General features: G+C 46.3%; 2 protein-coding genes across 4 annotated transcripts in view; one reads left to right on the forward strand and one right to left on the reverse strand.

Annotated features, from left to right (window-relative positions):
- Positions 1-4367: 4367 nt before the first annotated feature.
- DENND3 (DENN domain containing 3) lies at positions 4368-73289 on the reverse strand. The gene is made up of 23 exons (XM_066578743.1): positions 71357-73289; positions 48695-48974; positions 46989-47104; positions 46652-46794; positions 43605-43716; positions 43380-43499; positions 41115-41333; positions 37845-37972; positions 36600-36755; positions 35626-35722; positions 28911-29014; positions 28411-28589; positions 25811-26332; positions 24717-24976; positions 18769-18939; positions 17851-17980; positions 16990-17094; positions 15382-15515; positions 14068-14228; positions 13566-13699; positions 12062-12180; positions 11839-11976; positions 4368-8368 (listed from the first exon to the last, which is right to left on the reverse strand). The coding sequence occupies exons 1-23, from the start codon at positions 71441-71443 to the stop codon at positions 8168-8170; spliced, it is 3816 nt and encodes a 1271-aa protein (XP_066434840.1). The 5' UTR covers positions 71444-73289; the 3' UTR covers positions 4368-8167.
- A 61841-nt stretch (positions 73290-135130) lies between these two features.
- PTK2 (protein tyrosine kinase 2) overlaps positions 135131-144179 on the forward strand; it is a 223555-nt gene continuing 214506 nt past the window's right edge. For 2 of the 3 annotated variants that reach the window (XM_066578748.1, XM_066578752.1), the window contains exon 1: positions 135131-135262. The gene's annotated coding sequence lies outside the window, so the exon portion shown is untranslated. Of the gene's footprint in view, positions 135267-144179 lie in introns of all 3 variants that reach the window. The other variant, XM_066578749.1, reaches the window with a different exon arrangement.

The raw sequence follows: 144179 nt of genomic DNA on the forward strand, positions 1-144179 counted from the left end.
GTGTGGTGCACATGCTACAGTGGATATTGGACGCGTATGCAAGCATTTCCGATGAGGTGCTGCTCTCAGTGCATCGTGCATGGGAGAAGAGGACAGCCCGCGAAACAGGGAGCACATCTTGTAGTGGGTCGTCCTCGTGTTCCATGTCCTTTGGCAAGAAGGAAGGGACGTGACATTTAAGCACAGAGTTTTATTCCTCATCAGATTCTCAGACACGCGTGTCACATGCGCCCCTCCCATTAGAAAATATCAACTTGGATCCAAGGTGGCAGCTTTCAAAATGTCCTCCGCATTGGACACCACCCCTCACAGATTTGCCAACTTCCCTCTAAGCAACATGCCACACACAAGATGGCGTTCCCAACCACCGCTTTCCATTTCTTCAGGTGTCTCTGTACCTTTGGAACTTTTAAAAAAAACAAAAAAAAAAACTTTGTAATTTATTAATTTTCCCCATTGTAAAGTATAGATGAAAATTAAGGAATAATTGGGATTAAAAACCATCTGCCGGTTGTCAGTCCTGTGACCGTCCGTGGGCTCCAATTTTTTGAAAGTCTCCAGGAGACCCCGTTAACTGCACTCTCAAATGCCAGATTGCTTTATTCTGCCTCTATTTTACATACAGGCTTTGCAAGTGTCCTCCAGTCTGCTGGAGTGGGTCTCCGGACCTGAACTCCAAGCATCAAACACTCTTATAAGGCCCGGCCACACTTCCGGAGTTCGTATGTGAAACAGAGGCAAAATAAAGCAGCGTGGTTAGTCCCTGTCTGATTGTAGTGCAGCACTTCCTGGCCAGACTCTACAGCTACAGTATGTTCATCCTGTCCTTCCCTGTTCATGAACAGAATTCTAGGACAGTGAAGACTGACACCGAGCAGTTGGAGACATGAAGCCGTGATGGAATGCAACTGGCAGTTTTCATCCAGCATCAGTATAGGAGGCCAAGATGGGAACTATGCACATCCGTAGTGTCAGTTATGTGGACTGTAGTGCAGCCACAGGCTGTGGAGGGACTGGGTAATGCGAGCACTAGATACGACTCAGTGCACCTTGTACTCCGAGTCCTCGCAGAGGGAGGACTGACAGAAGAGTGCAGACAAGACATCAATCAAATCACGGCCAGAAAACATCCCTGAAATGGTACATTTTACTGTATCCTACACAACGGGTCCCTGGGGGCCACAGGACGAGGGCGCTTCATAGCTGCTGCCGCGAGCACCTCCTGCCACGATAAAGGACTGCGGCTCCGTACAACGTATTACAGAAGGCGATGCCTCTAAAACTCGTGAAACGCAACAGGCGCAACGTCATCTAAAGGAAGAGGAAGATGGAGGCAGGTCTGCGCCCGGCCCATTAATACTCTACAGCTCCGGGGTGTTCGGACCTTATAACCCATCTACTAGGCGGCATTCACACACGGCAGATTATGGTGGGAAGATACAGATCCGAGGTGAAATCCACGCCAATTCTGCTACGTGTGACGCGTCTGAACTGTAAGATCAGGTCACAGATACACTTACAATAGCACTTCGGTTAGTGGAGCCCCTTCTGTAGGGTCTGTTCACATGCAGCGGATTTGGGCAGATTCTCTACAGCGGACCCCCCACATAGGAAGCCCTCTGTTCTGTTCATATACACTACACGGCCCCTCCATCAGCCCCCATCTAGTAGCGTCGGACTCCTTCGTCCTTCAGACTTGCAGCAATTCATAATGAAGTAGATTCCACTAGATGATGAACTGGTTCTGCAGGAATATCGGCCCCTGTGGACAGGAAGCTTCTTGTAGTTGCTGCAGATTAGATGGCGGTGCTGACATGTTCTGACCAGCTGACAGGAAGGGGTCAGCGATTCATGCTGCTTGCGCCAAATTCTGCTCTCCAATCAGCACGGAGCAACAGAAATCTGGATCCATCTGACCAGGAGATGGTTTTCTGCTGCTCAGTGATACAAGTTTTCCGCTCTTTTGCCCGCTGGAGTCTCATATTTCTCTTAGACACAATGGCGCTGGAACTGGTCGTCTGCTCTTATATTCCGTCCGGGCGAAGGAATGGCGAGTTGTGCGTTCGGACACGTTAGTTGGAGCTCCAGCGTTGTATTCAGCTGACTGTGCAGCCTGTTCCTCAGTATGACTCCTGACATCCTCCTCCGACCCCTTTCAGTGACGAGTTGATCCAATCCACAGGATCCCCTTTCGGTGGATGTTTTCCTCGATCGCGCCATTCCCTGTATACTCTCCACATCGTTACATGAGAAAACCCTTCCGCGGTTGGCAGTGAGACCCCGGCTAGTCTAGCCCCGATGACCGGGCCTCGTTGGAAGTCACTCCGATCGCTGGATTTTCCCATCTAATGTGGATTTACACTGAAACTGATCTGCGGAAAACTTGTCATGTGACTTTATGCTCCGGGGTCACGGGGAGAATTACCATACAGGGAAGCGCCAATCGTGAGAGGGCCGGGGGTCTAATAAAGGGAAGTTGTGCTGTAATGGGGGCAGAACTAGAACCTCCAGACCCCCATAGACCCCGCAGACATTACCGCTGCGGTGGAGCCACTCGGTACAGACAGTCGTGTGGCTGGAATCCAACTTTATAATTAACCGAGTAAATTAGAAAGTAATCAACAGGCGCTGAAACTTCTGTTCTCTATAATTGTTCCAGCGCCGCACCTTTATGTCAGGCCCTAATAACCAGCGAGACTCGGATGACACCTCGTTAGGCGAGTCGCTCGTTAGGGTTGTGTTGTGACAACTCAGCCGCTGATGGGACGTCCACAGTGGTGAATTACGTGCTCCCCTGTATGTGCGTGTAACACGCGTGCAGCGGGCCCGTGTGCTGGGGCCGTCCTCCACAGCACTGACTAGGGGTTATTACTGTGCGGCGCGGCTGTAAAACCGGTTCTCCGTCAATCATACAGCATCAAGCGGCAGAATAGCCAGAAGCGACATGTGGGATCAGCAGCATCATAACAGCGGAGTCAGCCGACTCCGGTAACATCCTGTCTAGGTGCGACCAAAAACTACAAGTCTGCAAACATACAGATGTGGGATGGACGCCAAGATGCATTAAAGCCGCTTCAAAACAAGAGGTTTTACATTATTTAAGGTTTTTATAAATTTTCAAAACAAGATTTTAACTTTTTTTGCAGGTTAAAACGTCACATAATATTGAGTGAATTCCTCTATCGTGTCTTATGCTCTAGTTACATCCAAAGCTGCATTTACAGTTCTGAGACTAGAGCAGCGCCGGAGGTCCTAGACTGAGACATCGTTACAAAATTAGAGCCAATGCGTTACTGCAGAATGCAAGGAGAAAAATGCAGTCCGCTTCTAAGGATAATCAGCAGAATTGGGCTGCAGCTCTTGGTGCGACTAGAGAACATGTAACAATGTGAGATCGATAAGACAATCGTCAACCTGCGGCTCCCCAGCTGGTATAAAACTACAAATCCCAGCATGCCCGGACAACCTGCAGTTAGACATCCATGCGGCTGGATGGGAAAAGAGAGAAGTTTATGGCAGTCCCTCAGTCTGATCGGCAACTACAGTCATGTGCAAAAGTTTTAGGCAGGTGGGGGAAAATGCAGCAAAGTAAGAACTTTCAGAAATGGAAGGTGTCTGATTGACTCCCAATATATTCCGCAGCAGGACAACAACCCCCAACATCCAGCAGTGTCAGTAATATCTACACCATAAAGCAGAACAGGGAGTCCTGGAAGTGATGATTTGGCCCCACAGAGCCCGGATCTTACATCATCCTTCAGTCTGTCTGGGATTATATGAAGAGACGGAGAACTGAGCACAGATTTTCTGTGGATGTCACCTCGCTCCAATCCTCCTAAGATGTCTGGAATAACCTACCTGTCAAGTTCCTTCAAAAACTGTGTGCAAGTGTAACCTAGAAGAACTGATGCTGTTGTGAAGGCTAAAGGCGTCACCCCAAATACTGATGGGATTACATTTCTCTTTTGTTCACTTACTTCCCATAGAAGTGAATGGGGGTGGAAGGAGTGCAGCAGAGTAATGCCGGGCTCACACGGCCGTAAGTAGCCAGGCGCCGCGCAGGAGAAGCAAGCATGCAGCAAGTACTATCTGGGCGTGTATGCACACATACCCAAATGTGCATGACCCAACAGAAATCAATGGGCTATTGGCGACGCGCAATGACAATACGCTCGTGTGGGAGGGGCCTAAGCTGCGCGGTTTCCGAGACTCTCACCCACTTCTATGAAGGTTAGGGAAAGAGTAGAACAGCTGCCCTCGCTGTTTTCGCGCTCCCAGCCACCTGATGCGGAGGTATTCCTGTCGCGGCCACATTTAACGCACTTGCAATTAGCAAAAAAAAAGAATAAAAAACCCAAACAGCATCCGATGGTCCAGTACACATTTATTCTGTACAGCATCTTATGACACGTGTGTATAAATATAACATAACTCTCCCGTCAGGACATAAAAATATCCTGGAATTACACAATTCAGACAAATTGGAGAATAAAAAAAAACATTTAAAGGAACAGTACGTTATCTAGAAAAATAGTAGCAGCATTTCCATAGAAAGCATCTGACCAAATGCTCAGACTGTTCTCCTGCGCCACCTAATGGGGAGACCTGGAAATGCAGGATGATCAGTCAAAAGGCACAAAAAAGGGTAAAAGTAAAACACGGTTCATCTTCTCTGCTCCCAGAAGACTGCAGGGCTGTGACTGCACCTATGAAGGGTCCGCTGCTCTTTGGTCCCTTTTTGGACACTTAAATGCGTTGAGAGCATCGATTGCAATCTTCTGGCATTAGAGAAAATTATTTGGTCTGGATCCCCTTTTAAAGTGCTGTAATCTTTGGATTAACCCAAGGCAAGAGGGACAACGGCCAGAAATACAGCATAACATTTATAGTCAGGGGAAATGGGGAAGGAGAGGAAATGGGGAAGGAGGGGAAATGGGGAAGGAGGGGAAATGGGGAAGGAGGGGAAATGATAGGTGGGGGGGCACGAAAAGTTCTGCAACTTTATCACTTTCTAGATACATTTTAGGATCTCTGCTTGTCATCAGCCAATGGGAACATTAAACAGGATTGTACCACACTTGTACCACAGCATAGGGAAAAACTTGCTGAACCCCTGCCGATCTCGAGAACAGGAGTCCCGTGTCTCACTCTTCTGTCAATGGGGAAGGGTAGTGGGTGTCGCTTCTTCCGCCGAAGTGACATCACTGCGAATGGCGCTGTAGCTGAGCATGCGCATTAGTGCTCTATTCATTTCAATGGGACTGATGGACATAACCCTATGGCACCCGCTCGGCGCTTGCACAACTCGCACTCCCATTTAGTCTCTGCCTCATTGCAGGGGGTGCAGTAACTCCATAGTAAGGGGGACACAGGACCCCCACTGATCAGCAAGTTATCCCCTATCCTGTGGACATCCTGTGGATAAACGATAACTTGCAATTGTGGTGCAGCCCTTCTACCCCCCACATCTCTATTTTGGTCAAAGGATGCAATGATTTTCTGGGGATTTTTATCTCCACTTTTTAAAAACCATAATTTTTAATCATTTTCCATTCGCGCGGCCGTATGGGGGCTTGTTTTTTGCTTGGCGAACTGTAGTTTTTGTTGGTACCATTTTTGGGGTACATAGAATGTATTTTAAATGTATTTTTCATTTCTGCCAATGTTTTTCGTTTGTTTTTACACAGTTAATCATGCAGCATAAATGACATGAGAGTTTTTTCTGTGGGTCGGTACGATTATGAAAATACCAAAATTATATATTTTTTTTAGGTTTTTCAACTTTTGCACAATAAAACCCCTGTTTTTGGAAATTATTTTTTTACATCGCTGCATTCAAAGTCCCCAAACTATTTAACTTCTCCATGTCCGGAGCTCTCTGACGGCTTGTTTTTCACATGATGTGCTGTAGTTTATATTGGGACCATTTTGTGGTATTTCTGGACTTTAGGATTACTTTTATTGCAGTTTTTTGGGAGATAAAATGAACAAAAAAAGCAAGCATTTTGGCTCATTTTTTTGTATCATTTTAATACAGTTTGCCATTCTGCATAAGAAGTGCTGAATTTATTGTACGGGTGCAACGATACCAAACGGGGGACTTTATTGTTTTATTTTAAGAAAGAAGGAAAAGTGAACAAGAGAAGGTTTTTTTTTTCTACTTTATGTATTATGTTTTTTTTTACCATCGGCCCGCTGCGATTCCATTGCAGCAAGCCAATAATGTCACAGAGGAAGCGCCCTCCCTCTGTGAACCCTCTACCTGCTGTGATCAACATTGATCATGGAATGTAAGTGATTAACAGCAGGGATCATTGTTCTCCCAGATCCCCGCTGTTGCTAGTTCTGAGCCCACACCATCCATAGGACGCAAGTTTACATACATTTGCACGAACCCCGTTCCCAGTCAGGAGGTAAAAACTTACATCCTGTGACAGGAAGGGGTTAATGGTTCACATCCAGAAGCTGCAAACCTGTTGTGAACTACAGTAATACTCTTCACAGCTGAGGAATTGTTAGAAATGTAAACTTAGCAGCCTTTCCTGATGGTTTGCTACAATGTATCATAGCTGATAACATGTATCATTCTGGATTCCAGGCTTATAGAGGATTGGCTGGACTGTAACAGAAGGTTTTCAGCTTGTAGATGTGAAAAAGAATCACTGGCAGCAAGCGGAGATCTTGAAAATGGTGATGGAGTGAAAGCGTATATGAGAAGGTTATAGAACGCTTTACTGTATAATGATAAAGATTTACAGAAAAGGTCTATAAAGTGAAGAGTTGGCAGACATCACCTCCCTGTCCTTTATGATTGTGCAGCGCGCGGTGTGTTTAAGGGGTCCCCAGCTCTCTAGTGATGGTTGCGGGGTCCCTGCTTATCAATAGTAACGTCTGACGAACCACTTTATGTTGTCGTTATTAGTCATAAGCAGGGAAATGTATACTAAGACTGTTATTAAAAATGCTGGTCTTAGCAATAGTGTGATCATATGTAGTGCGATTTCGACTTTTTTCGAGCTTCCCGCGCTCGTGTCCAGGATATACGACCGCTTGGGGACATACTTGTGGTTGAGTCGCTGTTCCCCTTCCAAGAAACGTCTCCGATTGGCCCCTTCAGCTCTGCAGCCCGAGTAACAGAGTTGTCGACAGATGCCGAAGACCTGAGATTGCTACAGCAGATGCTACAAATCCAAGTGTCCAAGATGTAGCAGAGTTAGGATTGCCGATCGCCCAAAGCCGAGTCGGTCAGGGGCGGCGGAGCCGAATTAGTGCAACGCATAAAGGCTTAGTAGTTTGTTAGATATAGCAGAGCGGAGATGCAGAAAACCTTCAGTAGTTGATCACCTTTGGGTTTATACCAGACTGCAGGAATTTCAGGTTTATGAATACCTGATAGTCCAGAAAATCCAATAGTGCGTAAATTAATAACGGAAAGCTGAATTATAAAGTGATGATGACCTAAAGATAACCAAATATGAAGTTGCATCGTAGAAACGTCCCGGGTGACCTGGCAGCCACGGATTGATCTCACCAGTATGAAGGGCCAGTAAGACCCCTCCGCACTCATCCAGATTTCAGGGAGGGTTTACATCATGGGGGATCGCAAGTATTTGGGATCACCAGAGTCATCTATTAGCAATCCCCCTTCCAATACCAGGTACTAAAATGTATATGGCAACTACAAGGGCAACCACAAGACCAGTCCTGGTTATAAACAGAATCTTAGTGTAATCATCTCATCCTCCCTTTAGGGGGCAGTAATAGATTTAGTCCAGGTAGTTTCCCCTTCCAGATGGTTCTAAGTAATGCGCTACAGCATTAGCAGCTGCTGTAACAGAGGAAGTCCAACATCTCCTCCATGTTATCTTGAGCTTTGTTGCTGGGTTTCGGCTCTCTCTTCGCCACATTTATAGTAGTACAGAGCGAGTCAAAAGTCAGGAACCGACCAAATCTCATCATCTGTGATGCACCCTGCCTACATGAATGAGAAATCAAGGCATATTCCTGACTTTTGCCCCGCTCTGGTTTGGTTCCACCAACTTGGCCCCCAGGAATATCAAAAGACGTAAATACTTCCTTCTTCTTGACTTTTGTTTTAGAAGAAATACAGGCGAGGATATGTCCACCATCCTTGTGGCGGATTCTCCAAACCTGCTCCTCCTTGGCTTCACTCCACCTTCCAGATGGCCACCTTCCCATCTTGATCTCCGGAGCCGCTTAGGACGTACCGGTCCTCTGCAGAACACAAGGACTTTACTATGTCCATGTGTGCGACCAGCTCCTTCTCCACCGTCTTCTTCTCGGCATCGATGACGTAGATCTTCCCTTTCGATTTACCTTGTGAGATCCCCTTACTGCCGACCCAGATCTAGGAAAAGATGGAGAAGGTCTTATTAAAGGGGAACTCCATGTAATTCTCCCTACGCAGCAGTTAGCAAGCAGACCACATAGATTACCAGATACGTCGTCGGATTGTTACCATAACTCACGAATCCGGGTCACATCAGTGGACAACCATGAGTAAAAAAACACTGCGTGCATCAGCTCTCCACACCAGCTGATAAAGGGGTGGTCCGAGGGGTGTAATGGGCACAGAGGATGCAGTCATACTTGGCCCTGGAGCCTTAAGGGCCCCATAAGGTCTCTCTTCCCCATACAAGGAGAGTAGTAATATAAATAAGGCAATATGATGTCAGGGCCCTGTTATCGATTTTGCATTGTGGCCCAGAAGCATAAAAACACGTCTCTGGGCGGTCCCCAATAGACAGGCCCCCTTCTTTATCGTGCGTACACCCACCAACAAACATTTCGCTAATATTTGCATCCCCATTCTCGACAGACTCCTACCCCACCCCTTGCCCACCCTGCAATATCCAGGTAACACTTACCATATGTATAGTTACATAAACCCGGCCAATAGCGACGTTTTATGTAGAAGAATACCATGAAAAATGGACCGGTTGGGAGGTGTGCCCCAACATAGTGTGAGGACTACCCTTCCAAGGAAACGTCATTCACAACAGAAAGAAGTGATGGCATTCTTCTTTAAAGCGGCGCTCCGATTCTGGATTCAGAACAAAATCTTGTACCAAGACCGGAGGGGAAATATTACCTGCAGTTGTTCTTCTATGCCAGTGGTGGTGAACCGATGGCATGCAGAGCCCTCCCTGCTGGCAAGCGCCGCCATCGGCCAGTCACTACGATAGTGATTACAGGCTGGGGAGCCACAGCTCCCCACCAGTAATCATGCAGCGGCGCAGCTGGCAGCGCTGATCCCGGCGCACACTCTGATGTTAGTGTGCAGCCGGGATCCTCTTCCACTGAGTCCTCTCCTCCTTAGTTCCACATAAGAGGACAAGAGAGGAAACGTTCCGGGCACACACACTGACATCAATGTGCACCCGGGGTCACCGCTGAGAAGAGGAGGAGCGGCGCTGACTGCAAGGAGAAGGTAATTATGGGTTGAGAGGGACTATTACTACTGGGGCTGCTGAGGGGGCTACTTTTATTACTGGGCCTACAGAGAGGGGTTAATATTACTACTGCGGCTACTGTGGGAGTTAATATTACTATTGTTGTGTTAATATTGCTACTGAGGGGGTTATTACTGGGGGCCACTGTGGGGGTCACTATTACTACTGGGGGCCACTGTGGGGGTCACTATTACTACTGGGGGCACTGTGGGGGGGGGTCACTATTACTACTGGGGTCACTATTACTACTACTGGGGCCACTGTGGGGGGCACTATTACTGCTACTGGGGCCACTGTGGGGGGCACTATTACTACTGTGGTCACTATTCCTACTACTGAGGCCACTGTGGGGGGCACTACTACTACTGAGGCCACTGTGGGATGCACTACTACTACTGAGGCCACTGTGGGGGGCACTACTACTACTACTACTGAGGCCACTGTGGGGGGCATTACTACTACTACTGAGGCCACTGTGGGGGGCATTACTACTACTACTGAGGCCACTGTGGGGGGGCACTACTACTACTGAGGCCACTGTGGGGGGCACTACTACTACTACTGAGGCCACTGTGGAGGGGCACTACTACTACTGAGGCCACTGTGGAGGGGCACTACTACTACTGAGGCCACTGTGGAGGGGCACTACTACTACTGAGGCCACTGTGGAGGGGCACTACTACTACTGAGGCCACTGTGGAGGGGCACTACTACTACTGAGGCCACTGTGGGGGGCACTACTACTACTGAGGCCACTGTGGGGGGCACTACTACTACTGAGGCCACTGTGGGGGGCACTACTACTACAGAGACCACTGTGGAGGGGCACTACTACTACTGAAGCCACTGTGGGGGGCACTACTACTACTGAAGCCCTCTGCACATGGCAGCGTACCTCAAGCTGACTTAGGGTATGTTTACATATGGTGGAAACTCTGCAGAATGTTAGCGGCAAAACTTTCTGTGGCAATTTCTGCATCAAAAGCAGTGTCATAATCTGCACTATTGTTATGGATTTTGACAAGAAATCAGCCGATGTCATACCATGCGGCGCTCCCCCTCACCTCCTCCATAAGCTTTCTGCTGTCAGCGCTCCCCGGCTTCTGGTTTCCAGCGGCCTTGTCAGGTGCGGCACTGCTGGTCAGGTGATGCCACTACGGGCCGCTAAGAACCAGAAGCCGGCGAGCACTGACATCAGGAAGCCTACGGAGGAGGTAAGGGGAGCGCCGTATGACATCAGCTGCGGGTACGTAACTGATTTCCAGTCAAAATCCGCACCAATGGTATTCCAGCAAGGTAATAAAACACAGCGCCGCCCCCCGACATATTAGCACTTTGCCATAAATAAGTGCATTTTGGGTGGCAGTTTGGGCACTCGGTCACTAAAAGGTTCGCCATCACTGTTCTATGCCATCTCTCTGATCGGCCACTTTTAGGTCCTGTTATCAGTTGTCCAAGATGGCCGACACAATCTTCAGATTACCTAACCCCCATAGTGCATTGGCAGCGCTTGGGCTGTTTTACATGGAATGCTTGCATTCACATAATTGTTGAATTGTGCAAGAATTAACGATAATTGCCGAGTGTAAATCTGGACGACGATTGAAGGGTTAATGATAATTCATTTGCTTATCGTTCATTTTGTGCAAGAATAAAGGTCATCGTTTGCCAGTAAAAGGCGATCATTTAGTCGTTCGCAGACTTTTTCCAGACCCCGACAGGCCAACGATGGACTGAATGAGCTGTAACAGAAAATGACAAAAACGTTCATTCATTCCAAAAATTAACTGCTCCGTGTAAAAGGACCCTTAGACTACCAATGCACTACACCTGCTCTGTGATTGGCCAGTGCTACTCATGTGATCAACACTGGCCAATCACAGCAGTGCACAGTATGCACTAGCTAATTAGAAAAAAAGACAGTGAACATCCTGGATGCCCAAAAATGGGACCCGGAACCAGCAGATTGTAGGAATGGCCGAGAAGAACGACTGCAGGTAATATTATCCACCTGGTACCAAGACAAGGTCATGGTAACCATACAGTGGGACCCCCAGGTTGAAACTAACGAAGCCATCGCACCTATACAGTGACACCTTTAAGGGGTTGTCCAGGATTAGAAAAACATGGCTGCAAAAACTGCACCTGACTTGTCTATAGGTTGTGTCGGGTATTGCAGCTCAGTCTTACTGAAGTGAATGGGGTTTAACTGCAGTACTATACACAACCTGTGGACAGGGGTGGCGCTGTTATTGGAAGAAAACAGCCATAAGACTAACAGGCCAAGTACCAAAAAGGGGCACATTGACAAATTCTGCAGCAAAAGCACTTGGAGTGAGACCATGTTGGGAACGGCCCTCGGTACCTGCTGCTTCACCTTCAGCATACAGGTGATGAGTGTGCAGTCCTGGAGAAGGATCTTGTAAGGCGGCCTGGAGAAATCCCTCATGTCGAACACGCAGATCTCATTGCCGCCTTTACACGACACCCAGAGCTGCGACTTCTAAGTGAGAAAGTAAAAAGAAGAGGTCAGCGACCACCAAACTACAGAGTCCGGGCCTAAGCACCCGCCATGTACAGCGCCGCACCTCGGGGAAGAGCTGCGTGGAGTAGAAGGCGCCGCTGATCTTCCGCAGGTTCTCTGTAATCTCAAGCTTTATACAGAAGTCCCTTCTTTTGTTGGTTACAAAGACGGAATCTTTAGTACCTGTGAAGGGTTAAAAGGCAAAAAAGGTAAATGACAGAAGAAGCAGCTTCAGAGTCTTTATAGCAGTCAGAACTTTGTTTTCCTGACACACAGCACCAAATCCCCTGCATAGACATAAAGCTGACATGAAAAATGCTACAACCAGGCAGAGCTGGCTGGAGAAGGGTTAATTAAAGTGGTTATCCAGCCTTTTAAAATGGATTGCCCATTCTCAAGATAGGCATCAATATCTGATCAGTAGAAGTCCAGCACTTGGGATCCCCACCAATCAGCATATTGAAAGGGCTGCTTAGTGAGGTTGGATGGGGGCCGTCTGTGGACAGCCATTGTCAGGTCACTCTAGAGATGTCCCATTGGGTTCAGGGCTCTGGCTGGACCACTCAAGGACATACACAGAGTTGTCCTTAAGCCCTTCCTATGTCGTCACTGTAGGGATGGTATTCGGCCGGGGATGAGCGGCGCCTGGTTTCTTCCAGAAATAACGCTTAGAATTAAGGCCAAAAAGTTCCATCTTGGCTTCATCAGACCAAACATCTTGTTTCTCACAGTCTGAGAGCCTTTAGATGCTTTTTGGTAACTATGGGGGGCTTCCATGTGTCTTACTGAAAAGGCTTCTATCTGCCGCTCCGCCATAAAGCCCAGATTGGTGGAGGCTGCAGTGATCGTTGACCTTCTGGAAGTTTCTCCCATCTGCCCACAGGATCTTTGGAGTTTAGTCAGAGTGACCATTGGGTTGTTGTTCACCTCTCTTACCAAGGCTCTTCTCCCCTGATGACTTAGTTTGGCTTTAGGATAAGTCCTGGTTGTTCCAAACTTCTTCCATGTAAGAATTCTGGGGGCCGCTGGGCTCTCAGGTACTTTAAGGGCAGCAGAAATGTTTTTGTAGCTTCTCCAGATCTCTGTCTCCACACAATATTGTCTCTGAGCTCTACATGCAGTTCTTTCCTCCTCATGGCTTGGTTTCGGCTCTGATAGGCATTGTGAGCAGTGAGACCTTATATAGACAGGAGTGTCTTTTATGTCCAATCAACTGAATTTCCCACAGGTGACCCCAATCAAGGTGTAGAAACATCTCATAGATGATCAAGAGAAATGGGAGACCCCCAGAGCTACATTTCAGGTGTCATCCCAAAGGGTGTGAATACTTATGTCAATGCAAAATGTTAGTTTTTCATTTTTAAAACATCTATACATGTCTAGCATTCTGTAGTGACTTTGTCATTATGGGGTACAAGTGCAGAATGAGGGGGAGACACAAGGCCACAACATAACACGATGTAAAATAAGTGAAAGTGTCTGAAGACTTCCTGGACCCCCCACTGTATATATTAGGGACTTGCTATGAGCAGCCGCTCGGAGGGGCCCGGGACCCCACAGCTACTCACAGTACAGCAGTAGATCTTTGTACATCTTCATAGAAATGATGTCCTGATGCTGCAGCTGGAACTTGTGCTGAATCTTCAAGGTGCTGACGTCCCAGACGATGACTCTCCCGTCTGCGCTGCAGGAGTACGCAAATCTACAAAAACACGCAATGGGGACAGTAAGACATAAAGATGGAGACCGGGCTCAGAAAAACGTGCCAGAAGCCAACTTATCTTTATATAAATGTTCAGTAACGCACAAATTTATATAACCTAGAAAGCACCGACCACAAGGGGGCGACTTCCAAGCCCTCCTCTAGTTGAGCGGTTGAAGGCTCTTGCATATAACCTGTAAGCTTCCACCACTGAAGGACTGTGTGAAGCACGATCAAATCTGCGACGGTGACTCGAAAAGGAGCCTCTGACGCAGATGTGCACAGAGCCTAAAATAATCCCACGAGTCGGGGTGTAGCTCCACATATCACAGGCAGGGGGAGCTGCTCTATGAAGAATGGCTCATTACCTCTTCTGCTTATCGCTACTGTCCATGACGATGTCCACCAGCTCCCCGTGGTGGTCGTTCAGCTGCTTGTTGCAGGACATGCTATGCGTATTGATGATGTAGATCATGGAGTCGCTGGATCCGATCCACACCTGACTCTGCTCGACTCCCACCATGCACCTCTAGGGGGAGACACGAGTGACATAACAGAGTGTTACATGCAAGACCTGAATAATGCATTATAGTTTTTGGGTTGATGGTCAGAACTGAATGTATTTAGGAAATAACTCAAGTGATGCATCATCTTCCACTCCAGTCACATCCAGAGCTGCATTTACACATCATTAATCCATCAGAAATAAATCAGCACAGAGCGGCCATGTAAGCCCCTAAACAGAGGCGAGTTGCTGATGGAAGACCACGCAGCTGCTATAGGGCTTGGGACTACGTCCCCCTGGCCCACAACTGGCCTACAGGGCCCCCTCTTTCCCCAAAGGTTCAGCCAGGAGTAGAATCATTTCTAGCCTCACAGTCATACTGGACCCTGCATGGCTCTGTGCAGTGCAGACCCCAACCCCTCTATCAGTCTCGTACTGTCAAACAAGATAGAGATAGAGGGAGGAGTCGGGTTCTGTACTGCACGTTGCTGTCCAGGGTCCGAAGGACTGTGGTTAGGAAAAGATTCTACTGCTGGCTGCACTTTTTTTAGGTGGGGAGTGGGGGGTAGTGGGTGTAATATACTTTTGGAAAAGACCACTATATATTTGAGGAGCACAGAGGGGGCACTATTACTATGGGCATTGAGAGGGGCATTGGGGGCAGTGACAGCATGGGAGAGCTCTGCAGAGCTGAATTGTTGCTGGAAGAAGTCTTCATGGTGGTCTGGGCCCAGATGGAGAAGTAATAGAAAAGTGGACAACTCACATCACCTTACTGGAGGTAACTGCACTGTAATCACTATCACTGTGTAGAGCTGGTATCTATGGGTGACTGCATTATCTACTAGAGCTGAGCTACAGTGAGTTCATTTAATGCATTACATGAATGAACATCTCAAGGTCTGTGCAGAGCATTGGAGAAGATGCAGTGACTACACCAGGAGCTATAGAACAAATCCACATCCCACACGCTCTGGTACAATATGTTATCTCAGGTGGAAGACTGCACAATTATTGGTGCAGCTCTAGATGTGACTGGAGTAGATATGACATCAGCACAAGATAAGTGAGGCTAATAAGTTGAAAAGTGCCTCCATATCCACAGGAGCTGTAACTTCTAGTAAGCGACACAATCTGTTGTGTTCCGACACAGAAGCGTCTGCTCCGCGCCGCTCACCAGCTTAGCATTTCCCACTTTCAGGCAGTGTTGCTGGATGGACCAGGTGGAGGCGTTAAATACGACCACTTTCCCCTCGCCTATGGCGCACCACAGTTTGGGGCAGTCATCTCTCAGTGAGGCATCGAGTTGTCCTAGAAGGAAAGCGTAAAGAGATATCACAAGGTGCCCGACCGACTATACTGCATTTTTTTTTAAAGGGGACGTCCACCTTAAAGTATTCGCAGAAGAGGACTATAAACGCGGACTCCACTGACGATGCATCGGATTCTCATTTGGAACACCTTGAAGTCGACTTTGCAGTTCCACTGTCAGCTCACACTATGTTTTAGGGTGGATTTCCCCTTTAAGAGCGGCCATTCTACCATCAAAGCATCAAATATTGTGCTTAAAGGGCATGTCTGGACTTTTAGTATTAATGACCTATCCTCAGTTGATCGGTGGGGGTCTGCCGCTAGGAATTCCCACCGATCAGCTGATTTCCCGCACCGCTGTCAGTGCGCACACAGCGCTGGAAGCAGATAGCGCTGTCCATGTGGCAACAACACGGTTTGGTACGGCAGGCAAAGCTCCCATAGGACAACGCTGTTTGCTGCCATCAGTGTCCGCACTGACAGCAGTGTGGCCAATCAGGTGATCAGCAGGGATCCTAAGTGATGGACCCCCGCTGATCAATAACTGATACCCATCATCAATAGCAGAAGTCTGGCCAACCCCTTTAATGTAGAATTGTGTAATGTTAGAGCTGGGTGCTGGTACCGTATCCTGGTGTTACCTGCAACCGAAACCACACCCATACACCAACAAGATCATGTGACCACTACCTACCGTGGGTGGGAGAGGTTTTGGACACATGCGGTTACCACATCCTGGGGTAACACCTTAAAAGGGCAGAATTATGCCAATTTCGTTTTAAATGGGGCGTTCCTGATAAAACAGGGCGGGGCTTAAAGGTCTTGAGATGTTCTTTATTTGCATATTACCCAGAGGAGCATGGATGGCCTTATAAGTCTCCTCACTCACCTTCTTGGTGCTCTCCTTAAGGAGTGATGTTACCCCTCCCCACCCACATCACAGGCCTCTCACCAGCTAAGCCAGATCATACTACCCACTGATGAAGGGCAAAATCCCCAGAAACAGCTGTCTGTGTATGGATTCTGGCTTGGTTTTCGATTCCCAATCATTGCTCTACAGAGCTGTAATAAAGGGCCAAGCACTGATTTGCAGGAATCCTGCCAACCAATAGGTGGCGCTGCAGAGGTATTGTTCCATCTCCCTTATTTCCAAATGTTTACGTTTAGAAAAAGGTGAGAACTGAGTGCCGCTAAACCTCCATGTCCGTTCACCACCCTCAACTCAATGCCAAATGTGCCTCTAGGATGAAGACCTGAGTAATCGATGACAGATTAGTTGCTACAGATGAGCTGCCTGACAACTCTATGTAAAAAGCTGTGGTTGTTAGGCAGTGTATCCCTAGCGACCAGACTGTCAATACAGGACCCAGTTTTGCCGTTCGGTCAGCAGTGAAGGCGTCAGGTGGAGGACCCCTTTAAGAATTATTTTACAGCGGAGAGCGAGTCACAGAGGGGATATGGAGGAGAGACTCACCGGGGGTGTAGAGCAGGACGTCGACTGACTGAGGAACGATCTCCCCCGCACAAGGGTTAATCCTGTGCTTCAGCGTCTCGGCAGTCGTCATTGGAATGGTAGAAACTGTAGATCAATGCAAGAAACAGGTTGTAACAAGGTGACGGCCAATCACAGGCCCCCTCCACACGAGCGTATGCACATTTGCGCATTGTCTGCCTACAGGACATGTTCATTTGCATACAGCGAACAGAAGACACACTACCTCCATGTGAATCTAGCCTTCAGGTAGAACGCCTTTCACTTAAAGGGATTTTTTGGGACATAAAAAAAATTATGAAGGGTTAAAATGAGGAGAAATGTAATACTCTCCTATTCCAGCAGTCCCTGGACAGCGCTGCAGCCCCAGTGCGTGCCACATAAAACCCGGAAGAAGCGGCGTGCGTCATGGGACGTTCCTTGCTTATGTGACGACTCAGCCACTCATAGACTTCAGCGGCCATGGAAGAGTCCTCACTGAAGTGGCCGAGCGGTAACGTGCACAATGAATGGCCCATGGCTGCCCACCACTTCTTCCAGGTTCCGTGCGGCGGGCACCAGGTTTGCAGCGCTGATGAAGATCTGCTGGGACAGGCAAGTATTCAGTTTCTCTTCATTTTAACTCTTTTAAATTTTTTTTTATGTCCTGAAATATTCCTTTAAGCCCCGTTTGATTCTCACTCCTGCTGATCAGTGGCACCGGTGTTTTCTGGCAGCTACTTATCTCCCCAATCACGGATATAATATGCATGTAGATGGCTACCTGATATGTACGACCGGCCTAATACTAGAGTATCAGCCTCCCCGGGTACAGATCCGCCCCACAGAAACCAACGTCCTCACCTTCATTCCTCATCTTGTCGAAGTAAGACAGTTTAGACGCAGCGTAGATGGATTTTGTGGTCTGCAGAGCTCCAACCACAGCATTCATGAGCAGGACGTTCGTCAGGGCCTCCTGTATGTACTGAGGGTCCTGTATGATGGAATATAGCATGGATCAGATTATCACAAGTCACCCCAGCGCCTACAGACACCGGCCTATATTCTCTCCTTCTGGTTGGTGGTAACTGGGTGAATGTAGGCCTATGTATAGCTCAATGTCAATATGCTGCTTATAAAGCAGTTAATAAATAGATCATCTTCCTGCGTAAGTCTAAAAATAGAACTTATTTCGTATTGCCTTCACTTAAAGGGATTGTCCGTTTAGGCCATCAATAGTAGATCAGCGGGGGTCTGTCGCCCAGGTTCCTCACTGATCAACTGATCTCTAGGCCGGGACGATCATGAACTAAGCCGATAGCTCTGTGCCCACCGCAGTGGCCAGGCACCCAGCACCTGTGCCCTGGTAGCCCCCTTCCCCAGTTATGCTCCTATTAGATTTATAAAAGTGCTCTTAAGGCCTTTTGGCAAGCAGATATTTGACTGCCATCTCACTGCTATGGCTTTAGCTAAGAAGCAGCGCTGGTTTTAGCAAGTTGCAAACTTGACAGTTGCTCAAAGTCCCCATTTCCTAGGAGACCACCAAGAACAGCCTCAGAGTGGAGCTGTTAACCCTTCACTGCCCCGGTCTACCAGGGGTTTTACGCCTAACCCCTTTGCTATTTAGACACTGTATAACGGTATTATATGGGCAAAGTATGGTAGTATTACATAGTATTATATGGCAGTGTTCAGGCACAATCATTGGATACAAATGGATACATATCGGTGTTTAAATTATTTCATCTATATATAATAACTGTCTAATAACGGTCAGCAGACCTTGTGGCTGTCGGCCATGTTCCTCCCAGCCCACATCTCTTTGATCATCATTTGCCACAGTTCACATTCACTTTTCAGGTTTGCTTCAAACACGTCCTTCCTGGTGGAGGCTTTAATCCGGAGCGTCTGAATCCTTAGGAGTAAGAAGGCCGAAGTGGAAATTTTCACATCCTACAGAAAAGAGTCAGAGTGTTTTATTATATTATATTTTTATATAAATTTATACACACACACATAATATACATACATAGACACACATATACACACCAATCAGAAAAGGAAAGAATGCAATAATTTGGAAGTCTCATAGACCGATATATTTTATACTCAGTAGAACACATCAGAAGGAGGGGAACAGTTTTCCATTTCATTTAAAAAAGCAACTCATTTAGAAATTGATGTCAGCAACACATCTCACAAAAGTTGGTACGGGGAAACAAAAAAAAACTGGAAAAGTAAGTGGTCCTAATGAAAAACAGCTTGAGGTTTAATTTTCTACTAAGTCAGGTGACTGTGTAAAAAGGAGCATGTAAGAGAGGCCGAGTCTCTCAGAAACAAAGATGGTCAGAAGATTCATCTGTGAAAAACTGTCTAAAAATTGTGGAACAGTTTCAGTAAAATTGTGAAGACTTTGAATATCCCCCCATCTACAGTACAGAATATCAGAAGATTAATAGAATCTGGAGAAAGTCATGTGCAGAAGGGACAAGACTGATGGTCAGTACTGGATGCTGGAGATCTACGGGCCCTCAGGCGGAGCTGCATTAAAAAGCGACATGATTCGGTAATACAAGTCACTGCATGGGATCAGGAATACTTCCCGACATCGCTGTCTGTGAACACAGTTTGCCATACAATCCACAAATGCAAGTTAAAGTTGTATCAAAGAAGAAGAAGCCAAATATCTACACAATTCCAAAACGTCAGCGTCTTCTCTGGGCCAAAGCTCATTTAAAATGGACCGAGGCAAAATAGAAAACTGCTCTGTCATCAAAAGAGTCAAAATCAGAAAAACATGCTGGAAACCACGGACGCCGTATACTGCAGACTAAAGAGGAGAGGAACCATCCAGCTTGTATCAGCGCACAGTCCTGCATCTCTGATAGTATGGGGTGGCATTAGTGCCTATGGCAGGGGCAGCGCACACATCCTGACAGGCACTGTCCATGCTGAGCAGTATATAGAGGTTACAGAACAACATCTGCTCCATCCAGACGTCTCTTTCAGGGTAGGCCTTGTATATATCAGCAAGACAATGCTAAACCACATACTGCATCATCACAACAGCACGGCTTCACAGTCCGGGGGTGAACCGGCCGCCCGCAGTCCAGTCTGTTCACCAATAGGAAACATTTGGGACATTATGAAACAGAAAATCCGGCAAAGACGACCGAGAACTGATGAGTAGCTAGAATCCTCCATCAGGCAAGAATGGGAAAACGCTATTGGTCTCTTCATTTTGCAGAAGAGATGATGCTACACAATTGTAGATTGTAGCCCCGCCCAATTATTGTGAGATGTGTTGCTGCCATCAATCTCTAAATGAGCTAATTTTAAATGAAATGTATAAATGTCTCCCTTCCCCCATCTGATATGTTCTAGTGTGAACACAATATTGTTAGATGAGATTTCCAAATCATTCTATTCTTTCTTTCTTTACATATATTTACATTTTACACAGCGGACCAACTGTTTTGGATAATTATATATATATATATATATATATATATATATATATATATACACATACACACATACATACACATACAAACACACATACACACACTATATATATATATGGACTGTATGGAGAGAGTGATTCGCTCTGAGGTGCATTCGCATCTGCAGTGACGTGGAGTGCAAAGATTTTGTGGCGTACTCTGGCGCACACAGTCGCATTAAGCCACGAGGGTGACATGCCGCGGACCTTCCATAATACGGAGTAAAGTTATGGTTATGGAGCAATAGCAGTATGGTGGCTGGTAATTATATGGTAGCAAAGTGCCCTGTCGCCACAAGTAAGAAAAGATGTACCCATAACCTACGGTGCATTTAACCCACAAGCTGCGAAATGCTGAGACGGCGATATATGTAACGAGTGGGAATTACAGTTAATTATGTAACATTAAACATACTTGCGCCCTCCTATGAACGAAAGCCTTTATTATTAGATCGTTGAGTAAAAGCAGGTTTCTTTTTTCATAAAAGAAAATAAATACTTTTCTCCACCTCTGTCACCACTGTGCCCTACACAACAGCACCCCGTTACATGTAGGCAGCAGTGAAGCATGGTGGACAGCGGTACAGTAATCAGGATCTGCAGGCAGCAGTGAAGCATGGTGGACAGCGGTACAATAATGAGGGTCTGCAGGCTGCAGTGAAGCATGGTGGAGAGCGGTACAATAATAAGTGTCTGCAGACAGCAGTGAAGCATGGTGGAGAGCGGTACAATAATGAGTGTCTGCAGGCAGCAGTGAAGCATGGTGGACAGCGGTACAATAATGAGTGTCTGCAGGCAGCAGTGAAGCATGATGAAGAGCAGTACAATAATGAGTGCTGCAGGCAGCAGTGAAGCATCGTGGAGAGTCGTACAATAATGAGTTTCTGCAGGCAGCAGTGAAGCATGGTGGAGAGCGGTACAATAATGAGTGTATGCAGGCAGCAGTGAAGCATGGTGGAGAGCGGTACAATAATGAGTGTCTACAGGCAGCAGTGAAGCATGGTGGAGAGTGGTACAATAATGAGAGTCTGCAGGCAGCAGTGAAGCATGGTGGAGAGCGGAACAATAATGAGAGTCTGCAGGCAGCAGTGAAGCATGGTGGAGAGCGGAACAATAATGAGAGTCTGCAGGCAGCAGTGAAGCATGGTGGAGAGCGGAACAATAATGAGAGTCTGCAGGCAGCAGTGAAGCATGGTGGAGAGCGGAACAATAATGAGAGTCTGCAGGCAGCAGTGAAGCATGGTGGAGAGCGGTACAATAATGAGTGTCTACAGGCAGCAGTGAAGCATGGTGGAGAGTGGTACAATAATGAGTGTCTACAGGCAGCAGTGAAGCATGGTGGAGAGTGGTACAATAATGAGTGTCTACAGGCAGCAGTGAAGCATGGTGGAGAGTGGTACAATAATGAGAGTCTGCAGGCAGCAGTGAAGCATGGTGGAGAGCGGTACAATAATGAGTGTCTGCAGGCAGCAATGAATCATAGTGGAGAGCGGTACAATAATGAATGTCTGCAGGCAGCAGTGAAGCATGATGAAGAGCAGTACAATAATGAGTGCTGCAGGCAGCAGTGAAGCATGACGAAGAGCAGTACAATAATGAGTGCTGCAGGCAGCAGTGAAGCATCGTGGAGAGCGGTACAATAATGAGTGTATGCAGGCAGCAGTGAAGCATCGTGGAGAGCGGTACAATAATGAGTGTATGCAGGCAGCAGTGAAGCATGGTGGAGAGTGGTACAATAATGAGTGTCTGCAGGCAGCAGTGAAGCATGGTGGAGAGCGGTACAATAATGAGAGTCTGCAGGCAGCAGTGAAGCATGATGAAGAGCAGTACAATAATGAGTGCTGCAGGCAGCAGTGAAGCATCGTGGAGAGCGGTACAATAATGAGTGTATGCAGGCAGCAGTGAAGCATGGTGAACAGTGGTACAATAATGAGTGTCTGCAGACAGCAGTGAAGCATGGTGGACAGCAGTACAGTAATGAGAGTCTACAGGAAGCAATGAATCATAGTGGAGAGCAGTACAATAATGAATGTCTGGAGGCAGCAGTGAAGCATGGTGAACAGCGGTACAATAATGAGAGTCTATAGGCAGCAGTGAAGCATAGTTGAGAGCGGTACAATAATGAGTGTCTGCAGGCAGCAATGAATCATAGTGGAGAGCGGTACAATAATGAATGTCTGCAGATAGTAGTAAAGCATTGTGGAGAGCAGTACAATAATGAGTGTCTGCAGATAGTAGTAAAGCATGATAGAGAGCAGTACAATAATGAGAGTCTGCAGGCAGCAGTGAAGCATCGTGGAGAGTCGTATAATAATGAGTGTCTGCAGACAGCAGTGAAGCATGGTGGAGAGTGGTACAATAATGAGTGTCTACAGGCAGCAGTGAAGCATGGTGGAGAGTGGTACAATAATGAGTGTCTACAGGCAGCAGTGAAGCATGGTGGAGAGCGGTACAATAATGAGAGTCTGCAGGCAGCAGTGAAGCATGGTGGAGAGCGGTACAATAATGAGTGTCTGCAGGCAGCAATGAATCATAGTGGAGAGCGGTACAATAATGAATGTCTGCAGGCAGCAGTGAAGCATGATGAAGAGCAGTACAATAATGAGTGCTGCAGGCAGCAGTGAAGCATGATGAAGAGCAGTAGAATAATGAGTGCTGCAGGCAGCAGTGAAGCATCGTGGAGAGCGGTACAATAATGAGTTTCTGCAGGCAGCAGTGAAGCATGGTGGAGAGCGGTACAATAATGAGAGTCTGCAGGCAGCAGTGAAGCATGATGAAGAGCAGTACAATAATGAGTGCTGCAGGCAGCAGTGAAGCATGGTGGAGAGCAGTACAATAATGAGTGCTGCAGGCAGCACTGAAGCATGGTGGAGAGTGGTACAATAATGAGTGCTGCAGGCAGCAGCGAAGCATGGTGGAGAGTGGTACAATAATGAGTGCTGCAGGCAGCAGCGAAGCATGGTGGAGAGCAGTACAATAATGAGTGCTGCTGGCAGCAGTGAAGCATGGTGGAGAGTGGTATAATAATGAGAGTCTGCAGGCAGCAGTGAAGCATGGTGGATAGCGGTACAATAATGAGAGTCTGCAGGCAGCAGTGAAGCATGGTGGAGAGTGGTACAATAATGAGAGTCTGCAGGCAGCAGTGAAGCATGGTAGAGAGTGGTACAATAATGAGTGCTGCAGGCAGCAGTGAAGCATGATGAAGAGCAGTACAATAATGAGTGTCTGCAGGCAGCACTGAAGCATGGTGGAGAGTGGTACAATAATGAGTGCTGTAGGCAGCAGTGAAGCATGGAGGAGAGCGGTACAATAATGAGTGTCTACAGGCAGCAGTGAAGCATGGTGGAGAGTGGTATAATAATGAGAGTCTGCAGGCAGCAGTGAAGCATGGTGGATAGCGGTACAATAATGAGAGTCTGCAGGCAGCAGTGAAGCATGGTGGAGAGCGGTACAATAAAGAGTGCTGCAGGCAGCAGTGAAGCATGGTGGAGAGCGGTACAATAATGAGTGTCTGCAGGCAGCAGTGAAGCATGGTGGAGAGTGTCTACAGGCAGCAGTGAAGCATGGTGGAGAGCGGTATAATAATGAGAGTCTGCAGGCAGCAGTGAAGCATGGTGGATAGCGGTACAATAATGAGAGTCTGCAGACAGCAGTGAAGCATGGTGGAGAGCGGTACATTAATGAGTGTCTGCAGGCAGCAGTAAAGCATGGTGGAGAGCGGTACAATAATGATTGTCCACAGGCAGCAGTGAAGCATGGTGGAGAGCAGTACAATAATGAGAGTCTGCAGGCAGCAGTGAAGCATGGTGGAGAGCAGTACAATAATGAGAGTCTGCAGGCATTATGTGTGTATGTGTGTGATTAAACATACGCCCAGCTATGCAAACAGCTGCAGACACATTCGTTTGTTCTCCTTGTGGCTATTGTAAACATGCCACAGGGAGAACATTGTGCAGTCTTTTGAAAGATGAGCGAAATACATTCAAACAGAATATATTTGCTCAGTCTTTCAGTGGCTGAATGATGGATTGTATGTGGAGCTGAAATCCATCGTTTAAATGAAAAGTACACGATGCCCGCACTTACATGTAACGATTATCTATCATTTTCAGAAGTTTGGACACATTTTGAGCGATAATTGTTGCGTGTAAAAGGGCCTTAAGACAGCTGCAGTTGGATAGATAGGATAGATCCTCCACAGGCTACCTCACACAATATTACTACTCGCCTCTATGTTTCTGAAGATGGCAATTTCCTCGTAACTCTGTCTTCCTTCTAATAGAAGAAACAGGCGTTTCTGTGTCATGGCGATCTTCCCCACGCCGAGGTTGGTTTTGACCGAGCTGGAAAGTTTATACACAAACTCATTTTGATCCAAGTTTTCTGTGACCCCAGAGGGAAGGTTGACCTCTTCTGCTTCTGCCTCCGTTTCCTTCCAGCAGTTGTAGAAATCCCTGAAGTTATCCGGGTCGATTTGCTTCTGATAACCTTGAGGCGAGAATCAGAGGGAGATCAGTTAGAAATAACCGTATTACACTAATATACAGTGAGAGTACAAAAATCACCACTGTAGGAGTCACTGTATACATACAATAATGTATGTATACAGTGACTTTACCAGCAGAATAGTGAGTGCAGCTCTGGAGTATAATACAGGATGTAACTCAGGAGCAGTACAGGATAAGTAATGTGTATATACACAGTGACTCCACCAGCAGAATAGTGAGTGCAGCTCTGGAGTATAATACAGGATGTAACTCAGGATCAGTACAGGATAAGTAATATATGTATACAGTGACCCCACCAGCAGAATAGTGAGTGCAGCTCTGGAGTATAATACAGGATGTAACCCAGGATCAGTACAGGATAAGTAATGTATGTACACAGTGACTCCACCAGCAGAATAGTGAGTGCAGCTCTGGAGTATAATACAGGATGTAACTCAGGATCAGTACAGGATAAGTAATGTATGTACACAGTGACTCCACCAGCAGAATAGTGAGTGCAGCTCTGGAGTATAATACAGGATGTAACTCAGGATCAGTACAGGATAAGTAATGTATGTACACAGTGACTCCACCAGCAGAATAGTGAGTGCAGCTCTGGAGTATAATACAGGATGTAACTCAGGATCAGTACAGGATAAGTAATGTACGTACACAGTGACTCCACCAGCAGAATGGTGAGTGCAGCTCCGGAGTGTAACATAATGTATTTAGTAAATTACTTAATTACATATGTGAAGCTGCAGATCTGCTTTTCATGGCTCGGCCCTTCTGGACAATGCCTTTCACTGGTACAAGCAATGACCCTCCCACTTACCAACAGTTAATGCATCAAACAAGCGATGTATAGTGTCCGTGTCTCTCACTATTCCGGATTCCTGAATCCTTCGCACAAAGTCCTCCAGGTGAAGGTGCGTCTTCGGTAACTCAAACTTCTTAACGCGGTCGTCAGCCCTGGGGAGTTCCCTCTCTTTGTCCAACACTTGCCCGATGAGCCTCTTAAGTTCCGGCCTGCAGTCGGCCTTCTGGCGCTCTGCTGCTGGGAGGGACAGGATGACCTTCCTCACCAGATCCATGGGGAAGATGCGTAGATCAGTTTTATAGAGCTTCTGGAAGTCGGAGAGCGCGCTGTGGGGTTTGCCGTGCATCAGGCCTACGAGTCCTCGGAGGTAGTAGTATCGTGCGAGCAGAGAGGAGTTCTCGGGCGGCAGCGCACTTATCTCTTTGCTGAGACAGTTGGTGAATTCTGTGTAATATGTCTGAACGCAGCGAGCAGAAAGAGGAAAGGCCACTTCAGGGAGTCTGAATGTGTAAACCACCTTCCCCGTTACATTGTATCCTGGAGGAGGACAAGGAACATTGTATCAAGTAGGTTGTTACAGTTACATGCTGGGTGCAAACCTCGATCTCATTAATAGTCCCATCCGCTTGGTATATTTATACCTCTGACTGGGCATACACTAATAGGAGAGAAGGACTCGAGTATACAGGTTAGCGGTAAGTAGCAGCACTCAATGCCAAGCAGCTGCCACAAAAGCAAATACAAATTTAGGTTTAACAAGAGAGATAAAATATAAGGGTATGTTCACACAGCGGATTTTGGTGCAGATTCTGTGTCAGTATCTGTGCCCCATTCATTTGAATGGGAATCCATGTAACTATCTTCACAACGCGGATTTTCTTTCTTTCTTTTTTTTTTTTTTTTTACTTGAAACATAGCAAAACAGATTTTCAACTAAACGAAATGGAAACCACAGTTTTAGAGATGAGCGAGCACGCTCGGATAAGCCAGTCACTCGAGCGAGCCTCGCTCTTCTCGAGTAACTGCATTCTTGTCCGAGCGTGCTCGAGGGCCGGGGGGGTGAGCGGGGGGGGGGGGGGGAGAGAGAGAGATCTCTCTCACTCTCTCCCCCGCCACCCCACTATCCCCCCAGCACGCTCGGACAAGAATGCAGTTACTCGAGAAGAGCGAGGCTCGCTCGAGTGACTGGCTTATCCGAGTGTGCTCGCTCATCTCTACACAGTTTCCATTTTTTAACAGATGCAATAGGCAAAAAAACTGTCAAAAAGTCAATTTCTGTAAATTTGTTTCCATTTCTTTCTGTTTCCATACATTTTGTATTCCCTGCTCCTTCTTACCTCCGGTGCCGGCTCATTAAAAAATGTAACAATTACATGGACATCAAAAAAGGGGAAGAAGGAAGGAAAAAGGGAAGAAAGGGGAATGGCAGGAAAGAGGTAAAGGAAAGAAAGATGGGAGGAAGAGAAGGAAGGAAAAGGAAAGATAGGAAGGCGGGGGAATGAAAGGAAAGAAGGGAGGAGGGAAGGAAAAGACAGAAAAGGGAAAGTAGTAAACTGGAAAAATGTAAGTAAAAGAGAAGAAAAAAAAAGGGAAGGAATGAGTTTTTAGTGTTGCAATTTTATAACCAAACTGAAACTTTTCTGTTCAGTTCCGTCATCCACTGACTATAGTGTAAAAAAACAACACAGAAGTCTCGTTTTCGTTTTTCTCGCAGGAACATTAGACCCTGCACTATTATTTCTGTTTTAAAAACGGAGACAAACTGAGCTGAACGGAAGCACTTCAGTCCTTTGAAAATAATGGGAACCTAAAAGGGTTGTCCCACATCTAGCCATTTTTCTGCAGGAAGCAGACAGCTCCGTACACTGCACAGTGGCCCTGGTTGGTACTGCAGGCTGAGTTATATGGAAGTAAATGGGACTTGGCCTGCAGTAGTAACTTAGGCTACTATGCAATGTACGGAGCTGTCCACTTCCTGCAGAAAAATGGCTAGAAGTGCAACAACCCTTTTAAAATGGAACCATTGTTTTAATTTGGCAGCTACTAAGACGGAACCGCTAAAAGGGGGGAACAAAAGTGCAGACATAAATTATAGTAAGTAAGACGGGCTGCCGGCCCCTGACGCAGCATTCCCCCCCCCCCCCCCCTCCACGCACCTTAAAATAATAAAAAGTGTCAGGGGCCAGCTCACAATTGCAAAAAGTCACACAAGATATCGTGCACCAAAAATGTATGACTTGTTTTGGTTTTTTTTACACCAGTTTTCTGGCATAAAGTTGTAAGTAAATTGGCCCCATGGTCTCCTCATACTTGATGAAAAGTAGCAGACATTTTGCTCGGCTCTGATGCCCTTAAGAGTTTTTTCTAATGTTATTTACAGCTCAAATACTCTTGAATTGATCTTGAGTGACATCATCTCTAATACTCCAACCACATCCAGAGCTGCCTTCTCAATTCAGCTAGTTTCCTGCAATCTCCCCAGCTCCCGGCGGCGGCTCCCCTGCTGGTTCTCATCCAATACAGATAATGCTGTGATGTATTAGAAGGGTCAGCTAGAATAATGGTGGATGCAGCTCTGGATGTGATTGGAGGATAAAACACAATTCCTTCCTCACCATTCTCCTGCTGGGGTCTCCTCAGGGACATCGGGCCTGCTGGAACGTCAGTCATCTTAATGGTCTGCAGGTTTGGCAAACTGATAACCAGCTTCTTGCTGAACATGTGCTCCGGACGGAAACGCTTCAGCTTCTCCGTGGCTCGCCGTCTGGGGTTTTCAAAAGGCATAGTTGATCTCCTGCAAGAAGAAGTACAAGAGTGTAATATAAATATTCTATTATTGCTGGGATTTCCTCTAACATCCATTTACCGTATATCCATTTATGTAGATGTAGCAGAGCCAAGTGTGTCATCCATCTCTTTCAGGCTGCACAGTACACAGAAGTAACTTGCTTTGGCCGCATCACGATGCCGGGTGGTCGTACTCTTATGTAACATTACTTGTACAGCACATGTTTAACCCGCTGTCATCATGAGTTCCTCTAAACGACAGACTCAGCTCTGCTACATCTGTACATGTGGATGTATGCAAAGTACTGAAACCTGGTGAGCGGTTTACCTATCGATGTCCGAGGATGTGCTCAGCTCCATACGGGTGTAGTCATCCATTTTCTTATTGAGACGAGCTTTAAGAAACGAGTTGAACATGTAGGTGTCCAGGACCTGCGGAACAGTCATGCGGTTACAACAGAACGTCCCCCAACAACTCGTTGTAGCGAGCGGATGCGTGATGTGCAGCGCTGATCCAAATCAGTGATGTGTGATGACCCCCTTACGGCAGGTCCGCACAAGGCAGATTTGCTATAGATTTTCCCTGTGGACTTTCTGCAAGGAAAATCTGCGCCATTTATAGTAGCAAGAAATCCCAACCACACGAAAAGAATCAGCTGCGGAAAGTAATGCGCGGGGCGGAGTTTTATTGGCTACCTGTCAATTATAGCAACAGATTCTCAGTCGGATTCCACCTCTTCCAATGAGACGGTGACATTTGTATCAAAGTCCGCACCAAATGGCAAATTTTTTGATGTGGATTTTGCCCTGCGTAATGTCCACTATGGATGTATCCGAAAGGCATGCTCACACATGGAGGAAAGGTTGCGGACTTTCCACAATGGAAAATTGCGCTACAATATCCCCGGCATTTCTGCATCACCTGACCAGTGGTGCGCCACGCAAAAGCAGCCCCCGGCTAAAGGGGTGCATGGACAGTGCAAAGAGATGAGGGAGAGTGCGGCAGCTGCGGAAGTCAGATGTGAATATGCAGTGGATTTCGTGTCAAAATCCACACCGATGGTGGGGATATTGACTCTGCTTGTTTTGCGGAATATGCGCAGCATTTCCGCTATGTGTGAAGTACAATGGGGTATGTCCACACAGCGTGAAGCGGATTTTCCTTGTCCGGACCCTCCACACAGAAGATCTGGGGTGTTTACAGAAGCAGCAGAGTGGATGAGTTTATAACAATCTTATCCAAATGTTGCGGATTCTGACCGGCGAAGCGGACTTCGGATCTGCAATGCGTCAATTATAGCACTGGATTGGCGGTGCAGATTCCACCACTTCAAATGAGGAGGCGAATTCCACACCACGCATCGCACGGTCTGCATTTTGATGTGAAATTTGCGGTGCAGACTGTCCGCAGCACACCCCACCACACGGGGACACACCTGTAGGACTCTGTGTGTCCGGGTCAGACGGGGCTTTATTTTTGTTGAGTTTACTACAAATAGAGGTCTCACAATTTATATGATGTTTACTGCACCTCAAAGTGCTGAACAGTCGTGGCAATTCCTATAGATAACGCGCCATTTCCTGTGTCTGAGGTCAGGATTCGGGATTTGTGTGCGCTTGGCTGCGATTTTTGCTCAAATGATCCCAATGTGTAGATTGTGCATTCATTTCTGGGGGTACAGTGTGTATTATAATTTATTCCAGGGCCCCTTGCATATTGTAATTCAATTTCTGGGGGCAAGGTGTATAATAATTAAATTTCTTGGGGCACGGTGTATACTAATGTATTTCTGGGGGCACGGTGTATTATAATGTATTTCTGGGGGCACGGTGTATTATAATGTATTTCTGGGGGCACGGTGTATTATAATGTATTTCTGGGGGCACGGTGTATACTAATGTATTTCTGGGGGCACGGTGTATTATAATGTATTTCTGGGGGCGCGGTGTGTTATAATGTATTTCTGGGGGCACGGTGTATTATAATGTATTTCTGGGGGCACGGTGTATTATAATGTATTTCTGGGGGCGCGGTGTATTATAATGTATTTCTGAGGGCACGGTGTGTTATAATGTATTTCTGGGGGCATGGTGTATTATAATGTATTTCTGGGGGCACGGTGTATTATAATGTATTTCTGGGGGCACGGTGTATTATAATGTATTTCTGGGGGCGCGGTGTATCATACTGTATTTCTGGGGGCACGGTGTATACTAATGTATTTCTGGGGGCACGGTGTATTATAATGTATTTCTGGGGGCGCGGTGTATTATAATGTATTTCTGGGGGCGCGGTGTATTATAATGTATTTCTGGGGGCGCGGTGTATAATATTTCTGGGGGCACGGTGTATTATAATGTATTTCTGGGGGCGCGGTGTATTATAGTGTATTTCTGAGGGCACAGTGTATTATAATGTATTTCTGGGGGCATGGTGTATTATAAAGTATTTCTGGGGGCATGGTGTATTATAATGTATTTCTGAGGGCACAGTGTATTATAATGTATTTCTGGGGGCACGGTGTATTATAATGTATTTCTGGGGGCGCGGTGTATTATAATGTATTTCTGGGGGCACGGTGTATTATAATGTATTTCTGGGGGCACGGTGTATCATACTGTATTTCTAGGGGCACGGTGTATTATAATGTATTTCTGGGGGCACGGTGTATTATAATGTATTTCTCGGGGCACGGTGTATTATAATGTATTTCTGAGGGCACGGTGTGTTATAATGTATTTCTGGGGGCATGGTGTATTATAATGTATTTCTGGGGGCACGGTGTATTATAATGTATTTCTGGGGGCATGGTGTATTATAATGTATTTCTGGGGGCACGGTGTATTATAATGTATTTCTGGGGGCACGGTGTATTATAATGTATTTCTGGGGGCACGGTGTATTATAATGTATTTCTAGGGGCGCGGTGTATTATAATGTATTTCTGGGGGCGCGGTGTATAATATTTCTGGGGGCACGGTGTATTATAATGTATTTCTGGGGGCACGGTGTATTATAAAGTATTTCTGAGGGCGCGGTGTATTATAATGTATTTCTGGGGGCACGGTGTATTATAAAGTATTTCTGAGGGCGCGGTGTATTATAATGTATTTCTGGGGGCACGGTGTATTATAATGTATTTCTGGGGGCACGGTGTATCATACTGTATTTCTAGGGGCACGGTGTATTATAATGTATTTCTCGGGGCACGGTGTATTATAATGTATTTCTCGGGGCACGGTGTATTATAATGTATTTCTAGGGGCACGGTGTATTATAATGTATTTCTGGGGGCACGGTGTATTATAATGTATTTCTGCAGGCACGGTGTATTATAATGTATTTCTGGGGGCACGGTGTATTATAATGTATTTCTGCAGGCACGGTGTATTATAATGTATTTCTGGGGGCATGGTGTATTATAATGTATTTCTGGGGGCACGGTGTATTATAATGTATTTCTAGGGGCACGGTGTATAATAATGTATTTCTGGGGGCACGCTGTATTATAGTGTATTTCTGGGGGCACGCTGTATTATAATGTATTTCTAGGGGCACCCGTGTATAATAATGTATTTCTCGGGGCACGGTGTATTATAATGTATTTCTGGGGGCACGGTGTATTATAATGTATTTCTAGGGGCACGGTGTATTATAATGTATTTCTAGGGGCATGGTGTATTATAATGTATTTCTCGGGGCACGGTGTATCATACTGTATTTCAGGGGGCACGGTGTATTATAATGTATTTCTGGGGGCACGGTGTATCATACTGTATTTCTGGGGGCACGGTGTATTATAATGTATTTCTCGGGGCACGGTGTATTATAATGTATTTCTGGGGGCGCGGTGTATTATAGTGTATTTCTGGAGGCACGGTGTATTATAGTGTATTTCTGGGGGCGCGGTGTATTATAGTGTATTTCTGGGGGCACAGTGTATTATAATGTATTTCTGGGGGCGCGGTGTATTATAGTGTATTTCTGGAGGCACGGTGTATTATAGTGCATTTCTGGGGGCACGGTGTATTATAATGTATTTCTGGGGGCACGGTGTATTATTAATATTTAGGGTTACAGTGTGTATTTATTTCTGAGGGGCGTAGGGTAGATTTTTATTCTGAGGGGGCACAGTGAGTAGTAGTATTTTTAAGTTACTCTGTGGGGCTATTATTTTCAGAGGAGCCACAAACTCCGCAGAGATAAGAATTAGCTGGGGGAAGTCATGAAGGTCTGGACCAAATGGAGAAGAAAAGGAAGGAGTCGAGGGAACATGACTTGTGAGTCACTCAGCAGCATTATGTATTCCATCTCTGACTGCATCACATCAGTACTGTGTTCACAGCGTTCTATTTTGTGAGACTACGATCCCAACCATATCCTTACCATGCAGCCATACTTGGAGCTGTAGGTTCACGACTTCTGCAGAATGTGATCTGTTGCCAATAATACTTTGGTGTGCTAAGTATACTAAAGCACGACTTCAGTGATGCCCATATATATATATATGTTACCACAGTAATGCAACGACCCATACAACACACTTCACAAGAGATCTTAACGGCGCAGGACTATAAATGACGAAACAGTAACACTGGAATACACTGTTTTACTGCTGCTTGTCATGGCATACCCCAAAGGGGCCCGCTGAGACTCTATCAACCGAGGGCCCACATAAACCTGGAGCCGGGCCTGGCCCCAGCAGCAATTAGACATTTACCCTCTAAGCTGTGGATAGGGAATAAATGACTTTAATGGGGAAACCCCAATAATATCTTATTGTATATTGATAGGGTTCACAGCTCCAGCTTTCTGATACTGAGCTCTAAATTCTTGATCCATCTACGCCCCCTTGTGGTGCTGCAAGCAGCCACGGCTTTGTCAGGTTACTGTATGGCTGTATTAAAGGCCACGGAGAATGTGGAGCTTTGGGACTCCGCCTCCTATAAAGATATAATATGGCATTAATCAGTGCAGCCGTTTGGACATAATTTCGGCTCTACAGATCATATCCTGAGGAGCGGTAATTTTACAGATGTAGCAAAGTGCAACCCAACGCTGCAAAATGCTATCTTAACACAGCAAAACTTAAGGAAGAAAAAGTTCTGTGCCGCAGTGTATGTTACATGTTGAGTGTCAAGTTAAACATTGCTACATCTGTAATGTCTTGTAACGAGTGGCTGAGGAATGTAACATGTAACGATACATTTTATCACCTTCCAGGGAAATGTCTCTGCATCATTTATTGTCTGAGCATTTCTGGAAGGATCTGGAAGATGTCTTGGCCTCTCAGTAAGGATATTATGAGGGTCATCTACAGCAGTGGTCCCCAACCTTTTTGGCACCAGGGACCGGCTTCAAGCAAGACCATTTTTACAAGGCCCGGCAGGGTTGGGCGGGACATGGGCGGAGCTTTGGTTATAGTGGGTGGGGTTATGAAGGGGGCGGGGTTATGAAGGGGGTTGGAGTTTAGTGCATTCTTATTTAGTTATGACATTAGAATGTCCTGGCAGTACACACATAGGGTAGTGTATAATCCCCCCCCCCCAGAACACACATAGGGCAGCATATAATTTATCTCCCCCCCCCCCAGTAATAGACAGCCCCCATCCCTCAGTAATAGACAGCCCCCACCTCTCAGTAATTAGCAGCCCCTCCCCCTGTAATAAGCAGGTCCCCCCCCCAGTAATAAGCAGGTCCCCCCCCCAGTAATAGGCAGCGCCCCACCCCCAGTAATAGGCAGCGCCCCCCCCCCCAAGTAATAGGCAGCGCCCCCCCCCAAGTAATAGGCAGCCTCCTTAGTAATAGGCAGCCCCTTCCCCTGTAATAAGTAGTCCCCACCCCAGTAATAAGCAGCCCCCCCCAGTAAGCAATCCCCCCCAGTAATACGCAGGTCCCCCCCCCCAGTAATAACCAGCCCCCACAGTAATAAGCAACCCCATTCCCCTGTAATAAGAACACCCCCCCCCCCAGTAATAAGCAGGTTCCCCCCAGTAATAAGCAGGCCCCCCCCCCCAGTAATAGGCAGCCCCTTCCCCTGTAATAAGTAGCCCCCCCCCCAGTAATAAGCAGCCCCCCCAGTAATAAGCAGGTCCCCCCCCCCCAGTAATAGGCAGCCCCCCCGTAATAGGCAGCCCCTTCCCCTGTAATAAGTAGCCCCCCCCAGTAATAAGCAGCCCCTTCCCCTGTAATAAGTAGCCCTCCCCCCAGTAATAAGCACACCCCCTCCCCCCTCCCCAGTAAGCAACCCCCCAGTAATAAGCAGGTCCCCCAGTAGTAAGTAGCCCCCCCAGTAATAGGCAGCCCCTTCCCCAGTAATAACCAGCCCCCCCAGTAATAGGCAGCCCCTTCCCCTGTAATAAGTAGCCCCCAGTAATAACCAGCCCCCCCCCCCCCCCCCAGTAATAGGCAGCCCCTTCCCCTGTAATAAGTAGCCCCCAGTAATTGGCAGCCCCTTCCCCTGTAATAAGTAGCCCCCAGTAATAACCAGCCCCCCCCCAGTAATAGGCAGCCCCTTCCCCTGTAATAAGTAGCCCCCAGTAATAACCAGCCCTCCCAGTAATTGGCAGCCCCTTCCCCTGTAATAAGTAGCCCCCCAACCCATATACTTACCTCCTCCCTGCTGTCGCTCTCTGTCTGCTTGCCCTGACGTCAGCCCGGAACGCTTCCTCCCCGAGTCCTCTCCTGCGGAACTAATGAGCAGGGGACTCGGGGAAGAGTATCCTGGCTGCACAGACGTCAGTGTGCGCCGGCATCAGCGCGATTACCAGCGGGGAGCTGCGGCGCCCTCGCTGGTAATCGCATCGGTGGTCAGCGGCGTCGGCACGCCGCGGGCCACATAGCACAAGGCGGGCCTTGTGTTTAGAGTAAAAGTTCCCGGCGGTGCCGCGGACCGGCGCTAAGCATCCAACGGCCCGGCCCCGGGCCGCGGCCCGGCGGTTGGGGACCCCTGATCTACAGAATCTGCCCCACTGCCCATGTGTTTACAGCTCCACGTCTGACCATGAACTTGTACACTACGCCTTTAAGTTCCCAGATTCACCTTTCTGTAGAAGGCCTGGTCTCCTGGACTTCTGGTCTTCAGGAACTCCCCGCTGTTAAATACCCGGTGGTCATAATTCAGGTGCACCTTCACATCTCTGCCAAAAGAGGGGAGCAAAGAAGTCATCAGTCATGTAGGATGTGCGGATATTCAACGGAAAGCATATACTGCTAATTGTAACTCCACCAGCAGAATAGTGAGTGCAGCTCTGGAGTATAATACAGGATGTAACTCAGCATCAGTACAAGATAAGTAATGTATGTACACAGTGACTCCACCAGCAGAATAGTGAGTGCAGCTCTGGAGTATAATACAGGATGTAACTCAGGATCAGTACAGGATAAGTAATATATGTACACAGTGACTTCCCCAGCAGAATAGTGAGTGCAGCTCTGGAGTATAATACAGGATGTAACTCAGGATCAGTACAGGATAAGTAATGTATGTACACAGTGACTCCACCAGCAGAATAGTGAGTGCAGCTCTGGAGTATAATACAGGATGTAACTTAGGATCAGTACAGGATCAGTAATGTATGTACACAGTGACTTCACCAGCAGAATAATGAGTGCAGCTCTGCAGTATAATACAGGATGTAACTCAGGATCAGTACAGGATAAGTAATGTATGTACACAGTGACTCCACCAGCAGAATAGTGAGTGCAGCTCTGGGGTATAATACAGGATGCAACTCAGGATCAGTACAGGATAAGTAATGTATGTACACAGTGACTCCACCAGCAGAATAGTGAGTGCAGCTCTGGAGTATAATACAGGATGTAACTCAGGATCAGTACAGGATAAGTAATGTATTTGGGAAGCAATTCAAGTTTTTACACATATTATATATACACTGTAATATTGTGAACAGATGTATACATTTGTAGTTAACTTGGGTCATTTGATTGTGGTTAACTCTTTCCGTTGCCTGCATACATAATTAAGTCCTTTTCAGACAGTGGATCACATTGTACCTGAAGATGTCCACTATCAGTTGTAGAGCAATCTCCTGAATCTCATTGTTGAGGTTCTGCTGCCACATCCGTCTCCGCAGTCTCTGCTCACCAATGTCCAGGGCTGTGGAGCGATGAGACTGCTCCAGGTCGTAGTGTAGCTGAAGGTTCTCCGTACTGTGCGGCAATACAAGAAAGAGGGATGAGATGGAGAAACAGATAAATAGATGATAGATAGATAGATAGATAGATAGATAGATAGATAGATAGATAGATAGATAGATAGATAGAGAGAGATAGATAAGAGAGAGATAGATAAGAGAGAGATAGATAAGAGAGAGATAGATAAGAGAGAGATAGATAGATATAAGATAAATAGATAAGAGATAAATAGATAAGAGATAGATAAATAGATAAGAGATAGATAGATGAGATAGATAGATAAGAGATAGATAGATAAGAGATAGATAGATAAGAGAGAGAGATAAGAGATAGACAAATAAGAGATAGACAAGAGATAGATAGACAAGAGATAGATAGACAGATATGAGATGGATAGACAGACAAGAGATAGACAGACAAGAGATAGATAGATAGATAGATAGATAGATAGATAGATAGCTAGGAGATAGATAGGAGATAGATAGATAGATGACATATAGACAGATATGAGATGGATAGATAGATAAGAGATAGATAGACAAGAGATAGACAAGAGATAGACAGACAAGAGATAGACAAGAGATAGACAGACAAGAGATAGACAAGAGATAGACAGACAAGAGATAGACAAGAGATAGACAGACAAGAGATAGACAAGAGATAGACAAGAGATAGACAGACAAGAGATAGACAAGAGATAGACAAGAGATAGATAGACAAGAGATAGATAGATAGATAGATATGAGATAGATAGATATGAGATAGATAGATATGAGATAGATAGATATGAGATAGATAGATATGAGATAGATAGATATGAGATAGATAGAGAGATAGATAGATAGATAGATAGATAGATAGATAGATAGATAGATATGAGATAGATAGAGAGATAGATAGATATGAGATAGATAGAGAGATAGATAGATAGATAGATATGAGATAGATAGATAGATAGATAGATAGATAGATATGAGATAGATAGATATGAGATAGATAGAGAGATAGAGAGATAGATAGATAGATATGAGATAGATAGATAGAGAGATAGATAGAGAGATAGATAGATAGATATGAGATGGATAGATAGATAGAATCATATACCTGCATATAAAGGCCTCTGCAGCCAATACCGGGATATCCGGGACATCGCAGTCCTCGTAGTCAATCCCATTCCCGGAGAAGGAGATGTTGCCGTTATCAATGTCAATTAACATTAAGTCCTCACCTACCTTTAATTAAAAAAGGTCAGAAAAATAAATTAATACATAATATAAAAGGTTGGAAAAAAAGCTGACTCGGGTGCAACTTACTATTGTACCGTGGTGACTCAGAGGAAGGCAAAAACCCCATAAATGCAGAGACTTTGTAAAGTTCCATCTTTAGTAATCTAATACATCCAACCAGTCGAGTCGTTACTCCCCCGCCCCAGCGATCATCGTGGATCAGGTCACTACTTCACTGCAGTTCCCCTTTAAATTCCTCTAGTTTACAGCCGGTCTGCGTTTTATGACATGTATGTGTTAATATATTTACATGACCGTGAGTATTCCCGGATGTAATTACTGTATTACTGTATACTAGGGAGGGTGAATCAGCGGAGGTCACTAAACAGTCATAAACTTAAGTCAAGAAACCATTAATCATCATAAAACAGTAATAACATGAGTCATGGTGAATGAGAAGAGCGCAGCTCTGGAGGCTGAGTCACCACCAGGTAGTAAATAAGGGGGACATTTACTAAGATCAGCATTTTAGATGCCATTGTTACTAATATGTGTAGCAGCGCACGATGCGCCTCATATATGCAGAGGTGGGCGGCTCTCGGCATTTCCATGCGCCTGCTGAGAAACGTACAGCAGATCCAATCTGGTGTTCATTTCTGGTATAATTTACACCACTAAGTGTGCTGCTGTAAATTATACCACATCCCTCACAAGCCACACCCCCTTGAAAAAATTGTGAACAGCAGCACAGACAGAAAAAAATTGCAAATCCCCACTTAAACAAAAAAATTGAGACTTTTTTTTTTACACCAGAAACTGGCATAAAATCTTTAAGAAATGCCCCCCCTAAATCAGAGTTACACAACTTTTTCAGCAGTGGGGCACCCCTTGGAAATTTTTGTCTTACCGCAGGGCACCACTAACTAAAAGAGGGTGTGGTCAGGGGAGTGGCTAGATGTGTAACTTATCCCAACTGATGATTTTACCTCCATGATTCCAGTGACCTGTATAGTAATAGTATCTCCTCTCAGTGGCCCAGTAGTAATAATGCCCCCTTGTATGCCCTAATCATGAATAATGCTGCCCTTTGGGCAACAAGTGGGATCATTACTACTGATGGAGAACAGTCATTAAAAATGCTGCCATTTTTCCTCGTCGGTAATAATGATCTCCCTTATTGCCCCATCAGTAATAATGCTTACTCGTGACTGCAGTGTACAACTGGCCACAGACCACATGACTGCGCAACCGGACGTTAGGCAGGATCAGACGGGGAAAAAAAGTGAAGGTGGCGAGTCTACTAAAGTCTTAGGGGGATGCCTGTAGCAGATTGTGACCGGCCAACCAGGATTTTTCCTGGTGGACTGAACGGCCAATCCGCCGCCAGTGTTGCGGCACCCCGGTTGGGAATGACTGCTCTAAGTGTTCAAGCTCTAGGAGACGGACAGGTTACCTGTGAAGGTCCCCACTGGGGAGCTTTCCCTTCCTTTCAATCAAAATATTATGCCAATTAATTTCTTAATACCTCTTCATACTAATCCCCTGTACAGACACAGGGGTTAAAGAGGTTTTACCACCAAAGCCATGTATTTCCCCATCCACACGGCAGGAGATAAATGTCTGACCACTGGGGGTCCCGAATGCTGGGACCCTACTGATTCTAAGATCTGTGCATCCAGATTGCCCTATATGAATGGAGTGGGGTGGTGCTCATGCGTGATCATCATGTGATTCACTTCTATGGGGCTGCTGGAGATTGCCAAGTGCATCAGATTCTGTCTGTCCCCTAAAAGTGAATGGAGTGCTGGTCATGCATGTGCACTGTCGCCCAATTCACCAGGACCATGCAGGTTCATTTTATTCCCCTGCATCTCGTGTGGCATTTCCTTTTCGTTTGTGAATACGCTTGAAAAGAAACTATTTAATAGATTTGCCTTCCCTCCATCGTCTTCAATGATTTCTCCTGCATTATTCGTTAAAGGGCCAGTGCTCTCGGTGCAAATCCTTTTGCTGTTAATATAGTTGAAGAATAGTTTCGGGTTGTTTTTGCTCTCTTTGGCGATCAGTCTTTCTGCCTCCTCCTTAGCACTTTTGATCTTATCTTTGCATATTTTGTTTTTTTCCCTGTACGATTTTGTTATTTTTTTTCTCCCTGTATTTTTGCCCATAGAGATTCCACCTATTCATCTCCTGCCCTTATATCCTCCTGTAGCCTCGGCATTAAGTATGAGTTAACATACAGACATACCCCTCCCCCGTTCTGGTTTCATTCTCTTCTGAAGAGATTATAACCAATGATTTAAGGCTGTACAGCTCTGATGTTGGAAGACGTCCATCGGGGTTCTCTTACTGTATATTGCCAGCCTCTCTGCCGTTGGAGTCTATCCAACGTGTCACCTTATGCAGTACTGGCTTTAGCCAGCATATAGTGCCATTGTGTAAAGGCAGAAAAAGAGTAAGCCCCCTAGAAAAACCAGGATACAAATTGGATTGGAAAGGGTTAATCTGTGATTGTTGGGACATGCTGGGATTTGTAGTTTTGCAACAGCTAGAAAGCCACAGCTTGGAGAGTATTGATTGAAAGTGTCCAATATGCTAACCAGTGGCATAACTTTAGGTTTTGCAGCTGCATTTGGATTCCATAGTTCCCACACTGAGACCCCCACCAATCATGAGAGCAGGGGGCCCATTTCCCTTGAGCCCCTTACTGTGGGCTTACTACACCCTCCGCAGGAGGAGACTAAATTGAGCACTGGTCACACAAGCATGCTTTCGCTCCACTCACTATCATGGGACTGCTGGAGATGGCACCCGCCCAGGTATTTCCGTCAGTCCCATTGAAATGAATAGAGTGCTGACTGTGCATGCTCAGCCAGCCCTCCATTCAGTGTGTGTCACTATGGGGAAGTAGCATCCCTGCTGTGACGAGAACAGGGGTACATGGGAGTCCGGTTCTCAGGATTGGTGGGGGTCTCAGGAGAGAGAGCCCCACCGATCAGCAAGTGATCCCTCATCCTGTGGATATGGGGTAACTTGTAATTATGGTACAATCCCTTTAACGAATATACTTGTGAGGTCTAAACAACTTATCCGCCGAATCAAGAATAAGGCCCGCCAGACCAGAAAAGGTAAAAAACTGATAGCCGACCTTGCAGACTTCCTTGTAGTGATCCAGGTGGCAGCCCATGAGAAAAGATGTCGGCGCCATGATGAAGTCCAGCATGTGCTGCGAGAGGATGGGCACAAACGTGTGCTGCCACTTGATGGGGTGGAGAAAGACCATGAAGCACTCAGCGATGAGGGTCAACAAGGCGAAGTCAGAAGAGAAGAAGACGATTCTCTGCTCGGTCAGGATGTAGGCGATGATCTAAGAAGAGATTGTACAAGATGTCAGGTAAGTGCACTTTACAACCACGTCTTGTAGATATGATGGGGATGAATCTGAGGGGGATGGAGGCTTCTATCGAGGCGCAGAGACGTCTAGAAAGAACATCACAATGCAAGTCTCACTGGTCGAACTTCAAAAAGAGGAACCCATCTAAAGAACAAACATACTTTCAAATGGAATCAGCCTTTAAATCAATTGAAAAGCCTCGTAGTCACTGAAGCGGAAAGGCCCAGATATATTCAGAGAACAGAGCTACATGTATAACAGCCGTGTGCTAAGAGTATACACAACTTTACCCGAATATCAGTACCTTATCTATGTGGCACCCGGCATATTACCATCGCAGTGTCATAGATAGAGGACTATCACTGATGGGTATTAGTCCGGTCACGCTCTATAGTGACTTACATTGACACACGTTTATCACTCTCATACTAATCCAATACACAGGACCGCTCTGCCCCCGGCGGCTCCATTGTGTATTTCTGGACATTTCTTCAATACTGGCTTGTAGCCTAAATTGGAGAAGTATATTTGTCTGTGGTCTTTTCATGTTGGTCCCAAATATAGGACATTTTAATCATTAAATAAGTTATGTTTTAGGGGTCCCACCCAGTGATTAATTGAAAAGCCTCTAGTTCGCTCAACGTGTCGGCTCTCATGGCCACCGCTGTGGAGCTGTTGGATGTGAGGGAGAAGATATGGAAAACGATTGACCGCCAATATCTTTCCTTTCGGGATCGCAAACATTTTTATGAACACTCTGACAAGTGAGGGAAGTCTTTGGCTAGAACCCTTCCCCCCCGCGTCCCTTGCTGCACATGTTCCCCATATAAACTCCCCTGGGGGGTCCACAGTCCATAGTCCAGCTGATATAGCGAAAACTTTCAGGTCCTACTTCCAGGAGTTGATACGCACCTTCTGGGATCGGGTTCTAGGAATTTATCATAAGGTTAGCAGGACCCAGATACCAAATAGACCCTCCTTGGCTCGGTGATCTCCCTCTTCAGACTCCTTTGCACGGATGAAACATTCTCTTTTGTGATTTTTCCGGTTTGCGGCTCGTGTTGTTGTGCCGCAATACTGGAGATCCTCACATCCATGAGAAAATGGGTGCAAGGGCTAAGGAATATTATGCGGACGGAGGAGCTTCTGGCTGACGATTCAGATGCCCACTTGCATTTTCTCGGGATCTGGACACCTTGGATTATGTTAAGACCTCTGACATTTCCCTATCAATCTTTTGACTCCCTTTGGGATCCGCGGATGCTGGGGGGCCAGATGGGAGCTGGTGATGATCTCTATATCGGATCACGTCTTGTATCGCTATCCTGGCATCCCTCTTCCTGGGTCTTCGCTGCTTCTTTCTCTTCTACCCCCAACCCTTTTCTTTCTCTAGTCTGTTTTTGTAGTTGTTTTTGTCATTTTGCCCAATATCTATGTCTCTAACATTATCTATGATGCTACCATAACAACTCTGATATCTCTTTTTCAGCATGGACATTATCCTGGGCTTGTTTAAAGTTATCATGTCATTCTGCAGAAGTATGTGCGCTGTAAAAACAGGTCACCCCCCACCCGAAGGATGGTAGCATCAATAGTTGATCGCCTGGGGTCCGTCATTCTGGACCCCGACCGATCAGCTGATTGTGCGCCCGCAGACAGTGCCGCATCAACACAGCCTCTGCTCCGACCTCTGGGTAGTGGCGGGCACTTGCAACTGCAGGCACGGCTCTCATTGAAAACCAACAGGAGCTGTGCCTGCAGTTACAAGCGCCGGACACATTACAGAGGTCGGAGTAGATGCTTCTGCTTCGACCCGTTTAATTGCGGCGCTGTCAGCGGGCGCACAATCAGCTGATCAGTCGGGATCTTGAGTGACAGACCCAAGCCGAAAAGTATTCTCCCTGGAAAACCCCTTTAAGAGGTTAACAGCAGGAAATCAAGTAATGTCTACTAGATTCTAAGAAGTGAATGGTCTCGTCTACAATTACTGGGATCACCTACCCCACTGGTAACACTTACCTGTAACACCTGTTTCGGGCTGAAGCAGAGAAATGGCAAGTGAAGATCTAGATCAATTATTGGGCTTTCGAGGTCTTCTCTGGATGGGAACACAATCTGCAGAGGTTTCATGCTGAAGACCTGCAGAGAAACAGTAGATGTAACTAGAGTATAAAAGGCAAGATAAATCAAGGGTTACATAATAAATAAGCCTCTTCCCTAATCAGTAGAAGAGGTAGCCGTTACCAGATGGAGCGGGCCAGGCGGAGGACACGGGATCAAAGATAATTTTGCAGCATATTCTTTAATGCGTTCGTCAAGACTGATATTCCTGCTGGACTTTAATTGTACAAGGAGGCTGAAAATGGTGACAAACACAAGAAAAAGGATAACAATGAATTAAAGGGTTTGTCCCATCAACACGTCACTCTTCAAAAAAGGAGGCCCTGTTAGGAATCAGATACCACCTTTGGCGATCGAACTGCCAGCAGCTACACATTTCCTACAGTGGCCACTACAGGAGATATTCGGTACCGCACGCTACTCATTCAAATAAATGAAATAGTCCTGGAGATGGTCCTCCAAATTAGGAAGGGACCTTTATAACAACCTCCTGTTGTGGCTAAGGATGGCCACAAATTAGCATATTACATCCGCATTTCAGCGTTCGTAACAAGGATGTATGCATCGGTCTGACCGCGGGGTTTACGGATCTGAACTACCAGCGTCTTAAGGGGCCATTTTGCTGGTAGCTTGGGTCAGTAAGAGGCGCTATTGCAGGGGACTGACACCCCCATTTAACTTCCATATGCCATAATGGGGAAAATTAAAAGCCCCTTGCATGAGATTACGCAGCTCAATAAACACCTTTACACATTTCACCTACATAATCTATGTCACATGTGTCAAACACAAGGCCCGCGGGCCGAATCCGGCCCGCTGCCTTGTGTTATGTGGCCCGCGGCGTGCCGACGGCCGCTCACCACTGTAGTGATTACCAGCTGGGGTGCCGCAGCTCCCCGCTGGTAATCACACTGACAGCGCTGATCCCTTCTCCCCTGAGTCCCCTGCTCTTCAGTTCCGCAGGAGAGGACTCAGGGAGGAAGCGTGCCGTGCTGCTCACTGATGTCAGTGCACACCCGGACGCATATGAACTTTTTCCACAAGACTTCTGCACTTGTCAGCAATTCCAGCAATCTGATTGGGGAATCAGCCAACCCAGAGAACCAAACAACCAATCAGGTTGCTGGAATTGCTCAATAGTGCAGAAGTCTTGTGGGAAAAGTTCATATGCCACCCGGGCTCAGCACCGTTCCTCCTCGGATCGTGGAGGTAAGCACATGGCTGGGGAAGGGGGAAGTTAATATTGCTGCTGGGGGGTGAGGGTTAATATTGTTGTTGCTGGGAGAAGGTTAATAATGCTGATTGCTGCCGGGGCTGAGGGAGTTAATATTGCTGGTGGGGGTGGGGGTTAAATTGTTGCTGGCAGGGGGTTAATATTGCTGCGGGGGTCGGGTGGGGTGGTAATATTGCTGGTGGGGGTGAATATTGCTGCTGGCAGGGGGTTAATATTGCTGCGGGGGTCGGGTGGGGTGGTAATATTGCTGGTGGGGGTTAATATTGCTGCTGGGAGGGGGTTAATATTGTTGCTGGCAGGGGGTTAATATTGCTGCCGGGTTGGGAAGGGGAGGAGGGGGGGGGGGTGTTAATATTGCTGCTGGGTGGGTGGGGGTTAATACTGTTGCTGGGAGGGGGTTAATATTGGTGCAGGGGGGAGGGGTTAATATTGCTGGTGGGGGTTAATGTTGCTGTGTGGGGGGGTTAATATTGTTGCTGGGAGTGGGTAATATTGCTGCTGGGAGGGGGTAATATTACTGTAGGGGTCGCTATTACTACTGGGGCCACTGTGGGGATCGCTATTACTAACTGGTCTACTGTGGGGGTCAATATTTTTACTGGGGCCACTATCAGAGTCACTATTACTACTGCGACCACTATAGGGGTCACTATTTTTACTGAGGCCACTATCAGAGTCACTATTACTACTGCGACCACTATGGGGGTCACTATTAGGGCTCGTTCACACGGGTGTAATTGCATTTCGGTCGCACAAATACGCTACGTATTTGCGCAATCGAAAATCGCTTATGCCTGCGTATTTGGGCACGCAGAAAAGAACGCAGATGGGCCCCTGAGATGGTGCGCAAATATGCATTGAATACATAGGTTTCCTGCGCATTCACCACATATTTGCGCAGCCCATTCACTTCAATGGCCTATCGGGGTGCGTAGTTTGAAACAAAATAGGTCATGCTGTGTGAGAATATACATCATGTGAATGAGCTCATTGACATCAATGGCTTCTGTTCTCTGCATATTATGTACGCAAATACGCTGGTGTGAACGAGCCCTTACTGTACTGTCTTATAATCGGCCCTTTGAAGTTCACCAAAAACCTGATGTGGCCCCTGGTGAAAATGAGTTTGACACCCCTGATCTACGTTCTACAATTTAAGCAGAAATGGTCTTAAACTCACCCAAATCAACCCATCTTCTAGAGTCTCCAGCGTGTGAGGTAATTGCATTGATCAGCGAGCCTGGACCTCCATTAATTTTCCCATGTAGCCCCATTACACATTGCATTGTGCTAAATTAGCAAGCAGCTAGGGAACGATGGCATTGCGTTGGACCCCATGGCAGTTCCCTTTTCATAACACAGGAAAACAACAACATTTAATGACCTTTCATTTAAAGGCTACCAAAGAATTTAATATATTGTCATCCCATTGGTTTAGACCAGTGTTCCCCCAGTGGCTTGAGAGGACCATTTGGTTTTCCAGCATCATACATGTGGCTTCCCAGTTGTTGGCAGCTACAGATATTTTTGTGCACCAACAGCACCAGAAATGGCATATCATCACTGAAACTTGGCACCAAGGTCAAAACCATTTTACTGGCAGTTATCATTAAGGTAAAAATCATATTATTTGGTCATATATATAATACACTCTTCCCATTTCAATACTCAATGTGGCTTAACACCACCCTATAATGTTTGAAAGTGGCCCCTTTGCTAGAAAAGGTTGAGGACCACTGACATAAACCAATAGGATGCCACTATCTTAGTTTCTTTGGTAGCCGTTCATTGCTAGAGTTCTAAATGTTGTTATTATGCTGTGCTGTGAAATGGGAACTGCAATGGGGTCCAACACAACGTCATTGTTGTTCTGCAGCACTGTAGGAAGTTCCATCAGACTATCATATATATATATGCACCAGACATCCTCTCTTACCATGACAGAGAGTCCTTTAGAGAGTTGTAGTAAGGATATCTGGATATAACGCAAATGGCGAAAGGCACATAAGCCTCATACGTCTTGTTGCTACTCATGGAGGAGTCCCAGTAAGCCTGCCCATTAGACATTCCCAATGCATCCTGGGGAGACAGAGAGATCTATGTGCACAAGACAAACAAGCATCAAACACCATAAAAGCTGCATCTGTCATACAGTCTAAACAGGGATAGAAGCCGTAATTACCTGCTCTAATGAATGGATCCTGCAGCTATAAAAGGGCCAGTAAATTACAGATTATGCAGTACAGAGACTTTCTTTACTAGAAAGGTCATACCTGAATAGTCCGGAAGAAATGAGCAACAACACCGTATGTCCTGTTCCCCAGGACGTCTGTAAATATGAGGAAATGGAAATGCTCCTCTTTAGGCTCTAAGGTCACTTGCAGCCCCCCTGGATAGACACAGAAAAGTGAATGATACATTAAAAACTGAAATTCACTAAATAACATGTTACATTCCGCCTTATTCTCCACTCGCATCCAAAGCTGCATCCAGAGTTGTAGTTCTCTACTGCTATTCCCTGTTTTTTCCTAGACAAGAAAAGTTACAGAAATTACAATTTTTAAAGGTTCTATAAAATAAAAAAGTGTGATGTGCTTTGGGGTAAAAGGAGACAAATGATGGGATTATGGAAGTCTACGTAATGATGAATTCGACCAATCTCCGCAAACATAATCCTATAACGACAATAAAATATACACTGATGGGCCCCTTCATTACAGCCCCTAACCCTTTACTAGAGCCTCCGGCCCGCTCATGATTGGTGCTTCCCTGTATGGTAATTCTCCCCGTGACCCCGGAGCATAAAATCATGTGACAAGTTTTCCGTGGATCAGTTTCAGTGTGAATCCACATTAGATGGAAAATCCAGCGATCAGAGCGACTTCCAACAAGGCCGGTCATAGGTGCTGAACTAGCCGGGGCCTCACTGCCAACCGCGGGGGGTTTACTCATGTAATGGTGTAGAGACTGTACCGAGAATGGCGCGATCGAGGAAAACATCCAGAGAAAGGTGATCATGTGGGTGGAAACAACTCATCACTGAAAGGGGTCATAGGAGGATGTCAGGAATCGTTCTGACCAACAGGTGCTGCATTGTCAAAAAAAACTGTAGCTAAACACAACGCTTGGGCTCCAACTAACGTGTCCAAACGCACAACTCGTCGTTTCTTAGCACGGATGGCTATAACAGCAGACGACCGGTTCCAGCATCATTGTGTCTAAAAGAAACAGAAAGGTGAGACTCCAGCGGGCAAAAGAGTGCAAAACTTGTATCACTGAGCAGAGGAAAAACATCTCCCGGTCAGATGGATGCAGATTTCTGTTGCTGATGGGAGGGCAGAATTTGGCGCAAGCAGCATGAATCGCTGACCCTTTCCTGCCAGCTGGTCAGAACATGTCAGCCCCTCATCTAATCTGCGGCAACTACAAGAAGCTTCCTGTCCGCAGGGGCCGATATTCCTGCAGGACGCTTTCATCACCAAGTAGAAACTACACCACGGCGAACTGCTGCAGATCTGAAGGTCAAAGGAGACCAACGCTACTAGATGGGGGCTGATGAAGGGGCGATCAGTGTGTACTATTTAACCCTTTCCAATCCACTGTGACGTCTGAAGACATTATGATTGCGGTCTGCACAGCTCCGATGTCGGAAGACGTCCAGCAGGGTATTCTTACTGTAGATTACTGGCCACTCTGTTATCAGGGGGCCTCTCCAGCATGTCCCATACCGCAGTACTGTCTCTAGCCAGCAGGTGGCACCATTGTATAATGGCAGAAAGAGGAAGCCCCCTAGGAAACCCTGAATCCAAAATTGGATTGCAAAGGGTTAAGACAGAAGATATTTTGATACTAGAAATCGAGAAATATAGTAAAGAAAATATTTTCAGGTGACAAAAGGCTGTAGATATAAAAACAAGTGTACAATAAATATGTGACCCCCATCCAAATGAAGATTTAGGAGAGTGCATGTATACTATACCTGGAAAGCAGAGTTGGGGCAATCCAATCAGGTCAATATCTTTGGGGACACTGATCTCCTCCGTGGTGGTCTCTCTATGGTCCAGGTTGTTATCACTCCCAGACTCCACCTTCGGCCTCTCCTTCTTCTTCCGGAAGGACCGCCTCCTTGCCACTCTCTGGTACGAGCTTTGACCTGCAGACGAGCTCTGAGCTTCCTCTTTTGATACAAAAGGAGGGACAAATACAGAAGCGATTTCTGGTTCCAGAACTTGGAAACTTCTTAAACCTTTCTGGGCAACCTGACAGCAGAGAGGGAAAAAAAGACAAGTTAAGCCAATCTTTTGTAGACTTTTATAGATCTATGAAAAATATTTACCCCCCTTCCTCGTCTTTTATTGAATAATCACTGAACCCCCATGAACTGAAAAGTCTCTACTAAGTGATCTCCCAGCCGCATTGGGAGCCATGGTCATGCTAGTAGATCAGTGTTCTATTGAGCTGCAGTTCTCCTGTAGGCTGCAGCAGGTTTTCCTCCTTCGCTTAGTTTTACTCTCTAACTTCATAAAGCCTTTCCGGACCTGCTGCCGAGAAGGCTCCCCGATCAGCCATGCTGCCACCACCCCGCTCTATGGTAGCAGTGGTATTCGTACACCAGACAAAATTTGTACACCAGATATATTCTATATTTTAATGGCCAAAACGTTTGAAGGGGTCGTCCCAGCAAAAACATGTGTTTGGCGGTCTTCATGGGCAGTGTATGGAGTAGTGGTAATGGGGGACTCGGGTGTGCGGTACTCATGGTCCCCAGGGGTCCGAGCAGTCAGCCCCCCAGCGATCACACAATTGTTACCTACACTGTCGATAGGTGAGAAATGTTTTTGGTGGGAGAAGTCCTTTAACCCCTTAAGGATGCAACTTTTTTTTCCCATTTTCGTTTTTTTCCTCCCCCCTTTTAAAAAAATCGTGACTCCATTATTTATCTATTGACGTCGCTGTCTGAGGGCTTGTTGCTTTTTGCGGGACGAGTTGTAGTTTTCAATGGTGCTGTTTAATGTACTGAAAAACATAAAAGCAAAATGAAACAAAATCGAATTTCCGCCATCTTTTGGTGCGTCTTGTTTCTACGGCGCACAAACCGCAACACAAATGACCTGATAACGTTATTCTATAAGTCGGTACGGCTACCATACCGAACTTAGATAGTTCTTTTTTTGTTTCTGCGCTCCTTTTATTTTTTTTTTCAAAGACATTAATTGTTGTTAAATTACTTTCTGCCGCCATCTTCTGCGCTCAATAACTTTTTGCGAGGGCCATTTTTTTTGCGGGATGTTCTGTAGTTTGCGTTGAAAACATTTTAGAATATATACGACTTTTTGATCGCTTTTTATTGCATTTTTTCTTGGAGACTGGGTGACCAAAAAGCACATTTCTGGCATTATTTTTTGAGGGACGACAGTCATCGTGTGAGATACATAATGCATTACTTTGATAGATCAGACTTTTTGGGACGCAGCGATACCAAATATGTATTTTTATTTTACAATTTAGTTGTTTTATTGTAAATATGGCAAAATGCTTTTTTTAAAAAAACTTTTATTACTTTTTTTTTCAACAATTAGTAAAACTTTATTGTTCTCATTTTTACTCTTTTTTTTAGTCCCCCGGGTCACCTCCCTGCAAGCTGGCCAATTCTTCTTCTTCCGAAGCGTCCATTCTCTGCAGTCTCCTTCCCGCAGGTCAGTGTACTCGGTCACTAGTCGCGTAGTGGTCGCTGCCTAGCAGAGAGTGCCGAGTTACTGCAGAGACTGCGCATGCGTTGTCTCTCTACAATAGTATATGGACTCCTGCAGCGATACAGCATGCATGCGCAGTCTCGGCAATAGATCAGCATTCCTTCCTAGGCAGAGAATGCTACATCACTAGTGACCTGCAGGAAGAAGAATGCCAGCAATGGACGCTCCATTACAAGAAGAAGGGGATCCATCTGGCTTGCAGTGAGGTGACCCGGGGGACTGGAGAAGATCAGTGATGAGAAGATGCGGTAAGAAGACTGGGGAGGAATGGGTAAGGATTTTTTTTTTTTAAATGACAAACCCCCTTTAACTGCAGCCATGTGGGTTTTGTCGGCCAATTCTCTTTTAACAACAGGGACCTTATTTCTGTGATTCTGCATTTTGTTATTTTGGGGGTCCTGCTGCCTTCAGCGACTTATTCCTCTGTGAACACCTTTCATTTTATGGTCTCTGCACACTACGGTCAGTCACTTCTGTTCACATTGATTGTCTTTTGGAGCTTGAATCTATTTCCTGTCTCATCAGTGGATCAAGTTCTGTTCCTGCTTTACACTGCAGCGTTGCTCCATTACGGCACAGCTGTGATTAGCGATTCCATCTTCATGAAACCCACTTTCCACGCGGCTAAGTGCGATTCTGGTCAGTGAAGAACTGATGGATTCCTCTGCGAGCGTCCGTGCGCTTTACATCAGTTTTTGTGGCGTTTTTAATGTCCGAGTGTAATCAGTTTCTCATAAGTGTCAAAAAACGGACGGCGGCGCCGGCTGATTTAACCCCTTAGTGACCGACCTATTTTGTGTCTTAAGGACCAAGCGGTTTTCATTGCAAGAGCCATAACTGGCTGTTAGCCGTACGAGGCCTTGTTTTTTGTGGGACGGGTTGTACATGTTACCGGCCGCACTCCGGGGTCCGGATCGTGGGTTCTGGAACTCGTAGTGCATTTTTTTGCAGTAGATGTAAAAAATAATCAGAAATTCTGCCATGTTTTTGGGTTTTGTTTTCCCAGCGTTCGCAATTCAGTAGAAACAACCTGAGAACTATCTGATCGGTTTGGCGTGATTACTGTGACGCCAAGTTTACGGAGATTTTTTTTTTTTTTTTTTTACTACTTTTGTACAATAAAAACACTTTTTTAAAGAAAAACAGCTGAATCTGCGCCGCTGCATTCGAAGACCCAAAACATTTTTCAAGCGGCAGAGCTCTGTGAGAAGCGTTGCAGTTTTTATTGGCCCCCGTTTGGGGTACATGTGACATGTGACTTCTGGATTGCTTTTTATTATGTTTTTTTGGGAGGCGAACAAAAGAAAAATAGCAATTCTGGTCTTAGTTTCTGAAATTATTCTCACAGCATTGACCCTGCGCAATAAATAACAAAATATTTTCATTGTCCGTCTTTCGCTATGAATATACAGTAATACCCATTAAGGGCAGCTTTTTTTTTTTTTTTTTAAATAGTATCTTATCAGTTTAAAATGGTGTTTTTGTGAAGAAAAATACATATTTTTAAGCTGATTTTTTTCCCCTTTTAATTAAACTTTATTGAACTTTTTTTTACACTGGTTCTTAGTCCGTCAAGGGGGTTTGAGGACGTGATTGTTTGATCTCTAGGATAGTACACTGCAATACTTATGCAGTGTATTCTACTAAGCCTATGACCGTAGCCTATTAGACCCTGCCGGAGGCGGGATTTATTAGGCCGAGTTACGAGGTAAATATAGAGGCCTGAGCAGGAGCAGGAGTCTGGCTCTCAGGGATCAGCCAAAACAAGCTCCTTAAAATAAATAGAGGATGTGAAGGACTGCATTTACTTTAATGGGTCCGAGTTCTGTCCGTTGCAAATTCGGATGGAACTTGGACATTAACCTTGCCCATGCGAATAAGGGGTTTATCTCACGACAGGCGTTACCCCAAAAGCAGCCTGGCCCCGTCCTGAAGTGTATGACGGCGGAGGATGTGCACTTCTGCTCTCATTCATCTCAATAGGACCACTGCAGATAGCGAACTCCGTTATCTCCAACAGTCCCATCGAGTAGGAGCGGAGGTGTCTATGACCCCCCCCTCCGCTGTCACATACTTCAGGATCTCCAGGACACGGTCAGGCTGCTTTTTTTTGGTAAGGGCTGTCATGAGATACCCTGTTTAAGTCCATCATTGCATTCGGTTGCCCTCCCTCATGCTTTACACTACAGCACAGCTTCTTCATATTCACTGCTTTGTATAAGGACTTCGCTCAGCAGTAGGTTAGAACAGAGAGAGCGGAATTCTACTAGATAGATAGATTGATCATAAACTACAAGGAACAGAACGCAGCCCACCCGCGAGCGCCATCGGGGGGCTACAGATCTTTAAAGCGACGGATCTGTTAACCAAATGTATTTTTAGTTTAGAATACAAGCAGGAGTCAAGAAGCCACCGCTAATATGTAGACAGCGGTATCATGATATACACAGGAAGACGCGGCTGGGTCGCCACGAATACTGCATGTGTAAGATAAGGAGATGCGTCCTCGCTCGCGGCCAGAAGCGCAATATTCACTAATCTTTCTGTAAACACAAGTGAGACGAACTAATATCTAAGGAGGATTTCTACCCGAAATTGAAATGTCTCCAGCGCCACGGGGGAGGGGCTTCCAGTCTCACAAATACATTATATATACTGATGGCCCCTTATCTAGTAGCGCCTTGGACTCCTTTGGCCTTCAGACCCGCAGCAGTGGGATCTACCATTTCCCACTAAGTGATGGAATGGTTCTGCAGGAATATCGGCCCCTGCGGACAGGAAGCTTCTTGTAGTTGAGTCATGGTGCAATTTTAATCAGCCGTGTAAATATAGCTTTAGACACAATGGCGCTGGTCACCTGCTGTTATAGCCCATCCGTGCTGAGGAACGGCGAGTTTTGTGTTCGACCACATTAGTTAAAGCATCCGCGCTGTATAAACCTGCTCTTCCTTTGCACTGACTGTTGGTCAGAACGATTCCTGACATCCTCCTCTGACCCCTATCAGAGATTAATGGTTTCCATCCACAAGATCTCCTTTTGCTGGATGCCTTTCCTTGATCACGCCGTTCTCTGTATACTCTCCACTTGTTACATGAGAAAAGATGTCCAGAGACGTACTTAGGCCTCATGTCCACGGACAGGTCAGGTTCCGTGAGCAGGAGCCCCGCCACGGGATCCCACCCTACCCGTGGCATGAGGACATTACTTACCAGTCCGGATCCGCTGCAAGCCATGCGGGTCGTCCATCGTCTCCTCCGTGCATTTTTTAAAAAATCTCCTGCTTTCCTGCGGGATCCGCAGCACACCAGGAGTAGCAGTTCTGGGTGTGCGGCAGATCCAGCGGCCTCCATTGACCTCAATGGAAGCCGTCCCTGCGGGATCCGCGGCAAAATGGAGCATGCTGCGATTTGTTTTGTGGACCCGAAGGTCCGCAAAACAAATCCAGATGCTTTAGTTAAGCTGCGGGCATCCATGATTTTTTATGGGCGGCTTAAACTCCGGATTGCCCCATGTGGATTCCAGAATTCAAACCCGCCCGTGGACATGAGCCCTTAAACTTTCCATTACGCAGGGCAAAGAATCAGTAGAACGGTTAAATTGATAAACTGGCAATCCCCTCCTCAAACTTGGCTGCACCTGGGGCACATGCCCCACCCTCAGCTACATCTCTGGGTTGGCAGTGATATCCTGGCCCTGGCTAGTCTAGCACCGATGACCGGGCCTTGTTGCAAGTCACTTAGATCGCTGGATTTTCCCATCTAATGTGGATTCGCACTAAAACTGATCCACGCAAAACTTGAGATGTGATTTTATGCTCCGGGGTCACGGGGAGAATTACCATATAGGGAAGGGCCAATCGTGAGAGGGCCGGGGTCTAATAAAGGGGCCATTCAGTGTATAAAGTAATCACATTTCCCTTGTTCCCTTAATGCTTACACAAGTCTATATGTCAGTCTTTACTATAGTTCTGTCATTGTATTCATGAACGAGGAGGCTCAGGATATGCAACATTACAGATCATATAGTGCATTAAAGCACAGAAAAGAAGAAATGCAAACAATATATGAAAAACGAGTCAGTGACTTGCTGTTGTGCTCTACGGGAGCTTCTGGAAGAACTCAGAAGTAGAACACAAGCAAATAAGAGGTGAAGCAGGTGACTTCTTAGGAAAAAGTAGCAGCAGCCGGTGTGGTTATGTAAGACGCCTTGTCTGTGTCACACCGCCACGACTGCTAATCCCTCAGAAAACAAGGAAAACACTGTAACCCGTTCCGATCGACCGCTGCTCACAATCCATGCAGAAAAGTCATCCAACTCCCAGATGTAGCAGAGCTGGGGGATTCATTAAGGGAGATCAACAATGGGTACCTTGCAGTCGCATCATGGGGAGCCCCCTCCCCTGTCATTTGATTACATGCGGCAGTTGCTTTGATTGTGGTATGTAAGGAGTTAAAGTGCCAGGATCTGAGATTTCTCTGCTCCTGGCAGTTAGAGCAGGATCCTGGCTGTCAGTAGTCAGTAACTGCCTTAAAGAGATGTATGTGCAGGTTCAAAGCCCCTTATTGAGGTCAGTAAAAGGCGTATTGCAGTCACTAAGGGGTTAAGGAGATGGAGGACAACTTCTACTGCTTATTATCCTCCAACTCTGACCGGGTGTCCAAGTAACCAGCAAGTCTCTCTTCCGTGTCAATAAGTGGTAAATGAACCAATGGGCAGGAGGGGCTGATGCCCGTTCACAAATGATGGAGAATATCCTCTGACTGGGGCATGGGCCTTGGCATGGTTCATCAGATGGTTGGTTTTTAAGTCAAAGTTATTTAGTGGTGGTAAATCTAGTGGGTGCAAAAGGGGCAAGGCCTACATCCAAGTGGTCCCCCACTGATATGTGCTATTGCTGCCCACTGCCAACCAGGTGCCAAGACGGGTGTTCTTTTAGAGGGTAGGGGGAAGAACTTGAAATGATTACCTTCTTGGCGATATCGGTCATCGGACTGACGATGATGCAGGCATATAAGGGACAAGGTGGCAGTCAGAAGGTCCTGCAGGGGGATCCCGACATGATGGCACCAATTCACTCCATGATGAGGTGTGAGGTTACATTATACTTACAGAGGTCGGGGGGCGCAATAACCTCATAATCCTCATGCAAGCAAAGTGTCAGGGTTAGTAACGAGACTTGTTTGACTTTGGGCGAAATCCTGAGGAGACACCGCAGTTACCCCGGCCTTCATCCTTTAACCCCACCAATCAAGATCTGGACTTTGCTGCAGGGTCCTTAGGCCGCCATACTGGAAGCGGTCCAAGTACTGTGGCAGCTAATGGTACTTAAAGGGGTTGTCTGAATTAAGGGAAACTCCTGTCATCGGGCCCCCCATGGAATAAAATAACTAATCAGCAGTTACTCGCTTCTCCCGCCTCCCCCTTCCTCGGCTGCCGGCTCTGGTCTCTGCTGATCACATGATGAGTGCCGTCATTGGCTGCTGCAGCTTGTCTGTAGCGGGGCTAAGCATGCAGAGTGATGTCACCGGGAGATCGTGGCCGGCGGCGGATGATGAAAACAGTAGCGGGAAGAGGAAAGTAATAGAGATGAGCGAACCTACTCGTTTCGAGTAATTACTCGATCGAGCACCGCGATCTTCGAGTACTTCAGTACTCAGGAGAAAAGATTCGGGGGGCGCCGGGGGGAGGCGTGGGGGTAGCAGCGGGGAACAGGGGGGAGCCCTCTCTCTCTCCCTCTCCCCCCCACTCCCCGCTGCAACCCCCCACTCACTCACGGCGCCCCCCGAATCTTTTCGCCCAAGTACTAAAGTACTCGAAAATCGCGACGCTCGGGCGAAAAAGGGGCATGGCCGAGTAGGTTCGCTCATCTCTAGACAGTAACTGCTGATTTGTTATTTTATACCATAGGGGACACGGTGACAGGGTTTTCTCTTACCTCCGACAACCCCTTTAAGACCTACCTGTGCATGTGCACAGGAGTGTAATTAGTCAGTACAGGTTGGGGCAGGCAGCACACAACACCAAGAACAAGGCCAGAGATTGGGTCATGGAGAACAGGCTCCGGATGGTAATTCAGAGGTTGGGGGAGGCAGGGGACAAAAGTGTAGTTGATATCACAAGCAGAAACAGGAACGTAGAAGGAAAACAAAACCAGGAAACCACTTGAAAGCACCTTGAGCCGACCAGAAGGACCTCAATACTCAGGCGCTCTCCATGCTATTGGTAGCAAAGAGAACACTGGCCCTTTAAAACTATGGCCACTTACATATCATGGGATCATAGTATGTAAGGCCGAAAAAAGACACATGTCCATCTAGTTCAGCCTATTAACCCCCAATAATCCATACATCCTTCAGATCGCATTCACAGAAGATAGAGATACCAAAGCAGGATGTCTGGGGAGTAACGGCAGTCAACAGTGAAGGCGAGTCGGCGGACGCGGCCGGCAGGAGAGGCAAGTCGGCCGGCAGGAGAGGCGAGTCGGCGGACGCGGCCGGCAGGAGAGGCGAGTCGGCGGACGCGGCCGGCAGGAGAGGCCAGTCGGCGGACGCGGCCGGCAGGAGAGGCGAGTCGGCGGACGCGGCCGGCAGGAGAGGCGGGTCGGCGGACGCGGCCGGCAGGAGAGGCCAGTCGGCGGACGCGGCCGGCAGGAGAGGCCAGTCGGCGGACGCGGCCGGCAGGAGAGGCCAGTCGGCGGACGCGGCCGGCAGGAGAGGCGGGTCGGCAGCACGGCCCAAACACAAAGGATTATTAAACATACAATTCAGGGTAATTCTGGTTACCATATGAATCATGAGATCTGACTACGTGGGGCAGAAGATCTTTTGAGCTTTTTTTTTCTTTTTTGACTAGATTAGTACTTCTCAAACTAATATTCAGGAAACCCAATCGATCTTTATAGAGGTCTTGGGGGGTTTCCAAAGACGAAAATGGATAATGGCGGACAACTCTGTGTAGCATCAGTGTTATTTTGACAGTCAATTCCTCACACCATGAAGCTCTCAATGCTACCAGTTCTCTCTCCTTGTGGAGATCCAACTGGTGTAGGGAGTCTTACAAGAAATGCTCCCTGGGTAGGAGTATGCTAGCTGTTCTCCAGAAGGAAGAAAACTGTCTCTAGTGCCGCCTACAGGTAGCTACCCTGACCAATTAAAGAGCCTCAAACATGACAAGGGGTCTCAGTCAAACAGACACCCATCTGTAGGCAGCTGCTCCATCACCAAAAAGACCTTTTTCTTCCTTCTGGAGGAGATCCAGTTCACATTAAGAAGCTAGTCCAAGAGTGACTGCGCTGCCCCTACTGTTACAATGGATCAGCACTTCTGCATTGTACAATTAGATAAAATGCACAACCAACACAAAATGCGTCAGTAATACCTTTCCATGTCATGTGATCATGCTACTAATATACGGTAAATGCTGACAATAGTTTCCTTGTGCCTCATTGGTCGGTATGTGGACCTGTGCAAGAAGTCCATGGTTATGGTTACTAAGGGACTGAGTCAGAAGCCGCCCTGCAGAGCTGAACTCTTCCTTCCACTGGGATATCCCGCTCCTTCTGTCAGGCCCTCGGAGCGTTTATTGCAGCGCTTTATGTATTCAGTGACCGCTATTTGCTTTGTAGGCAAGCCTCACACGGAAGATTAGAAGTGAGAGAAGGGGTGTCAAATACACGGCTGGCAGGCGGGCATGAAGAATACCAAGGTAGAGGGTGAAGGTGGTCCAGAGAGGCATATTACAGTAGAGACCTATACACTACTATTTCTATATGGGAGTATTTATACCACGCGTTTTTAGCCTGCTAGACTTTAGTATGGTACATCTGACCTGCACTGATACACTGTAGCAAACAGCACGACAGGAGAGGTACTTGTGTTGCCAATGTTCAAAGTGGATACAATGAAATTGTAACAAACATTACAAAAGCCAAGACTTCCAGCGCCACGACGGGAGGACCGAGAACATCCAGAAGACAGTGATAGTTCATTAAATCCATCCTGCTCTAACATGAGGTTCCCACGAAGAAACATGAAAAAAATGATCATCTATCCATTCCTTATCTGTCCTCCCCTTCACCAATAAGAGGGGGAACAGAAAGCTTACGAAAAAAGTGACGCAACATAAAAAAAAAAACACATTGCGTAATTTCAACCACAAGTTCGCAGAAAAGGCACAAAACATGTGACACCAAATGAAATGTGGCCAGACTGGTTGGCACGTTCCCCTCCGCTGAATTAACACAAGGATGTTAAATGTACATAAGATGTGTCATCAAGAAACCCAACGAAAAAAACGGTCCGAGGTGAAGAAAACGAACATTCATCTAATACTGCAAATCCGCATTATTGTACATAGGGGGCAGTATTATAGCAGTTATATTCTTGTACATAGGGGGCAGTATTATAGTAGTTATATTCTTGTACATAGGGGGCAGTATTATAGTAGTTCTATTCTTGTACATAGGAAGCAGTATTATAGTAGTTATATTCTTGTACATAGGAGGCAGTATTATAGTAGTTATATTCTTGTACATAGGAGGCAGTATTATAGTAGTTATATCCTTGTACATAGGGGGCAGTATTATAGTAGTTATATTCTTGTACATAGGGGGCAGTATTATAGTAGTTATATTCTTGTACATAGGAGGCAGTATTATAGTAGTTATATTCTTGTACATAGGAGGCAGTATTATAGTAGTTATATCCTTGTACATAGGAGGCAGTATTATAGTAGTTATATCCTTGTACATAGGGGGCAGTATTATAGTAGTTATATTCTTGTACATAGGAGGCAGTATTATAGTAGTTATATTCTTGTACATAGGGGGCAGTATTATAGTAGTTATATCCTTGTACATAGGAGGCAGTATTACAGTAGTTATATTCTTGTACATAGCAGCAATATTATAGTAGTTATATTCTTGTACATAGGGGGCAGTATTATAGCAGTTATATTCTTGTACATAGGGAGCAGTATTATAGTAGTTATATTCTTGTACATAGGGGGCAGTATTATAGTAGTAATATTATTGTACATAGGGGGCAGTATTATAGTTAGTTATATTCTTGTACATAGGAGGCAGTATTATAGTAGTTATATTCTTGTACATAGGGGGCAGTATTATAGTAGTTATATTCTTGTACATAGGGGGCAGTATTATAGTAGTTATATTATTGTACATAGGAGGTAGTATTATAGTAGTTATATTCTTGTACATAGGAGCAGTATTATAGTAGTTATATTCTTGTACAAAGGAGGCTGTATTATAGTAGTTATATTCTTGTACATAGGGGGCAGGGTTATAGTAGTTATATTCTTGTACATAGTGGGCAGTATTATAGTAGTTATATTCTTGTACATAGGGGGCAGTATTATAGTAGTTATATTCTTGTACATAGGGGGCAGTATTATAGTAGTTATATTCTTATACATAGGGGGCAGTATTATAGTAGTTATATTCTTGTACATAGGGGCAGTATTATAGTAGTTATATTCTTGTACATAGGAGCAGTATTATAGTAGTTATATTCTTGTACATGGGGAGCAGTATTATAGTAGTTATATTCTTGTACATAGGGAGCAGTATTATAGTAGTTATATTCTTGTACATGGGGGCAGGATTATAGTAGTTATATTCTTGTACATAGGGAGCAGTATTATAGTAGTTATATTCTTGTACATAGTGGGCAGTATTATAGTAGTCATATTCTTGTACATAGGGGGCAGTATTATAGTAGTTATATTCTTGTACATAGTGGGCAGTATTATAGTAGTCATATTCTTGTACATAGGGGGCAGTATTATAGTAGTTATATTATTGTACATAGGAGGTAGTATTATAGTAGTTATATTCTTGTACATAGTGGGCAGTATTATAGTAGTTATATTCTTGTACATAAAGGACAGTATTATAGTAGTTATATTCTTGTACATAGGGGGCAGTATTACAGTAGTTATATTCTTGTACATAGCAGCAATATTATAGTAGTTATATTCTTGTACATAGCAGCAATATTATAGTAGTTATATTCTTGTACATAGGGGGCAGTATTATAGTGGTTATATTCTTGTACATAGGGGGCAGTATTATAGTGGTTATATTCTTGTACATAGGAGGCAGTATTATAGTATTTATATTCTTGTACATAGGGGGCAGTATTATAGTAGTTATATTCTTGTACATAGGGGGCAGTATTATAGTAGTTATATTCTTGTACATAGGGAGCAGTATTATAGTAGTTATATTCTTGTACATAGTGGGCAGTATTATAGTAGTCATATTCTTGTACATAGAGGGCAGTATTATAGTAGTTATATTCTTGTACATAGTGGGCAGTATTATAGTAGTCATATTCTTGTACATAGAGGGCAGTATTATAGTAGTTATATTCTTGTACACAGGGGTCAGTATTATAGTAGTTATATTCTTGTACATAGGGGGCAGTATTACAGTAGTTATATTCTTGTACATAGCAGCAATATTATAGTAGTTATATTCTTGTACATAGGGGGCAGTATTATAGTGGTTATATTCTTGTACATAGGAGGCAGTATTATAGTATTTATATTCTTGTACATAGGGGGTAGTATTATAGTAGTTATATTCCTGTACATAGGGGGCAGTATTATAGTAGTTATATTCTTGTACATAGGGGGCAGTATTATAGTAGTTATATTCTTGTACATAGGGGGCAGTATTATAGTAGTTATATTCTTGTACATAGGGAGCAGTATTATAGTAGTTATATTCTTGTACATAGTGGGCAGTATTATAGTAGTCATATTCTTGTACATAGAGGGCAGTATTATAGTAGTTATATTCTTGTACACAGGGGTCAGTATTATAGTAGTTATATTCTTGTACACAGGGGGCAGTATTATAGTAGTTATATTCTTGTACATAGGGGGCAGTATTATAGTAGTTATATAGTATACAGTTATATTTGGCTGAAGTTTGGAAAACGCTGGCTGTGGCAGTGAGAGTTTAGGGTGTTAAAAATTAATTTCGGAAGTCTGTCAGAATGTGAAGTAAAAATAAACAAACTGGCCGTGTCATTAAGGGGTTAAGGCATCAAAATACAATTTTGGTAAGTGATTGTAAATTGGGGATCTCCATGTACATCTCACGGTCAGCTCCTTCATTGTGCACGTAAGACGCTTCCATTGTCTGACCCTCTTTGCTCTCTTCCCTCCAAGCTGCTAAACCTCAAAAAAATCCCACAACTTTACAATTCGGCTTCTTGTTCCACTTTTGGTTCTGCAGTTTAGAGGTTTTCAGTAACTTCCTTCGCTGGCAACTAAGTAGAAATCTATCTGGTGACTCTATAACTAAAACCTTGAAAGGATCGTTGTGTCTCTTCCCCATTTATAAGATTAGATATTTCCTTGAATAGGGCGCTGCGAGGATTGTTGCCGAGCGCTGCTTACATCACAGTCACACCGTCCTACCTCTCCTCTCCCACCTACTGCATAAGCATTATACCCTCTAGACCACCCGGTATGTAGTCATTAATCCCTTCACCACTAAAGACCACCAGGAACAATAGTGCTAACCCTTTCACCACCTTAAGCCACTAGGGATGCTGGCATCAACCACTTTACCACCATGGAGATAGTCATAAATTCTTTCGCTACCTTAGGCCCAATGTCCACGGGCGGATTTGATTTGCAGAACCCGCGTGGGATATCCGCAAATTAAGCTACCCATAGGAATGCATTAGCATCTGCAAACCAGTTAAAAGCATACGGATGTGATTTTTTTTTCCTGGCGTGTGGATTACATACGTGTGAGAAAATCGCAGCATGTTCCATTTTCTGCGGACTCCCACATGGACGGCTTCCATTGAAGTCAATGGAAGCCGTCCGATCCGCGGCCCACCCGCAGCTGACACTGTGATGTGCCGTGGATCTGTGGGAAAACAGAAAAGAAAAGAAAAAGGAACTGTGCCGGCACGCTGAGCGCATCCGCAGTGCAGAAGAAGGAAGATCCAGCTGTGGACGGAGAAGACCCGCACCAGCTCTGCAGAGGTAAGAAAATGTGTTTTAGGTCTCATGGCTGCGGACACGGGTGGAAACCGTGCGTGCCCGTGGACATGAGGCCTTACACACCAGGTGTATTGTCACCAAGCCCTTCTACACCAAGGATGTTGGCATTAACCTCTTCACTACTTTAGACCAATGGAGACAATGGAATTGACCTATACCGCTCAAGGCCACTAGGAACATTGTGTGACAATAGGTGATTAAATTGGGAACACCCTCTTCTCACAAGATGGTGGTGTTACTCTGAGGAACTTCAACTCACTGCCAGAACTTTCTTTATATCTGGCACGTGCCAGTTTTAGTGCATTGTGACAAAGATTTACAGCACTTCACATTTGACAGGAAAGCGGTACACAAATTAACACCTGGCCGTCTGTCCTCTAACTATACATTCTCTGTGACCCTATCTCATAAGCTCAACCTAGTCACAGTCCATTAGCAATACTCTTGTTCTGCAGTAGAGGGCATCGTTCTCAAACCAATATGCACCAGAATCCTAGGAGCTACATGCTGAGGAACGCACCTCCCATTTACAAAGGTTTACAAAGAAGTCTTTTCGCAGGTGCCTCATGGCAACAAGGAGATCCAACCTTTTTCTGCCAAACAGACTTTTTCTGAGTCCTCTAGTGTCCATCTCTGACCCGGTACTGCCACAGCTGACATTAACCCTTTCACTACCACAAACCAAGGAAGAATCAATACTAGCCCTTTCACTGTCCTAGACCACCAGGAATATACCAGCACTCCTTTGTCTTTGAAGACCAGCAGGGATACTAGATTTTGTGAGGAGGTCTAGAAAGTTTCTCAATTACCCCCAATTTATCAGAAAGTTGTATACAATATTTATCTGGCTGCTCTATGGCCAATTACAATGCTTATCTGGTGTTTTTTCACACTGCACAGACAAGAGTTAACAGAGCCCGATATAAAGAAGCTTAGAAGAAAAACTGGCTACAAACCAAGAATAGAGCAGACGACTTCCTAGAGGCGCCGATCCAAAGACCGGGCGCACTTCAGAAGCAGCTTTTAAACTAACACAGACACCATAATAAGGGTCTTATGTAAATAAAGTGTAACCTTATCTGCAACTTTCTAATAGGATTTTGTGTTTTAATTTCTCACCACTATTATAAGATTCCCGCTTCCTGTCAGTGAATGAAAATTAAATTCTTGTTTATATTCAGAGACCAAAGAAAGATTGTTTTATAATCAAGTGTTTCTACCCAAGTAGCCCGAGTGCTTCCTGAACTGGTTTCCCTGGTAGTAAGATGGACCACAGACAGCAGGATCGATCACCGACACAAACATCCGACTAAAACCAAAAGTCTGCACATCCAACAAATAAATGAAACGTGAAGGTGCACAATCAATGGCTGCAACAAATACAGCAGCAATCACAGGTCTCAGCACTCATGCACATCCAATATCTGCATAAAATGATCAACTGTTAGTGCAGAATAGGATCAAATCATGTAGGCCCATCTGCCACATCCAGGTGAACCCTAGCGGTGCTGTACCAGGATTACAAGTTATCCTCCATCCACAGGATAAGGGATGACTTGCTGATCAGCGGGGGTCTCACGCTGAGCGAGAACCCTGCCGATCTCTAGACTGAGAATCCCATCTCGTGCCCCCCATCCTCCTCATTCTGGGATTCACCCCCCTTCCCCAGAGTGAAGAGGAGACTGAATGGAGTACTGGTTGTGCAAGAGCACCAAAGCTCCATTCACTTTCAATGGGACTCGAGACTCCATTAAAATTAAAGGAATGCTGACTGCGCATGTAGCACTTCCTTCATGCTGACAGCACTGCAGGGGAAGAAGCGACAGGCAGAACGGGGCATGATAGTCCCATTCTGGAGAGTGGTGGGGGTCTCAGCAGTGAAATCCCCACTGATCAGCAAGTTATCCCCTCTCTGTGGATATGGCATAACTTGCAATTTTGGTACAACCCCTTTAATGGATGGGGACTCCACTCTATAGACACCTCTCTATGGCCTGAAAAGCCTCCACATGGATGGCAAAGCTGGATGCTTGGCTATATACCATCACTGAACCACCTGGGATAGATGGGAAAATGGATGCAGCCACTCCTACACAAACGCTCATGCAACCAGATGTGCGCGAGTGTAGGCAGCCTATGAGAGCAGGCAGCCTATGAGTGCAGGCAGCCCACGACCTCTGAGCGCAGGCAGCCCACGACCTCTGAGCGCAGGCAGCCCACGACCTATGGGCGCAGGCAGCCCACGGCCTATGGGCGCAGGCAGCCCACGGCCTATGGGCGCAGGCAGCCCACGGCCTATGGGCGCAGGCAGCCCACGACCTATGGGCGCAGGCAGCCCACGACCTATGGGCGCAGGCAGCCCACGACCTATGGGCGCAGGCAGCCCACGACCTATGGGCGCAGGCAGCCCACGACCTATGGGCGCAGGCAGCCCACGACCTATGGGCGCAGCAGGCCACGACCTATGGGCGCAGGCAGCCCATGACCTATGGGCGCAGGCAGCCCATGACCTATGAGTGCAGGCAGCCCATGACCTATGAGTGCAGGCAGCCCATGACCTATGAGTGCAGGCAGCCCATGACCTATGAGTGCAGGCAGCCCATGACCTATGGGCGCAGGCAGCCCATGACCTATGAGTGCAGGCAGCCCACGAGTGCAGGGAGACCATCAGTGCAGGCAGCCTATGACCTATGAGTACAGGTGGCCCATGACCTATGAGTGCAGGCAGCCTATGACCTATCGGTGCAGGCAGCCCATGACCTATCGGTGCAGGCAGCCCATGACCTATGAGTGCAGGCGGCCCATGACCTATGAGTGCAGGCAGCCTATGACCTATGAGTGCAGGCAGCCCACGAGTGCAGGGAGGCCATCAGTGCAGGCTATGTGTTTGTCGCGCTACTTGTTGCAGCCATAGCTTATACGCAGCTTCAGATATTTGTTGGAAGTGCAGCCTGTTACTTTTGTTGCACGTGCGTTTGTGTAGGAGCGGCTGCCACACATGTCATGCATCCATTTCCCATCGGCCCCGGGTGGTTCATTGATTGTATATAGGCGGGTATCCTGCTTTCACCATTCATGTGGAGGCGTTTTAGCCCAAAGAGAGGTGTCCATAGAGTTGGGTACTCGTCCATCTAGATTGGTCTAGACGCTGCAGATGGGCCCACATCATTTGATCAAATTGTGTGCGAAGAAACTTGTATTTTTATGCGGTTAGTATAAAGAGTTGTGCCGTTTTCTGCAGATATTCCGTGTATGCGTGCCGAGGCGCGGGTTTGTCACCGACAGTTACATGAACTTCTGATCGGTGAATCCCTTCTTTCCACGTGAGAAAAGGGAAGGATTGGATTCATCACATGGAAATTTTCTGACATGACACATGAAGAATTTCCAGCTCCTCAGAATAAGTCAGTTTAATGGGGTTTTGAGGCATTCACGTGTAGCTCCTCAGGTCTGAGTCACCAGCTCAGTCATACCGGGATGCGGTCTCTGTGCTCCACACTAGGGCCCTATTCACAAGAGTGCGATTGTGATTCGTGAAAAACTGACTGATTTTTCGTACTATTTTCATGCATTTTTCATGCACAAGTTTCATCCGAGTGTCATCCTTTTTCCACACATTAAAGGGGTTGTCCAGTTGTAAAACTACTGATGACCTATCCTGAGGATGGGCCATCAATAGTAAATTATTGGGCTCTGCTGAAGGGACCCCTGACCAACAGCTGTTTGCAAGACTATGTGTGCTTAAGCATGGAGCCGATTTCTGCAGGAAGCAAACAGCCCCATTCTTACCACAATGGCCAGGCTTGGTATTACAGGCAAAGTGCCCACTGATGTAAATGGGAACTTTGTTTGTAATTCCAAGCCTGACCACTGCGATGAGAATGGAGCTGTCTGCTTCCTGCTGAAATCAGTTCAGTGCATGAGCACACCAGACTCAACAGACAGCTAATTAGCAGGGGTCCTAGAAAGCGGACCCCTACAGATCTACTATTGATTCGCTATCTTAAGGGCAGGCCATCAGTAGTTTACAACTGGACAACCACTCAAAAAAAAAAAAATTATATATATATATATATATATATATATATATATATATATATATATATAAAAAGGAAAGTGGACGAATTAATGTAATTTAAAACTGCCCCTGAAGTCAGTGAGTGCGTGAAAAAAAAAAAAGCGATCACGTTCACATCATACAAGTGCAATCCTTTTTTTTTTTAAAGAACCCATTGACTTGAATGGGCGACTCTCAGCCGAGAATCGGTACAAGATAGGCGCAGGCTGGGTGAGTGTATTGCCTGTTAGGCATGGTAGGTGCCCACATACAATGAGGTGGCGGGCTGGACTCAGCCCGCGGACCTGAAGTTTGCCATGTGTGCCATGGAGCATGCAAAGCAATATTAGTGAGGGTATCAGCACAAGCCTGAATACGAGAACCAGCGCAGAGGTCACATGACGGGCTTCACGATCTCAGATCATCGCTTGTCTGTCTGGACTGTGGTAGATAACTAAGGAAGAAGCCATAAATAAGGAACTGACAGAAGACGCAACGGCGATGTCTTCATATATAACAGAGCATTTCACCACCGACAGCCTCCGTACAAGATTATTCCATTACGAAGAATACCGGGTAAAACCGACATAGGAAAGCACTTGGGGGTTTTGATCAACAGTAAACTTAAAGGGACAGATATATCAGGAGACAGTACAGAGATCTCCCCCATCATCTATTTATACCCAGGACTGTCACAAGGGAGTGCTCTAATAACTATATATAAATATATCAGGGGTCAATACAGAGATTTCTCCCATCATCTATTATACCCAGGACTGTAACAAGGGGGCGCTCTAATAACTGTGTATAGATATATCAGGGGTCAGTACAGAGATCTCCCCCATCATCTATTTATACCCAGGACTGTCACAAGGGGGCGCTCTAATAACTATATATAAATATATCAGGGGTCAATACAGAGATTTCTCCCATCATCTATTATACCCAGGACTGTAACAAGGGGGCGCTCTAAGAACTGTGTATAGATATATCAGGAGACAGTACAGAGATCTCTGACATCATCTATTTATACCCAGGACTGTAACAAGGGGGCGCTCTAATAACTATGTATAGATATATCAGGAGACAGTACAGAGATCTCTGACATCATCTATTTATACCCAGGACTGTAACAAGGGGCGCTCTAATAACTATGTATAGATATATCAGGAGACAGTACAGAGATCTCTGACATCATCTATTTATACCCAGGACTGTCACAAGGGGGCGCTCTAATAACTATATATAAATATATCAGGGGACAGTACAGAGATCTCTCCCATCATCTATTATACCCAGGACTGTAACAAGGGAGTGCTCTAATAACTATGTATAGATATATCAGGGGTCAGTACAGAGATCTCTCCCATCATCTATTATACCCAGGACTGTAACAAGCGGGCGCTCTAATAACTATGTAGAGCTATATCAGGAGACAGTACAGAGATCTCTCCCATCATCTATTATACCCAGGACTGTAACAAGGGGAGCGCTCTAATAACTATGTATAGATATATCAGCGGTTAGTACTGAGATCTCTCCCATCATCTAGTTCTACCCAGGACTGTAACAAGGGAGCGCGCTAATAACTATGTATAGATATATCAGTGGTTAGTACAGAGATCTCTGCCATCATCTATTTATACCCAGGACTGTAACAAGGGGGCACTCTAATAACTATGTAGAGATATATCAGGAGACAGTACAGAGATCTCTCCCATCATCTATTATACCCAGGACTGTAACAAGGGGGCGCTCTAATAACTATGTATAGATATATCAGTGGTTAGTACTGAGATCTCTCCCATCATTGACGATTCTGATTGGAGTCAGATAGGATATTTTTCCTTTATAAAGGGAAAATTGGCTTCTACCTCTTCGGGGTTTTTGCCTTCCTCTGGATCAACACTGGGGTGTAATAGGCTGAACTGGATGGACAGGGGTCTATTTTCAGCTTTACGCCTCCTTTCACACAGCTGCGATTTCTGAATGGAGTCTGTTCTATTTTAGGGAGTGTAGCGCTCCTAATAAATGATGAGGAGTACTAAATGCCAGGATGCTGCAGCCGAAAACTAAGGTAAAACGTGGCAAAGTGGCGTAATTTAAATGGCTGTGTTTTCAGCAACGCCTGCGTGAGGGAGGCCTAACATTACTGCGTTAATATGGATACCGGTAAAGACATCGGCAGGTTTTGAAGTCCGTCTCGCGTGTATTAGTACATTGTGTTATATGTATCACTAGCTGGTATACCCGGCTTCGCCCGAGTTAATTTGGTACTGGTGTTTATCTGGTGTTCACACGGAAAATCTTATGAAGTCGTGGTTACTTTAGAGATACTGAGGAAAAAAATATGTTCACCATTTTGCATAGTTCTCTGTGTTACCCAGGAAACACCACGGGGAGGTAACCATACGACGATTCCTTTATATAATATGACATCAGGAAGTGAGAGAATTAGATTCCATACGTAAAATTTGGATGCTAATTCTTTTGCGCATAGAATTGAATAATCGAGTTGGGACCCATTAGCTTTTCCTATTTATGACATAATCAATGCCCGTGCCAAATTTCGAGTTTCTATGATATTGGGAAACGAGAGAATTAGATTATGTACGTTAAATTTCGACGCTAATTCTTTTGCGCTAGAATTAAATAATCGAGTTGGGACCCAATTACTTTTCCTATTTTGGAGATAATCTATGCTTGTGCCAAAATTCATGTTTCTACGACATCGGGAAGTTAGAGAACTTTTGGCGAGTCAGTCAGTCAGTAAGGGCTTACGCTGCATTTAGTTTTATTCACCAGCTGTTATTTGTGGCGTTGAGCGAGATAGAATGCTCTACTTTGCTTCTTGGCCACTCCATGCTAGGTGGCGCTGTAAGAGAACGAGAAATCCTTGTGGATTTTGGTGCCAGATGCATACTGACTTCCATCATTTGGCACTGAAAAAACTGACTACATCTAACAGCTTAAAGGGGCTGTCCAGGGTTAGAAAACATGGCTTCTTTCTTCCAAACGCAGCGCCGCCTTTGTCCGTGGATTGTGTCTTGTATTGTGGCTTAGCTCATTCACTTCAACGAAGCTGAGCTGCAATACCACAGACAGTCCCATGGACAAGGGTGGCGCTGTGTTTGGAAGAAAGTAGCCATGTTTTTCTAATCCTGGTCAACTCCTTTAAAGAATACCTGCATTTTTTTTAATGTACAGAATAGGCAATTATAGAGCATTTTTGCAATAGGTTTAATCAGACTACTCTGTACATTGTTCATACAAGGTCCCTCTTCAGCTATGCAGCTGCTTCTCCCCTTCACAGTATGCCGGCTCCCCACCTGGCCCGATGCACAGTCAGGGTATTGTCCCGTCCCCACAAGGCACCAAGACCCTGACAGCAGACATGCCAAGGGGAGGAGAAGCCGTCTGCAGCACAGAACAGCTTCTCCTTACAAAGCACCTGGGAATGAGCAGCTGAGACCGAAGACATAAAAGCAGCAACCGAGGGGACAGATAACGCCGGCACAAACTAGGTATGATTTAAAAAAAAAATCAATAAAATACAGCATAAAACAGGCTTTATAAATTGGTATATGAAAACAGCTGTGCTTGCACAAGAGAGAACAGTGCAGGCACAGCTGGAGCTCCTCTTCAGTTATGCAATTAGCTGAAGATGGATTTCTCAGCACCGTCTTCTTCTGGCTGCATAGCTGGAGAAGTTTCATACTAAAAATGGACAGAAGAGGCTGACGAAACATATTGCAAAAATGGTTAGAATCACCTATTCTGTACATGAAAAAAAAAAGGTGCAGTTGCCCTTTAACAGCCGGTAGCAGTGCTGGCTTGTGGTTGTGTAATTGCTGGAAACAACATATTTCCCACGTCCCGAGCCATGCCACCCAGTGCACCGCCCATGCCCTGTCTCAACCTGTCCTCCACAAGTAGGCAGCCATTTAGATGTAGCTATGCCAGCCAGAACCCAATCTCCATTTTGCCCATGTAAGGTCGGCTGGTGGCTCTATACGTCCAGCCCAGTATATGAATTCCACACATTCACCAGGATGACAAATGCACATTTATCACTCAGTAACTCAGAGGTTACAATTCCTTCAACCACATTCAGGAAGAGGTTTAGATTCAACGAGAATTTCCCTACAGCCAGTCATATGACCCACATCCGCCCGAGACTTCAGGTCAGTATCTGTAGAAGACACCTGAATGACTCCGACATTAACCCTCACCTGACTATCATTCAAAAGATAGAAAGAAGGATGTAGAAGGTTAAAAAAGTCCATAATTATAAATTGCTGGACAAGCGAAAGAAGATGCAGGTCTATAGAAGCATTTTCCATCCCAAATAATCTACTGATACTGTAAGCTTCCACCGAAGACAGTGATGGTCCATCCACCGAGGACCTCAAGTGTCCAACTCTCTAAGGACAGGTCTTGCATTCAACCAGTTACCAAGAACCAGGTGACTTGAGGTCTTACAACGGTCCCCGTTTCCACCCTGCCTAATAGAGGAGGTCAGTGGAGTAGAATACTTTGGACTCCAACCAGTGGTTGACATCAAGCTGGTTGATCGGCCAAATATCACACATCAAGTGATGTCACCGAGAAACGTAAACTGATGCAAAGCATGATCCATGATGTCATCCCAAGTCCAGACCAGAAGATCCCCAATTCTTCTTCACTTTTATCCCAAGAAAGGCAGCTACTATTATAATCTACTACAACCAACCTGAAGCTCTTATGGAGAAGTCATCACGATGACCAAAATGCCATCCAACCTACCTTATCTATCTCCCTGATCTCATCCACAGGAGGTCCCACTAAGACACAGATCTCCAGCAATCCGGAAGGAAGTTGAGCGTCTTCCATCTTTGAAGCGTCCAAGACTGATTAACATGCAAGATCTCAAGAGCGTTCCTGGCTACAAAACCAACTGGGAAAGAGAGTTTCCATGGTTACCAGGAGGCATTGGGATTGGTACGAGGAACGGATGGATGGTTACTAACCAACGACCAGAGGTTATCTAACGGGATCTGGAGGCAAAATCCAGGCAGTAGTTTGGCAATTTATCACTAGGCGCAGAGTCAATGCATGATTACAGAGACTGGCATCTCTACTGCACAAAACAGGTAAACTGGATGATGAAGGCAGCACAAGCTACATAAGGTATCGTGCCATAAGCGGCAATACGAGGTAGAAAGTATAGTCCTACTGGGTAATGTTGGTGAAAACTGACAGATCTTCAAGACCCGAATCCTGGGCAGTGCCAGGTAGATATGGTACCAATCCTAGTTGATAATAAGGCAAAGATAGATGTCCAACATAATGAATGGCCAACAAGGTGACTTCTGGTAGCGACACACAATCCGGCATCCAGGTGAGCACAAAGTACGAGACCTTCAGCGAACAGCTACAATGTAACTAATTAGTACGTTCTACAGGAAGTGATACTCCATTAGTCCGAGGGTAAAGCAGTCCTCCCGGAACACATACAGGTGGGTATCCGAAATCCCAAGTGCCGATACTCAGGAACCAGACGGTGGTCCAGGATTATTACTGTGGTCCAAGGTTGGCCCCTGAAGTCACTGCTGTAGTGTGCGCGTACAGAGCGTCTTCAGGGGTCACTATAATGGCGGCTGCTCTGGGTTATAATAGATGGCCAACGACAGAGGGGTTCTCCGCAGCAGCCGGTGGACGGGGTCCAAGGACTAGGAAGACCTAGACGTTCTGTAGAACAAGTTAGTACTTGGGATGATCCTCACAGTCCGAGGGGTCAGAGACCCTCCGCTAACCGACTTCGGTGGGCACTGATTACCATTAGATATCACAGTGGTGGACGAGAGTCAGTGGCACTCCATCACTTGTAGTAGTCCAAGGAGTGTGCCCCCCTGTGGTCGCCATCTGTGGGGGCAGGAGAGACACAATAGTAGAGGTATTCAGTATCAAGACGGCATCCGGGATCAGCAGCCTACAGCTGGGCAGGACAGTCCTCCAGGGCACGGGGTGGCATCCAGGATCAGCAGCCTACAGCTGGGCAGGGCAGTCCTCCAGCGCACGGGGTGGCATCCAGGATCAGCAGCCTACAGCTGGGCAGGACAGTCCTCCAGGGCACGGGGTGGCATCCAGGATCAGCAGCCTACAGCTGGGCAGGACAGTCCTCCAGGGCACGGGGTGGCATCCAGGATCAGCAGCCTACAGCTGGGCAGGACAGTCCTCCAGGGCACGGGGTGGCATCCAGGATTAGCAGCCTACAGCTGAGTAGGTCAGTCCTCCGGGGCACGGGGTGGCATCCAGGATCAGCAGCCTACAGCTAGGCAGGACAGTCCTCCAGGGCACGGGGTGGCATCCAGGATCAGTAGCCTACAGCTGGGCAGGACAGTCCTCCAGGGCACGGGGTGGCATCCAGGATCAGCAGCCTACAGTTGGGCAGGACAGTCCTCCAGGGCACGCGGTGGCATCCAGGATTAGCAGCCTACAGTTGGGCAGAACAGTCCTCTAGGGCACGGGGTGGCATCCAGGATCAGCAACCTACAGCTGGGCAGGAGAGTGCTCCAGGGCACCGGGTGGCATCTAGCATCAGCCCGGACCTGGTATAGAGAAGCTCGCCAGAGGCACAGGAAGCAGGGTACCCGGGATCAGCCGGACTCTGGCAGGACACTTCTCCAGGATACGGAGTCCCGCAGGCCGCAGCTCCTACCTGTCACCTCCTGCCGCCCGCAGCGCCGCTCTACAACTTATAAGGAGGGCGGAACCTTCCGTAGCCACGCCCACAACCACGCCAGGAAACATTGCTTACGGTAACCATGCCAACAAGGTAGATGCTGAATCCTAGAGGGTGAAGGACCTTCGATGACGTCAAGCTCATGTGACCAGACTTGTGTGGGAGGAGCCATCGTGCCGGGAAGTGTTGGTCTCCTTGAGTGTTCTGAGCGGCAGTGCGGAAGGCAAGGCATAGAGCTGATAGGACTTACTCGGGAGATGTGGGCGCACTGAATGAAATGCTCTGCATGACCCGGGAGCTGTGGGTACACTGTGGTGCAATGCTCTGCATCACTAGTGGCTGTGGGTACACGGGGGTGCAATGCCCTGCATGACCCGGGAGCTGTGGGTACACGGGGGTGCAATGCCCTGCATGACCCGGGAGCTGTGGGTACACGGGGGTGCAATGCTCTGCATGATCCGGGGCTGTGGGTACACGGGGGTGCAATGCTCTGCATGATCCGGGGCTGTGGGTACACGGGGGTGCAATGCTCTGCATGACTAGCGGCTGTGGGTACACGGGGGTGCAATGCTCTGCTTGACTAGCGGCTGTAGGTACACGGGGGTGCAATGCTCTGCTTGACTAGCGGCTGTGGGTACACGGGGGTGCAATGCCCTGCATGACTAGCGGCTGTGGGTACACGGGGGTGCAATGCCCTGCTTGACCCGGGAGCTGTGGGTACACGGGGGTGCAATGCCCTGCTTGACTAGCGGCTGTGGGTACACGGGGGTGCAATGCCCTGCATGACCCGGGAGCTGTGGGTACACGGGGGTGCAATGCTCTGCATGATCCGGGGCTGTGGGTACACGGGGGTGCAATGCTCTGCATGACCCGGGAGCTGTGGGTACACGGGGGTGCAATGCTCTGCATGATCCGGGGCTGTGGGTACACGGGGGTGCAATGCTCTGCATGACTAGTGGCTGTGGGTACACGGGGGTGCAATGCTCTGCATGACTAGTGGCTGTGGGTACACGGGGGTGCAATGCCCTGCATGACCCGGGAGCTGTGGGTACACGGGGGTGCAATGCTCTGCATGATCTGGGGCTGTGGGTACACGGGGGTGCAATGCTCTGCATGACCCGGGAGCTGTGGGTACACGGGGGTGCAATGCTCTGCATGACCCGGGAGCTGTGGGTACACGGGGGTGCAATGCCCTGCATGACTAGCGGCTGTGGGTACACAGGGGTGCAATGCTCTGCATGACTAGTGGCTGTGGGTACACGGGGGTGCAATGCTCTGCTTGACTAGCGGCTGTGGGTACGGGGGTGCAATGCTCTGCATGACTAGTGGCTGTGGGTACACGGGGGTGCAATGCCCTGCATGACTAGCGGCTGTGGGTACACGGGGGTGCAATGCCCTGCTTGACTAGCGGCTGTGGGTACACTGTGGTGCAATGCTCTGCATGACTAGTGGCTGTGGGTACACGGGGGTGCAATGCTCTGCATGACCCGGGAGCTGTGGGTACACGGGGGTGCAATGCTCTGCGTGATCCGGGGGTGCAATGCCCTGCATGACTAGCGGCTGTGGGTACACAGGGGTGCAATGCTCTGCATGACTAGTGGCTGTGGGTACACGGGGGTGCAATGCTCTGCTTGAATAGCGGCTGTGGGTACACGGGGGTGCAATGCTCTGCATGACTAGTGGCTGTGGGTACACGGGGGTGCAATGCCCTGCATGACTAGTGGCTGTGGGTACACGGGGGTGCAATGCTCTGCTTGACTAGCGGCTGTGGGTACACGGGGGTGCAATGCCCTGCTTGACTAGCGGCTGTGGGTACACGGGGGTGCAATGCCCTGCTTGACTAGCGGCTGTGGGTACATGGGGGTGCAATGCCCTGCTTGACTAACGGCTGTGGGTACACTGTGGTGCAATGCTCTGCATGACTAGCGGCAGTGGGTACACGGGGTTGCAATGCTCTGCATGACCCGGGGCTGTGGGTACACTGAGGTCCAATGCCCTGCATGACTAGCGGCTGTGGGTACACGGGGGTGCAATGTTCTGCATGACCCGGGGCTGTGGGTACACGGGGGTGCAATGCTCTGCATGACCCGGGGCTGTGGGTACACAGGGGTGCAATGCCCTGCATGACCCAGGGCTGTGGGTACACTGTGGTGCAATGCTCTGTATGACACGGGGGTGCAATGCTCTGCTTGAACATGTTTGGATTTCCAATCTGCTGCCGGACACTTTCCTCGTGGACCGCATTTGCGTGAACTCCCTTCCCTTTGCTGCCTCCATATATTGTAGATCGCCCGCCTGTGATTGGCTGCTGTGCGGTGCGAGAGAACATCCTATGAAGATGCTGCATAGTGGAAATGTGAGAAGTAACTGGATTTGTTAGTCGTCCCGCAGAACACGGAGAGCGACATTTCTCCTGCAGCGCAAAGAATTACACGGAGTTGCTGGTTTTCTGAACGGCGCGGCTTCTAAAAACACTAAAAAGTGATCAAAAGTCTGGTCTGCACCCCAAAATGATCCCAGTGAGAACATCGGCTCGCTGCGCCAGGTCATCTCTGTAAACCGTTCCGTAGAGCTGAATACGGATGAGGCGCTGCTTATACACGGCAGAGCGCAGTAATCGCTACAACGACCCTATTACTGTCTCCCCCCCCCCCCCCCCCCAAAAATATATATATCAAGCCTTGAAATTCTCCGTACCGCTTACATACGACCCCACATATAAATAAATTGCCAGACAGGAAGACCCCAAACAATACTACAAGACCCTTTTAGACACAGCGATTTTTGCTCAAAATTCGCTCAAAAGCCGTCTTTTGAGGTATAATCGTTGCGTGTAACTCACTGACATTGCGCAGTTTTCGTTAAGCCGTCGCTCATCGTTGTCTGTCAGCGTGCTGACGATGAGCCTCATCAGGGATTCACAGCGGGATACAGATGATACTATTGTTTCATCCCGCTCCCTGGTCACAGGCATGAGGAACAGAGCGGTCCAGCTGTATACTCCATACCCGGCACAGAGCGCTCGGCTGTATAACAACTGGGCGCTCTGAGCGGGGAACAGCTGCATGCAGAAGACAAGGGGCCACGCTTCTCTTCTGCATCCTCCGCTGCGAGCGCAAGGTGATCGCTCAATGTTTGAGTGATCACCCTGCGCTGAATGCACACAACGATTATCGCTCAAAAGACTTTAGACACCACTATTGGTAGGATGGATCCTGTGTTGTTAGCGTGTCACGTGTCCTGATCCTCGGAGGGGTCACCATAGTTTGGGATGGAACTGCACACCATTGGATATACGGGTTATGCTTCTGCACATAAGTCATCCATCATGAAGCGTAATGCATCACCCCGTCTATAATGGTTCAACGAGGGTCATCATTGGACAGTTGAGCAATGGAAGAACGTTCTATGAGGTGATGAAGCACGTTACTCCATCTTCACATCAGACGGACGTACCCGGGTGTGGAGGATCCTGGGAGACATCCTCTGCCGCAGTGTGCTGTGCCAGCAGGTAACTACGGTGGCGGTTCCATTATGGTCTGGGGATGTTTTACGTGGCATGGTCTCGGTTTGTTGCTTGTAATGACAAGAACCATGAACACACAGGTGACCCTGACCCTCTACACAATAATGTGCTGCCGGCAATGTGGTAATACTCCGGGAATGGTCGGCCATACTTCCAACAAGACAACATACCTTGTCACAGATCCAATGCTGTTTTACATTGGTGTGATTTATATGGATGTTCCACGATTGGAGCAGCTGCACAGAGGCCCAGCCTGAACCCTAGTGAACATCTCTGGGGCGAACTGGAATGTCTGGTCAGAAATATTAACAGCGTCCATCTTCTTTGAGAGAACTCAGACATTTGCAGGATGAATGGAGGGAAATACCAGGTGAAGTAGAAAGTATGCCATGGAGAGTATGCAATGTCATTAGGGCCAAAAGAGCCCCACTAAGGATTAACAGATGGAACTAAATACTACTTGTGATTCTTGCTCAGGGGTCCCATTACTTTTGGCAGGAGAGGGCACTCCAGGTTGAATACATTAAAGGGCGCTTTTATAAGAGCGATATACTTCTGCAGTACGCTCCTAAAGACGCAGCTTAATCTGACGCTGCGGAATTACACTCCATAACCAGCATGTAGAGATGCGGATTTTGGTGTGGACTTTTATGAGCCCTTCAGTGCAGCTCCCAACGATGGGTTGCTATGGTAACCGAAGACATGAATATAGCCTCCAGGTCTGCCAGCTACAGTGGCCTGTGAGGCTGAGCGCATGGCTGAGCTTCTTAGGCTTTCTAATACAGCACTACACTTCAGTCCAGCAATGTATTGGGAGAATGACAACATATGGTGATCGAGTGGGACAAAAATAAAACGTTAACGTAAATGAAATTAAAAACCTCAAAACCAGATCTGTCCCTTCCACTTTGTAAAAAATAAAATCGCACGTGGTATCGCTGCGTTCACAATGACCCAGAGAAAGTACAACCCGCACAATGCACATGGTGACAAAAAATACAAAAAACACGGCGCAAGTAGCTGATTTCACCTCTGACTGAATAGAGAGGGATCAAAACTTCGCATGGATCAACAAAGGGGACCTCAAGGAGAACAAGGGAATAGCTCCTCACCAGCATAGGTTCATGAGGGGGCGATCACGTCAGACCAATCTGATCAGCTTCTACGATGAAGTAAGCTCTAGGACTGGGGAGAGTCTATTGATCTCGTATATCTGAACTTCTCTAAAGCCTTTGACACCGTGCCGCATAATAGGCTGATATATAAAATGAGACAGCTAGGATTGGGTGAAAACGTGTGTATCTGGGTAAAGAACTGGCTCAGAGATAGAAAGCAGAGGGGCGTAATAAATGGCTCATACTCCGATTGGGCCACAGTCGCTAGTGGGGGCCACAGGGTTCAGTATTAGGCCCCATTCTGTTCAATATATTTATCAACGACCTGATAGAGGGGCTGCACAGCAAAATATCAATATTTGCAGATGACACAAAATTATACAATATAATTAATACAACGGAGGCCAATGTGCGGCTACAAACGGACCGAGATAAGCTGGGGGCTTGGGCAAACAATGGCAAATGAAGTTCAATGTTGAAAAATGTAAGACTATGCACATGGGCAGGAGAAACGGATGTCACCAATATACACTTAATAGGATACCACTAGGGAAAAGACCTGGGGGTACTAGTGGACTGGAGACTAAACTGGAGTAACCAATGCCAGTCAGCTGCTGCAAAGGCAAATAAAGTCTTGGGGTGCATTAGAAGAGGTATAGGGGTGAAGGACGAGAACATTATCCTCCCATTATATAAGGCATTAGTCAGGCCTCACATGGAATACTGTGTACAGTTCTGGTCACCGGTGCTCAGGAAAGATGTTACAGTGCTGGAGCAGGTTCAAAGAAGGGCAACTAAACTAATATATGGAATGACGGGACTGGAATACCCAGAGAGGCACCAAAACTGGGATTATTCACCCCGGAAAAAAGACATTTAAGGGGCGACCAAATAACTATGTATAAATACATGAGGGGACAATACAAGGATCTCTCCCAGGATCTGTTTATACCCAGGACTGCAATGGTAACAAGAGGGCATCCGCTACGTCTAGAAGAAAGCAGGTTTCATCACCAACACAGAAAAGGGTTCTTTACTGTAAGAGCAGTGAGACTGTGGAACTCTCTGCCTGAGGATGTGGTGATGGCAAAATCCATAGAGGAGTTTAAAAGGGGACTTGATGTCTCTCTAGAGCGCTGTGATATTATAGGTTATAAATCTTAGGTTAATTGTTAATCCGGGTATATAGGAAGGTAGGAACTATTAGGGGTTGATCCAGGGAACAGTCTGACTGCCATTAGGGAGTCGGGAAGGAATTTTTTCCCCAAAAGGGCTAATTGGCTCCTGCCTCTTGGGGTTTTTTGCCTTCCTCTGGATCAACAACACAGGAGGATAGACAGGCTGGACTAGATGGACATTGTCTTCATTCAGCCTTACGAACTATGTTACTATGTAACAAATGGTACCGTTAAAAAGTACAACTTGTCCCGAAGAAAAAATCTTTTTAACAGCACTGTTCACAAAAAAAAAAGAAAAATGTTAGTGGTCTTTGATTGCAGCAATAAACAAAAAATACATTTGAAAAAATAGCGTGAAAACGGAGCAAGAAAAAAAACTATATAAATGTGGTAGTGACAAAATCATACTGGCCGGTGGAACCAATGTAACATTATTTATGCTGCACGGTGAACGCCTAGAAAAAAAAAACATGCCAGAATAGCAGATTTTGTAAATTGTACCTCTAGAAAAAAATGGAATAAAAAGCAATCAAAATGTTATATGTTCCCAAAGATTGGATAAAAGAAGACTGGAGTTCATCCCGCAAAAAACAAGCCCTCAGAGAGCTGCGTGGGTGGAATAAAAACATTATGGCCTCCTGCAGAATTTCCGCCCGTGCCCGCCTGCATAGGGTGGCATTACAAAACGCAATCCTATGCAGATGGCCATGATTTGCCTGCGTGAAAATACATGCAGAAAACAAATCGCGGCATGTTGTGCGAGACCCTCACAGAAATGTCAGTAGTGTCGGGCCGGCCCCGCTTTGCACATGTGCCGGCTGATCACAGAGCCGGAGCCGCGGGAGCAGGTGAGAGCTGCACTGGTCCCTGCAGAATATTCGCAGGGGATCCGACCCGGCTGTCTGCAGGCGGCCTATGGCTTATAGAATGCGACGACACAAAAGCAAATCCCCCCCCACAAATTGTGGCCATACAGAAGTGTATAACCCCACTTGTTGCCTCGAGACAACCCCTTTAAGTCATCACAAGGACCCTCCTGGAATGCGTCGCCCCCTAGAGGAGATCCTCACGGGGAATTCTGTAGACGAAGAACAAAGGATGTTCTGGATTTTCCGGTTGAATGCACTAATACCCAACGGCATCAAAGAAGTACAGCAAAAGGTCTAAGTTCTGCGGGGCCAGTGGGGGAAGGGTAGGGGGTCATCCACAGATCGGTTCTTTCATGGTAATGTTTAATCTGCTAAAATATATCATATTATTTTCCTGAATGGTTCATAAAATGTTGATATATATTTCCTGCGTATGCATCCAGGGACCCCCCCCCCCCCTTTATACATGACCCTCCCCTTTATTTTTATTTTATGTTTTTATCATCATATTCATCTATTTTTATTTCTCCATTGTTATATATAACGCTTTCTACAGTTATACCTCGTTTCCCAGAAAATATGACCTACCCTGATTTTTCGGGATATTCAGGGAGGCTTGAAATATAAGCCATACCCTGAAAATAAGCCCTAGCCGCATTACATTAAAAAAAAGGAATACATTACCTGGCAGGTTCAGTCCAGTTCACAGCCTCCGACAGAAAATCACTTCCTGGCTGGCTTCATAAATCCCACCTCCAGGAAGGGATTGCTCTGATTGGTTCTCGAGCTCATTGTGGAGGTGGAATTTGTGAATTGGCCAATCAATGCCGCGGCTCAGCCAATTCATAAATCCCACCTACACAACGCAATGGCTGTGATTGGTTCTTCGACCGCTGTTCAGGCAATCAATGCAGCATTTGATGAACCAATCATAACCATCAGTTCATTGAGCGCTGCATTGATTGGCTGAGCAGTGCTCGAGAACCAATCAGAGCCGTCGCTTCCTGGAGGTGGGATTTATGAATCACGTAACCAGGAAGTGATCTTCTGTGGGCGGCAGAGGACTGCAAGAAGCTTGTCGGAGCTTATTTTCGGGGAAACGCGGTATGCAAGAATTTATATAACATTTTAGAAGAGTCTCCAGTAATTCGAGAGATTTTAAAACCATCCAAATATTTTTTATATTGATACTTTGTTTTATTATATCTGCTTTTAAACATAAATATATATTTATATTATTACAAACCGTTTTCAGTTTTTGTCCCGTTTTAACATGTCAAGAAATGTAATCCTCCCGCTTGTCAGTAAACACTATTGAGTTTCCTCCACGCTCCCGCTGCCTGGGACTGTATCGCGCTCTGCTCACATTATTGGGCTTATATCACCCCAGTTATTGTTCTATCTGTTTAATAGTGTAAATTTAATGTATTATTTCTGGCGCGGCCGCACTCCGGTCATTGGAGCGCATTTCTATTCGCTACTCTAATACTATTATGTGCGCTCCCATAGTCCCGGCTGATGTGCACACCAGACACTCCACTTACGCCAGAGCATTGGGCGCGAAAAATCAAGCGAGTGGCGGTAATCACAAACCACACCTCCACCATTGATGCCAACGCAGATAGGAGGAAATGGAGGTAATTAAGAACTTCATATAAACATTGTAGGTAACCAACATTACCTGTTCATGATAAATGAGTCTCATCCTCTGAAACGCGTTGCACTCCTGTTTCCCGTATATATATATTTTTGCATCACGCATACCCTAAGTAAAATGGCGTTGACCACCACTGTGGACCTGGATCTTAAGATACAACGCTGATAGTGTGTTTAAGGCGCACTTGGATCCCAGGGGGTTCACTACATTGGGGTCCCCTATGAACTAAATTCAATTTTAATTTATTTTTTTACTACATGCTGTTTTTTTTAACTCCATGAGCACTGGAACGTATTTAGCTTGTGACAGTGGTGTCATTCTCCTGGCGGCGGCGTCCTTGTCATCCTGTCCTCACCATTGGCTTTAAGGTTTTGTTAGAGCATTCTGTTGGGATCTGTTGTTCTACATGGCTTTACAGCTCCTCTGTTGTGGCTGCTGGTCTTTCTCCTGTTTGTTCAGTGTGTTTAGGTTTGAACAGTGTCATGTTCCTGCATGTCTGTGGAAGTGGCATACGTGTGCTGTGAACAGGGTGCATGGTATTCTGTGTTTTATGCAAATTCTTGGTGTGTTAGTGTGAGCTGCGTTCAGTTCTGCTCAGTTTCGTTTGTCAGCTAGGTTGAGGTAGGGCGCTACGTTCCACCGTGGGGCCATCCCTGTCGGGACGATCGCCTCGCATGTAGGCTGATTTCCCGGGATTAGTTGTCTCGTTAGTGTAGGGACCCGCGAGACAACGAGGACCCTTGAAGTGGGCTTACGGGCTTAAGTATCTTGGCCAAAGTATGAACTAAAACCTCGTACATTCTATAGTTATTCCATCTGGTTATGTGTGCAGGTATGCAGCTGAGTGTTTTAAGCACTTGTCAGTCATTGGTTTATGTCTGTCCACAAGTATTTAGTTCAGTTCGCAGTTTTGTGGTTCCATCTGAGTTCGCCTGTCGGCAAATATGCTGTTTGTTTTGCAGTTCTGCGGTTTCGTCTGAGGTCGCCAGTTGATGGGTGTGGAAGACGTAACAGAATGTACATGTTTCAGGTTGGAAGTATGCGTGTCGTTTAGGCCCTTCCTCTGTGTACGTGGTATGTCTGTCTATAAGTCCAGTTTGCAGTTTCCGTGTTCCATCTGAGTTCCTGAGTTTTTGTGTGAACTGGATGTAACAGGTTTATGATTCAAGGGGGTTCTGTCTCATAGCCTTCCTGTCATCGTGTTCATCTTCATCCTTCCGTTATTGTCATCTGCTTGGTGTTGTCTCCTCGTTGTTATCGTTGTCTTCTTCCTGGTGGCGTTTCTATCCCAGCGTTGTCGGTGTCGTGTTTTTGTTGTCTTCGTGTTCCCATCCTGTTGACTTTTTGTAGTCCCAATTACTCTATTACATATATACACCTAATAGCCGAACTTCAATATAGAGAAAATGAGCCTAAGAAAACTTGGGCTTTCAGTTTTGTGTCCACTACTGAAATATTATTATTCCATGCAGCGCCTCTGCAGGAGAAGTGAGGAATTACATAGATTAAAATAATAAAGCAGCATAGAGCCGAGCCAGATACTGCACGATCCTGATGATGCCCAATCCTCACCCCTATAGATCCTATGAGAAGAGGTTGTCTATTGTGAATAAATGGGGAAAAAAGTGCTGTATCTGGTAATTAAAGGGGTTGTCCAGCTTTAAACTGATGGCCTATCCTCAGGATAGGCTATCAATAGTTGATCAGGGTGGTCCACAGTTTGGGACCCCTGCTGATCAGTGTGGCTCTAGCTCAGTGTGCTCATGCGTGAGGCTTATTTCTGCAGAAATCGTACATAAGCACACTGGCCTGGCAAACAGCTAATTGGCAGAGAGATTAGCTGGAGAATCCCTTTAAAGCCCCAAATCTAAATGTATTAATATTAAACAATACAAAATCTGAATGCAGAATCTAGTAATGATGGATGTTGTAAATGAGCAGTCTGTGTTCTGTGCGCGGCGCCGGACATCACATGCCCCAGTCTTGTACAATACTCCCACAAATGGGACATGCAGTGATTATTCCATCTCTGACCAAGTGAAAACTTGCTTATGTAATTGAACCCATTGTAATGAATGTATCCACTTTCCGTCTGAGTTCTGTTTGTGGCGGACAGGACAGAAGTTGCAGGAGTTTATCAACTGTTTAGTGTGGTTCGTTCTCACTGAGAGAAACCAAGTCATCTTGTAGATATGTTTCATTTCAGCCTGATGAAGGATCGATAGAAGATCTGAAAGCTCGCTATAACATCTTGTATTTTTGTTAGCCATTAAAAGGTATCATATCTTCAAGATTAATTGGTTTCTCTCACTGAGAACAATCACACTTTGCTGGCAACACTGGTGCAGACACCATTTTTTTTTCGTTTTATCAATGTTTAAACACGGTCTAATGGTTGGAAAATCCTATCTAGTCTCATAGATATGTACAGAAGCCCCTGCAGGTCTGACTGAGACAGAACATCCTCCTTACACTTCAGAGGCCGGAGAATAGGGATCACTAGCTACTCGGCCAAAGGTCCCGGTCCAGCACAGAAACACGTTGCCGCCAGTTCTTCTACAATAAAACTATTTGTTCACTACACTTTGGGTCCTCCATACAACGTGCCAGATTTTTTCCTCAACCTGTGTCTACCCCTGGCAGTCTGTTCAGAACGGGGAACAATTCATCGATACGACCCTCCAGCTTCCCCCATCCCAATAATGCGCCCCTCTCAGACTCTGGTAACGGGGTGACATCTCTTCTCTGCGTCTAGTGGCCAACAAGCTCTACAAGCGGAAGAAGAGGTCACTACACACAAGGGGCCTCCGAGAGCCTCTTATAGGCCAAGGGGGGAACCACTTTTAGGGCCTCCGGTGACAAGACCGTTCATCTAATCACCACAACTCTCATCATGTACAGATCTGCCTGAGATAGAACTGCAGGACGGGTTCTACAACTTCTTCTGTGGCCCGAGTGTTTTTTGTTTTTTTACAATGTGTGTATATGTACAGCAGGTATAAGTAATAATCTTTATTTGTATAGCGCCAACTTATTACGCGGCGCTTTCAGGCATGGGAGAACACAGACAATACAAAAAAATTCTATGTGGTATACAATCAGTTTGAAACGAAGGGGTGGGGTTGACACAGGAGGTACGGGGTGGCAGATGAGGCACAGGGGACACAGGCAGTAGGGAATTACATGTGGAAGTCGGTTATTAGGAGGTAAACGGGGTGGGGCAGTAAGGAGGTGCAGGGGTAGAGGTCGTATGTGATAGGCAGGGTAGAAGGTGTGGGGAGCCATAGGGAGGGGCAGGGGGACTAGGTCAGCGGATTTGTTATGCCTCCCTGAAGAGGTGTGTTTTTAAGGCGTGTCTGAAGTTTCGTGAATCTGGAATTGTCCAGATGCCTTGGGGTAGAGAGTTCCAGAGGATGGGTGCTGCTCTGGTGAAGTCCTGTAGGCGAGCATGTGAGGTTCGTATTACAGGGGTGTTTAGTCTGAGTGTGTTAGCGGATCGGGGTGAGCAGGCTGGGTGGTGTATGGACAGGAGAGAGGTGATGTATGGTGGCGCAGCGCTATTGAGAGCTCTGTGGCTGAGGGTGAGGAGTTTAAATTTCATTCTGCACTGGGTGGGCAGCCAATGCAGTGACTGGCATAGTGCAGAGGCGTTTGAGAAATGGCTGGATAAGAAGGTGAGCCTAGCTGTCTCATTTAGTGTGGATTGGAGTGGAGCGAGTCTGGTGCGGGGAAGGCCAATGAACAACTGCAGTGTCCGAGGAGCGGGCTCACAGCCGAAGAGATAGCGGGGTAGATAAAGGCCTTGTCATGGTGGCTCTACCATCTCCTCCCCTGAGGGTAGCTCGGGACCCAACCAAACCTTGAACATTCCCCCTTTGGTTACTACTCAGAGCTTACCCATCCTGGCGAACTCAGGCTACCTAAGACGTCACTTTCTCTGCAAAGCCTTGATATATGACAGTGTGTACACAAACTTGTATGGCCATACCCACAGACAAATTACTACTAGGCTGGACGGAATCCAGAATGCACTAGGATTGCTGTGGGGCACTTACATAATTTTTCTCCCCAAAGACTAAAGTCAATACCCCCAACCGAGCTGACTAGAGAAAAAAAGATGATAACGATGCTGCACCTACTCAAACAGTTAGGATGGCAGGCAGACACTGGTGCGCTTAAGTGGTTTAGTAGGGTGTAGCGTCTAGACCTCCTGTCTCATACACACATTTCATTGAAATATACACTGTCAGTTAAGTGCAAGCATAACTTTTTACTCTAACCCCTTTCGCTCTCCTGCACATTTGCTTTTAACATTTTTAAATGTTGCATTAAACATTTGGAAACATTTTACAATTAAATTATGCATTAATGTTAGCAATATAAAACATTTGCATTATGGAACTACACCAGAGGGAATAAATGACTTTAAAGTCCTTTTAGGGGCATAATGGGGAAAAATAAAATCCCTGGGAAAAAAAGTCCAAAAATAAGGAGCTAACTCATGGAGTCCTTTAGCACCAAGTCACCTTTTTAACAGTGGCCCAGTGGGCTCCCCTGTCTCTGACTCCGTGTTGAAGCTGGTCGGCGTAGCACTGCTGCTCCATGACCGTATTCCAATTGAAGAACATGAGGACGGACTAGCGCGCAGAAACACTCTCACCACCCGCTCCTCTGAATCACTGTTGTCATGAATCACATTAAAACAGTCCGCTTCTGACTCCTGCCAGATTTATGAAAAGTTCTCCAGGTTAGGAGTCTCCTCCGGGCAAACTGGCACATTACAGTCCTGCCGGGAGTCCTCTGGGGCGGTAATCCACAAAATAGAATCCAAAGTCCGAGTCCCCGTATTCCCTTATGAACAGGTGCAGAGATGGCAGTAGTTCGGCTCTCACCTCTTGATTGTCGCAAAGAATAAGAATCCACGGAGGGTACCGGAACTCCACAAATCATCCTGGAACTCTATCCCGCTGTAATCTCCAAAGCCTTTTTATCTGCAGGAGGAGCAGTAGAAGGAGGGGATACAGCCTCCACAGCAAAAAAAGTCACAGTCCCGCGGTTCCACCAGGTTCTCTTCGGCTGGCGGTGAAGCTGGTGAAACGCCTGCCATCAGCTCCTGTAGCTCCGGCTCATCACCCCAATAGAACCTGGGTTGAGCTGGAGGATATCCCGCAGGAACGCAGTGGAGAGCTGTAGAAGAAGTCATCTGGACTGCAGGGGTGCTCAAGCTGGTCTTTTAGGACAGGTAGAGAGGCTCACTCACTAGCATTGGTGACTCCTCCTCTGGGTGATCCTCAGCTTGCTGCTGTTGCACTTGCTCTACTTTCACCACAACCACGGCGGGAACTGAGTGGCGGGAAAGTTTTGCGAGTTCTGTAAGGGTAGAAGAAGAAGCAGCCTGGGCACCATCTTGTCTTTCACATTCTTTTAAGTAAAGTGCAAACTAGGCAATTTAGGATTGGGCCCACAGCCGAGGAGATGACTGGGTAGATAAGGGCCTTGTCGTGGTGGCTCTACCATCTCTCCCTCTGAGGGTAGCTCGGGACCTGACCAAGTTACTGCTGGGGGAGATCACAAGGAAAAAGTAACCAGAAGTTACATTAAAGTTCTTTTTCACTCATGACGCCACCATTCCGTCCGCTGCGGTAAATCTTGTTGAAGTACATAACTTAGTCCACACACAGGGAAACTTTCTGGACAAATCGGTAACGGCCGATACTGTCTGTTTACTGCAACTCTTAGTAACATCCACTTTACAACAGGAGATTGGCACAGATATAACAAGAGAAGGTGGTCTGACAGGGGGGACTCTCGGAGTAATCCGAACAATCCACAGTCCTAGTTATCTGTGTGATGCCGCTCCCAGCGACTCTTTCTCTCTCCAACTCTCTACCGGTCAACACTTACACTTTCTGTGCCTTTCTCTCGCCAAGCAACAATCCTTTCTTCTTACTCAGTGTTTAGTGGTAGCACCGGCATATCCTTGGTTGACTGATCCCAGGCCAAGCACAAGGAAATCGCTCGGCTTCCTTCATTCTCCACACACAGACCAAGCAGTGTCTGTGTAGCTCTCAGACCTCTCTCACTTGCAGACTTGTTAGAGAAACTCCCAACTCTGCCTGGTATGTACTGCTAGACCCCCTTGCATTCACCTTGCAAACACATATATGTCACAGAGTCACATGACACACAACAAGATACATTTTCCTAACATAACCCAAAAATCAACCCATTCAGTGCTGCAAAGGTGCAATACACATAGCAAATGCACACTACACATAAGACACTGACAAGACAAGGGCATGAGACAGACATTTAACATTATAGAGGTAGCCCACTAGCTCTGGGCCGCCACTACAAAGCGAGTTGCAGTAGTCGAGTCGGGAGTGGATGAGGGCAACAACAAGTATTTTTAGTGTATCTGGGGTTAGGAACGGACAGATTTTAGCAAAATTGCAGGTGACATGTTCGGGCCGCAGATTGGATGTGGGGGGTAAAGGAGAGGTCAGAATTCAGTGTGACCCCAAGGCAGCGGGCGTGCTGTTTGGGGGTTATGGTGGTTCCAGATACTGATATGGAGATGTTGGGGGGGGGGGGGGTCGTCTGGTAGAGGGAGGAAAGACAAGGAAGTCAGTTTTTGAGAGGGAGGGCATGGTGTTAGAGACAGTGGACGGACAGTTGGTGATGTTCTGGAGGAATGGTGCTGAGATGTCATGGGAATAGGTGTATAGCTGGGTGTCGTCAGTGGTGAGATGGTATTGCAAGCCAGATGGTTTGTCCCATTGGGCCTGTGTAGATAGAGAAGAGGAGGGAATGAAGGACCGAGCCCTGGGGAACCCCAACAGCAAGGGGAAGAGGAGGGGAGGGGACTAAGGACCAAGTCCTGGGGGACCCCAACAGCAGGCAGGAGCGGAGAGGAGATAGAGCCAGCAAAGGAGACGCTGAAAGAGTGGTCAGAGAGGTAGGAGGAGAACCAGGAGAGAGCAATGTCCTTTAGGCCGATGGAGTGAAGCATACTGAGGAGGAGTTTGTGGTCAACAGTGTCAAATACAGCAGACAGGTCAAGGAGGATTAGTAGGAAGTAGTCGCCTCTCGACTTTGCCGTCATCAGGTCAAAGTCTGATACTTTTGTTAGGGCGGTAACCAGACTGGAAGGGGTCGAAGAGATAGTTATCAGAGAGGAAGCGTGTGAGGCGGGAGTAGACCAGGCGTTCTAGTAATTTAGAGATGAAGGGGAGGTTTGAGGCGAGTTGGTAGTTGGCAGCATTTGTTGGGTCAAGGGTTGGTTTCTTTAGCAAGGGGGATATGACGGAGTGTTTGAATGAGGAGAGGAAGATGCTAGAGGTCAGGGAGAGGTTGAAAATGGTGGTGAGTGGGATAATAACAGCTGGGAAAAGGGACCGGAGGAGGTGAGAGGGAAGAGGGTCGCTAGCGCAGGTGATTTCTTTCAGAGTTATATATCTCTATATAGTCATATGGACCATACTGGTATAACCTGGGTATCTGCTGTATATACTTATATGTACAACTGATATAAGTTCTACATCTCCCTGTATAAACTGATATAGACCATGCTCATATAACCTGGGCATCTTCTTGTATAGGATTATAAAAATACACACCAAAAGATACCCAGGTTATACCAGCATGGTCCATACCACTATATACAAAAAGATGTATGACTTATACCAGCTGTACATATACTAGCAGCACGGTGGCTCAGTGGTTAGTACTGTTGCCCTACAATACTGCTTCAGATCCAAGTAAGGACAACATCTGCATGGAGTTTGTGTGTTCTTCCCATGTTTGTGTAGGTTTCCTCTGGTTAATTTAAAAATTGTGAGCCTCTATGGAGACGTAACATCCAGTGATGTAATATATATGTGCTGTATAAATGAAAGGGGTTTTTCTAGCAGTGTTTCTGATTTTCATGGACTGGACACTAGAGGGCGCTCGTGGACCACGATAATATGTGAGATACCATCGGATTCCACTGAAATACATTCAGTACCAGGATAGCAAAATGTAAAATAAAACAAATCACGGTAGGAATAATACGTTGCTTGCGTTTCCAGCCTCCTGATATGTCATGTACGCGGCGTCCTCCACTGCGCTGGAACGTGTAATCTGCGCTGATAGGCTTCCCACAACAAGGACCTCGGCTTAATGTACTCTGCGTATAATTCCTGGTGTCATTGGATAATAGAGCAGAAGATTTGTGTTTTGCTTATTGTGCATTCATCATTTTCTACAAAGCTGTGATTAGCGTTGGGTTTCCCCATAATGGATAGAACAGCAGGGAATCTATCAGCGTTTTACATTACGAATGCGGAACACGACATAAATATTGAATGAGAAGCTATGAGATCCTCTCCCCGCCATCCGGAGGAGGAATCTGATACATTATTAATAGATCGCACATAGTTAACGACAGCAGCGTGTGATATGAGGTGGGAGAAAAATATTACGTCCAGCTGGGAGAACGGACATTGTAAGGTCGGGACTGAACCGCTGCGATTATCACGCTAATACGCTGGTGTTAGATGTGCCGGGTGATATTCCACCACATGCGTCCCTATGCACGTAGCGCCTCATGTAACGGCGGCTGCTGCTTTTAAACAGATCATTGTTTGATATTATATATTGAATACAATTACCCATTAATTCCATGACATTTATACATATAGGGCCCTCGTGTGGCGCAGAGTGTTAATGCAGCCCTAAGCTCTCACCCACGACCTGAAGGTTGACTCAGCCTTCCATCCTTCCGAGGTCAGTAAAATGAGTACCCAGCTTGGTGGGGGGTAATAAATAAATTACCTGAAAGCGCTACAGAATAAGTTAGCGCTCTACAAATAACAAGTCCCCTTTTCCTTACATGCATAAGTATAATATATAAAGAACATATCATTATCCACCCAAAATGTACAATCAATCATAAAATCTATATATATTGTGAGACAGTGACGGACAAAGTGCTGGAGGGTGGATACGTGCCACCCAGCAGCCTGGGCTCGGTGGAGGAAGCCAGCATTTCTGTGTCAGTAACGTTATGTTACTGACACGTTGTAGTTTTGTAAGTGGCTCCAAGCCGCCTAGTCCGGGCCGGCTTTTCCTGGAGTGGTCAAAGCGAAGGGTGGGATGGCCACTCCCACGTACCAGGTGAGGCTGGTACCAGGCCTTATAAAGCCTGGGCCTGCAGGTTAGAGATAGAGAGAGCGTCTGGCTGAGAGCCAGAGAGAGGGCTCTGTAGAGCAAGGAGCCCAGCTAGCCCAGCGTGTGGGCTGAGAGAGCCAAAGGCGAGGTTGACAGGGTGACGCCCCTAACCTCAACACCCCGGAGGGTGTGGTGAGACCTCCACAGGTCTGAGGACCGGACTGGCTATGTGACATTTTGAAGTGAGTAGCCGGGGCCGGACTCTGTGTAGTAAGCACTCAGACGAGCAGGTGATTATTTTATGTTGGCCTGAAGTCAAGGCCTGGTTTATTTGTGTTGTATGCTGCAATAAACCCAGGCGAAGCCTGGACTAAAGGACCTTTTGTTGCCCGGTGTCACTGTCTCTGGCCGCGGATGCCCACGCTGCTACTGACCCTAAACGCTAATCCCTCACATATGGTGTTTGGATGCGGGCAGCGGTCCTAAAGAGACATACACCAGTTAATGGACATTCTGCTGCAGCAACTGGAGAACCGTTGCTAAGGGCAACCGCCCAAAGAGAGATTGTCTGAGCGTGCCGTAACCCGATGTCCCGGGTGGACGCTGCAACGGCGCAGCAACCACATACAGCCAGTATGGAGGAATGGCTGAAGCAATGGATGCAAGAGATAGTGCTGCAACAGGAGACCATGGCTCAGCAGCGGAAAGCACAACAGGAGGCCATGGCTCAGCAGCTGAAAGCCCATGGAGAGGCTATGCGGTTGCAGCGGGAGGAAAGGCAACTCTTAATAAAGCAGTTGGCTACACTGACAGAGTCACTCAAGACTACAGGGAATGAGCCCCTTATACGACAAACTGAAACGGATCACACAGCTGTGTTGGGAGAAGAAGCCCCTAAGTGTGAAAAGTTGAAAACACAGTTTGCGAAAGAAAGTAGTCTTCAAGAGGTGGAGCAGCTAAAAACAAAAAGTGCAGCTCTCTTAAAGGAGAAGGAGCATTTTCAGAGGTTGGCTAAGGAGGAGGCTGACCGCAGAGTATGTCTGGAGGCACAAGCTGCGCAGTATGAACAGGACTGTAAGAAACTGCAAATGAAAACCCAAGAGTTGCAGATGACGTGTTGCAAGCTAGAAAGAGCTTCTACAGATGCACGTAATCAAACTACAGGTTTGCAGAATCAGGTTGCAGAGTTGAAAATGCAGCTAGCAAAGAAAAATGGTGACTGGGAGTGCCAAGTAAGTCAGCTCAAGGAAGAGCTGGAAATACAGAAAGCTGCGTGCAGTAAGACCAAAAAGCAAGCAGAGTTCTTGGAAGACTTACTGGGTCACAAGGAAAACCGGAAAGTGCTGCTTGAGAGACTGGTGTCCCAGCTACAGATGAGCTTGGATGAGGAAGCTGAAGTACATGGAACCCAAATCCAGGAGCTGGAACGGAGTCATGTTGTGGCTGTGGGGAAACTGTCCAAGCTGTTGAAGCAACTTGAAAAAGTGAAAGAAACATTGGAAACTGAGTGTCTTGAGCTGTCCCAAAAGGTGAAGGCGTTGTTGGAAGACAAGTACGCATATGAATGCAAGAAAGACACAGTAGAGATGCAGCTTCAAGAGCTACAAATAAAGATAACGAAAGGTGACAGTGTGCAGACAGCATTGTCTGAGCAGGTGAGCAGGCTGCAGGAGAAGCTGGAAGCTCAGACAGAAGAGTCTCAGATGTTACTGCAAGAAGAGGAGCAGCAGAAGCTTGGTCTCAGTGCACACCTGACGGCTATGCAAGATGAGAAAAATATGCTCCTCAAGCAAGTAGGGGAGGATGCAAAAGCTAAGAGAAACCTATCAGAGCAGATTGCAACACTTCAGACTGAGGTGGTGGATCTGGAAGATAAACTGGAGAAGAGTGCTTTGTGTCTGGATTCTATGGAAGAGCAGAAAAGAGAAATACAAGGAGAATTAGAAACCACAAGGCAGCAGTGTGAAGAGAAGACAGCTGCCTGTGATAAGCTCGAGAAGGTTAAAGTACATCTTCAGCAAGAGATAGAAGGTGCTTCCGTGAAGCTTGGTCTCCAAAAGGAGCTTGTGTCCAAACTAAGAAAGACGCAGCAACTATGTGAACAGCAGCTTACAGAGGAGAAAATCAGGTCGACAAGATATGTCACTGAATATGAGCGTGCTGAAGAAAGGGTCTGTATGAAAGAGGCCGAAGTGTTAACTTTAACGCACACCCTGAAAATGATGTCAGAGAGGGAAGAGAAACTGTATGAGAACCCTGCATGCGGGGTCACGGTTGAAGAGCAAGACAGTGAAATCCTAAAAGTGGAAGCGCTAAATCAGCTGTTTTGTCTTCAAACTGATGTCTATGATGAACTTGAGAAGTTTACAGTGAGTCTTCAGCAGGAAGTAGAAGACATTAGTGTGGAGCTTTGTTACCAATGTCAGATGGCATCCAACTGGGAGAAGAAACAAAAGAGGTGTGAACAGTGGCTTACGGAGGAGAAGTCAGTGTTTCCTAAAGTTGCAAAAGAAAGGCGTAACAAGCTTGTGCACACTGAAATGCAAGGCTGGATTAGCGCTAAGACAGATGCTAAGAAGAGAACCCGGATACGGGAAAAGCCCAAAGGTGTGTTCCAACGACCGGTAGCAGAAATGGAGATCCTGCTGGAGAATATTAAGAAAGAGACTGAAGCGCTAACCCTGAAGCGCCCCCTGAAAGTGGTGTCAGGCATAGCAGAGCTTCAGCAGTTCTCAGAGAAGTTGTGCATGAAGATGAAATGCTGTAAATCAGATAGCCAAGCAGCTGAAAGAAGGGTTCAGAGACCTGAGATGTCTAAGACCTCGTTCAGACAGAAACGGAAAAAGGTGATCTTGTTAAAGAATCTAAAAGAGTTACAAGTAGCAAAGAATGCCAACTTATGTTTACAAAAGGAGACTACTGAGGCTCAGAAGGTCTCAGAAGTGGACGCAGAAGTCTTGGAAGAACTGCAGCAAAAGAATAATGACGTAAAAAAGCAAACCCCGAGAGTGAAGAAACAGTTTGTCCAAGTGGTAGAAGCCTATCACAGGGATGCTGGCTCCAAGGACCAACTCATCAGTGAACTGCAAAATGAAGTGGAGACTGTAATCCATAGCAAGGCCATGCTGGAGCATGAGCTACAAGAGGAACTGGAAGAATACAGAGACAAGGTTCTTGCGCTAGAAGAGACCTTCAAATTGGAGGCTCAGTTAGAAAGTCTCCACAGGCCGTCCCGCACTGAAATGGAGGACTGTGTTAGCTCCAAGGAGGATGGTGAAAAGACTGTACCTAAACTAGAAAGAGACCCCCGAGCTTGGAGCTTTGACCCTGGAGGGCCAAGAAGAAAAGGCAAACGTGTGTGTATGGGAGAAGGCCTGGCTCGCATGGAGCTCTTCCTCTTTCTGACTTTGCAAAAGTTTATCGTGGAGCCCACTGTAGACAGAGAGACTTTGAGCATGGGACCGAAGCCCAACACCCAGGCCTCGTCAAGGATGCATTTCAGGACAGCTAAGTGTCCGAACCCACGGGCTCGAACAGAGGGGGAGGGTATGTGAGACAGTGACGGACAAAGTGCTGGAGGGTGGATACGTGCCACCGAGCGGCCTAGGCTCGGTGGAGGAAGCCAGCATTTCTGTGTCAGTAACGTTATGTTACTGACACGTTGTAGTTTTGTAAGTGGCTCCAAGCCGCACAGTCCGGGCCGGCTTTTCCTGGAGTGGTCAAAGCGAAGGGTGGGATGGCCACTCCCACGTACCAGGTGAGGCTGGTACCAGGCCTTATAAAGCCTGGGCCTGCAGGTTAGAGGGAGAGAGCGTCTGGCTGAGAGCCAGAGAGAGGGCTCTGTGGAGCAAGGAGCCCAGCTAGCCCAGCGTGTGGGCTGAGAGAGCCAAAGGCGAGGTTGACAGGGTGACGCCCCTAACCTCAACACCCAGGAGGGTGTGGTGAGACCTCCACAGGTCTGAGGACCGGATTGGCTATGTGACATTTTGAAGTGAGTAGTCAGGGCCGGACTCTGTAGTAAGCGCTCAGACGAGCAGGTGATTATTTTATGTTGGCCTGAAGTCAAGGCCTGGTTTATTTGTGTTGTATGCTGCAATAAACCCAGGCGAAGCCTGGACTAAAGGACCTTTTGTTGCCCGGTGTCACTGTCTCTGGCCGTGGATGCCCACGCTGCTACTGACCCTAAACGCTAATCCCTCACAATATATAAAGACGAAAGCCCTCACTGACTGACTGACTCACTCACTCACTGACTCGCCACTAATGCTCCAACTTCCCGATCTCGTAGAAACATGAAATTTGGCATGAGCATTGATTATGTTCAAAATAGGAAAAGTAAAGAGGTCCCAACTCGATTTAATTCTAGCGCAAAAGAATTAGCGTCGACATTTTACGTACATAATCTAAATCTCTCACTTCCCAATGTCGTAGAAACTTAAAATTTGGCACAAGCATTGAATATGTCATAAATAGGAAAAGTTAATAGGTCCCAACTCGATTATTCAATTCTATGCACAAAAGAATTAGCGTCCAAATTTTACGTACGTAATCTAATTCTCTCACTTCCCGATATCATAAAAACTTAAAATTTGGCACGGGCATTGATTATGTCATAAATAGGAAAAGCTAATCGGTCCCAACTCGATTATTCAATTCCAAGCGCAAAACAATTAGTGTTCAAATTTTATGTACGTAATCTAATTCTCTCACTTCCCGATGTCATTTTATATCATGGAAACGTCGCATGGTTGCCTCCACATGGTGTTTCCTGGGTAATGCAAAGAACCATGCAAAATGGTGAACATATTTTTTTCCCGGTATCTCTAAAGTAACCACTGTGCTGGATCATATTTTCCTTCAGCAGGCTTCGGGGTATTATGTAGCTTCCAAATTGTATAGTGTGCACACATCATCGACCAGATCAGACGTAAGGTATCAGTCTAAGCTGGGAGAGTCTCTACCATGTGTAGAGCCTCAGGCTTTTTATTATAACACACAACACCTGCCCTTTAATGGGCGTGCAACAGATTACATCAGTAACATATAAGATTCTCATTTGTCGGATCATATAGAATCTCCCGCCTCTCTGCCCACCCTTCCTCAAGTCCGATGTAGCTTGGACTTTGTCTTCTTAGCATGCAGGCAACCTTAAGGAATTCCTGTGTACGTGACAACTCATTGTTTAAATAACTTCAGTGTGGGGGGTGGAAGAGGGCTAGGAAAACACTCAGTATTGAATACAGGTATACGTATAACACTATGTCTATGACCTTTAACTCTCAGAGGCTGCTTGTGCAACTTTATGTACTCAGCTAACATTACACCACACATCTTTCACCATGCCATTGTCCAACAAATACCATGATGAGATTGTGTGGCCATTAACCTCCACAAAGTTAAAAGTCATTACAATAGCATAATACATTTGGTTTATACAAATCAATAGACATTTTATACTAACTAATTATCATGTCTATCACACCACGACTTCATAAGATTTTCCGTGTGAACTCCAGATAAACACCAGTACCAAATTAACTCGGGCGTAGCCGGGTATATCAGCTAGTTATGCATATAATAATCCCCCCCCCCCCAACAAAAGAAAAATATATATTTAAGCTCATACAAAGAAAGAACCTTCACCTCTTCTCCACCTTCTCCCGTCTCTGTCTCTCATTTATCCAGGTCCCATCAGCTCTTTTACGATGGCTCAATGCAACCAGCACTCCATGTGAACCATCCATTATATATATCACACCGTCTTCCCCAGAATTCCTCATTCTTTGGGCTCATTCACATGTGCGTATTGTCACTGCATATTATGTACATGCATTTCCCGTGCATAACACGCAGTGAATGGAGGCAGTGAAAGTTCTATTCACACTTGCTTGGAGCTGCGAGGGGACATCCGTATAAAACACAGGATAAATTGCAGCATGCTCTATTTCTCTGCGTTTCATACAGAGCCCTTGAAGGCCAATGCCTGAGATAGGAGATTTGAAGAAAAAAAAGAAAAAGTCACACTACGCATTTCTATGACGTCATAATCCCGGGCATGTGCAGTGCCTGGCGCAGCCCGCATGCGATCCCTGCAGAGATCTCTGCATTGTCCCCTGATATATTCATACATAGTTATTAGAGCGCCCCCTTGTTACAATCCTGAGTATAATAGATGATGGGAGAGATCTCTGTATTGACACCTGATATATCTATACATAGTTATTGGAGCTCCCCCTTGTTACAGTCTGCATATAAATAGATGATGGGAGAGATCTCTGTATTGACCCATAATATATCTATACATAGTTATTAGAGCGCCCCCTTGTTACAGTCCTGGGTATAAATAGATGATGGGAGAGATCTCTGTACTGACCCCTGATATGTTCTATATAGTTATTAGAGCGCCCCCTTGTTACAGTCTGGGTATAATAGATGATGGGAGAGATCTCTGCATTGTCCCCTGACATATTCATACATAGTTATTAGAGCGCCCCCTTGTTACAGTCTGGGTATAATAGATGATGGGAGAGATCTCTGTATTGTCCCCTGACATATTCATACATAGTTATTAGAGCGCCCCCTTGTTATAGTCCTGGGTATAATAGATGATGGGAGAGATCTCTGTATTGTCCCCTATTATGTTATACATAGTTTAGTAGACACGCTGCTAAACTCCCTTCCAATTCCCTTTGCCGGCATCTCTCATAGGCTCCGATAGGAGTCTATGGGATTGGCCATATTTCGACTGGAAAAGATCCAGAACGATCTTTCCTGGACAGCAGGAACGCGCACCGTATGCGCTATCTTTGCCAGCCGACTGTTTTTACACATCTGGAATATGCCCAACTGAACTAATGCATTGGTTTCCAATGCATCAGATTGTAGCGTATGTAGGCTGGCAGTGAAAGCGCGGCCAATGTGCGCTCATGTAAGAGCCCTAAAAACGGGCAATTCAGGGCTCCTCCAGAGAAGGAGGAATTTAATCAATAAAGTAATAGTCGGTTTTATTCCCTTTTCCCTTCTTTCACCCCCACTCTCACATAATATTAAAGGGGGGCTGCAAACCGTCATTTTAGAAACCAATCAACCATTAAATCCCATTTTTTTCCCCCAACTGTTGCAATTGAGATGCTAAAAAATATAATGAAACATTGGGACCTGCCGCCCCTGCAGACCGTTTATTCCTCTGAGGATCTCCAGTTTAATTCTAGCAGAGTAAACTCCTAAATATCGTATGAAGTCTAAAAAATGTGATGAACTCCAAATCGCACAATTTTGAAGTATATAAAGGTGTTGTGGCTGCAACATCACAAACGTCCTCACGACTCGCACACACTGTTATTCCCCGCAGGGCTACATTAAGAGTAGATGAAACACTCCGCCCTGAGATTGCAAGGAAAATCGTGTTTCTTGGCCGATATCGCGCCTGCCGGAATGTAGCTTTTATTGCTAGCAGTTTTGGGTTCATATGACTTTTTGATCACTTTTTACTTTGAGATGGGGTGACCAAAAATATGCTATTGTTAGTGAAATGGATATGACTCCATGTTCTATCTCATGCGTTGCCACCTTGTAAGCCTGCAGCATCTTCTGCGTTTCTCATCACTGTGTTCACTTTTCTCTTTCTCCAGAATTTAGGGATATTAAATGATTATTTAATAAACCTTGAGTGAATCACTGAGGCTTTTGCTCCAGAGGATAGCTATATGGCCTTTACACTGGCCGGCGGGTCAAACTGACATGTTCCTAGCTGTTCACATATGTTTATAAACATTCTATGTGAACATCTTATTGTTTACAGTTAATGTTCCAAGAAGTCAATCATGTAGGCCTCCTTTCCACGAACGGATTTCCGCCGCGTAATTCGCGGCGAAAATCCGCTGCGTTGCCCGCAGCTATTAGGTTCTATTGAACCTAATAGCTCAGGGCTCACGGTGCGGAATTCCACCGCAGAATTCCGCACCGTGAAATCTCCCGTTCTCACCCGCAGCATGCTCTATTTGCCGCGGGTGTATGCGCTGACGGCTTCCATTGCAGTCAATGGAAGCCATCCGTTCACGCTATCTCCCGCTGTAACACAGCGGAAGAAAGCGTGAAAACGCTTTCCCGCCTACCCCCGCCGCATCATATGACGTGGCCGGCATGTCACATGACACGGCCGGCCGCGTCATGTGACGCGGTGGGCGTGTCATGTGACACGGCGGCGGTGGGCGGGGAAGCGTCATGCGGGAGCGAAGACACCGGATCCGCTGGTAAGTATGGGGTCTCTGGGGGGCGCCGTGACGGGCACGTCACGCTCGTGTGCAACCGGCCGTACGGTCAGCTCTGCGCCTGCGTGTGTCTGGTTGGCATTGTAGATGTTAAATCCTTTATCTTGTATATTATAATATAATAATAATCTTTATTTGTATAGCGCCAACTTATTCCGCAGCGCTTTCAGGCATGGATAAATGCAAAACAATACAACAATTACAATGTGAGATACATTGGGTTAGACACAAATGGGTTGGGGGTGGTACAGGAGGTGCAGGGCTTGGGGAACACAGGCAATAGGAAATTTCATGTACAGATCAGTTATTAGAAAGCAAACAGGGTGGGGCACCATAGGGAGGGGCGAGGGACTAGGTCAGGAGATTTGGTATGCTTCCCTGAAGAGGTGCGTTTTTAAGGCACGTCTGAAATTTCGTGCATCGGGAATTGTCCGGTTGCCTTGGGGTAGAGCATTCCAGAGGATGGGTGCTGCTCTGGTGAAGTCCTGTAGACAAGCATGTGAGGTTCGTATTACAGGGGTGTTTAGTCTGAGGGTGTTAGCCGATCGGAGTGAGCGCGCTGGGTGGTATACTGACAGTAGGGAGGCGATGTATGGTGGCGCAGCGCCATGCAGAGCTTTGTGGGTGAGGTAGAGGAGTTTAAATTTAGTTCTGCAGTGGATGGGCAGCCAATGCAGCGACTGGCATAATGCAGAGGCGTCTGAATAACGGCTGGATAGAAAAATGAGCCTAGCTGCTGCATTTAGTATGGATTGGAGTGGAGCGAGTCTAGTGCGGGGGAGGCCGATGAGTAGCGAGTTGCAATAGTCAAGCCGGGAGTGGATGAGGGCGACCACGAGCGTCTTTAGCGTGTCCGTGGTTAGGAACGGATGTATTTTAGCAATATTTCTGAGGTGCATATGGCATGTTTGGGCCAGAGATTGGATATGGGGGGTAAAGGAGAGGTCAGAGTCCAGTGTGACCCCAAGGCATCGGGCATGCCGTCTGAGGGTTATGATGGTGCCAGACACTGGAATGGAGATTTTGAGGGGAGGTCAGTTAGAAGGTGGAAAGACAAGGAGGTCAGTTTTAGAGACCTTTAGTTTGAGAAAAAGGGAGGACATAGTGTTAGAGACAGCGGACAGACAGTCAGTGATATTTTGTACCCTGTTTCCCTGAAAATAAGACATAGCATGACTTTCCAGAATATTTGAGGATGCAAAATGATTTTTCAGGCTTTTTGAGGATGCTTGAAATATAAGCCCTACTCCAAAATTAAGCCATGCTAACAGTTAATTTAAAAAGTCAATTTAAATAGTGTCCAGGCAGATATACATGTAAAAAAGTTAAAACTTTTTGAACAAAAATTAATATAAGAGAGTGTCTTATTTTCGGGGAAACACCGTATTATATATTGTTTATGTTCTTTGACCGATGGTAACAAATAAATTATAATAGATTTGAATTATTGTAATTGCCATGTGACTCTATAAAGGGGTCGCTTGTCACTCCAATAAACAGATGAGTATGGATCACATCCTCTGCTGTGTGGTTTATCGTTAGTCTCCTGAGCTCAGCTCACCTCTGATAATTTATTGTGGACCCCAATGGCATATTGTATAGCAAATATTGGTTTGCACTAACACTATTCTGGCATTGCGTGGTGTGTTTTTTCATGCAATACTTTTTCGGACCCGGCAATACCAATTAGATTTCATTCTTTTATTGTCTGATTAGCTTTGTTGGGAAAATTGGAAAAATGTTTTTTAACATTTTTATTTTATTTAAAAAAAAATTTATTTGATCGCTTCTATAATATACCGCAGTACTTTAGTGTTACAGTGTATTATATTTTTAACATTCACATATTAAAGCCTACCACTGGCAGGACTTAATTGGGTAATATGCATTGCAGCTCTGTGAGCCTTCACTAGGCCTGGATCTACCATGGAAACCATGTGCACCCCACAATTAGGGGGGGATGGTGAATCAGTGAGGGGTTCTTAAGGCCCATTTAGACACAATGATTCTCGCTCGAAACAGTCTTTTGAGCGATAACCATTGCGTCTAAATGCACGGACATCATGCAGTTTTCATGCACGATTTGTTCCTCGCTCAATTCTAGTTTTCTAGACTTGAGCAATGAACTCTTATCAGAGGTGCAGGCTGTTATCACAGTTTGCAGCGCTGATAAGATTCTTTCAGCTTGTGTCCCGCTGGTAGTTCACAGCGAGACGCAAGCTGTAAGCTCGGAGAACAATGCAGCTGCTTGCTTATGCAATACAGATGTATTGTTCGCCGAGCGATAGCGGTAGTGTCCCGCTCCACTGCCACTTTAGTAGCTACTTAGCTTCTATAGACTATGCAAAGATGATCCCTCAAAACTGTCACTCAGACTGTCGTTTGAGCGATTTTTGAGCGATCATCTATCAGTGTAAATGGGGTCTTACATGCGGGAATCAGGATTGATTGTGCATGTCAGCTGTCAACCAGCTGTGATCAGAATTGTTTGCGCTGGGTGTCGGCACCTACCAGGCTTGGCTCCCGGGTCAGTTTCTTACCCAACCTGCACCTCTGTGACATACGTAGAAGCACAGACTTTGGACCTAATATAACAAGGTGGGCGATCAATTTCAGTCTCGTACAATAAAACATTCTGCAGCTTTCTGATATAGTTTGTCTTTCATTTCTTCACCATTTGCAAGATCTTTGCTTGCTGTCATTGAATTGGAACATTCTTCTTCATATCCAGAGGCTGAAAATCCGTATTGACGAAATAGCTCTAGCAACATGTAAGTCCAATCTAGCTTTATGAACCATTTACATGGTCGCACTCAGGCCTTATATGGTGTTATCTGCAGCCAGGGGGCGCTGTTCTATGTTAGGCATGAAGGGTAATGCATGTGTAGCAGAGATACAGTGCACCAAGCCAATCAGGATTTATCAGAGACTAGGTCGCCATCATTAGGCCCCCGTGATATTGTCTCAGCTCACTTCTGTGCCTCCTTCTTCCCCCCGGCTAGGTCTGCGCCTCCCCTACTTCCATAACATCTTCTGTTTCCTAATGTAATGAGACATATTTTGCAGAAAACATTTGACAGTAAAATGAATGTTCTGGCAATGTGACGTCGTGGAGATGAGCCCCCGGCTCTTGGCGCTCACGCGGCCTCAGCTCTGCAATTTGCCCTATTTTCGGAATCGTGGAGAAATGGCTAACAGGCTTGGGGGGAGTGGACAACAGCCAAGTGTAAGCTACACTATATAATCCAGTTTACTCTGTTAATGTAAGGTTAATGGCGCCTCGGGGGGCCGAGCACGCTGCTACACCAGGCATCTACCGCAGCAGAAGATAATCTCTACATCAGCAGAAGTCATTCACAGCAATACAGCTGGAACAAACAGACCTAAAGCACTTCTATCCGGAGCTCCCTGGGTGACGAATACAATGCCAGAACTAAAGTGAGGACTGACACAGGCATGAAGGGAGCATACTTAGGGTCCATTCACATCTGCGCTAGGGCTTTCCGATGCAATTTTGTCTCTATTCTGGTTTTGGAGCAGAAAAATGTAATTAAACATTTCTGTTATTTTTTCCCCATGCCTTTAAATGGGTTAAAAAAACCCAGTTTGCTTCCGTCCCATCAGGTTACGCTTTTTACTGCAACAAATAGCAAAGTCTGCAGCATTCTTCGCACCTGTAAAAAAAATCAGAAAGCTAACAGAATGGAAGAAAGCTGAAAACAATATTTTTTTTGAAAAGCCATAAAAAAGCAATGAAAAAAATGAAAATGTGTAATTCCGTTTTCCTAAAGAACAGGGAAACAGGGAGACCATATTGTGGCAGAAAGCCGTAACCCGTGTGACTGGGCCGCTGGGGGGCTTCACACGGGACAACTGTTGGCTGAATAGTCCTAAAATGTACGAACAACTGATTTTTGGGGGCTTCTACACTGAGTGACTGTTGCGCAATTTTACGAACGAATTGTTGGGAGCGTTTACAAATGCCAAAATATTGTTTGCCGACTAGTTGGGGGACGTGAGGCTTTGTGGTGGCAGTGCACTTGAAATTGTGAGCCCACCCCAATGTTCCTGATGTGATTTTTTTTTTTTGCATGTTATTGCTGCAGAAAAATCCGTTTCGGCGATGTGTGAGCGCACCCTTCAAGGGCCACTCTGGTGAAAATGCATTTTTCCATCCCTCCCCTCACCCAATTGCCTGTCACACTCTGGAGGTCTCCTCTGTGTATTGCAGCCACTTCCATGCAGTGCAGCCCCCTGTCTGATGCTTATCAGGCACCATCTTGTGAAAGTAAAACCAAAAAATCTCACTCTGATCAATCTCATAGGATGCATCAGCACAGAATTAGCTGTGGCTGTACCATTTTTGCCTGCTGGGAGGACAGTTTAACTATCATGACCTTGTACATTCCCCTAAATAATCTACAGCCCACAAGTATACAGTCAGGCTACCTACACATGGCTGAGCGTCATATCGGGCTCGTGAACCTTAGATACGAAGCGTTTTTCTGTCAAAAATGTCTCCCATCACTTCTGGGAAGCTGCTGAAACACCTGGTCAATTTTTTTTTTAGGAAGTGGGTCTCTTTAATTTAACCCTTTCGTGTTCACTATACATATCTTGAATTTCAGGGCTATGGTGATTTTCAACATTAAGATGCCATAAAGTGAGCCGTCATTACATGGATCGGGCATCTGATGCGCATAAAATATTAATCTGATCACATTATTATTCAGTCTGAAATCTGGGTCCCTAAATTTGGAACTAATTGCCCCCCAAAACTGCACAGAAATGCCCCTTTTCATGCCAATTAGTATAAACTTCCCATCATTATTGAGGTCCGGTTCACAGGACAGTCTCACAAAAAATTCCAGACTGTAAGTACGCTTCTTTAAATGATGTCTATGACTATATGTCAGTCTTCACTGCGGCTTTGGCATTATATTCAATAACTAGGATGAATGACACTTTAGGCTCCTCCCCGGATTGCTGCAGTGAATGAATTTGTAGGGCATATATATTTACAGTGTTGGGTGAGGTGCATGCTGGGAAGACGCTGTCTGCGTCTTCCCTGCATCCCTCTCTATGGAGATCACTGATTGCCACCAGTGTATTATGATAATTACCGACTGCAGAAAAGCACTTTTATCATAAGAATAGCATACAAAGGAAGTCGCCACAATGCAGCAGATGATATTGTGACATCCCCAAGTATGCCCCCTGATGGCCTCGTTCACATTGGACGATTCTGTGTAGCTAAGTTAACCGCACTAAAAAAAAAACAACTATTAGAACCAATGGTTTCTATGGAAACGTTCAGATGAACGATTTTAATCTGCGCAAAAAAAAATCGCACCTAAAAATATTGGACATCAGCGACTGAAACTCCCTGCTGAGTGTTCATAGACTTCAATTAGAGCGGGAAAAAAGGGAGGGGGAGGGGGTTCAGCTGCGTCCAACGCTGAGAAAAAAGGATCGACCGCTGGCTCAATTTAAGACATCAGAAGTCGTGTGAATGGGCTCGGGACATCATCCATTCACGAGATTTTCAAGCCATTTTGTCGGATTGTTTTTGCGCACCGAACTTCAACGCGATTCTGACGTCCGTGTAAACGGGCCCTATGGCTGTGCTATATGGACCACAGGGTTTTGCTCTAAATTGAGCACAGCTATGACTAGATTTTTAGCCACGCCTCTTTAACCCCTTCCCATCACGGACCTTTTTTGTTTTTTCTTTTTTTTTCTCTCTTAACTTTAAAAGAAAAAAACAAAACCTAACTTTTTTCTTTTTCTGGCAACATACCGACATGGGGGCGTCTGCAGGACAAATTGTATCATTTAACGTTATCATTAGAGATGAGCGAGTAGTGCCTTAGCCGAGTATCTCCCCGCTCGTCTCTAAAGATTCGGGGGCCGGCGGGGAGCGGCGGGGGAGAGCGGGGAGGAACGGAGGGGAGATCTCTCTCTTCCTCTCTCCCCCCCCCCCCCCCCCCCCGCTCCCCGCCGCAACTCACCTGTCACCCGCGCCGGCCCCCGAATCTAGAGGTGAGCGGGGAGATACTCGGCTAAGGCACTACTCGCTCGAGGAATGTGCCTTAGCGAGTATACTCGCTCATCTCTAGTTATCATATAATGTACTGGAAAAAACGCATCCCGTTGGCGGTTCTGGTGTAACTGTGCAGTAATGATGACAGATGTTTATTCTGCCAGTCAGGATGATTACAATAGCAAATGGATATATTTTATTTTTAAGTACTACTTACAAGAATGCCTTTAAAAAAATTATTTTGTGCCCCCCATAACTTTTTTTTTTCTGCCAAAGGTGCTGTATGAGGGTTCGCTTTTGCAAGGTGACCTGAAGTTTTTATTGATACCATTTGGGGTGCATACGACTTTTTGGTCACTTTTTGTTCAGTTTTTTTTTAAAAAAAACAAAAAAAAGCCCGATTCTGGCATTGCTCTTTTTCCTGATGGCGGTATTACTATAGTATTACATTATACTGTACTCTGACAAGCTTTCTATTAAGATATATTAATAGGCAAACATTAAAGGCAGCCCTGGGGGTCTTCAGGAAGCACCAGGCTGTCATGGCACTCGGATGGCACCCGCTGTCCTCATTGTCATTCAGGGCATCACAATCCAGATCATGACATTAAAATGCAGCTGTCAGAATGTATTTTGGCATTTAAATGGTTAACAGCCACAATCGGTGTTATTCCTGATCACAGCTGTTGCGAGTGGTTTTTGAGTGCCAACATATATGGTGGCGGTTCTACTCCAATACCCGCTCCATACCGTGACACCCGATGAGTGCCATGCATGTACGGCACATGTCGGGTGGGTTTATAGGACATTGGTTACATCCAACAATGTGGCCACACAGGCAGCTCTGACTATAGCTGTTCTGCTTTCTACCGTGAGTTCGATACCCCTAAATCCACATTTCTGCGCTTCATGCATTATGCTTTTTAATTTGACACGGTTCGTTGCTAATGTGGTCCCAGCTGTCTCCCGCTCCGTCGGTGCGTTCCAGAGAGACTGCACCTGCACCGCACTTCTGGAGCCGACACACGCCTTCTTCTGTTCATCAGATGCCACACGCATGCACCAAAACAGGTGATGCAGTGCAGGCGCAGCCTCTGGAGTGCATGACATCCCCAGCTCAGAGAAGCTGGAGATGTTCCTTCACTGATGATTGACGTCTCCGGTGTCTTTGGAGATGGAGACGTCAATCACCAGCCAAGGAATGTGGTTGGCGTCAAAGAAAGGGGAGAGACCCAAGACCAACTCAACAAGTGAACCGTCAGTTGGGCGGCTTAGAAGTAATTAGCGTACAGAATTTTCCAGTTGAAGGCTAATCTGTGCAGAATTATAAATATTCTAGTCCAGACATATGCAGGTCCTGGTCGCAGCTGCCAGTGAAGCAGAGTCATGCCAGGCAGCCAGGCGTTCACGGCTGAGCAGGTGAAGCGTGTAAGAGCACAGTGCATTCCCAGACTCAGGTTGTGCGCTCATCCACCACAGTCTGGGTTAATACTTCACCCTGTGCTTCTCTGAGCCCCTTAATGAATTCTCTCTAGTCTCACACCCCTAACATTCCTTCCAGCATCGTCCTCACCTCTGCCGTCTCATCTGCCTGTTTCGGTTAGCGCAGAAAGTGCTGATATTTCTCCGTATTAACATCTTCCATCTGCTTCCAGGACTACGTAATCTTCACCGCCTTGAGATGTCAAAATTAAATTGTCTCATCTTGGCGCCCGCACAGGGATGGCAGTCTCTCACAAATCAGTGCCAAGACAGAGCAGGGAAAGCCCCCTGTAATACAAGAAAATGGTACATAAAAAACATATTGGGGTTTATGTAAGAAAAGGTCAAAGAGGCGAAAAGGCAGAAAGGGAGCTGAGAAACAAGATTGCACAGTGGTGTAAAATGTAGCAAATTGCTTTATCCCTTTAGCAGTTTTACATGAGCTGTTCTCGGGCTCCATGAAAAGGACAATACACTTTACAATGAGACAGCAATGGAGAAGCGTGACGCAGAGGAAGCTGCTACTTTAAAGGCTCGAGCCATGGCAAAAACGTGGCTAGAGCTGTGATTTTTGTCTTGTTTTAAGCCTAAAACTTAGGATGTTTATTGGCTTTACAATCTGGCTATGAAACCCCCACAGAAGCTGAGATCAATGCTGACCCTGGAACCTAAATAGCTTTACAGAAAGGAAAAAAATATTAAAACAAAGAAACCTTTTTTCTCAATATTTTTCATAATATTTCATTACTGAAAAACAAAATGTAAAAAAATAAATAAATGCGAAATTGGTACCTGTGACGACACATACTAATGCATCATTTATTATGACTTATTTATTTATGGTAAATACTATAAAAAATTTTATAAAACATGCCTGATATGTTTACTATTCGACTTACCATCCAAAAATCATAAAAAGTAATCAAAAAGTTAAATGCACATAAAAAGTGTCAGAGAATATTTTTTTTATGTGTTTTTGCTGTGCAAAAGTAGTAAAACATAACAAAAAAATACATTTAGTATCACGGTAATCCATATAGATTATTAAGGTATTTAAAGGGGTTGTCCAGCGGCAGCAAGTGGGGTTATACACTTCTGTATGGCCATATTAATGCACTTTGTAATGTACATTGTGCATTAATTATGAGCCATACAGAAGTTATAAAAAGTTTTTTACTTACCTGCTCCGTTGCTAGCGTCCTCGTTCCCATGGAGCCGACTAATTTTCGCCCTCCGATGGCCAAATTAGCCGCGCTTGCGCAGTCCGGGTCTTCTGCTCTCTTCAATGGAGCCGCTCGTGCAGAATGCCGGCTCCGTGTAGCTCCGCCCCGTCACGTGCCGATTCCAGCCAATCAGGAGGCTGGAATCGGCAATGGACCGCACAGAAGAGCTGCGGTCCACGGAGGAAGAGGATCCCGGCGGCCATCTTCACCGGTAAGTATAGAAGTCACCGGAGCGCGGGGATTAAGGTAAGCACTCCGGTAAGCTTTCTTTAGGTCCCTGCATCGGGGTTGTCTCGCGCCGAACGGGTGGAGGGGGTTGAAAAAAAAAAAAACCCGTTTCGGCGCGGGACAACCCCTTTAAATATTGTATGCACATAAGTGTAGTATTATAGTAGTTATATTCTTGTACATAGGGGGCAGTATTATAGTAGGTATATTCTTGTACATAAGGGGCAGTATTATAGTAGTTATATTCTTGTACATAGGGGGCAGTATTATAGTAGTTATATTCTTGTACGTAGGGGGCAGTATTATAGTAGTTATATTCTTGTACATAGGGGGCAGTATTATAGTAGTTATATTCTTGTACATAGGGAGCAGTATTATAGTAGTTATATTCTTGTACATAGGAGGCAGTATTATAGTAGTTATATTCTTGTACATAGGGGGCAGTATTATAGTAGTTATATTCTTGTACATAGGGGGCAGTATTATAGTAGTTATATTCTTGTATATAGGAGCAGTATTATAGTAGTTATATTCTTGTACATAGGAGCAGTATTATAGTAGTTATATTCTTGTACATAGGAGCAGTATTATAGTAGTTATATTCTGGTACATAGGGGGCAGTATTATAGTAGTTATATTCTTGTATATAGGATGCAGTATTATAGTAGTTATATTCTTGTACATAGAAGGCAGTATTATATTAGTTATATTCTTGTACATAGGAGCAGTATTATAGTAGTTATATTCTTGTACATAGGAGGCAGTATTATAGTAGGTATATTCTTGTACATAAGGGGCAGTATTATAGTAGTTATATTCTTGTACATAGGGGGCAGTATTATAGTAGTTATATTCTTGTATATAGGAGCAGTATTATAGTAGTTATATTCTTGTACATAGGGGGCAGTATTATAGTAGTTATATTCTTGTATATAGGAGCAGTATTATAGTAGTTATATTCTTGTACATAGGGGGCAGTATTATAGTAGTTATATTCTTGTACATAGGGGGCAGTATTATAGTAGTTATATTCTTGTATATAGGAGCAGTATTATAGTAGTTATATTCTTGTACATAGGGGGCAGTATTATAGTAGTTATATTCTTGTACATAGGGGGCAGTATTATAGTAGTTATATTCTTGTACATAGGAGCAGTATTATAGTAGTTATATTCTTGTACATAGGAGCAGTATTATAGTAGTTATATTCTGGTACATAGGGGGCAGTATTATAGTAGTTATATTCTTGTATATAGGATGCAGTATTATAGTAGTTATATTCTTGTACATAGAAGGCAGTATTATATTAGTTATATTCTTGTACATAGGTGGCAGTATTATAGTAGTTATATTCTTGTACATAGGAGGCAGTATTATAGTAGTTATATTCTTGTACATAGGAGGCAGTATTATAGTAGGTATATTCTTGTACATAGGAGCAGTATTATAGTAGTTATATTCTTGTACATAGGAGCAGTATTATAGTAGTTATATTCTTGTACATAGAAGGCAGTATTATATTAGTTATATTCTTGTACATAGCAGGCAGTATTATAGTAGTTATATTCTTGTACATAGGAGGCAGTATTGTAGTAGTTATATTCTTGTACATAGGGGCAGTATTATAGTAGTTATATTCTTGTACATAGCAGGCAGTATTATAGTAGTTATATTCTTGTACTTATGGGCCGTATTATAGTAGTTATATTCTTGTACATAGGGGGCAGTATTATATTAGTTATATTCTTGTACATAGCAGGCAGTATTATAGTAGTTATATTCTTGTACATATGGGCCGTATTATAGTAGTTATATTCTTGTACATAGGAGCGGTATTATAGTAGTAACATTCTTGTACATAGGAGGCAGTATTGTAGTAGTTATATTCTTGTACATAGGGGCAGTATTATAGTAGTTATATTCTTGTACATAGCAGTCAGTATTATAGTAGTTATATTCTTGTACTTATGGGCCGTATTATAGTAGTTATATTCTTGTACATAGGGGGCAGTATTATATTAGTTATATTCTTGTACATAGCAGGCAGTATTATAGTAGTTATATTCTTGTACATATGGGCCGTATTATAGTAGTTATATTCTTGTACATAGGAGCGGTATTATAGTAGTAACATTCTTGTACATAGGGGGCAGTATTATATTAGTTATATTCTTGTACATAGCAGGCAGTATTATAGTAGTTATATTCTTGTACATATGGGCCGTATTATAGTAGTTATATTCTTGTACATAGGAGCAGTATTATAGTAGTAACATTCTTGTACATAGGAGGCAGTATTATAGTAGTTATATTCTTGTACATAGGAGCAGTATTATAGTAGTTATATTCTTGTACATAGAAGGCAGTATTATATTAGTTATATTCTTGTACATAGCAGGCAGTATTATAGTAGTTATATTCTTGTACATAGGGGCAGTATTATATTAGTTATATTCTTCTACATAGCAGGCAGTATTATAGTAGTTATATTCTTGTACATATGGGCCGTATTATAGTAGTTATATTCTTGTACATAGGGGGCAGTATTATATTAGTTATATTCTTGTACATAGCAGGCAGTATTATAGTAGTTATATTCTTGTACATATGGGCCGTATTATAGTAGTTATATTCTTGTACATAGGAGCGGTATTATAGTAGTAACATTCTTGTACATAGGAGGCAGTATTATAGTAGTTATATTCTTGTACATAGGAGGCAGTATTATAGTAGTTATATTCTTGTACATAGGGGGCAGTATTATAGTAGTTATATTCTTGTACATAGGAGGCAGTATTATAGTAGTTATATTCTTGTACATAGGGGGCAGTATTATAGTCGTTATATTCTTGTACATAGGAGGCAGTATTATAGTAGTTATATTCTTGTACATAGGGGGCAGTATTATAGTAGTTATATTCTTGTACATAGGAGGCAGTATTTTAGTAGTTATATTCTTGTACATATGGGCCGTATTATAGTAGTTATATTCTTGTACATAGGAGCGGTATTATAGTAGTAACATTCTTGTACATAGGAGGCAGTATTATAGTAGTTATATTCTTGTACATAGGAGGCAGTATTATAGTAGTTATATTCTTGTACATAGGGGGCAGTATTATAGTAGTTATATTCTTGTACATAGGTGGCAGTATTATAGTAGTTATATTCTTGTACATAGGTGGCAGTATTATAGTAGTTATATTCTTGTACATAGGGGGCAGTATTATAGTAGTTATATTCTTGTACATAGGGGGCAGTATTATAGTAGTTATAGTCTTGTACATAGGAGGCAGTATTATAGTAGTTATATTCTTGTACATAGGAGGCAGTATTATAGTAGTTATATTCTTGTATATAGGGGGCCGTATTATAGTAGTTATATTCTTGTACATAGGAGCGGTATTCTAGTAGTAACATTCTTGTACATAGGAGGCAGTATTATAGTAGTTATATTCTTGTACATAGGAAGCAGTATTATAGTAGTTATATTCTTGTACATAGGAGGCAGTATTATGGTAGTTATATTCTTGTACATAGAGGGCAGTATTATAGTAGTTATATTCTTGTACATAGAGGGTAGTATTATAGTAGTTATATTCTTGTACATAGGAGGCAGTATTATTGTAGTTATATTCTTGTACATAGGGGGCAGTATTATAGTAGTTATATTCTTGTACATAGTGGGACAGTATTATAGTAGTTATATTCTTGTACATAGGAGGCAGTATTATGGTAGTTATATTCTTGTACATAGGGGGCAGTATTACAGTAGTTATATTCTTGTACATAGGAGGCAGTATTATGGTAGTTATATTCTTGTACATAGGGGGCAGTATTACAGTAGTTATATTCTTGTACATAGGGGGACAGTATTATAGTAGTTATATTCTTGTACATAGTGGGACAGTATTATAGTAGTTATATTCTTGTACATAGGAGGCAGTATTATGATAGTTATATTCTTGTACATAGGGGGCAGTATTACAGTAGTTATATTCTTGTACATAGGAGGCAGTATTATGGTAGTTATATTCTTGTACATAGGGGGCAGTATTACAGTAGTTATATTCTTGTACATAGGTGGCAGCATTATAGTAGTTATATTCTTGTACATAGGTGGCAGTATTATAGTAGTTATATTCTTGTACATAGGAGGCAGCATTATAGTAGTTATATTCTTGTACATAGGTGGCAGTATTATAGTAGTTATATTCTTGTACATAGGGGGCAGTATTATAGTAGTTATATTCTTGTACATAGGGGGCAGTATTATAGTAGTTATATTCTTGTACATAGGAGCAGTATTATAGTAGTTATATTCTTGTACATAGGAGGCAGTATTATGGTAGTTATATTCTTGTACATAGGAGGCAGTATTATAGTAGTTATATTCTTGTACATAGGGGGACAGTATTATAGTAGTTATATTTTTTTTGCTCTAAGGAATGATTACTTCTGCACTGTTGTTGTATTTTTGCATTCTTTATTAAGTCTGTTACCTTTCTAGATGTTTCACGGTTGGCTTCCTTGGAAATCTCACTGGAGAAGTTGAATATCTCTTCATCTTGAGTATCCTGAAGGATGATTGAGTTTTATAGCTTGTTCTCTGCTGTATTGTCTTGATGTCCATTATTTAGGTCCCAGTATAGTACATAGTTGATATTATTGCCTCTTTAACGTTCAGCTGTTTGTAGTCTCTGGGGACTTGGTATATAAATCTAAGCGGGGACATAGACGGGCGCTGAACAGATTATAAATCCATTATCGGCTAATAAAACGAGAAAATAAATGTGAATCACTGATCTCTGCGAGACCTTCGGATAAACGAATGATTACAAGAGAGGTTGCGGGGAGGTAAGTGATATGGCATTGTGTTTTGTTGTATCCTCTCTGCTTGGCTTCCGCAACTTCCTTGATAAAGAGATAATCTAATTCTTGTAATGGAGTATCCTGCCAATGAATAAACCACCCACACATCCTGACAACAGGGGAAAGAATGAAGACATCCAGACAGGGACCTTATCAGGACTCAAAACCTGATCCCACAAATCATGTTTCAATGATTCTGCATGAAGGGGCCCATGGAGACCCCATGATAGTCCAGCTCTTGTGTTATCAGTATTATTATTAATGGACACAGTTCTTCAGCACCTGATGATGCTAACAACATAGTGAGGCCCAAAATGGAAGACCCTCACCATAAACGTAAAACAGTAGGAGAAGCTTATTTACTATTGCAACTGTTATTGGTTGTGTATAGAGACAGCGCCCCAAGTGGCTGTACTGAGCAAGTAACCCATAGCCAGTGCTGACTTAGTCTCTGCCTTTGCTGTGACTATCAGTGAAATTCTTGCAACTTTTTCTTTCTACGCACTGCTAATAGATACCCAGCATTAGTACACAGCTGTATTCAGACATATAGAGTCCCTGCAGCCGTCTGGTACCTCCATATTACACCGTGTTACAATACTTTCAGGGAAGAATTACTTACCAATACAGGGTGAAGTCAGGAAGCCGGATCCAGCGCTGTATCTCACTACTGGGGTCCTATGTTGCAATAACAGTAGCATACGTGAATAGGAAGGCATGAAGGCGCTGCACAATGGTTTGGTGCATGGGCCCCTTTGGCCTCCCCCCCCCCCCCCCCCCCCGTAATATAGATTTCAATTTAGTCTTGTGGTCCCTGTAAAAGATAAAGAGTGAAATCCATTTGCAAAGTTGAAGAGTAGCATGTGAGAAGCAGAAATCCGCTTTCCGAGTCTCTCTATGTCCCGTGGGACCGCAGCTATCACTGAAGTAAGGAAAGTGGACTGGAAGTGGCTCCTTCTGCTATGATAGAAGCAAATCATCCTGGAAGTGATCCGCAGGAGATTCAGGTACCGATCCACGTTGGGCCTCCGTTGAGTAAGTTTTTGCATAGTCCGAATGACCAGAAATTATGTTTCCTTACTTCAGTCATAGCAGTCATCTCACGGGATATAGAGAGATGCAGAAGGCAGATCTCTGCTTCTCACATATTGCTCTCTAACTCTGCAGTTGGGTTTTGCTCTCTTACAGGGGCCACAACAATAAATTGAAATTTATGTTCCGGGGCCCCAAGGGCCCGTACCTCATCGGCCCGTGCCCCATCCTATCATTTAGCACCTTCTTGCCTTCCTAATCAAGTACACTATTGTTATTTCAATCTAGAACCCCAGTAGTGAGACCCGGTGTTCTGACGGCCCCCCGTAAAGCATTTCAGGGAACAGACCACAATATTTTTCTTCTTTCAGATATTGTATGAAATGGGAGGGATGGAATCATAAATTAGGGCCCCATAGACTGCGGTTGGCGTCTGTTACAGCTTCCTATAACCTGGAGGCTGTCAGCAGCTGTAATATGGTCCGTGCAGGAGACCCTCGTTCCCGGGTCCGGTTTCCATTCATGAAGCAGATGAGGTGTTTCCTGAATGAGGTAATAATGGGAAGGAACTCCATTGTCCTCTAACTGGTTCAGGTCCGGGTATATGAGGTGTTCAGGAGCCAGCACAGATTAACCGTTTCTAGTACGCATTGCTTTAATGGCTTTAACTCTTATGTGTTGGACTATTGAGGTGATTTTTGAGGTTTTTGTAAATAAAAATACCTAAGTTTAATTTCTGCCTTTTTGAATTGAGTTATATCTGGAAAATGTATCACTTTGTGTGCCACGTGACTATGTCTTATATATGTGTTTGCAAGGGACATGCACATGAGGTCTATGCTAATGAGTCCATGCAAGTCAGTCTGCAAGAGAGGAGAGGACAACCTAGGCTAGTTAGTCTGTGGAAGTCAGTGGGTGAGCTACACAGACACTGATTGGTCTGTGTGTGGAGAGAATGGAGGAAGCCGATTGATTCCCTTCTGCTTGGCCTGGGACCAGTCTACCACGGATATGCCAGTGCTACCATTAAGCACTGAGTGAGAGAGAGAAGGACCGCTGCTTGGCGAGAAAAGGCACAAGAAACGTGAGTGTTGACCAGTAGAGAGTAGGAGGGAGAGAGAGTCACCGGGAGCGGAATCACACAGATAACTAGGACTGTGGATCATCCAGAATATCCTGTGAATCCTCCCTGCTGCGACCCACCTTATCTTGTTGTAACTGTTGTGAATTGGACTTTACTAAAGTTACAGTAAGCGGACACTATCGACCGTTCACGGTTTTGTCCAGAACCCTTTTCCCTGTGTGTGTACTACTTTATTCGATCATCACGATTCATCGCAGAGGACGGAACGATGGCGTCACATGTGACAAAGAAGACCACAGGTAGCCTCCAGTTACTTTTCCCTATGGCCTCCCCCAGCAGTAACTTGGTCGGGTCCTGAGCTTATCTATCTTGCTATCTACTCGGCTGTGGGCCCGCTCCTCGGACGCTGCAGATGGTCGTATCAATGAATTGTCCCCCACCAGGCTGTTCTCACCAGACTGTTAGGAGGTGTTGGGACCAGTGGATGAGGGCACACAAGGCAACCGGGCTCAGGACGCCCCCTACAGACCACCAGTAGAGAGGAGCGTCCGACAAGCACCAGCAGCTCCAACTATTTCATTGTCTGCCATTCAGAGACGGGGTGCCATTGTTACACCCCGATGTCGGTCAGAACCATTTCCAGACGCTTGTCTGAAAGTCATTTGGTCTCACGGTGGCAATTACATGTAATGCCTTTGACACCCACTGTTGCCCCCCATTTGCAGTGGAGACGTGAACGATGCAACTGGATGCTACGGAGTATCCCGGTTAATGAGAGCGCTGCGCATCTATTACTCTTTCTGCTCTTCTTATTGTGTGTCGCAGGTATCCAGTGCTGGACATATGAGCAGCAGGAAGTGTAGTAGAAGTGCTAGATGTACGGTCCTGGCCATGAGAGGAGCAGAAAGTAGAAGAGCAGAATAATTGATTTCAGTGGGAGTGAAGCTGGCGCTCATGACGACATCCGGCCCTGCTGCACTGACAGTGGGTTGGACGATCAGCTGATGGATGGCAACAATAGTCAGGCTGGAATACCCCTTTAAGGAAAGAAAGTGGTCCTTAACTGGTTCATTTTCCTGACTATGGTGGCTCAGTCTGGATGGGATGTCCTCTTGTCCATCATCTTCAGTTGGCACAGAGCAGGTGTAGGTGTCACTATGGGGCATATTTACTAATCCTGAACGCACAACTTGCCATTCCTTACACGGATAGTATAACAGCAGACGACTAGTTCCAGCGCCATTGTGTAGGAGAAACAGAAAGGTGAGCGGGCAAAAGAGCGTAAAATTTGTATCACTGAGCAGCGGAAAAACATTCCCTGGTCAGATGGGTCCAGATTTCTGTTGCTGATAGGAGGGCAGAAATTGGCGCAAGCAGCATGAATCGCTGACCCCTTCCTGTAGGCCGGTCAGAACATGTCAGCACCTCCATCTAAGCTGCAGCAACTACAAGAAGCTTCCTGTCCGCAGGGGCCGGTATTCCTGCAGAACGATTTAATCACCAAGTGGGATCTACACCAAAATGAATCTCTGTGGTTCTGAAGGCAAGAAAATGTCATTGTAATGAATATGGTCATGTGACTTACAATATTATTAATATTCCAGAGAAATACTTTGGATGACCCCTGTGTATTCGCGGTGCTAACAACATGCGCCTGCTCAGCTGATCGGTCGGGGTCCCGAACAGCAGACCCCAGCCAATCAACTATTGATGACCTATCCTGATAAAGGCCACCAATCGTATTTCCCTGGGAAAACCCCTTTAAGTAATTTTAGAGCTTTCACATATTTCCGCAGAATTTGTTTCAAATAAATTAGTTGAAGGGTCTTTACAAATGTCTTACAATACATGATGGACTATCTGTCCTTGGACTGCTGTAAGGGTCCTTTTACATGGGCTGATGAATCGTCAGCGGAAATCTGAATGATTATCATTCAGTGTAAATTCATGCCGCGACTGAATGATGAATGAGAATTCGTTCACTTTGCGGTCATGCAGAAAACATAATGACGCATCGGCCGCGTGAACAGGCTCATCTCTGAACAACTGCCTGTTTACTGCCATTGGAGGCGGGCGGGCCGGAACGACCCTGTGTAGAAGAGCCCTTACTTTGTCTTCAGATGTGACCCCGAATTTCATAACAGGAAAAGTCTTCATAGATTAATAGAAGTTATAACAGATGTATATTTGTGATATCTGAAGTTCTATAGTTTCCACCTTCTTCAGGGCTTATTCACATGGACGTATATCAGCACACTAGCTCCGGCCCAGCCCGCCTCCTCCCCTTGCAGAGAGGGGCAGCGTATATCAGCCGGGCGTGAAAACCCAGCTGATATACGTCCAAGTAAATAAGCCCTCAGGGAGACGCGCTGCAGAGTAACATGAGAACTTCCCAATCTTCATGTTTTTTGATTCTCTCTTGCCCGAGCGGACAAGCTGGTGACGTCCTTACCTGCTCGTCCGCTCTCGGGCCGCCCGTTTAGACTGCACCATCCTCGTTAAGGCTCGTGCAGTCTTCGTTCACTTATCGTTCAGTGTTTCACATCCCTATGTACAATACTGAGCAATCAGTGTTTAACCCCTTAGGGACCAGACACTTGTTAGGGATTTTACCCATGTGGTGGTTTAACTGCTCTATATTTTTTCCTTTAGCTACCAAAATTATTTTAGCTGTGTTTTTTCCCACGTGACATATGGGGCTATATTTTTAATATCTTTCTCACTGCCTTTTTTCCCAGTTTTTTTAGTTATATTGGAGGTAAAAAGCTAACAAAAATGATTTTTTTTAACATTTATAGTTATTTTTTAAAATTAGTATATTTGCGCTAAAATAAAGTATGGGAACGGTTCCTCTATTTGTTTCAGATGTTTTGATACATAATATGTATGGTTTCGGATTACAGGGCGCATACGGCGACGGTTTTGGTTGGCGTTGGCTTTGGGTTATTTTGTTTTTTATGTATATATTTTTATTTTATTCTGTAATTTTGTTTTACTCATGTATGTAATAATTTTTTTTACCATCTATGTCCCCCATGACGTCATACAAGAATTCACATGTTTGTGTTTTTTTTTAATATTTGTCACTTTCCCACTGTAGCTGGGGCATGCATAGGAGCCACGGTTACAGGAAAAACATCCCCTGTAGTGACATTAGACACTGGCAAAGCTGATCAGGGTCTGCAGAGACCCTGTAGCTCTGCTGTAGCAGGGAATCACGGTGAGCACATGACTGCCGGCTCGTGTAGTGGAAGTTATACTTCCACTTTCACTTTTCAGTACACAGCGATCATTGAGCGCTGTGTACTCAGGAAAGGAGAAGGCAGGAAGGGTTAAAAACCCCTTCTGCCTTCTCCTCCGGCTTATCAGCTGTGAATAACAGCTGACAACCCCACATGCTTCTGATTTATTGTAGAAACAGAGGCTTTAAACCCCCACCTTAATTTTACTATCGGCTGGGTTGAAAGCCCAGAACTAAACGCCATAAATTTACTGTGCTTGGTCCTTAATGGTTTAAATGGCCCAACAAACTGCACAAGCCGGCGCTGATTTTTATGCTGGCCCAAACTGAATGACAAGTGAGAACCTCACGATTTTCGCTCGTCGTTCGGTCATTGTCTTGAATTTACACTGAACGATTATTGTTTAATTTTGTTCATTTTAATGATTTTCTGAACGATAACCCATACAGTCTAGATGCAGCATAAGGGCCCCTTCACACGTACTAGAGCCTCCATGCCCGTTCGTATCCCATCTTGTATCCAAGCTGAAGGGAGACCAACAGGGCACTAGAGCCTCCATTCCTGTTCGTATCACATCTTGTATCCAAGCTAAAGGGAGACCAACAGGGCACTAGAGCCTCCATGCCCACTTGTATCACATCTTGTATCCCAGCTAGAGGCGGTACAATAGGGTACTAGAGCCTCCATGCCCTCCGTATCACATCTTGTATCCAAGCTAGAGGCAGTACAATAGGGTACTAGAGCCTCCATGCCCTCCGTATCACATCTTGTATCCAAGCTAGAGGCAGTACAACAGGGTACTAGAGCCTCCATGCCTGTTCGTATTACATCTTGTATCCAAGCTAGAGGTGGTACAACAGGGTACTAGATCCTCCATGCCCACCTGTAACACATCTTGTATCCAAGCTAGAGGCGTGTTAAGAAAATTGTAGATCAATGTATCAGTTAATTGTTTTTGCTATTAGATTGTAGACAAGGAAGATATAGCATGCTGCTAGTACAAGTAGTGAAGGGGTTAAATGTAACCATTTCTATATACCAGTGAGTATATGTTACTGGGTAAGACAGAGATAAGATAGTCCTCCAGAGCCCCTCCCTTGTATTCCTTCCCAATAAAATAATAACGGTTTCTTTGTATGTTATAGTTACACCTTAAAAGGTGTGAACTTATGGTAATCATTTTAGTTATAGCCTATCATGTATTCTTATTAGTTTTGGAGGTATATACTTTTTTGTGATGTCACTTATGATATATAAACCACATGCAACTTTGAATACATTAGAAATCATTTGATATCGCATCAGGCTGGTGTGATTTGTATTTCTCCTAAGGGCCCATGCTTCTACACGAGATCTGAGATTGTCTTCTCCTTGGTAAACAAATCAAACTCTCCTTACAAGGCGGTACAACAGGGTACTAGAGCCTCCATGCCCGCCCGTATCACATCTTGTATCCAAGCTAGAGACGGTACAACAGGGTACTGGAGCCTCCATGCCCCCCATATCACATCTTGTATCCAAGCTAGAGGCGGTACAACAGGGTACTAGAGCCTCCATGCCCCCGTATTACATCTTGTATCTAAGCTAGAGATGGTACAACAGGGTACTAGAGCCTCCATGCCCCCCGTATCACATCTTGTATCTAAGCTAGAGACGGTACAACAGGGTACTGGAGCCTCCATGCCCCCCATATCACATCTTGTATCCAAGCTAGAGGCGGTACAACAGGGTACTAGAGCCTCCATGCCCATCCGTATTACATCTTGTATCCAAGCTAGAGGTGGTACAACAGGGTATTAGAGCCTCCATGCTCGCCCATATCACATCTTGTATCTAAGCTAGAGACGGTACAACAGGGTACTGGAGCCTCCATGCCCCCCATATCACATCTTGTATCCAAGCTAGAGGCGGTACAACAGGGTACTAGAGCCTCCATGCCCATCCGTATTACATCTTGTATCCAAGCTAGAGGCGGTACAACAGGGTACTAAAGCCTCCATGCCAACCTGTATCACATCTTGTATCCAAGCTAGAGACGGTACACCAGAGTACTAGAGCCTCCCTGCCCGTCCGTATCACATCTTGTATCCAAGCTAGAGGTGGTACAACAGGGTACTAGAGCCTCCATGCCAACCTGTATCACATCTTGTATCCAAGCTAGAGACGCGTACAACAGGGTACTAGAGCCTCCCTGCCCGTCCGTATCACATCTTGTATCCAAGCTAGAGGCGATACAACAGGGTACTAGAGCCTCCATGCCAACCTGTATCACATCTTGTATCCAAGCTAGAGACGCGTACAACAGGGTACTAGAGCCTCCATGCCAACCTGTATCACATCTTGTATACAAGCTAGAGACGGTACAACAGGGTACTAGAGCCTCCATGCTCCTGTATCACATCTTGTATCCAAGCTAGAGGCGATACAACAGGGTACTAGAGCCCCCCTTAACGGTCAGTTTCCCACAATAGGCGATCCTTTTGCTCTGATATTGTAATTACTTATATCGATGTTACAATCACACAGAAAGTTTCATTCAACTCTGACAACTTCTCGGTTGGGATCGGTTTGACAACGAGTGTACATTAGGATGAGCCGATGAATGACAGGAAGGATTTATAGGATCTCATAGATTATTTAGAGGATCTGGTAGTGAAGCGTCCCCGGCTGCAGACTGCAGGCTGTGATCTCCGGAGTTCTGCTCTGGATGTAGCTGGAATCTCTCTTCTGCTTTCTTCCACAGAATGAATATTTAATGTCTTTTCCCAGCTGGTAATTATGTTATGTTAATCTGAACAAATGCTTGAACTTGGTGATGCGTCTGGCTGGGATCATAAGAGAGAAGCGGTATGGGAGGCACTCACAAAGTCCAGTGCATGCTTCCTTTCACTGACAGCAAGCAGAAGTAGTGAAAATGGTAAGATGCTGAAATGAACTATATTAGAAACCTTCTCTTTATAGGAAGCCGATCAGCAGATATTGACTATTAGCCACATATTTGCACGGCGACGGCCACTATATGGTGCCCATTTATTTAAAGGGGTATTCACATTTTAAACATTTATGCCATAGATGCCTTATAGGTGTACATCCCATTTCTGGCAGCTTTACCCATCAGGAGAGTGGTGGTCCTAGCAAGCAGCACTCAGCACTTTGCTTAGCACCTATAGACCTCCCGTTCATTTATGGGGATAACAGCCACACAAAATCAGGCGATTGGGTCACACGACCTTGTTGTCCCTGGAGGTGATGGTCTCAGACCTACTGACCACCTATCATGCATTTGTGGCCTTTTCTTGTAGGTTTCTCATAAAAGTAAGATGTGAATACCCCTGAATGGCTGTCCATGTAGGCGTGAGTGGGAGATCCTCTATCCTAGCAGCCCTCTGCTCTGACTAATAGGAGGGGGTCCACAGTGGGAGACCGGCATGACATATGTACTGGTGGTGTCTTCTTAAGAACCAGGGTCTTCAGCAGATGTCATGCTGCGCCACTTATAAGGTTTGAAGATAAATAGCAATAGTGACAGAATCAGTGGGGACGCGGCTGTAAAATTAGTGGGTTCTCCAAGAATACACTTTTGATGACCTTTCCTCAGGATAGGTAATCAATAGTTGATCAGGGAGGATCTGATGCTCGTGATTCTTGGCGATCAGCTGATTGAAGTGACAGCAGCACTCTAGTGAACTCCGCAGCAGCTTCGGTCCATACGCAGTACAGCGCTGTATGTTACATAGTGGCTGTGCCTGTTATAGCAAATCAATTCCATTCACTTCAGTGGGACTTGGTTGATTTCAGACTATGTGACCAATCTGTGTGATGTCACATGCCTAAAAAGAGACCGTGGCTCATGAACGAGTACCGCAGCCTCTTCAGACAGGTGATTGTTGGGGATCCCAAGCAGCGGACACCCACCAATCCGCTAATGATGACCTAGTCGTTAACAGTTAGGTCCTGTAAAACTCTTTTACAATTAATTGGAATCCGTATACATCTACATGCAGTTACAGCAACAGGTAGTCAAGAATCATCATGCTGAGAAGTATCTGGACAGCTCAGCACTCGGCTCTGACTGCGGGTCCCAGTGTAGGAGTTAGCTTTTCCAGAGACAAAGCTTCAGTTCTGTATCTAAATACTCTGGACAAGACATATTGTCTAGTTGGCGCCCCACCTGGAACCCAGCGCCCAGGGCAAGTGCCCATAGTGTTGCTGAAAAAAAAAAAACATTGTAGAAAGACCATTAGTGCCCCCATACAGTGACTACATAGCGGTATATCAGCTTTACACATGCGCTCTGTAGACCATACAAGTGAATACAGTACCATCTTATCCAGTGATCACAGGTGATGTCCTCTCTGACTAGAGCTGTTCACTTTCCCTTTTCTTCTCTATCCAGCCCAGACCACCACATAATAAATGCTACTTTTAGTGCCCCCTTATCAGTAAAAGTGCCCCCACTCAATAACAAGGCCTTCTTTATTGCCTCCACTTAGCGATAATTCCTCTTATGACCTCAACTTAATAATAATGCCTCCCTTATGTCGTCTGCTCAGTAATATTGCCCCACATGGCCTCTACTCTGTAGTAATGCCCGCTTATGTCTCCACCCAGTAATAATTAACCCTCATGGCCCCCAATAATATACTTCATGGTTCTCAATTGGTAATAATGCCCATGATAAGACCTCATTTGGTAATAATACCCCTCTTAGGTCCCCACTTGCTAATAATACCCGTCATGGCACCCTACTCAGTAATAATGCCCCTCTTATGTCCCCACCCAGTAACAACGTCCCTCATGGCCTCTGCTTAGTAATAATGCCCCCTTATGTCCTCATTTGGTAATATTTAACCCCCAAGGCCCTCACTCAGTAATAATGCCCCTCATAAGCCATCATTTGGTAATAATACCCCTCATGGCTCCCATCTGGTAATAATACCCCTCATAGCTTTGACTTGAGAATAATGCCCCCCTTATGTTCCCACTCTGTAATAATGCCTTTAATATACATACAAAAATAAACAATTCTACTCCTCCTGCTCCTGACCTCCGTGCAGAACTCTTGGTCACCTGCACACTTTTGGTTAGAGCGATCACTATGGCCAGTTCCTAGCCGAGGCGATCAATTGATTGCCACGTGATCACTCTCTACCCGGGAGTCAGCGGGTGACCGAGAGTATGGTGTACTGGTGAGGCTGCACTGGGTGCTGATGCCGTCCACCATCAGCATTTATCTGCACTTCCACATATTACATCCTAATACTGGATGACGTCAGCGCTCAGTGGGGAACAAGAGGCAGTGAGAAGGGGGAGTGAGTATGCACTATTTATGGGATCAATCCATTAGATAAATGGCAGATTTTTTTTGTGCGTTTGCGCCATATTTTTAGTTTCTGACAACAGGGTGAAAACCATAAATCGAAAGGTGACTGCGTGAAAATGAGGTGACTCCATGTTAAACTGGGTGACATGTCTGCAGCACTCACTTTCTTGCGCTAATTTCCTATTGGTTTTAATTAGGGTATCTAACAATCAGTCCGGGTGAACTTCCCCTTTAACTGGAGCCTGCATGCATCTATACATTCCTTGTAGGACATTAACTCTTAAAGGGCCAGCAGCGTATAGACGATATGAATACTAAGGCTGGATTTTGCTCCCCCCTCTACAAAACACTCAGGGCTTAACGTTTATTTTGCACATCAGGGACTGCAAAGGCGAAAAATTGAGGCAGACAATGAAATATGTGTGTGCTTCGGAGGTGGCTGCATAACAAGCCCTTTGTGTTCAGCACAATTATCTGGAACTCTTTAAATTGAGAGCATGAACGCCTCCACAGCCGTCCCTCATGACCCTCCAGCCCAGCGAGCAAAGTATGCTGGAAATGGTAATCAGCCCTGATCTGCGGGCAATCAGAAGCTGGGTGGCGCCATATTGCGGTGGAGGTGCAGAAATCCTTGTTATTGCATGGGCAGAAGCAAACTCTCCAGCAGCTCTGATTCTAACATAGTCCAGTTATAGGGAAGATATGGATATACCCATATGGCGCTGTCATTATCATGCCTGCGCTGCCTGGCAGCGGCTGTCATCGCTGTCAGTTTTTTGGCAGCTCCGGATCCTAGAAGCCTTATGGGTTACAGGTTGATTATGTACAGGATTTTTGCAATAGTTGCAGCATTGCTGGCATTACCCGCCTTAGTTACACGGGGTGCTGGCCACCGGCATGTAAGGGGGCGTCAGGTGGGTGTAGACTGGGGGCAGCAGCCCCCCCTTAAGGCTTCAGATACACGAGTGCCTTTTTACGGCTGACCGATATACGCGACCACCTGAGGCGTTGGTTTCCAATGCATTCGTTCACACGGCGAATATATGACACGTAAAAACGTTGCACCGTGAAAAATGGAACATTCGCGCTGGCGATTATATGGTGGGAAAAAGATAGTTCTGGAACTATCTTTTCACCGAGATACAGTGGTGGCTCCGATAGACTCCTATGGGAGCTGGAGAAAAAAGGGAACGTCCAACGCTGCAAAAAGCTTACAGGTGCCTCTATTTAGGCATTAAAAGGCACAGAGCATTTATGCCAAGCGAGGTTTTTCAGGGTGCGACATATTTTTTCGTGTGAATGGATGAGAAAATGCTAATTATTTCTGGCCGTGATCACGGAAAATTGTACATTCACGTGAATTTACTGCGTAGACGAGAAATCATAAAAATGCATACGGTCATGTGAAAAAGCCCTAATGCCAAATGTCCACGGCTGTTGTGGAATATCGCCAGCGATATTCCGCTGCAGGGGACGAGGGGGGGGGGGGGGAGCGCTGACAGGTCTCAGCGGTGAGCCTATCTAACAGATCCCGCGAGTGGAGAAGCGCTATGATTTTCTGTTAGTGGACAAGGGGCTGCGCTTTCCATAGCAACTGGATTATCGCCGCAGGTAACACAATGTGCAATCGCCCGTGGAAAGGCAACCTAAGTCTGTCTGGGCAGATGATCTCCAGATGAATCATCCTCCTCCTGGTTCTATCTCCTCCATTCTGATGTTTGGAGGCACCACGGCACGATTACTTCTGCTGCTGTATTTATGTTATGAGCTTGGTTCTGGTGCTGCATCTATGTACTAAGCTTGGTTTTGGTTCTGTATTTATCTTACGAGCTCGGTTTTAGTGCTGTATTAATGTACTGCGTTTGATTCTGGTGCTGTATTTATGTTATGCGCATTGTTCTATGGCTCTATTTGTTAGGAGCTTGATTCTGGTATTGTATCTATAAACTGAGCTTGGTTCAGAGGCTGTATTTATATACTGAACTTGATTCTGATGCGGTAACTATGTACTAAGCTTTGTTCACATGCTGTATTTTTGTACTGAACTTGATTCTGGTTCTGTATTTATGTACTGTGTTTGGTTCTGGGTCTTTGTTTTGGTAATGAGCTTGGTTCTGGTATTGTATCTATGTACTGAAGTTAGTTTGTGCCATATTTATTTTATGAGCTTGGTTATGGTGCTGTATTTATATTATGTTATGAGCTTGGCTCTGTTGCTATGTTATGTGCTCATTTCTGGTAAGTATCTATTCACTGCGCTCTTCTGGTATGGATACACTGCTATCTTCTTGCTTTCTGCACAAGTAAAATACAGGCTGACTGCCTATCAATGTAATAGTATGTTTTTTTCCTTATAATAGGGGATGGGGGTGCCAACAAAAAAATTCTGAAATTCTGCACAGGCCGCTGTGTAACCGCAGGCTGCCACTGATTGCTGGCAACTTTTTTTTCCTCACAAGTAAATGATGAAGTTGTGCTGCAGATTCCCAACTAATATGCAGCAGATTACAGTACATAAATCCCATCTGCACATAGTAGAATTATGAACATGCTTCCCAAATCCACAGCTAGTTCATTAAAAGGGTTCTGTCATTAAAAAAAAAATCTGTACTTACCTATTCCTCCCCAGGCAGTCTACTTACAGCATCTTCCCCTCCCCATCTTCTCCTGGCTCCTGCAGTCCTCCGGGTCACTTCACCTCCAGCCGGACGGATCCTCCTCTTCCTGTGATGAAGCGTACATTGCCGGCATTCTCCTTCTTGCAGGTCGGTGTACCCGGTCACTAGTGACGTCGCGTTCATTACCTAGCAGGGAATGCCGAATCCTCGGCAGCTTGTGCATGCGCGAAGCCTCGCTATGCAGCGCGCATGTGCTCTAAAGCAGGCGCTAATATTTCAGAATTCCCTGCCCTGCAAGAAGTGAAGTGCAGTTAATTAACGTTCCACAACAGGAAGAAGAGGATTCGGCCGGCTGGCAGTGAGGTGACTCGGGGAACTGGAGGAGCCAGGAGAAGATGCGGTGTAAGAGAAGATGCGGTGTAAGAGAAGATGCGGTGTAAGACTGCCCGGGGAGGGATAGGGAAGTATAGGATTTTTTTTCCTAATGACAAAACCCCTTCAAAGCTCCCATCAGTCCGGGGACACAATGCTGTTAGGGACCAGAGAGGCGTTATATTACCTACTCATGGACGCCTGTGCATCGGGACTGCTGGGGGTATCCAAGCTCCACTGCGGCTCCATTCATATGGGGACCTTCAGGACTGCCACTTTTGGGGTTTGTGGGGGTGGCCACACTCATACCCCAACAATCATAAAGTTAACCCATGGAGAGACGATGTCTGTAATGATGACAACTTCTTTAACTTGCAAAACCTTCAGACCTTCAGCTCTGATTTTCATCTTTTTGCAGGACAAGAATCAGTGATAAATCTGCAGGCATTATGTGGAATTTCTGCAGACTGGAATCAAATTCTGCAATGGAAAGTATCTGCCCCCCCCTCTCCCCTGGGTGTATTTATCTGAATTGCTTTTTTTTTACGTCTTTTCTGCAATTTCTTAAAAAGTGTCATGGCAGCAATGCTTGTAGGGGAGAATAGCGGCGTGATATGGATTCATATGGAATGATTTGCAGGCATTTGGAGGTAGTGCTGGCCGTAAGGTTAGATTGCACCATGTGCTGAATGGTTTTTGGAACCCACCGCCCACCCACATCATAGGAAACATACCTTGTCTATTGCACTGATAGGCAGTCTACCTGTATTCTGCTTATGCAGAAAGCAGCAAGGTACCAGCATACCCACACCAGAATAGGCCAGTGAACCAAGATTAGTATATATATATATATATATATATATATACTTAACATAAACCAACCTCTGTGCATGAATACAGTACCAGAAACAAGCTCATAACCTAAACATAGTAGTAGAACTAAGTGACTGTGTTTCAAGAGCTACAAAGGGCTGACATTGGCAGATCGAAGCATTAGATGGGAGGAGGCAGAGCCAGGAGGTGGATGCTTTATGTTACTCCACAACTTGGGTATGGTATCCCCATATATGCCTCTTGGTATCATACACCTGGGAGATTGTACTTGGCCATAACCTGGTGGTGTACGGGGCCATTGTTTGACTTTAGTTGAACGATTGGGTCATCAGGTGATATAAGATGAACCGTTCATAAAAGCGATACTATAGACAAACAGTTGTAGTCATGTGAAAAAACAAGCATGTATTAAAGGGCCACAACACACTGTGGAAAGCATGTGCATAGTAGGGTAATGTAGGTGACGCGGCCCGCTCTGCACACGTGGAAATACATTAACCCTTTCCAATCCAATTTGTATCCTGGTTTTCCTAGGGGGCTTACTCTTCTTCTGCTGTTATACAACAGCGCTATCTGCTGGCTAAAGCCAGTACTGCATGAGGTGACACGTTGGATAGGCTCCGACAGCAGAGAGGCTGGCAATATACAGTAAGAGAACCCCGACGAATGTCTTCAAACATCGGAGCTGTACAGTCTTAAAGGGGTTGTCCCGCGGCAGCAAGTGGGTCTATACACTTCTGTATCGCCATATTAATGCACTTTGTAATGTACATTGTGCATTAATTATGAGCCATACAGAAGTTATTCACTTACCTGTTCCGTTGCTGGCGTCCTCGTTCCCATGGAGCCGACTAATTTTCGCCGTCTAATGGCCAAATTAGCCGCGCTTGCGCAGTCCGGGTCTTCTTCTGTTCTCAATGGGGCTCCGTGTAGCTCCGCCCCGTCACGTGCCGATTCCAGCCAATCAGGAGGCTGGAATCGGCAATGGACCGCACAGAAGCCCTGCGGTCCACGGAGGGAGAAGATCCCGGCGGCCATCTTCAGCAGGTAAGTAAGAAGTCACCGGAGCGCGGGGATTCAGGTAAGCACTCTCCGGTGTTCTTTTTTAACCCCTGCATCGGGGTTGTCTCGCGCCGAACGGGGGGGGAGGGGGTTGAAAAAAAAAAAAAACCCGTTTCGGCGCGGGACAACCCCTTTAAATCATAATGTCTTCAGAGGTCAGAGTGGATTGGAAAGGGTTAATGCTTCATAACAAACGACAGAAGTCGTGCAATGTAAGAGGTTCTCGCTTTAGTCTATGCGACATTTGGTCACGCTGTATACCTGCACGGCATCAACCACCCCGCACGCAGCCTCAAGATTTCCCTATTGGATGGGATAAATACGCCCGCCTTGCAGTGATCACACGACTCTCACCAGGTCAGTATTTTACAATGCGAGTGACTCGCCCCCCGGTCCTTCCGCCGGCCGCAGGCTTCACCTATGTGGTTTACCACCAACCTGGACGGGATAATATGTCATCAAAACCACAACTAAGAGCCTAAATCCTCTGCATACATGGAAGGTAATTAGTGCTACTTAATGTATCATCTCTAATTATCTTGAAGCTTCTTCTTCAGGCGCGGTTTACACCGGCGACATGGCTTCCATTCTCACGGCAGGACTCTCCAGTATTAGGCCCTGCGTATCCGATTTTTCTCTATTGCGCATGACTGCGGCGGCTCGCCATCAGTCATGCGCAGCGAAGGTTATTTATTCAATGTTTGTATTTTCCATGCCGCCCCTAAACGATGCCGTGGCTACCCGCAGTCCATACGTGATAATAATTGCGCATGGGCTGTGGGTCGGACACTTCCATTGATTTCAATGGAGGCTATCCGCGTGGAGTCCGTGGCAAAATAGAGCATGCTGCAATTCTTCTTCCGCTCGTGGAATACGCAATTTGCATCCGTGAGTGTGAAGGAAAAATCGAACGTTCATTACTTTCAATGCTTGCGTTTTGCCACAGATTCTCCGGTGGGGGAGTTTAAAAAAAAAACTAGAAAATGGGGGCTTTCACTCCCTATTCTCACACAAGGCTCCAAAGGCGATTGCCCAGAGACACTAATCATTCATGTGAGAAGGAGAGAAAAGGGAGACTGAAGTGTGAGGAACGCCGGGAGAAGGTGGTGTTAAACAGCAAGCCTTCCAGGGAAGAATGTCTCCTTCCATACGGCTTCCGGATGCAACAACGCCAACAAAACCCTTCTGGAAACTGCTTTTTGTGTGATCCTGCAGGCATATGGGGTCCAGTTATGCATTCTGGTTGGAGTTGTTCACTTTCCTTTTCTTCTCCATCCTGTCCAGAATGCTATGGCGGCTTCTCCTTATGACTGCAGAGTTTGTACATATTTACAGTATTTGTTTTACGCATTTCTATAGTGCATACATATACCGCAGCGCTGCACACAAATCGTCATCACTCACATTGGATTTGTGTATAGTGGTACTTGTTACAGAAATATCTACCTTATATGCTGGTGTATACACTCGTGTCAGAACCAATCCCTCCCCTAGAAGTTGTCAGATGGAATCATTGTAAGGCAAGCGGCACACGAATGGGTCGGATTCTGCAAGCGGGAGCCTACAGCGGAATCCGGCTCCGACTGCAGCTAGCGTCAGCGTGGAAATATTTAAGGCCTCATGTCCACTGCATGCAGAGTCTTCATTAAATTGATTTTTTTATTAATTGCAGGAGATTGCAGATTGCGTTTTTTTTTTTTTTATGGATCATCTGCGTGGAAAAATCTGCAACTCCACCTCCCAGCCTTTTCCCCACCTCCCTAATTGATTTTAACGTTCAAATCCGCAGTGCATCCGCAAATGTATTTGCGGATGCACTGCGGATCCTAAGCTCCCACAGAGAAGTACTAGAGCCTCGATGTCCACCCGTACCACATCTTGTATGCAAGCTAGAGGCGATACAACAGGGTACTAGAGCCTCGATGCCCACCCGTACCACATCTTGTATGCAAGCTAGAGGCGATACAACAGGGTACTAGAGCCTCGATGCCCACCCGTACCACATCTTGTATGCAAGCTAGAGGCGGTACAGCAGGGTACTAGAGCCTCCATGCCAACCCGTATCACATCTTGTATCCAAACTAGAGGCAGTACAACAGGGTACTAGAGCCGCCATGCCCCCCGTATCACATCTTGTATCTAAGCTAGAGGCGGTACAACAGGGTACTAGAGCCTCCATGCCCCCCGTATCACATCTTGTATCTAAGCTAGAGGCGGTACAACAGGGTACTAGAGCCTCCATGCCCATCCGTATCACATCTCGTATCCAAGCTAGAGACGGTACAACAGGGTAGTAGAGCCTCCATGCCCCCCGTATCACATCTTGTATCTAAGCTAGAGGCGGTACAACAGGGTACTAGAGCCCCCATGCCTGCCCGTATCACATCTTGTATCCAAGCTAGAGGCGGTACAACAGGGTACTAGAGCCTCCATGCCAACCCGTATCACATCTCGTATCCAAGCTAGAGACGGTACAACAGGGTAGTAGAGCCTCCATGCCCCCCGTATCACATCTTGTATCTAAGCTAGAGGCGGTACAACAGGGTACTAGAGCCTCCATGCCCACCTGTATCACATCTGGTATCCAAGCTAGAGGCGGTACAACAGGGTACTAGAGCCTCCATGCCCCCCGTATCACATCTTGCACAGTACTGTACTTTTTCCAGCATGATTTAAAAGGCTATGTTGTATAATCGGGTCCAGATGTTCTTTTTTTTCAGCATATTGCACATTTGCGCACATATTGAGTGTGAATTTGTGCACTTCCTATAAACATTTATGGGGCTGTTGCTGCACAAAGTAGAACAGGTCCTATTTGTATCACCGTGCGCAAAATACATTCCCGGAAACAAACCAATTGACATCAATGGCTTCTATTCACGCACTCTCGCATTGCGCGAAAATCGCTTGATCTTTGCGCAATGCGAGAGCGTGAGAAAACGCAGAATTATGACCCCCATGCTTTTCAATGACTTCATTCCCATTTGCGATGTTTCCTTTCCTGCGATGTTGCAAGATTTAGAATTGGCTGCCTGCGATATCGTTTGGCGTTTTGCGATTTATTGCGTCACCACGCACGAACTTGCGATGATCGTACAATGTATTTTTAACATTAGCAACACCGGCTGACGCTCAAACATCGCATGAACAAGATTGTGATATTGCCGCGATCGTCTCATGGCGGTATCGCACTCGGCAGCGTGAAGGAGCCCTAAAGGAAGGAAAAGGTTCTGATGACCAAATCGTGCGGAAAGTTACTGACATTGTTTCCTTTTTGTACGGTTCTATATGAAAACGCCCAATAAACGTACCTTTAAGAAAAGTGGCGCAGCGTAACACAAAGGGGGCGTGGCCACACATTTACTATAATTTACGCCAGAACTTGGCGTAAATTATAGCTGACATCTATGCCAGTTAGTAGTTGGCGTAGGTTTCAGCCTGGCACACCGGCTCACCAGACGTGTGCCCGGTTAAAGGCGTGACCCTCTTAATAAACTGGGCGCACTTCACTGTCGATCCGACTTTTTTACAGACGGACATATAGACTGCCGCTCTAAGCTCCTCCCCCTGTGAGACGGTGAAGAGTTCTCCCAATTAAGCCGCATTCACACTGCCGAGAAAATGTAGAGATTTGTAGGTTACGAGATGCACAAATCTCGCAAAAATGTGAACTCCATGTGCCTCGTTCATAGCGCAAAACATTGTAGTAAGGCATGCGCCATTGCACTTGCGCTGGTGTGAGGCTGGCCTCAGGGCTCCTTCACATGACCGTATTTGCGCATGTTTTTGCGTGCATAAAACGTATGTGTTCAAAACACGGAGAACAGAACTCCTTGACTTAAATGGTTTTGTTCTCGTGAGCGCGATTTACACGCGGAAAAAGTCAGACCTGTTCTTTTTTCCTGCATTTCGTGCAGCAAAGGTCCCATAGAAGTCAATGTGCGCAAATACGTAAGAGGAAGCGTGAAACATGGCGCAAAACGCTGGGAAATAATCACAACTGGAACCTATTAGGCAAATTAGCCTCTTATTCCGCAGAAAGGGTGTCCCGCGCACGCGTGTGAACTGGATCTGTGTGCGCAAAAGTATAGTAATACCTGTAGATACGCGCACACATCTACCTCATCAAACCTCGTTAATGCGCAAATACACTGAGATGCCGCAAGCGTTTTTGCGCATTCGCTCATGTGAAGCCAGCCTTAGACCTCTTTCACACGGCTGTATGCGTTTTTACGTTCGGCCGTGTGCGCCGCAAAATCGCATGAAAGAAGAATTGTTGCGACCGCGTCCCGAACTTCAGCCGCACATTTTCTGCCGTTCACAGAGGCGGCCGCAGCGAATCGGTGAAATAATACTCTGCGGCGCGGAAATCCCTCGATCGGCAGAAATCCTCGGAATGACTGCTAATGCCTAAATAGAGGCACCTGCAAGCGTTTCGAGCGCCGGGCGCGGATACACCCCTCCCCCTCTCTTTTTTTCAGCTTCCACAGAAATCTATGGGAGCTGCCAGCGAATCTCAGCTAGTGAGCAGGACCAATCGACAACCAAAAATGGTCGCGATGCGCTATTTTTCCAGGTGCAGTTTTTTACGTGCCCAACAACCGTTCATCTGACTGAATACATTGGAGTTTAGCGCTTCGAGGGGGGCGCGATTTTTTTGGCGCGGCTAAATAGCGTTGTATATACGGTCGTGTGAATACGGCCTTACACGGACTATCTCAGTCGGCTAACAGAACTCCACGCGGAGGGTCCAGAGTTCCATCTCTGTCGTGGATGGTCAGACATGTCTGCCAGCTAGAACGTACCGCGGGTTCGCACGTGACATCAGAGCGTCCCTGTTGTCAGAATGACGAGGCTCTGATGTCACCGCTTAGTCAGGGGTGTGTTTAACGGACGCCGCGGCACGTAAATGAGCGGAGCGTTTACCGCCGCCCTGTCCGTTTATTCCTCCTGGCGGCTGCCATCACTGCATTCTGATAAAATGTTCGTTCATTCATGAAGCTGCGAGGAATACGAGGAGACGCCTCACAGCTCGCCATGTCATTCCTGTCAGACCACAGCAGGAGAGGGAAGAGGGGGCGGGGCCTGGCGTGACGTCACCGCAGGAGATGGGGGTCCCCACGGAAGGGGGATGGCGGAAGGAGTGCGACAGAACAATCACATCAGGAAGGGGGCGTGGTCTCCAGGGAAAAGAGGCGTGTTTCTGACCAAAGAAAGAAGGGCTGACAGTGATTGGCGCGGTTTTCCTCCAATCGCAGTAGTGACGACATTCTCCGTCTTTTTGGCTCTTCACTTAAAGGGGATCTCCGGTTTGTGGACAACGGCCCCCAACAGGACCCCCGGGGTAAAATAATAACCCCTCTGCGGACGCCGCGATCCAGCGCTGCAGCCGTACGGCGATTGTGGTGACGGATGATGTCACAAGAAATCAGGCGACCGCTGCAGACAATTGCGCACCAAAAGTTCCCATAGAAGTCAATGGGGATGCAGAAATGTGTGCGCAATTTGGAGATGTGAGAAACGCTGCGCGATTGGGTGGGTGAAAGAACATCCGGCGCTCGTTAGACTAATTAGTCGTTTCAGTGGCGGCGAACGTCGAGGCGTACGGAAATAGTACAGTACAATACGCCGCTGTGCGTGCAAAAAAGCAGCATTCGTTCCGCAAAAATGCAGCGCCCATTCGCGCTCAAATACGCTTGCGCTCGTGAGAGGCCGCCTTACCGCTTACGATGGAGGGAACGTGCGGGGCGAGCGCGCCGCGGTCTTTGTATCCGCTAAACATATACGTTTCATGCCGTTTAAAGTATATAAACGTAAGCTCTGGCGCCCGGAGGTTTAGGGCCGTTCGCACGGCGTATGACAGTCGTGTAAATAAGGCCAAAGTACACGGACATATATGTGTGCGAAAAAGGCGCAATTATACCTCACTGAGCAAATGACTTCAATACGGGCGATTGTTACGCATCAAAGCAGGACGAGCCGCGCTGCCGCCTGCGACACGGCCCGTTGATAGAACGCATGGCGTAATATGCCGCGTATCTCCGCCCGCGTGAATGAGCGCATATAGTAATAACGTAGATAACCGCGACGTCTGCTCATCGACACGCCATGTCCGCCGGCGGTTCACTACGCGATTGCGTCTTGTAGAATACAACTGTTTACACTTTTTGACGTTCGTCTCCTGCGGCCCGGCGCCGCGCGATGCGTCTCTCCCTCTAAGAACCGTCTTTGGCGCAGCGCAATGTTCCCGGATTTCCCTCTTGTCTTTGTAGTAATAACACAGACCGGCAGGTGGGATCTACGACTCCATCCATGTTGTTAGACGTTACAGCAGCTAACGCACGTGTTTAACGGACACAAGGCCGCGGTGTGAACGCTGCCCGAGAATAGCGCTGCTTTCCATGGAGGACAGCGACAAGTGACAGCGTGCCGCCAGCGTCACTGCAGAAAGCCCCGAGAGGTCGGCCGTCGGAGGTCCCCGGGTGGGCTCCGTGTATAATATGCTCACTGCTTAACCCCTGCACTCCCGGAGGCCCCCCTCCTCCCCGCTGTGTGAGCCGCGCAGCCGCCTCTCCGGCAGTGAAGCGGTTACAGGAGACATTTCCGGCTCGGGAACGTCCCATCCCTGAATCCTAGGGGAGCGGCCGCGAGGGGGCGGGGCCTGCCGGAGAGGGCGCGCTCCCGCGGCTGGGGGTCAGTGTGTGACGAGGACGCGCCGCGGGGTCAGTGAGGAGGCGGCGGCGGCTGAGTGACGGGAACCCGGAGCTGCGGGCACCGACGAGCGGTAGGTGAGCTCCGAGGGGCTGGAGGAGAGCCGGGCACAGCGAGGCCATTGTGTGTAGGTGTGCGCCGCCCTCACGTGTTCTCCCACAGCCGGTACCACTTGTAGTCCCCCCCTATCATGGACTGTAGGGGTGGTCCACCCCCCCCCCCCCTACAATTTCAAGCAGTTGTGACCCCCCCATACAACTTGGGGCATAGGAGATTGCTCTTCCTTTAAGTTTGCGATTGTGATTTCTTCCCCCCCCCCCCCCCCATCTTTCTAATTTACGATTGTGATTTCTCCCCCCCCCCCCCATCTTTCTAATTTACGATTGTTATTCTCCCCCCCCCCCCCCTTCCTTTCTGTTTTACGTTTGCTATTCCCCCATTTCTGATTTGTGATTTCCCCCCCCATCTTTCTGATTTACACTTGTGATTTTCCCCCTCCTTTCTCATTTGCGATTGTCGCCCCCCCCCACCTTTTACGATATGCGATTTCTTTTCTTCTGATTTGCGATTGTGATTCCCCCCTCCCTTCTGATTTGCGATTGTGATTCCCCCCTCCCTTCTGATTTGCGATTTCCCTCCTTCTTTCTCATTTGCGATTGTCGTCCCCCCTCCCTTTTACGATTTGCGATTTCCCCCCCTATCTTTCTGATTTGCGATTGTGATTCTCCTCTATCTTTCTGATTTGCGATTGTGATTCCCCTCTATCTTTCTGATTTGCGATTGTGATTCCCCTCTATCTTTCTGATTTGCGATTGTGATTCCCCTCTATCTTTCTGATTTGCGATTGTGATTCCCCCCTATCTTTCTGATTTGCGATTGTGATTTTCCCCCTTCTTTCTTATCTGCGATTGTCATACCCCCCCCACACCTTTTACGTTTTGCGATTGTGATTTCTCCCCTCCCTTCTGATTTGCGATTGTGGTTTCTCCCCTCCCTTCTGATTTGCGATTGTGATTTCTCCCCTCTCTTCTGATTTGCGATTGTGATTTCTCCCCTCTCTTCTGATTTGCGATTGTGATTTCTCCCCTCTCTTCTGATTTGCGATTGTGATTTCTCCCCTCTCTTCTGATTTGCGATTGTGATTTCTCCCCTCTCTTCTGATTTGCGATTGTGATTTCTCCCCTCTCTTCTGATTTGCGATTGTGATTTCTCCCCTCTCTTCTGATTTGCGATTGTGATTTCTCCCCTCCCCTCTGATTTGCGATTGTGACTTCTCCCCTCCCCTCTGATTTGCGATTGTGAAACCCCCCCACCCCCCCTTTGATTTGCGATTGTGACCCCCCCCACCCCTCTGATTTGCGATTGTGATTTCTCCCCTCTCTTCTGATTTGCGATTGTGATTTCTCCCCTCCCCTCTGATTTGCGATTGTGACCCCCCCCCACCCCTCTGATTTGCGATTGTGATTTCTCCCCTCCCCTCTGATTTGCGATTGTGGTTCCCCTCTCGTCTAGCTTTGTGGCGGTTTTGATTTCCCCTTTTCCGTTACGTGTGATTGTTCTCATCCCCAGGTAGCTCACTACACGTCCAGTCCAGCTGGTAAATGCTCGAGTTCTGCTATTGCCCTGATACACGGTGTATATAATGGACCATGGGCCAGGAAACCCCTGGTGACCCCCGTGTCCCCATGCACATGCACCACTGTACAAGTCCCCATCATACAGCTCATCATATCTCAGCTTCCATAGTAGAGGACAGGATGTACAGCGGCTCTGGATCGCTCCATTGGACACTTGGGGGCAAATTTATAAACGTTTACGCCAGAGGGTGTTTGTGCAAAAATCAGTAACTTGTCTTCTGTACCTTGTCTGACACTTTTTGAAAAGTGGGCGGAGTTTGGTTGGTAGGTGGTGGGCCGCCCGGACCGCGAGATTTATGCATAATTTATCCCAGAAACATCGGGTTGGTCCTGGCGTACCTTCCTGCTGGGATGCGCTGCGCACATGTAGAGGTCTGCGCCTCGGCGATTTCTTACTGAGCCTGGCGCACGAAACACCAGGATTCGTAAATGTCCCCATTTGTTTTTGAGCATGAGGCCTAAGATCCCCCCGTAGACACGCAGATACGGGTCCCTGCCGCTGCTGATCTCCCTTTGTTTGCTATCTATAATTGTGTTCGTTCTGCGGACGCTTCCCGTTAAGCGCCGCTCGCTGCTGCTGACACAATCTGGTGTGTAAGTGGCGAGCTCAGCACGTGTGACATTCTACCCGCCGCTCTTGTTAAACTATTATGGAAGCGGAGCCGCTCTGCCGGATTATCATCCCCTGCCTGTGACTTCCTGCAGACCCCTTAACTCCTCCGCTGCCGGTCTGAGAGGGACATTTAATCCCCCCCACTTCCAGACAAAGGAGGGACTAATAAAGCTTCGCAGTGAAAGTTCTACAGATGTGATACATTTAGTTACATCCAGTGGAGACATCCTGATCCTGATGCTGAGGAGACTTATGGATTCACATTTGGCGCCACTTATCAGTTAGCAATAGGATGGGATGATGGGAAATGTCCAAGGACTATTAAACTGTTCCTGTGGGATATTCTGTTGTAGCGCCACCATCTCTACTCAGGTTCGCTTACCCTTTACTGCATCACTTGTTGGCGGCTCATCCACCTGCCGCAGCGCTTGGCAAAGCATCGTGGGTATTTACAGAGGCGTACCTTGAGGCTGGCTGGACCCCATTGCTAAATCTGTAACAGGGTCCCCCACCTATGATCTCATACGGGGATGAGCGGCCTTATGAGCCCCCCAGGCTTCCAGGGCCAATTTGCAACTGCCCCCTCTATCCTCTTAACACCAGGATGTACATGTATGCCCTAGGTGTGCCGGGTATTTACGAGCAGGTCCCGCTCCATACAAGGCGGGTGGCGGCTGTCTGACAGCAGACACCTGCCTCCGACAGCCGCTATCAGCGCTGCTGCTCTTTGTGGTTGTTAACCCTCTAGATGGTACCCTCAAGTCGACAGTGGCATTTAAATGCCTCAGTTGTTGTTCAGGGGTTGCCATGGCAGCCGGGGGGCATTCTGAAGCCCCTAGGGCTGCTATGAATGAATACCTATCAAAATGCAGTATAATATAATACTGAGGTACTGCATCATACCGTGTGAGCGATCAGCAATCGCAAGTTCAAGGTCCCTACGGGGACTAACAAAAATGTAAGAATAAGTTAAAAAAATGTAGTTTTATTAATTATTGGAAAAAATAAATTCTGATTTTCCCATATTAATAATAAAAAAGCACATTTGTGATTGTCGCGTCCGTAAACGTCCGATATATCAAAGTGACGCATTATTTGTACCGCATGGTGACTGTTGTCAGAAAAAGAAAATGCGCAACGCCAGAATTGTGCTTCTTTTTGGTCACCCAATGAAAGCCAATCAAAAAGTCGTACGTACTAGAGGACGTCCTGCGAAACGCGAGTGGCCGCACACCTATGATGACGGAAAAATAAAAACGTTAGGGCTGCCAGAAAGTAATGTTTTTCCCCCAAAGATATATTTTATTTTTTTTAAGTACTACTGCAAAAGGAAAACTATATAAATCTGGTGTCATCGGAATCGCACCGACCTGCAGAATACAGTTATTGCGTCATTTCTGCTGCAGTGTGTACGCCGTAGAAAACAAGCCCCACCCAAGATGGTGGAGCAGCGGGGGTTTTTTATTTCACCCCTCATCGCTACGGCGATGGAGAAATAAGAGTTATGAGTTTTTGAAAGTGAGGAGGGAGAAATGGAAAAAGAAAGTCCTAATACTTCAGTACGCAGAATGCCATCGCTTACCTTGGCCCTATGAGGACGGGGCCCCATCTACATTCACTTACAACTTTTGGAGTGTGGGAGAAGATACAAACCCCGTGCAGATGTTGCACTTATGTATTTCTGGTTCACCTCACTGTTTCAGTAAAGGCGACACCCGAGAGGAACTGATTTGCAGACATAATAACAGAACAGATCCGCCAGACTTCTCTGAATGTGACAGACTCCTCCGTCTGTCGGGAGAAGTCATGTCCCCGAGCCATGAAAAGAAACCCCATCCTTCTCGAAGCTCATGTTGCAGCACTTCAAGCATAATGACTGCAGGTGAGGAGGCGGCCACACCTGGAGTGAGAGAATACTGTAGGATGAGCCTCGTGAACCTGCATCTAATGGTGCGCGGCGCACAAAAATACAACCCGTTATTTGCAATAGCTGTATTTACATTGGCGATTTTTCTGCTGCAAGACAAAAGCTGCCAGAATGTTCTATTTCTATGGAAGTCTCACATGAGAATGGAACATACAGATGTGCGGTCTACCGCATATCACATAGTACATGGACGGGGTGTTCTTGTGGTGTGCGATGCAAGTCGCGCCCAAGACTGTTGCCCGTGTGAATGCACACACAGGCTTGATTCACACGAGTGTATGTGTATTCGCACTGTGTTTTTGGGCATCGGATGTTAGGTATCCGCGTGCACAACTGCGTCTTTTACTGCAGTTTTTGCACGCGCAAATACTGTACATTGAAATAGCTATTTAGCCTAACTAGTTTGATATGTTCTATTTCACGGTACTGGTGCATCTTGTCTCCACCAGAAATATGCGTGGAGACATTGGGTGGGAGTCCTCAGTTAGAGGGTATGCATAGCCGATGGCCAGAGCTGGGGACTGGCTGGCGCACAGACACCTCTCCACATGCACCGCCCATTCTTCTTGCCCAGGTCACACATCTCCCAGCCGGACTCGCCGCTCTCAGCGTCCGTGTGTCCCCCTCCCACCTTCCCCTGCCAACATAGCTGCATTAGCAGGTGGTCCCGCTGTAACTGTGTTCTCTGGGGTCCCTGCTGCTGTGTGCGGAGACACTGATAGGGGAGAGTGGAGGGTGCAGCCGCAGGGGAGGGCGGAGGGTGCAGCGGCCGTCGAGCCTCTGCCGCAGGGGAGGGTGCAGCGGCCGTCGAGCCCCCGCCGCAGGGGAGGAGGGAGGGCGCAGCGGCCGTCGAGCCCCCGCCGCAGGGGAGGAGGGAGGGCGCAGCGGCCGTCGAGCCCCCGCCGCAGGGGAGGAGGGAGGGCGCAGCGGCCGGCGAGCCCCCGCCGCAGGGGAGGAGGGAGGGCGCAGCGGCCGGCGAGCCCCCGCCGCAGGGGAGGAGGGAGGGCGCAGCGGCCGGCGACCCGCCGCCGCAGGGGAGGAGGGAGGGTGCAGCCTCAGCTCCCGCATCCCCCTGTGACATGGCCCTGCCAGCTCACACACGTTCCCTCTCTCCCAGCTGGCGGTGGAGAAGCTGCCGTGAGTGGCGTGACAGTGGGGCCCGGCTGCAGCAGCTACAGGGGAAAGCAAGAGGAGAGGTATGAACGCGGCACGGCGGGAGAAGCAAGCGGGAGAAAGTCGTCGGCGCCGAGGGCAGATATGGAAGTCCGCCTTGGACATGTGTGAGCTGCCAGGTCTCCACCCATATTTCTGGTGGAGACAAGATGCACAAGTACCCTATTTCACACTCGCACGTACATGTGATGTTTTTTTTTCCTCACCCGCTGAAAACTATAGATAAGATTTCTGCGTACGCATAGAAAAATCGCAGTGTGTTCTATTTTTCTATCTCGCAGCATTGCTCATGTAAATAGACACATTAAAAACAACAGTGTGGATTTCGGTGCGAGTCTCGCCCGTGGGAGGTGTTTGCTTTTGCTTTGAGCTGTGTTGGTTGTGACTAATGACCAATATTCGTCTACTCGAAGGCTTCCTATTCTCTTACCAGGGAGACCTAGAAGTACCAGAGGGATATTCTGTGGACGATTGTTTCTGGTTCTTGATGTCTTGAGATTTGTGGACTGATTTGTATTTCGGATTGTGGGTCTTGGTGGTCTTCTTGTGATTGGTGGGTGTTATCTGATTCTTCTCATGTTGAGATCACCCGAATTGTTGGGTGGGATCTGCTGGGGGTTTACCGGGTCGGCTGATGAGACTTGTTGGTTTGATATCAGAAACCTTGTTGCCCGCCACAGAGATTTTCTGCCTCTCTAGTGCTTCTAGGTTTGATATTGTTGGCTTTAGATGACCCTGATGGCTTCATGTTGGTTCCATATACCTGACCATTGAAGAGCTCCACCCCATCGCTGTATATAGACTGACAGTAGAGTGGTTATCACCAGCGATCAGTATTGCCCACCAGATGATTGGAAGGGCTCAGTATTTTTCCATACACACTCCATCACCTGCCCATCATTTTCCCTCCGTTGACAGTCCGCCTCCTGTCCCGTCTTTGGAAGACCTCAGTATTCGCCTTATTCCAGTCCATCTCCTGCTCAATTATTGGAGCCATCGCCCCATACACAGCTGCGCTCTTGCTCGATCACTGGAGAACCTCAGTCCCCTCTATTCATAGTTTGACTCACCCAACCATTGGAAAACCTCGAACCATCCCATGCATGTGACCATTGGAAGATCTTGGTTTCCTCAGTAATAACTCTACGCTCACAAGCATTGGAAGACCTTAGTCCCCCCACACATTACTTGACTCTTGCCGATCATTGGAAGACCACAGCCCCCCCCCCACTCATTTATAGATTGACTCATATATGACCTTTAGCAAATCTCAGTCTCCCCATTTATTTTTCTACTGTCATGAGAAGATTGGAAGCCTGGAGTCCTCCCATTCATCCGACAACTCTCATGCTCGCGTTGGAAGCCCTTGGTTCTCTTCATCGCTGGAGTCTCATGTGAGCATTGGGAGCCCTCTGTTTCCCTAGTCATTGCTTGATTTTCATGCAGTCATTGGAAGAACTTAGTCCTCCCATTCATAACTCAACTTTCACCCAATCTTTGGAAGACTTTGGTCCCCCCTTTCATTATTCGACTCCTGCATGAACATTGAAGCGCCTTGGTCTCTTCCATTTATCTCTGAACTCTCTTGCAAGCTTTGAAACACCTCTGTCCTACCCCATTCATCAGTCGACTCTTGCGTGACCACATGACCACCTCAGTCCCCTCCAGTCCCCACTCAACAGGCTGCACACGAGTGAATGAGTTAGTGGTGATGTCACTCGCTCAAACGAGAATCGGCTGGTCTAAAAGAAGCCATTGTTGGGCCGTACCCGTCTACTGATGTCCTCTTCTATGGCAGATTGTAGGGTTTGTTAGTTGGGGATGGCTGCATTGTTGTGTCCATGGCTGTAAAGTGCCGACACCGGTGATAATTGAGATGCCGGGGAGGGCTGTCCTGCATGGGGTGGCAGGGTCGCCCTCGTTCGTCTTGGCTCGTTATTAGGCAGCCGTCGTGTTTCCCCAGGAGGCGCTGTAATGATCACTTTCCGTGTTGTGTGCGCTCATCAGATTGTATTCAGAAATATGAATCATCAGTAAATCTCTCTGCTTCCCAGAAACACGGAGTAATGCGATTAGGAGCCGGCGGAGTCTGCGGGTATTTATTACCTCCCAATTTGTGTCTTTTTATTCAATTTTTTTTGCTTAACAAATCGCAGGTAAAAAACCTTGTGGGAAATACTGTGATGAATATTGTGTGGGCGCCGGGGGTGGAGGGGGGCACCAGGGGTGGGGTGGGGGCGCCGGGGGTGGGGAGGGGGGCGCCGGGGATGGAGAGGGGGCGCCGGGGGTGGGGAGGGGGCGCCGGGGGTGGGGAGGGGGGCGCCTGAGTCGCCCCGGTTACTTGGGTTGTGGAAGGGCTTTCTCTCCTTACCTGGTCTTCTATAAATGTGTATATAATATTATATAATGTTGCAGTTACTGCCGTCTCGCTATATTGCTGCTGCTTTTGCTTTAGTGCTGGACAGGTATTTGTGGACTGTGTCAGGATTTGATGTAGCCGCATGCAGGTATTGAATCCTTGGGTAGTCCATGGCGCTGATGCTGAGGTTAATGATGTTGTTGGTGTTACTGTTGATGCCGCTGCATTTGGTGATGTTGATGTTGCTGATGCTGTTGATTGCTCCGCTGAGGATGTTGGTGACGTTTCTGATGCTGTTGATGGCTCTTCTGTTGGTGAGGCCGCTGCCGCTGCTGATGGCTGCGCCGCTGCTGATGGCGGCGGCCGGTGTTGTTGGCTGTGCGGCTGCTGATGGCGGCGGCCGGTGTTGATGGCTGCGCTGCTGCTGTTGATGGGTGAGGCTGCGCCGCTGCCGCTGTTGGTGGCTGCGCCGCTGTTGATGGCGGCGGCCGCTGTTGATGGCTGTGCGGCTGCTTATGATGCTGCTGTTGATGGCCCCGCAGATAATGAAGCTTTTCATCAACATGTTGTTTTCCTGTTTGACATCACTGCCGTTACATCTTTCTTCTTCTTAGGGAACCTTCCTGTTTCCCTATTGACAAGTTTTATAATCAGCGCATCAGTGTCCCGTCCCCCCCCCCCCATATAATGGCTGATAACAGTGAACAGCATACTGCATTTATCTGCACTGCAAATAGAGACCATGGACTGAGTTTCCTGTCCCTTTAACAGACGTTTCTTTTAGTGGGGGGGTTGCTGCTGTCTGATCGTTCCTCTAATTCCTCGCCGTGTTCCCGCCGCGCTCTCGATATTGTCTGGCGGACGTGTATAATTAGCGGTATAATAGGAGGAGCAGATGTCGTGCACCATGTGCTTATTACAGGGACTGTGTGAGCCGTTAAACGGTACCTGTCTACGTGGAGGCACACGCGGACCGCGCCGGACTGCCAGAGCGCGCCAATGTGGAAACCGATCTATTAACCCTTTCCTGCCCAGAACGGGTAGTAGATAATTAGAGAAGAGAGCGTCTGCGCCACGCCGGTCCATCAGCGGCGTCTGTTGTCTCATAGAAGGGTAGAGTCGCAATCCCAGAGGAAATCGCAAGTTTCTCGGACCGATATTGCGCTCACCATGTGAATACGGCCGTAACCTCTGGTACAGCTGAGGGGTATTAATGGCGTCCTCTGACACTCAAGAAAAGTGAGAAAAAAAACTGCGCCAAAATGCTTCCTGTACATGTCC

This window comes from Eleutherodactylus coqui, chromosome 9 (assembly GCF_035609145.1).
Source record: "Eleutherodactylus coqui strain aEleCoq1 chromosome 9, aEleCoq1.hap1, whole genome shotgun sequence".
NCBI classification, from domain to species: Eukaryota; Metazoa; Chordata; class Amphibia; order Anura; family Eleutherodactylidae; genus Eleutherodactylus; species Eleutherodactylus coqui.

What these genes read in the sequence shown, in the direction of transcription:
- DENND3 (XM_066578743.1), bottom strand. Translation starts at nt 71,443, where the DNA reads ATGGAAGACGCTCAACTTCCTTCCGGATTGCTGGAGATCTGTGTCTTA. An exon ending in GCCCCAACTCTGCTTTCCAG is followed by an intron (nt 47,105 to 48,694) that starts GTATAGTATACA and finishes GTGTCTATCCAG; the next exon opens with GGGGGCTGCAAGTGACCTTA. An exon ending in CTAAAGGACTCTCTGTCATG is followed by an intron (nt 43,717 to 46,651) that starts GTAAGAGAGGAT and finishes CACCATTTTCAG; the next exon opens with CCTCCTTGTACAATTAAAGT.